The following is a 122,207-nucleotide window of genomic DNA, read 5'->3' as shown; positions in this document are numbered from 1 at the left end:
TCACTGTGAGATACGAAAGTACTGAAACATGTTTAGAAGAGGCTGCTGTGGAAAAAGTAGAGAAATAGAAACATCTTCAAGAACACATTCAAGAACTAACAAATGCAATAAATATTGTGTGTATGGGTGTTCCCCTTGGCACACGTGGGAAGTAGTGTCATGGCAATTACAAACCTTTGAAGGCTCTGTGTCTCTCCAGCTCAAGGCAAGGAAGGACTGCTCATGTCCTGGCTTCCAGGGCACTTTTTACTTCTAGTACACTTTACGTGTTTGCTGTAAAGCACATTATATTGTGTAATCTTAAACTATGTAATATTTAATAACTATATAGTACCTTGTATTACTGTACTTATCGTAATAGGTATTCATATCTATAATAAAGTATTGATAGGTGACAATAACACCTGCTGCCACCCCCTACCTTCCCAGGGGAGTCGGGAGGAGTGCCAAAAGCTTGTGATTATGGGCAAACACCAGTAAAAAGCTGTAAGATCAGAGTGAACACTATGAACAAAAAGGCACTGCAACCCAGTTGACATGGAGGACGGATTGTAGGGAAGAGTTGAAAAAGGAATCATTGCATGATGTGTCACATACCATCCCTTTGGAACAAATTTCTTCCAATTTTGACCAAGGTGGACTCGCCCCCTACATTTCACATGGAAAAGGAACATGTATAAATTATATGCATTTGATTAAGAGCCTCATTACTGACTTACCTGCGCCCCTCCTTCCCAACCACTGTGCTTCTGCTATCGCATGATGTACTGAATGGCTTTTTTTCTTCTTTAATACAGGAGATTTTTCACCACTGATTTTTGGGAAAGGAGAAAATGGGAATTGATTAATCCCAAAGAACACAAAATCTTATTGCCCTGTATTTATTCAAACAACATTAAAAAATCTTAAGCTTATTTGTCCTTTGGGTGAGAGAGGAGACGAGGGCCAGAGGTCCCAAGAGCCCAAGCCCTATTGCAGCAGAACAGTACCTGTTCTCACTGTTTCATAAACCTAGAAGTGCACTTTTTCATACCTGAGTGTGTTTCACAGACTTAGTTATAAGGACAACCCTGTAGCACAAACTTAGTCAAAGTCATTTTTCACACTAAGTCCCTGGAGTTTAACACTGGCCCTAATGCTGGGCACACGAACTATATGAGTTTTATTGACCATTTGCATATTCTTAGACACCCCTTAACATATCGCAAGAGCCCATCCGAAAAAAGAAAAACTTATATTAGGTTATTAAATCAGCAAAGCATTTATTTTATTAGGATGACATGTTCCAAGAGCTTTCTTTTCTAAGCACTGCCCCAGTCTGGCCTATATTTAAATATATTAAAGAAATATTAATAACTATTTGGCTAACTCTGCAGTCCTGGGATCCTACACAGTGTTATGCAGAGGCTGCAGAGAGGTCCTAATGATGGTTTTTGAGCTCCTCATCACTTCTTTTCACCATTCTTCAATTTTGCTGATTTGCTAATTGGAAAATCCTTATTTAGCATGATACATCTCTGAAGCAGAAAAGCTAAGATCATGCTCCACTACATGTGCAGCAATTTCCATATCCGGATTTTCATATTAACATCAAGTTTTAAGATAATGCAATGGGAATTATTCATACAGATAAATAGCTCATTTCACAGTAGCACCTATTTTTATCTCTCCCATAGCAGAAGAATAAGGGTTTCACTGTAGTTTTGTAAAACATCATTTAGAAAAAAAAAATTGAATGGTTCTGAAGCTCCATCTTTGCTCATGTTGGAAAAAAAGCTAGAATTTCTACAGTATGATTTTTTTAAAAGTGTCTAAAAGTTACAGATCCTTTTCACTATAAAATCTATAAAAGTGAAGAATTTTAAATCGGTTCTTTTGACCAGATTTTAAGTCAAGTATTATGTCTTCTTTTTTTTTTTTTTTTTTAAGATGCAGAATAAAACATTTCTTTGATTGCTTAAAACTGTAAGTATATCCCTAAAGCGTCTGTAATGAATGATATTGCAACTTAGTTTGGTAGCTTCAGCAGTATCTAAACTGAGCCTTTTCCATAGGGTAAAATACATTTGTTAGCAACCCCAGCTCCTTCTCATCCTTGAAGACATACTATCCCTAAAGAATACTTTAGATATTTCAGCCTCTAAACAGCCGGAAACATGTCACAGACCTTCTTTGTTCTGGTTTATTTTTCTGGTGAAACGAACAAAGATTTCATGAACAGTACAAATGTCAGTACACCCTTGGGTGCCTTTGACGCAGTGGAAAGTCGCCAATTGTTTTCAACCTGATCTGCACACAAGAAGCAACTACAAACAGTAAAATGTAGAGCTTTGTAGTTGAGAAGTTTCCAGGCCTCCAGGGATTTGAAGGCAAGGGAGTTACTTCATCAGTCTTGCTAAAACATGTTAGAGGTAGCTCAGAATCAGGTGTGAGACTGGTGAGTCATTTGGCTGACAACCTTAAACCAAGATGAAAAGATTGTCCCAAAAAATGCTTGTGCCTAAAGCTTGAGAAGAGAGATAAAAAATGGGGAAGTTTTTTTATTCATTGACTCAAGTGGTTAATTCTAGTATGTTAATTTCTTCCTTAATGTAAGGTTTTGTATTTAAAGCCAAAATTGCTTTATTGCTGTGCACATACTACTCTGCATAAATCCGACACCCTCATCCCCTGCCAGCAGGAACTTTTTAAATGGCCAGTCTTCACGAGTGAAGATCCGGGGAAGGTCTCTACACCTTCCAGCCTGCGCATTGGATTTTTTAGGTGAGACACAGTGTGCGCGGAACTGAGCCCACCCTTTAATCCTAAGGTTCATCTGCCGGGGCCAAGCGAGCTTGGACGGTGGCAGCGAGGTCCTTAGGACGTAGGTGGGTTGCCTTTAAGGGCTAACGAGCCCCACCTGCCCGGGAGTGGCCCTGACCGGGAATCGAACCCGGGTCTCCGCGGTGATAGCGCGGCGCCTTTACCACTAGACCAGCAGGAACTACAGCTGTTGATAACTACTGTCTGTTCAGAGTATTATCCCAAGCAATCCTTAGCACAGTGTTTACAAAATAAATATCCTTATCTAACTATGTGTCTATCTATTTCTACAGGTGTATCCAGTTAAACAATTAAATTAAATAATTATGTGAACAGTGAAGCTGAATGAGACATGGTTGTCTTTGCATATCTTAACTCTGCAGATGCTTGGTAGGAGAAGCAGCTGCTCCACAGAAACATCAATGCTTTGTGCTTTATGTTCTCTAAATAACATATCTTTCAGCAATACTTCCTAGATTTACCTTGCATTTTTCACAGAATTTAGTTAAGTTTACACTGTTCCTCGCTTCTCTCCGTGTCTCTTTCGGGAACTTCAAGAGCACTGTGTATTTTCATAGAATCCCACAAACTTTTTATTCTCAATGGCCTAGAACAAGGATTTGACATGATGCCAACTGCAGTCCCATTCTCAATAGTCATATAGAAATAAACATCTGTGGCACATGAACCTTTGGATGGATTACCGTGCTGCATTACAGATAAAAAAACACGGGCTATTTTAAGAAGGAAGAGTCATAGCAGGGTTAGAACATTTTGTTACAGTATAGTCACTTTGCCCATAAATGCTTTTGTTGCTCTAATGATTTTTAAAAAAAATTCATAAAAATAAATAAGCTACGGTAAAAATTTTCAGGTCCTAAAATTAAATCATTGTATTTTTCTCTTTTCCTTGTAGTATTTCCAGTATGTTTGAATCCCACCTCTAGATTTGTCTTTCCTTTTCCAGTGATTCCATTCTCAGCTTCCTCTTATCCACCACTAACTGAAGCTTTATAGCATAGAAAATAACTATTCTTGAATATTGTGAAAAAATGGTAGTAAATTGATTCACTATGGCAGAAGTTTTATAAAGTAGGAAATCTGATCAAAATAAACACACACTGAGCATTTCAAAAGCACTCACTGTTGACAGGGCCTCTTTCTTATTGAAGTGTCGTGGTTTAAGCCCAGCCAGCAGCCAAGCCCTACACAGCCACTCGCTCACTCCCCCACATGCAGGACTGGGGAGAGAATTGGAAGGACAAAAGCCAGAAAACCTGTGGGTTGAGATGAAGACAGTTTATTGGGGAAAGCAAAAGCCACACACACAAGCAAAGAAAAAGAATTAATTCACTGCTTCCCGTGGGCAGGCAGGTGTTCATCCATCTCCGGGAGAGCAGGGGCCCATCACGTGTAACAGCTACTTGGGAAGGCAAACACCATCACTCCAAACTTTCTCTTCCACTTTCTTCCTTCTTCCCCCCACTTTATATACTGAGCATGGTGTCATATGGTCTGGAATGTCCCTTTGGTCAGTTGGGGTCACTTCACAGCTGTGTCTCTTCCCAAACTTCCAGGCACCCCCAACTTCCTTACGAGTGCAGCAGAACGAAAGCAGAAAAGGCCTTGGCTCTGTGTAAGCCCTGCTCAGCAATAACAAAAACATCTCTGTATTATCAACCCTGTGTTCTGCACAAAGTCAAAACACAGCCCCATACTAGATACTGTGAAGAAAGTTAACTCTACCCCAGTCAAAATCAGCACAGAAGTCAACTCTAAATGACATCAACAGCAGTAAAGCAACAACAACTATCGTGGATTTCAAGAACTTCTATTACTGTGTTTAATAAATAAGTTATGAAAACAATGCATAAGTAGCCCATTGTTTATAGTCATAATAGCACTCTGGAATTTAAGAAGTCATCCATGCTCACAGCTCATCTTTAAAGTACCCAATTAGGCAACCAAATAATATTATTTTCTCCTTTTGCAAACTGGAAAACTGCTAAAGAACTATCAACTGAAATTATCAGCCACTTATCAGACATAAGTGAAAAACTAGCACTATATATTTAATGTATTTTTATTGATGTATTTAATAATTTCTGTGCTAGTATTACAGAGTTAAGAGATGTGAATCACGGAAGTATTGAATATGAGAAGCACGAGACTGATGAATCATCCAGAGTAACTTTGATGCTGATATGCTGTGCACGTGCCTGCCATAGGGGTACTAACTTGGTTGATGTGTTCTTAGTCTTCCACAAGGCAGTATCAAGCATAGGAACAAGGCATAGTGTAATGGTCAATGTGCTGATACAGAATACATCCACACTATCACATATACCTCTCAGAAGTGTTCGGTGTTGACATCCCAAATTTGATTCTCACTGTACAAAGCTTTCGTGGGAGCAAAACCCCTTGCAATCATCTGAAAAGGAGTATAGAGGCAAATGGTGAGAAAACAGTGTGAATAATGCTTCTGTAGCAAAATAGTGTTTTTTAGTGACATTCTTTCATAGTCTTAGATTCAGAAGGCTGTAGAGCTTTTCCTTGCTATGAAAATGTAAAAATGCCATGTACTAAGCAAGGTGCACATATCAGTGACATATTTAAAACCATGATAATCTAACTTACAGCATCTTGAGGCAACAAGGAAGCATGAAGTCTTGCCAATGTTTTTGAGCTCTAATTTCAGTGTGTATGCAGAAACTAGAGTTCTTTCCACTTGCCCATGGTGAATTTTGTGGTGGTGTATTTATTTCACTGAAAGTCTATCCACATGTTGGCAGTGTTTCTTTGAAAACAAATTTTTGAGAAAGTCAGGTAACAAATAACCTGATAACACTATGTTGAAGAGACATATCTTTATTTCTATCAAACACTATAATTACTGTATTTTTAAATAAAAAGAGCAAAGAACTTCACAGATTAATATAATCCTTCTTATATTCTCTGTTCTAAAGAATAATGCTTAAATGCTAATACTTTAATGCTAAATACAAATGATCATGCTAATGCTTAAATCTCAATGCTTTTAGCTCCTTTTTATTCCCGTTGCCCATTCTAAGCAGTAGATTGGACTTAATGAGGCTTGTGTGCCGCTTCTTGATGCTAGTTATGCAGTACTGTGAGAAACTAGTTATAGAATTGTTGCTGGCATTAAATTATAGTCTGTATACTGTCCTTTCAGATGTCTTTGTTCATACATTTGTTCTACAACCACATTAAAACATGCTGATTTCATGTGATTCTTCTTATTAGACTAACAATATATTTGCAAGGTTTCTCTTGAGAAAGTCAGTGCAGTCTGAGTCACAAAATAGTGCAGTGAATATTCATGGTTAAGATACATGATCACACTCACATCTATGTGAACTTTGCAGCTGGTGGCAGTTGGGAAGGATAGTTCTGGGTGGTGTACAAAAACACTGGTTTAAAATCGAGCTGCCACTTGGTCAGGCTAACTTTGAACCAGTAGATGATACAAATGTGAAATGTCGGACAATTCAAATAGCTAAAATTCAACATTGTTTATCAGGCAGGTACCACTGTCAGATAGCAAAACTTCGTATGGGTTAGAAATTCATCATCCCCACAACTCTGGATCCAAAGGCAGCAGGGGATAATTACCAATTCTTAAAGTACCAATAATGCACAAAAAATATTTCTGGACATAAGACATAGTACTGAATAATGACATTTTATCTGGAATAGCTTTCAAGTATTGACAAGCCCTTGAACTAAAAAACAAGTCACTTTGTAGTTCAGCTTTCCTGAGGGGATTTATATGAAGATCTTAAGCTCCTATGAAATGGCTGGTGCTGCCTTTATTACCTTGGCACCTTCCACTGCAGTAGTTCCTTCAAGACTGAGTCATAGAATGAAAACAAGATAGTCACAGGACTCAAAGAGAAACAAATAGAGCATAACTTGTATAAGAATCAAATAACATAGGGCTCAGATTTAACCAGTCCTGTGTATTTTTATTCCTTTAAGCAATATTTTAAATATATCACTTTTTGAAACCTTTATAAGTAGTCCTCAATTCTCAAGACTCTGTATATACCACAGTGTTAATGGGCCACCCTGCTGATAGGAATAGGCAGACTGACATAGCTCTATTGGGCTTCAGTAGTTTTACAATGAACTATAAGCTAAGAATTTAACTCCATAGTTTCTAGACTGAAGATCAGTTTCCCCATAGACTAGTATGGGGAAACGAAAAATTGCTGTCTTCCCTGGAAATGAACCACAGAAAAGATGCATAATACTTGCCTACTAGTTAAAAGAGTAAGCTCAGTTCTCACATTGGTGATTTTTATCCAAGTGTAGAATCACTACAATTACAGAGCAATAAAATCTCTCCAGCACCTATGACAGTTGCCAGTTACATACGGGAGAAGAAAAGCTCTGCATTTCACAGTAGTTTTAATGCCACAATTTGGGTAACTAGGATACTCCATTCCAAGAGTACATTTGCAATTCATTTTTGGGAAGAAAGAAAAAAAAGGAAAGAAGGAAAGAAAGAAGGAAAGGAAAGGATGGAGGAAGGAAGGGAGGGAGGAAGGAAGGAAGGGAGGGAGGAAGGAAGGAAGGGAGGGCGGAAGGAAGGGAGGGAGGAAGGAAAGAAAGAAGGAAAGGAAAGGATGGAGGAAGGAAGGGAGGGAGGAAGGAAGGAAGGGAGGGAGGAAGGAAAGAAAGAAGGAAAGAAAGAAAGAAGGAAAGAAGGAAAGAAAGAAAGAGAAAGAAAGAAAGAAAGAAAGAAGGAAAGAAGGAAAGAAAGAAAGAAAGAAAGAAAGAAAGAAAGAAAGAAAGAAAGAAAGAAAGAAAGAAAGAAAGAAAGAAAGAAAGAAAGAAAGAAAATATAATTCTCCAGAACAACTAACTGCAAGTGTGTTTGTGCAATTGCCTGTTGTTGCAACATCCTAGCTTGCTTCCCAAAATACCCACAGCGTGTCTGCACTTATCAGTCCCTATCAAAATGCCATTCTTTCTGTCCTACTCTCTCCACCCACCTCATTAACCTTATTAGTGCAGGAAACCTAGGCAGAAAACTTAAAGGGTTGTTCAGAAACCTTGGACCAAACTCCTAAGAATGGGATATGGAAAACTCACCTGAAGCATACAACTCTGAACTCTGAACTAACCCCAAGTCATCTTCAGCAACACATCAACAACAACAGTGACCAGAAAGCACAATGCAAGGAATGCTATAATTACTTCAACAGTCTTAGGAAGTGCATATCTCTTGAAAATAAAGTAGATGGTTGTGAATAACATCTCAGTCTTGCAGTCCTGTTTCTGAGAAATTCACAACTTGAGTAGTGTTTGTGCTCATAGTTCTGAGAATCCGTAGCACCAATGCTGCCTTGGCTTGGCGTTGAAAAATGTCACTGTCCTGGAGGAAGAGAACTGTGCAGAGCTATAAAAATGCTTGTAAGACTATTCTGTAAATGAAACTTTGACAACACTATTCGTGTCTGGAGGGAATCTTACAAAATCCGTAATGAATACCATGAGATGCACACAGTTTTGGAACAGAACGATGCTTGATAGGATGTCTGGCTGGAATGCAGAGACTGTATTTTGAAACATCAGTGTGCTGTGAGGGGTATAATACCAGGAATATGCAATTTATTCACCCTGTAACAATGTCAAGGGTAGTCAACTGCACATTCAACAGCTGCCTCAGATGACAGAGTACTGATACACATCGGTATGTTTCGTGCATAGGCAACACTTTGCCACTGCCAAATGAGAAGACAAACTACAAACAAAGCCAGTCACGTTAATATGAGAAGGCTACTAAAAGAGAAAACATCTGTACAGGCAGCAGACAAGGTGTTGCTTCCGTATTTAACAAAAGATTGTGTGAGTGTGGTGTACCTGAAGGATGCTGGTATCTAATAATAGCATTGCCTCACGCAGGCTCTTTCTATGGCCAAAGCTTTTGGGCACACCCACATGCAGAGAAATCTGACCTGATCATAAATAAGCGAGGCTGTGGCTGGGAAGCAGCGGGAGCATACTGCCTCCCCAGGACTGTCAGCCCTATGGCACTAATGTGGCACCTGAGCTGCCCTAAATACTGGGGCTAAATTCCTCAGGAGGCGCTGCAGTCTTCTGCAAAGGAGCTTTCTTACACCCGGATTCGCCTTCGAATGAGGCTCACAAACTCTTCTTACAAATCCCAGTGAAAAACAAATCATGTAGAGAGATGAAAAGTTCTGAGGCACGAAGGAAGGACTAAACTCTCTGTGCATGATGAGATGGTTTTACATACATACGCTTTGTGCATAATGTTTTTTGGGTTTAATGTGTATTTTAAAATGTGCATTTGTTTGAGATTTGAATATACTTAGCTTTATTTAATTTTCCTTCGGTTGCTGTTCCTACAAGCAACAGAAAATGCCATCTTACAGAAAAACAATTGCCAAGCTAAGGAAAAGAGCTTTTCCATTCATTCAGTTGTGGCAAGATACTAGCAAAAATTGGATTTAAAAATTAAAAAAAAAACCAAGCCAAAACAAACACGTGGTTACACAAGGAAGATGAGATGATGTCACCTCAGGTTTTTTTTAAATCCCCCCCTTCAAATGCCAGCTGATGAATCACAGGCCAGAAATACAGTATTCTCAGAACAAATTTAACCTGTTACATGCCTGATAACACTGAAGTATTCTTCCTTGCCTAACAACTTTTGAGATCGAGTTATTTGGTATATTTTTTCTTATGGACAGTGTATTTAAGCTACAGAACAAGTATGGGCTTCAGCTATCAGAAAATTGGAGATACACTGACATATGTCTTGTACATTTATGCTTGAAAATACTGAGAGTGATAAATAACAAAAACTTAGAGGAAAACTCAGGCAATTGCTAGAACCAGTTGAGACTTTTTAGAGCAAAGTATATAGTTTTGGAAAAATATTACTTGCCAAACTGCATTTTCCCCCCAGAAATATGTTGTTGCCAATAAAATGTTAGCTGGCAAAGATTTTTCACATCAGATATGGAATTCTTAGTTGAATGTAAAGAAACATTGATCTAATTAATTACTTGGCAGTTACAATAGTCATCTAAAACGCAGTTGTCTTAGGATATGTCTGCATTTGATGTTTGATGCAGCCTGAAGAAGACAATCCCTGCCCGTGCTGAATAAGAAGTACTAGTGATTGCTTGTGGTGTCCACATTACGCTGCCTGCCCTGTTCTTCATTCTGTCTAATCACTGTGGACAGAAGCTGGAGAGCAGGATGGCTGGAGACAGAGAATTTTAGAACTCACATTAGCCATGTTCTCTGGCTTAGCACGTGCCTGTAAAATACACAGAAAAGTAGGTCGTCCTGTATCTAAACAACCATCTGATCTGCCAGGATGTTGCTGAGCGATAGTAAAGGTCAGTTATAAGTCCTGAAATGTTTGTGTGAACTTGGAGATAGCAAGGACTCGATTTTAGGTCCTTGTGTCCTAGTTATTAATCTCACAGTCTTATACACAGTGCATGTTATGGCTAATACGGTTTTAAGGTGAAAATCTCTCCCCTAAGAGATGAGTTGCTGAGGTCACCAATGAGGCAGATGTTGTGATTCTGCAGGCCTGAGCGTTTGTCACCTCTAGATCAGGCAAAGTTAGAACTGTAATCTGAGTAACCAAACCTTGGGTAAGTGTCCTGACTACTAGGAACTGAACAATATAAGACTTTGTCTTGTTGGTGGGTTTTCTGTTTGTTTGGTTTTGGGTGGGGTTTTTGTGCCTGTTTCTTGTTTGTTTGGGGATTTTGTTTGGTTGGGTTTTTGTTTGGAGTTTTGGTTGTTTGGGTTGGGTTTGGGTTTTTTTGTTGTTTGTTTTTTTCCCCAGTATAGGGAAAATAGCTTTTAAATTCCTAAATTCGTCCTTACATAAACCCCAGTATTGTTCTCAAATAAGCTGTCATTCCAAGTTCGCTCCTTTCAGTCCTGCCATTACAAATTTGGTAAAAATTTCTGATTAGTTTTCTGGGCAGAAGGTGGATGGGAAAATGACACCGGTAGTAAAGCAATTTGATTAGAAGTGTAACAACCTACCTTCAAAGTAGATCATGTAATAAATTTTATTCATCAGACTATATGTCTGCACACAATCATTTATCATGAATCCGATTATTTGGATAATGAGCAGCAGCTCATTACATCATTGTAATTTCATCTCTGGTTTGATCTCTTCTCTCTGAGACTTCAGACCAGCCAGGTGTACTATTGTCTGTGAAAGTATTTTCTTTTAAAAAATCAGGTAGTCACCTTCAAATATATCACTTTACAGCTATTTCCTGCAAAATTACGTACCACGAGGAAAACACAGACTATTGGAACAAAGCAAGTACAGAAAATGGATGAAAATTACCTAGCAGCAGTGACTGGTCATTGCCAATAGCAAACCAAATGATGCTGAATGAATACTGTTTGGCAATTATATTTGTTCAGAATTGTCAGACCAAATTAGCAATGGCCAAGCAAAAAGAGCAGCTCCCAGGAGCCCAATTTGTACAGGCAGTGGTAATTTATTTTCTAGACTTTTCACAGAGGACTATTAGGGCTGTTAAGAGGTTTGAGTGATTGCAAATTTTTCATCTTATGAAACATAAAGAAAAATATTGTAGTATACAGAAGTGTTTCTATTTCTCTGGGACCTTGAACTTTATAGGAAGTACTGCCAGGGAGCAGCTCCTCACTTTGTTATCAGCTTGTTTTCTCCAGGGCATACAAATGAGTACTGCCTATACTAACTAGTTGTAAGCTTCTACTCCAGCTACTTACCTTTACTTTCTAATGGCAGAGCACTTCTCCAACAGAGAAGAGTGACTGTGATCACAGGCAGGCACTGAATGGGAGCTGATTCTCACCCCTCTCCACACAATGCTGGAAACTATACGTAAACTAAAAGCAGATGAATTTGCAAAACATCTAAAGAACACTATTTCTGTGTTGGTTGGGGCTAAAAGAAGACCTTAGAGAAGTAATGCATTTAGCCAAAATGCATGTGGAAGATGAACCATGATGTAGAAACCAGCTAGACATAACAGTGTGATCAGATATGGCATGTCTAAGCTCCCCAAACACCCAGAGTGGGTCGTAGTGTTCAGGACTTGGGCAAAAGGATGTTTCAAGCTGGTCATCCAGGCCTTGTAAAACCCTTTGACATTCTGCAAACTTAGCTGCACAGTTTTAGCCTTCCATTGTATGGGACAGAGGGGTACTTCATAAGAGTTTGCTTTCTCAGGAATAAACTAGTTTCTTTCTATCAAAAGACTCATTAATTTCTAGCAATGTTAGAAGTAGGACTCAAAGCACTGTAACTACTGAATTACTTGAATGGTTTGCACCTTTAAGGCAACATACCAATAAAACCTTTCTAGAATACTACACTATGGATTCTTATATGATTCTTATATATTGTCTTTTTGTGCTTTTACATATTGCTCACTGATCTGGGAGACACAGGAGTGGGGGAAAACAGGGTGTGATATTGTACACAGTGTATTTTATCTATTAATGCCTTAACTGGTTTTAAAATTCTAAAGTAACAAGGTGAAGAAACACACTGTACTTTCAGCTAGGGGAGAAAATTAATTAAGAATTTGCCATGTAGGAAAAAGAGCTTTAACCAGTACACTCCTCTCCCAAGTTTCTGACATTTTTAGTTCTAGAGAATTTTTTGGACTTGTACTGAGAGGAGAGTCCAGTTTAGATCACCATTGCAAAGAAAGCTTTCAAGAGGGAGTTTAAATAGAGTGTACCATCTCAACAGAAGGAGATGGAGAGTTTAGACAGAGAAAAATGAAGAAATCATTTGACTTGAAGTCATACAGCAGGTAACTGACAGAGCCAAAAGTAGAATTAAGAACCTCTGACCCATAATCATGTGTTTTCTACTGGACCATTTCTCTGTAGTAAGAACTTCTCTATGGAAGCACCTCTTATAAATCTTTTTTCTGTGTCATAGAATAGAACCATAGAATTAACTGGGTTGGAAGAGACCTCCGAGATCATCAAGTCCAACCGTTGATCCAACCCCACTGTGGTTACTAGATCATGGCACTCAGTGCCACATCCAGACTCGTCTTAAAAACCTGCAGGGACGGTGAATTCACCACCTCTCTGGGCAGACCATTCCAATGCCTGATCACTCTCTCTGGAAAGAACTTCTTTCTAATATCCAACCTAAACATCCTCTGGCACAGCTTAAGCCCATGCTCTCTTGTCCTACTGCTGATTACCTGGGAGAAGAGACCGACCCCCACCTGGCTACAACCTCCTCTCAGGGAGCTGTAGAGAGTGATGAGGTCATCCCTGAGCCTCTTCTAAAGCCTCCTCCTCCAGGCTAAACAACCCCAGCTCCCTCAGTCTCTCCTCATAGGACTTGTGCTCAAGTCCCTTCACCAGCCTGGTTGCTCTTCTCTGGACCTGCTCCAGCCCCTCAATGTCCTTCCTGAACTGAGAGGGTAACCCTAAAACAGACATTGGGCTAAACTGTTACCATTTATTAGATAAATATGCAAACTTTACATCATCTTCTTTCCCTTTATCATCCAGTCACGACCCAATACTAAAAGACAAAAATTTAATGAGACTAATTGCAGTATTCTGTGCTTTTTAGTATTTTTTTGGTTTGTCTAAACATCTTCTCACCCCAGAAAAAGTAAAATGTATTCCCAGAAAAATTAGTTCTAACAGAGAAAAAAGCTAATTCAAATCTGTGAAGATGAATATAAACACTTTTCAGCAATAATTAGAGTACTGAACTGTATCCTCACAGTGTTCCTCAGAACTGAGTTTATTCTTATTTTCTTTGCATCATTCCAATTAAAAGCACATCTTTACCCTGACAGCCAGTAAGAGTGACTTGTTACACAAAATTTTTGTAGATCTAATTTATTTCTTACTATTAGAAGAATCAGTCTATGTTACTTTAATCTCCTGACACCATGTAAACTAAGTTGCTTTTTATCTAGTTCATAGTTCACTTCCTACAAGGATGTATGGACTGAATACTTAAGTTTCTTCTGCAGTTGCAGCAAATATTCGTCCATATTTTCTATTGTATTTCTGCCTGCCTCTGTGATAGTTTTTCACTCCTGACAGCTATCTACATCATGAATAACTGATATAAAAATTCCACCCCCCCCAGAATAAAAAAGAAAATATTATTTATTAAAACCTGACTTAGGACAAAACAAGAAAAGCTAGAATCATATTGAGAAGCATTTCTCAGTAGTAAACCTGGTTATTAGCTATCTCAGTAGATATCTGGCTATCTGAGAAGGCTGATGTACCTTGGATAACACTAAGTTGCTTGTCGGAGGTTTCTAAGGAGAAGAGAAGCACCCACAGCTTCCTCGGAGTTTAGTGGGAGAGATGAATAACATCTGTGATAATCAGGTTCCTTATTTATGTTGACAGGATTTTAACATAATTTTAAAAACCTGTATTTGCAAGTGTCACTATTTTTCCTTTGAAGGTTCCTGGCATACTGTAAGAGCTGCACATCACCTGAATGAGGTGATAACACATGCCGCTATTTACTGAGCAGTTCAAGGCACAGGCTGCTTGTTGGTACTAGTCACTCCAGCATTTTTAACTCTGTCGAGCTGAAGGAACAGGAAGCATACAGTATTACACTGGAACATCTGTCAGGAAGCAAAAAAAAAAAAGGTTGAAGCAAATTGAGTCGGGATGATTCACACAGAAACCAGAGACATAAAGAGTAAGGGAGACCTCCTCAGTAATTCAAAAGGTTCAGAGTGGGGCCACCTTAATTTCTAACTCCTTATGGGCTCTAGGGATGGCTAGGTCCAATCATAGTGCTAGCCTTGGCCTGTTGTTTATGCCCAAAGGAATTATCTATACAATGTTTATAATAACATTTAATAGCTTTGTGGATTAGTAATGTTTAAATTACTATTGCCATTTTTTTTCAAATTATTATGATCATAATATTAGCACAGTATCAGCATGATTTCAGTCACTTACCAAGTCACAAGTAGGGATTTCTCCACCTTAGGTAATGAAGGATCCTCTTCTCTCGGGTAGGGAATTTCAAACCTCTTGAGGCATCCGTGCTGAAGGGGAGAGGCGCCTGGCTTGCAGCCCAGCTGCAGTTCAGGGAGAGCTCATATTTGGCCCATCCTCATGGTAATATTTATAGAGTGAAGTAGTTGGCTGCTACTCAGTAGTACAGACAAGACAGATGTCTTCATTTTAGCTGTACTACCTTATTCTGTACTTTAATTATCTTGTATTTTTGGGTTGCAAAACCACCCCTGGACACATGTTTCTGAGGCAGTTTTCACTCCTTTGTGTGTGAGCCAGGAGCTTAACGGCATGCAGGTTCATCACAGGCATGAGGCCTGTTGCTCCTTAGTCAGTGTGGAAAAAACGTATGGTTAGGGGTCAAATGTGTCTGTCACAATCACAAGATCAATCCTTGTCTTACATAATATTTACTGTTTAATTTTGTTTAATGCACTTTAATGTACTTGATATTTTTCTCTCGCATTGACTTAGAGATAAAGTATTACAAAAGCTCATGTTTGCATTCAGAAAATAGCTTGGGGTAAGATGACTTTCTATGATTTAGTGGGATTTTTCCATGAAAATAATACGGGTTTTATAAAAACTTAAGAAAATAATCAGAATTTTATACCTGTGATGTAAATATATCACATATATATATAGCAAGATCATGTTTTCACTCAGTGTTGATTCCCCTATGAATATACGCTCAACTAATTCAAAAGGCAGTGTAGTTTTCATTGTAGAAGCTAATTATTTCAGTTCAAGTTATCAGCTGAATCCACATGCATACCACATTTTTCCAAGCAGCTGGAAACCTGCCCAATATTCAAGACAGAGATGATTTCACTGGCTATTTATCAGTCTGCCTTTCTGACAATCTGTCCTTCCTGAGCAAGCTAATTGTCAGCCAACTGTGGTGTGCACTGCTGAGCTGGGGTAGCTCATATTTATACACAAGCTAAAGCTTCTTAGTACATTAGATCACAGAGGCAAGGAACAGTGTTCTGGCCCATAAACAGAGCGGTGAACAGAGGAAAACATCTGAGGAGTTTTTGTCACTCACCAAGGAGCAGAACTGCTATACTGCGCTATTTAAATGCACCAGATGGCAGAATCAGGGAATAAGAAAGGTCAGTGAAGGCATTTGCATTCCTATATTACATGGCAAGCATGAGAACTGTAAATCAGAGAGGTATCTTACATTGGAATCGGCCCTGCTTGATGTTACAGCTGACAAACAGCAGATGGGACAAAATAAGACTAACCCTAAGGACATGCTGTTATTAAATAATTACCAAAATGTCAGTTCTGCGTGCTGTAACCACTCTGCCAAAGTTCTGTTTACCTTCTACCAGAAGGCCGGTCATTTCTTTGCCTAGCTGAGCAGAAGATATTAATTGTTGTCTTTCTGATTTCCTACTAACATGTGTGAGAGGAGCAGAAAATAATTTTCTAGTTGTTTTGCCTTTTGTGATCATTTTGCCAGGCATTTATTGCATGATTCATAATGTCTTAATCAGCATAGTAATAATAGTATTAAAATCTGTGTGCTTTACCTTAAAGGAAAAATCCACAAGTTGTAGAAAGAATTCTGAGATGCAGCTCCAGTTTACAGGTACAAGAGCTGAGGTAGCAGGTCACAGTTCAGCCCTAGAGAGCCATGTGAGGTGGCTGTATACGTAGTCTCTTTCCAGTAAAGTACCCCAAATAATGTGGAAAATTCTTCCAGCACAGCAAAAAGAAGAAGAGAAAAATATTATGAATGGAAAGAGGGAAAGTGCTAAAAAGCATTTGATAATAATATCTGATGTTTTGTTCTAATTATAATTTATACACAAAAGTACTGCTCATTAGTTTTCTACTAACATCTCTTAGGACTGCTTGAAAAGCAAACTATCTAGTCAAAGGCCTTCTTTCCCATGATTTCCAATCCACTTGCTGTAAAATTAGTATTTTCATTAAAAAAAGAAAAGAGGAGGGGAGGGAAGAGAAGACAGGGGAGAGGAGGTGCAGCAAAACCAGAAATTACTCAGAATGCTAGAAGATATTGGAACCCAGGAAGCCTTTGATCTAGAGGGCTTGGAACTCTTAATCAGTCTGGTACAGCTGAGTAGTTTGAGAATGGACAGAGTATACCTTTCAAGATTCTGCATGTCACCAAATCTCTAATGTAGGATATGATACAAGAATTACATTGCTTTTCGTTCAGTTAATGCTCTTTCCAAAAACTTTGACTGAATACAACTAATGTTTAGACCTTCTTATTCTTACCAGTCTTCCATGCAAGATTATTGTCTAGCCAGGTATATATATATTAATATATATTTTTATATATATATATATATATATATATATATATTAAAATGTGGACTTTGAGAAATTCCTGGGGTCACCAAACTCCAGTTCTCAGCTAAAAAAGGCAAGCATGTTACTGCATCACCTCCATTTCTATGAAGAAAAATATTCTATGGGAAAATATGGGTTAAGTATATTTCTTTTCTCTATATTTTTATTTCAATTAATAATATTACTCATTTAAAATAATACTTTTGATAGCAACAATTTTTATATTGAATATATTTACTGAGTTAATTTACTGTTTATAAGATGTTAAGTATTGAAAGAGACCTTCAAGATCCTCTAGTCCCAACATCCCCCAGCTATGGGCAGGGACACTTCCCACTAGACCAGGTTGCTCAAGGCCTTATCCAACCTTGCCCTGGACACTGCCAGGGTTGGGGCATCCACAACCTCCCTGGGTAACCTGTTCCAGTATTTCACCACCCTCACAGTAAAGAATTTTTTTCCCAATATCTAATCTAAATCTCCCCTCTTTCAATTTGTACCCATTACTCCTATCACTACAGTTCCTGACCAAGAGTCCCTCTCCAGCTTCCCTGTAGGTCCCTTTAGGTACTGGAAGGTGGCTGTGAGGTTTACACACAACCTTCTCCAGGCTGAACAGCCCCAACTTTCTCAGCTTGTCTTCATAAGGGAGGTGCTCCAGACCTCTTATCAACCTTGTGACCCTCCTCTTGCCTTCTTCCAACAATTCCATGTCCTGCTTACAATGGAGACACCAGAACTGTTTGCAGTACTCCAGGTGGGCTGTCACAAGAGCAGAGTAGAGGGGTAGAGTCCTCTCCCTTGACCTGCTGGCCACTCTCCTTTTGATGCAGCCCAGTATTCCACTGACTTTCTGGGCTGCCAGTGCACATCTCTGGGTCATGCTGAGTTTTTCATCAACCGTCACCCCCAAGTCCTTCTCCACAGGGCTGCTCTCAGTCACTTCTCCGCCCATTCTGTAGGTGTGCCTGGGATTGCTGGGACCCAGGTGTAGGACTTTGTACTGCAAAATAAGTAATCTACCTTTTACCTCTGATATTTAAGGAATGTTTTGGCTTTTCATTATGGTTCACAATAATATAAGAAGGAAATTTCATGTTTCCTATTAAAAAAAAAAATACTCTTTTCCCCACCATTCTATTTTTAGAATGGCAGCAGTTAGAGTATTTTGATTGCAGCAACACATATGCTGTGTCAGTTTTGTAACTATGTAAGGATCATTCCTCCCTTCGTGACACCACATACCAATTTGGGAAAGCAGCAGATGAACATATCAGATGACAATGAGAAAGGATTTTCTTCGTGTTTTTTATTCAATTAAAACAAATATTCAGGCTCCATTATAATTACCATAAAATTAATGCCAATTAAAGACATAAATGCTATTCCATGCTTTGAGCCAAGTAAGTTTATGGTCAGACCTGAGTAACTCTTGGATAATAACCATCTGAACTCAGGGCCAGGAACTCAAAGGATGTTAAGTTCTGGTATCCTAAATGATCATGTTTTATTGTGTCAGTGTAAAAGACAAAGTGGCATGTGAAGACAAACAGAATGTAATTTCATGTAATTTCATGATTGAAGAAGGGATAAACAAATGGTTTAACATGTTAAAGGGTTCTGCACGTTGCAGTCTTGAAAGATAAATGTATCTATTCTTTCCTGTTCGTTTTGGTGGCAAGAGCTATTCCACAAAGCTGGATTCACTCACTGGAGACTCAAACATATGATGTTTTTTTCCAGCAGTAGGGTGGTCTGTTCCAGGAACCTCTATACTGCTCCAGAATCCAGTCCCTACCTAAAATCCTCTCAAAATCTCCTTTGTGGCAGACACCAAGCAGCTTCACAAGCCCAGCCACTCCTGCTGTGCTACTGGGCACGTGGTCAGTCAGGTTTCCAGTGGCCTGTGAGTAGAAGCGCTGTTGACGAGAAGAAATTTGCAGTGTGAATGCAGACCATGCCTTCCCTTTAACCATGCTGTTTCACACTGGTGTTAGAGCGCAGCTGATCTACCATTCTGTTCACTTGTTCTTTTTTCCCCTTGCTTGCTACATCTTGGCCTGCTGCAGTTTCTCTGATTAATGATCAGCTCCAGTTTGAGGGAGTGAATGGTATGCAGCCAAGACATTCTTTTTGAATAGGGCAAAAGGAAGAACCTGAGCTTCATTGACGGGTTTGGAATGATACTTTATGGATATATTTATATTTTTCTTTAGAGACAGTATCAAGTGGCAAACCTCAACTAAGCACCTCAATATGTGCACTTGAATATCTGCTCTTGAAATCTGCTGGTCAAGTATGATGGGCTCTGTAAAGGTGTATTCTGCAAAAGGTCAGCCTAGAAACTACCTGGGTTTGAAGCTCCCCAGGTAGACAAAGTGTAAGTTAGAGCCAGGCTGGCAGCTGATATGAATTACCACAGTCCTCTGCTCCTATTCACATTACATCTTTACCTACTTCACAATAGCAAACCTGAATCACAGGCTTTTCTCAGGAGCTGTCTGTTGCTGAGAGAAAAGGAAGAGACTTTGCTTGCTTAACACGAATGCAAATCTTGCCAACCAGCAATGAAAAATGACAGCGAAGACAACTTGAGTTCTGAGATTTCTGCAACATTTGACTCCTTGAGGAGATTAGAATAGACAAGAATCAAGAAATATCCTCCTTTCCCAGTGACTGCCTGAGATGAGGCTTTTCTTCACTGTGACTCAGAAATCTTTCACTTCCTTTGTGGACTAGCTGGCAGAGCAGAGATTTCCCTGCAGCCTGTAGTGAAGACCATGGTGAGGCATGCTGTTCTGCTGCAGCCCAGGGAGGTCCATGGTGGAGCAGAGATCCCTACCTGCAGCCCATGGAGGACCTCACACCAGAGCAGAATGATGTTTCTGAAGGAGGCTGTGACCCTTTGGGAAGTCTGCAGTGCAGCTGGATCCAGGCAGCTCCTGTGAACCTGTGGACGGAGGAACATATGCTGGAGCAGGTTTGCTGACATGTTCTCACTGCTTGCTGTTTCACTATGTAATATTTTATGAGGGATCGGGATATTTAAAGAAACACAATTCTCAGGAAAATTTTTGCAAATACTGGTTTTTTCCTTTGATCTATTTCAGAAGTGATCAGGTTGGATGGAGCTCTGAGGAACTTGAGCTAGTTGAAGATGTCCCTGCCCATTGCAGGGGTGAGCTGGACTAGATGACCTTTAAAGGTCCCTTCCAACCTAAACTGTTCAAATGACTCAGTCTTTCATGTTGTGCTGTTGAAGAAGAAAGTCTGATCTGAAGTCTTTCAAAGTATCACTTATGTTTGTTTAGGGAGAAAAATATACAACATCCTCAAACAATCATTACCTTTTACCATTCCTGATTAGAAGTGATCACAGACAACAGCTGACACACTCAGACATCCTCCATTTGAATTTGCCGTGAATATTTTACAGGGAAATACTGAGGATCACCAACTTTTTTCTCCAAAACCAAAAAAACCCAGCCCAACCAACCAACCAAAAAAAAACCCAAAACAAAGCAGGTTTTCTTTACCAAAGAAGAATGCATGTGCAGTAAACACTATAGACTGTTATGAAGTCATCAGTGGATAATCAGCAGTCACTAGTCTCTTCAAGGTTCAATCTATGAATATTCTTTAAAAACTTGGTGAATTCTGAGAGCTTCAAGGGGACAGTGATATGGTGGGTTGACCTTGTTTGGATGTCAGGTGCTCCCCAAGCCTCTGTGCCCCTGTCCTCCTCATCAGAATGGGGCACAAAATAACATGGGAAACATGGCAGTTTAATGAAGCAAAAGAGAATGTTGCATGCATGCAAACAAAGAAAAAAACCCAACAAACTCAAAAGGTTTTGTTCTCCATTTCCCACCAGCAAGTGATGTCCAGCCTGGGAAGCAGGGCTTCAGCAGACACAGCAGATGCTCCAAAAGGCAAACACCGTAAATAATTAATGTCTCCCTTCCTCCTCCTTTCCCTTAGCTTTTGTATCCGTACAGACATCACATAGTATGGAACATCCCCTTGGTGAGTTTGGGTCAGCTGTCTCAGCCATGCCCCCACCAAGGCCTTGCCCACCCCCAGCCTGCTGGACTTTTCGGGTGGAATGCTGCAGAGATAGCACTGCTGCTGTGCCAGCACTGCTCAGCTGTTATCAGCTGATAACACCGGTGTGTTGTCAACACCTTGCAAGCTACCAGTGCAGAGCATGGCTCTGTGAGGCCTGCTGTGGGGAAAATAGACTCCATCTCAGCCAAACCCAACACAAGTGCAAAGGCTGTAACAGCTGCGCGCAGAAAGGACCTCTGGCATTTGGCTGAGATATATTATTTGGGTGAGCTACATTATCTTAACTGACAAGTCTGCCATTTGACTGCATTTGAACAACCTGATCCTGTTTAAAGCTCCTTTTATGGTTTCCAAGCATGTTAAAATGCATCTGGATTACTGGCAAGGCAATTGCAAAATCTCTCATTATGTAACATAGCCACGTTTGGACATCCATAAGCCAGCAGACTCTAGATAAATGGGACCAATTAACCTACTATTGAGTCCAGTGGAATGAAATACCTTAGAGGAGAACACTGACTCAAGGCACAGGAGTAATTTATTAAAGAATCAGAGCTGTCTTGGTTGCCCTGCAGAATTTCAGGCCTCAGCAACAACTGGCTGTATGTTTTCCTTGTAGGAGCTTGGTTACTGTTTGGTTACAGACCATTCTTTTCTTCTGTACAAGCTAAAGTAGAAAAATTACCTACAAAATGTGACTGCAGGTGTTGAGAGGAAAGGTCCTTTTTGTCAGCACCACGTGATCAGGAGCTACAAACACGGTTTATGTTCCTGCTGCACATTCAGAATCTGACAGGAAAGCTGTGAATCAAGGAACCTGTGAATGGAGAAGGGTAGGAGCTGTTTACTTCACAGAAGTGCATCAGGACAGACAAACACTTTGTAAATGACTGCTGCTGACTCTCAGAGGCAGGAAGCAATACTTGATCTGGATTATCTGAAACAGCATTCTCCTGAGCAGGAAACCAAAAGCAAACTCTGCAGGCCTATCTTCCAAAAGTGGGGTAAATGTACATGTATGGCCGTGGCCAACCTAAAAAATCAAACTGGAGGACCATTCCTCTTACTGTGGTAACTGAAACCTCAGGAAAATGAGGTATAACACAACTTCTGAAAGTCTTTGGTTTATTCTTCTGCTTGAAGGAGGGAAATGTTAAAACATAACCAACAACATAATGGAGTACTCTGTTTGCAATGTACATTTGGAAATGCTAGAACCAAGGTTGCATGCAGAATCTTAATTCAACACGTTACTTGCAGTTTTTTATAATCCAGTCTTTAATTACAGAATTATGCTTCGTGTTTCCATAGAATCCAGGCTCAGTTACTGCATCAGCTGGATGGATTGCTTGTTGGAAGCCTATGTTCAATACTACCTTCCTTTCCTGCTTCATATTTGGAGCAAGGCCTCGTCCTCTACAGACCAATTTCAAAAAGATTATGAAATTTCTCACATCTCTTGTCCCAGTAGTTGCTACTAGTGTACTTCAACACTACCTAAATATGATCACTTGCCCAGTTGCTGAGGCTGAACTCACTGTGCTATGGTGCCTGCTTCAGCTTTTCAGAAGAATTCTTATGGGTTGATGTGTTAATTTCCTGAAGTCTCTGTATTTGAGCTACTCCTCAATTCCCTGCAATAGATCAAGGCAGGTTAATTGTTTCTTATAATGCAAAACATTTTATGCTTCTGTTCTAATTCTCTGCTGAGATGCTCATTTTGAAGAAATCCTCATTTCTGATTTCTGACCAGTGAAAATTGGTCATTAATAAATTATGAAGATGAATTATTCTGGTATTTTTTTCTTGAGAAGTGTACAAGTTGACTCCTGTAAAGTACTATTTCTTCTTCATTATCATATTGAAAAAGTAATTAGGTATTCTAAGCCTGATGTGAACAAGGGTTAAAAGGAGTGGAGAGGGTTTTTTTCCAATATTTTCAGAAAATCTGGGAGCTCTTTGTGATTTTCCAAATAATCACTTCCAGACATTCCAATAATGTAATGTGAAATCCTCTAAAAAAGAGATGTTTCCTCAATAGGAAACCTATTTATCCCATAGAAATTAGAAATAAGTTTGGAACAAAGAAGAAATTTTTTATTCATTCCTTTTTTTTGGTGTCAAAAGGCTTTGGAATTTCATTGTAATGATGATGCTTCCTGAACAATGGTCCTGAAGCAACACAACAGTGTCATTGCCAGCAGGATCTTGCATCTTTCCCTGTGCTTTATCAAAAATTTCCCACTTTACTGAAACTGTGGGTCTGATTTTTCACACAAGATAAAAGGTACCATGCTATGGCATGAGGAAGAACCTTCTTCACAGACAGGATCTCCACACTGTGCCACAGAAAAAATCCATTTGAGGTCTGCCCAATGTTGTATGAAAGCAGAGCTTCCAGCATCCGAGGGGACATAAGACTTATTGGCTATCTATACTTTTCTTTCTATACTATCTTATTAAAATGGCTACTTGTTATGGGGACTTCCTTACTTAGATCTGGAAAGGAGTTTGCACTGTTTCTGCTGCCCCACTCCTGTGCTCCTGACACATGGCAATATGGTTAGCAACACTAATGCCATTTTATATGGCAAATAGCCGTTCTCTGTGACTGAAATGGTCACATATCAGGCCCCTTCCACCCCTTCATCAGGTCTTAAAGGTCCTGCACAGAAGGCAGACACCTCCAGCTCCATATCATTCTGCTTCCTGGGCACCAGCCCACCTTCTTGCAGCCTCGAAGGTCTCAGGCAGCTGGGCAAACAGGTTGTGATGACCTGCTGCTGGACAGTAAACCTTGTGAACCCCCAGTGGCCAGGGACACCTCCACTGTTGTCTGCTTCCTCTGAAGACCGAGTATAGATTATGGTTGTTATATTGATACTGCAAGTATCCAATCTGCAGAGAGTCCAGGTGATTAAGAACCATAAGTTGAGGTGTGCTATAAAATTCAGTGCTATGCTACTTCCAAAATTGTACTACACTGATACCACTTACAAAAAATTCTGTACTATTGTGATCATAAAATTCTATGCTATGCTTATCATAAAATCATGTTTAAAAAAAATAAGTCTTTAATTGTAACTACAACTTAGTGCCATCATTCTGCTGAGGATCTCTAAAAGAATCAGTTTGTCCCCATAGTTGCAGTTGATAAGTAGAAACATAGAATCATAGAATAATCATAAACAAGGTTTAATAATGACATATCAGTTGGGTAGCTATCAGGCTTATCCATATGGAAAACTGTCCTGTTGTGCCAGTGCAGGCTTTTGGGTCAGACTGTGTCCTGCCTTATGCAGCACAGGAACACAGAAACTGGGAAGAATACAGGTAGGAGCAGTTCCACAGAAGCACAGACCAATTTAGGTTGAACAGAACCTTCAGAATCTCTGGGCTGTCATCCTGCTGAAAACTGGGCCAGTATAAATGTGTATATTCAGGAATCTCTCTGTTTGAGTTCTGAATTTCCAGCAATGGAGATCTCATGAACTCTCTGGGCCTCTGTACCACTACTCAACTTTTCCTCACTGTGCAGGAGGTCCCACTAATACTCCACTGGAACTCAGAGCAGAGAAATCAGAATTCTGAGATAATTGCACATTATAGCAAAGGAGCAAGGAAATGTGCTTGCATCAAGGTGACAGAGCTCCCATTTATCCAGCTGAGTTCAGGCTGGTTCAAGGCCCTAACCGGATTCTGCAACCCAAAGAGAGCTTTGTACTGTTGCAGCCACATCATTACCTGAATTTATCGCTGTCTGAAGGGTAGCTGGGTTTGAAGGACACAATTCCAATCATTCCAGACTGCCTGTCCTCAAAGCAAATCATGGTGATCACCTAAGGCAGAGATTTCCAGAAAGAGAGGCACCTGAAGATGCAGAAAGATGACAGCTGGAATGCTTGCAAGGACAGTATATTCTAAATCCACCTGGCTTCATGAAGCTGCTTTTGCGAAGTCTGTAGGACACCTGTAGGCAAAAGAAACCCTTCAATTTAAAGAGAACTAAAGATGATTGAATGCAAACAACACTCATTCTTGGAGGGAAAGAGATCATCACAGAAGTAAAATTCAAGAGGAATATCTGTTTCTCTTTTCCTGCAGCATGAGAATATTGGGCAAGTTGGTTGGACTTAAATATCTAACACATGATCACAGTATAAGCACTTCTCCTTACTTAGGAATAAACTAATTGAAGGAAGATGTTACTCTGGAGAGTAGAAAAATCAGAACTTCCTAATCCTGCATTTAGTCATACATACACACAAATAGTAAAATACTCAGAATTTTGGTAGCCCGTCGATAACAAATGGATCTACAACCATTAACTGAATATGATTTGTTTATGATGCAGCACACGCAAACAGGAGGAATTGAAATGTGTTATGGATGCTATGCAGCCTTTCTGAACTATCTGACATTAGTCACCCAGGGAGAAGTGCAAGAAGGGGAACATTTCTCTGTTTTGTGATGGCTGTTCTTAACATGGTGAATGCTTATAATTTTTTTTTTTGCCTAACCTAAAGCCATAATAACCAAAAGGATTTTCTCCCTTCCATCTTTCTTGTAGATATTTCAGTGTGAAGAGCTGAGCAATACTAAAAATTTTGGACTTGTTTTCCTGTAGGATAACCAAAAAGTCAGATATGGCAGCAGTGCTGCAGTGTTTATTAATGCAGAAGGTTCTTTGTTTTGTATATGACTTCCTATATTTTGTCCTTCATCTTAATTTGAAATGCACTGCATGTACTGCAACACTTATTACACATGGAAACTAGAAGCATGAGAAAAAACATATGTCTTATAAATTCCAGAGAGATGCTGCTTAACTTCATTATTTAATTAAATCAATATGATTAGGAGTGTGCTTACTTAGCACAAATGAATGACTTGTGTGCAATAATATGCATGTATAATATGCATGATAAGAGTATCTTTATTACTCATTTCCTATGTTGGAACAAATTGTAAATTATTTCTACCTTGATAGATGCAGAGCCAGGCAGAATCAGGTGTTCTATTCAGATCATAAAATTTTAGGATTTGTTATTTCACAGAAAAAGTTCACTTTCACTACTGAGCCTCCATCCTTTTGTTTAGTAAAAAAATACGCCAGAAACCAAGCAACCAACCAGAACTCATAAATTCAGTCAACTCTCTGAAAAGATGAAGCCTGTTTCCTCTAAAAAGCCAGGTGGAAATACCTCAGAGTTTTCACTCTGGAGTGCTGCAGGTGCAGATGCACCCTGCATGAGCAGATTCAGGTTGGAAAGCATGAGCAGATTCGGGTTGGAAAGCAGCCTATGCACATTCAGAAGTGTTGTGGTCCTTGCAGACTTAGATTGGAACAACCTCTAAGATTAGACAGACAACAGCATTACTAATTTTATTTCTCCGCCATGCCTGTCTTGCAGATTATCCTGTTATCATTCATAGGGATTACCTAGGTTTGCCCATAATTTCTATCCTCACATACTGCTGAGATTTGATGACAGATATGAGAAATTCTGAAATACTAGAGAAGCTGCCCTGCATTGGCATCATTGTTCTCATCTGTCACCCCAGACTGCCTGTCAGTGCAGCAGAGAAAACATGATTCCTCACTAAGCTACAAGGGATAACGTTACGCTGACTTTGGGGTTCTCCTGGGACCTTCCTGCCACTCCCATGCTAGAGTCAAATTCTTGGTGGAAAGACTGGCAGAACAGGAATTAGGGAGCTGCTAGACTTCTGGGTAATGAGATCTTTCAAGTTTTAAATAAATTCATCTTGCTTCAGGGCAAAAGCTCGCTCTTGTACAAAGGGCCTAGAACGTGCCATTTCTGAAACAGCAACTGCTGGGACTCTTGCAGCCTTCTGAGAGACCCTGGCAGGTACTAGCCAGCCAAGACACAGGACCCTTTTCAGGCTCAGGCTGAGAAGTTGCTCTGAGAAAACCCCATGGTTGTACAGGATGAATATACTGAGCAGAAAGAGGAGAACAGCACTAAGGATGTAAAAGGATAAATGTTTCCACTTGCTCAAGGCAGGAAAGAAAGCATGCTATCTTCCTTTCCACAAAAGCTGATGACAGTGCTTCAGAAAGGAATTATAATTGAACCATGTGTTCATAGTGGAGGAGGTCTGTTCTCAGGAACTCATTTAAATACACAGACTTACTTACCTAGAGCAAGCAGTATGATGGTGACCAAACTCAGGGAATTCCTTTGCACTGAAAAGAGAGAATGAGGCTTCTTATAGAGAATGTACAGCCAAGAGCAAGGTTAAAAGGGTCCATAAAACCAGATAAAAACTTTATGTGAAAATCCAATCTGTCTTTATTTCATAAAGATAATTACTTCATTAAGATAACTGACTCCATTTTGTCCGCATAATTCATGACTGGGAGTGGGTGTTTAAAATACACTACAGGTGTTTCTCTGACATTGGACTTCAACAATGCCAACAGGGAAGCTACACAGACATTTGCCAAAATGCAATAGGGCAATACAGAGATGACTTGTAATGATAAACAGATAAAGGGCTCCTCTACTCTTCCCTTTACTACTCTGAATATGAGAAGATGAGATTATTAAAAGCAAGAGTGCAAAACATGGCTAGCTCCTGACATCTTCACACCACTCTGCAAACATTTCATAACATTGCTTTTCCCATCTTCAAGAAAAGGTTACATCTCAATTCTAATTCCAGGCCACCCTTTGGTATAAAAAGCATATTAGGGTCTCTGCTGTTTATGTGTTGGGGTTCAACCCCCAGCCGGCAATTAAGCACCAGGCAGCCACTCCTCACTCCCTCCTAGTGACATGGCGGGGAGAAATGCAAGGGTAAAAGTGAGAAGACTCATGGTTTGGGATAAAGATAGTTTAAGGTGTAAAGCAAAAGACGTGCACACAAACAAAGCAAAGCAGAGCAAGAAATTTATTCGCCACTTCAACATGGGCAGACAGGTGTTCAGCCATCTCCCGAAAAGCAGGGCTCCATCATGAGTAATGGTGACTTGGGAAGACAAATACCATCCCTCCAAATGTGCCCCAGTTCCTTTTTCTTCCCCCAGTTTTCTTTGCTGAGAATGACACCATATGGTATGGAATATCCCTTTGGTCACTTGGGGTCCGCTGTCCTGGCTGTGTCCTTTCCAAAGTTCTTGTGCACCCCCAGTCTACTCACTGATGGGGTGCTGTGAGAAAAAGATGAGGCCTTGGCTCTGTGTAAGCACTGCTCAGAAGTAAAGAAAATATCCCTGTATTAATAATGCTGTTTCCAGCATAAATCCAAATCATAGCCCCGTAACAGCTACTGTGAAGAAATTAGTTGTACCCCAGTCAAAACCAGTATGTTATAACATGTCCATGGCTACCAATGAAACTGGGATGTTCTTGTGCAGACTTTTGACCTGTGTGAAAAGAGATCCTCTGCTCGCTCATCTGTGCATTCATGGGCTTGATAAAGCAACAGAGAAATGGTGCTTTGCGTGGAAGTGTAGATCTGGAAAACACTATCACAGGTTGGAATAGTTTGCACTGAAGGAATGAAAAAGATGATCTCAAAAGCAAGAGAACAACCAACTTTATTGCTTGTATTGATGGGTCTGAATTTTGATTGGTGGAAGTCTCCCAAAAATGCAACTGTGACGGCCTTCTCCAACTCTTTATGTGAAGCCAAATTCCACCATGCAATGTAGACAGAACAAAACCGCAACAAAATCTTCTGTGGCAGACCAGAATGCACAGTTGTAGCACCACAGTTAAAGCTATCACCTGAGTAGTTCTTTCGTTTGATTAACTTCTTTTATTGTGGCAGAGGCCATAGATGGGCCTGGAGACATCAGTCTGCAGATATTCCTATCTCCACCTGAACACCCATGTGATGCCTCCAGCCTTCTCTAACACGAGACAAAATCAGCACTGGGATGAAGACTAAAAATACAGGTAGACTATCACAGCTGGGCAGAGAGAACTTGGGAAAACCTGTTACAATATCTGTTTACCTTTGGGCAGATGGAGAAGGATAAAAAGTGTGATACTAACTGGTCGCAACTGTGGCGGCCCAGATGACAAACCCTCCTGGCAATGCACAAGCTGAGCAGCATGATTCACCCACGTATCACCTCTGCACTTGATTCACTGTAGCCCTACCCAGGAACACACGTGGGAAAGCTACCTACCACGAAAATATGTAATATCCTGTTTGCTTAGCATCAACCCTAGCCAACAACAGGGCTCGGTGCCCTTTTATGGGCCAGCTGGACCCCACACGGAGGGGAAGGGGGACACAGAGGCAGCGGTGGTAGAGTAGTCAGAGCTCAAACCGTACAGGTATCCCGGCCCCTCCAGACGATAGCCTAGAGGACGGAGGGAGGCTCCTACGAAAGAAACAGCACCTCATCTCCTCTCGCTGTCTCCTCTCGGCGGCAGAGCCGCTCCCCTGCGCGTTCGCGCCTGCGGGTCCCACCCGCGGGAGCGCGCAGCGAGCTGCAACCCACCCCCGCCAGCCCGGCCCGGCCCCTCCGCCCGCCCCGGCACCTGGCGCGGCCCCGCCCGGCGCGGCGGTGGGCGGGCCCCGCATGCAGATGCGTCCCCCGCCTCTCCGGTGCGTGCTGAGGTCAGGCTGGGCTGCGCTGCCAGCGCGGAGCTGCGGGGCTGAGGTCGCGGCGGACCCGGAGCCGCGGGGGCGGGCGCGGAGCTACGGCGAGCGCCGGGCTCGGGCCGGGAGCGGCTCCCCGTCGCCGGCAATCCGGGGGACTCGGTGAAGCCCTTCCAGCCGCGGGCAGCGGGACAGCAGCGGCGGCGCGCGGGCGCCCGCCCGCCCGCCGCCGCCCGCCGCTCCTCCATGCGGGCGGCCCGCGGCGCTGGGGCGCGGGGCGCCGGGGGCAGCGCGCAGCGGCGCTGAGGCCGCGGCCGGGGGAGAACGATGGCCAAATGGCTGAACAAGTACTTCAGCCTGGGCAATAGCAAGACCAAGAGCCCTCCGCAGCCCCCGCGGCCCGACTACCGGGAGAAGCGCAACGGTGCCGGCGGCGCGCCCCGCCCCGAGGGGCCGCCGCACCTCCACCTCCACCACCACACCTCGCCCGGCTTTTCACGCCGCCGCCTGCGCGACGACACCAGCGACCTGCTCCGCGCCTACCGCGCCCAGAAGGACCGCGACTTCGAGGACCCCTACAGCGGGCCCGGCTCGTCCCTGCGCAAGCTGCGCGCCATGTGCCGTCCGGACTACTCGGCGCCCGAGGACCTGGGCGAGGCGGCCCTCAAGGCTTCCTCCTCCTCCTCCTCCTCGTCGTGCTGCGCGACGCCTCCGACCACCGGCTCCCCGCATCTCTTCCGCAGCCACAGCGAGCGCCGCCCGGCGACACCGCCCGACGTGAAGTACATCTCCCCCAAGCACCGGCTCATCAAGGTGGAGAGCGGCGGTGGCGGCAGCGACGGCGCGGGCAAGAAGCTCCACAAGGGCTCCAAGCAGCCGGCGACTTCTGCCCCCTCTGCCGTGAAAGATAAGGTGAGTGTTGAGCTCCTGTTCCCGCCCCTGTAGGCTAGGGAGTAAGGCTTGGGGCTACGTAAGCCCCTGGAAGGATTCTTGGCGAGGGGACTGGCTCCTGTCTGCATCTGGAGCTGCCGCTGTTCTCAGTCATTCTTCACTGGGTGGCCTGGCGCTTTTTAATGTCTCAGGGCAGGCAGGGCATGTGCAAGACTGGCACGGGAAGTGATGGTGCCCTGTCTTCGTGGCTTTCAGACTCACCTCCTTTCTATGGGGCAGGTTCGCAGGTGTGCCTAGCCCTGCTCCGCGGCGCAGTGCACTGCCAACCCCGTGACTGGTAGCAAGGCTCTTGGCTTGGTGTGGTCCTGCAGAATAGGATGTGAATCTTTAGGGAGGTACTTTGGGAGCGCTAGGGTCCCTTGAAAAGCCTCGTGCTTTTGATCCAAAGCTGTGGCCTCAGCACCATTGCATGTGGTTTGGAGCAGTCATATATAAAAAATACATTAAAAAAAAAAAAAAAAGTAATTGATGCCATTCCAAGTCATGCCATTTTTTAAGAAGCCAGTTTGTCATTTGTTTAGTAATAACTTTCTTGCCTCCTAGTTCAGTGCCAGAGGTGAGTGAGTTCAAAGTCCTGTGTTACAATAGTATCACAGCTTCCATAACTGTCTTTCCAACTGGCAGGTAGCTGAAGCAAACTCTGTAGCTACTTACTCAGTTGCAAATGTCCTGGTTTTTAGTGGTCATTCTCTACAAATTTTAACGAATTTTCTAGACACAGCACTGTGAAGTGCTGGACTCAGGAACTCAGGTTACAGAGAGAAGTAGCATCAAATATTTTGGAAGCACAGTACATCCCACCTCACGTCTGTTGGTGTTGGGAGTATAGTTTAGTTTTTCTTCTATATTGGAAATAAATATTTCTCTATTTCGTTAATTGGCATTTCCAGCTCCGGTATAATAGTCACATCACAAGAATTGCAAATATGTGCTGAATGCTATCAGTCTAACTGATCTGTGTGTACATGTTTAAATATGTAACATGATTGCCTTGCCACACTTCCATGACAGCTTGATAAATTTTGTATCTGTCCAGGTGGCATTCCAAAGAAATCAGCTTGTGACAGTGATGATACAAGGTTAAAAGTCTAGAATTTATTACATTGTTTTTCTTAGATGTAATTCCTGACTGGAAGCAACTTCTTTTGTGGAAGTGATTGATTAAAAGTTAGCATATCTGTGTGTTACATTATATGTTATGATATATTCAGTCTTCTTTGAATTTCCTGGGTTGATACCAGGTATCTTTAGGGAAACACTCTCAATGAAAACAACTCCTTGGGGCAAAATGTTTATTTTTTCCTTTGTTTTTTGGTTTTTTTTTGTTTTTTTAATCATCTCTCAATTTTAGAACCTACTGAAGCAAATTTCAAAGTAGAAACTATATATCTGATGCAATGTAACGTGTTACCTTGTATGGTCATAAATCTGTGTGCTGCTCCTAAGCCCTTGTTGTACGTTTTAAAATTTGCAGGCAAGAAGCTTCAGTCATAGTCACATTTTTTTCCTCTCATTGAGGCAGAGAACTATATGTGACAAGTAGGAAATCTTATCATGTCTGAGAAGTAAAATCGTCCTTGTGCTTCAGAAAGTTAAATGTGTCTACCCACAAAAATTTGGATGTGAGAAGCAACACATGCTTTTTTAAAATTGTGTTATTTCCTCCCAGCAATGCATGTGAAATCTCTCTTATTTCACAGCCCTGAAGTGTAAAGTCTGACAGGTGAACTTGGTAAGCAAGTATCATAGCAGACAGGCAGAGAACTGCTTGTCTTCTACACCTGTGATTCACTGCGGAAGAAATATAGTAGAGGGGACAGTAAAGAGGCAATAAAACCAACCCCCCCCCCCCTCCAAAACTAGAGGTCTGATATTCAGAAGAATTCATAGAAATGATAAAAACATTTAGAGGTGAAAAAAATCTGTAGCATAAACTACTAAACAACTTAGGAATGAAAAAACAATCTAAACACCATATAGGTGTGACTTTATAGAAGTGTGTTAACATGTAATGATCCAATACCATCTGCTTGAGTTCCATTCCAGCATCTGTTGAGGGTTTTTTCCATTTTCGTTTACAAGGATAGGATGCTGTTTTCCATCATATGTTAATGGAGAAGTCAGAAGTATGGTTTTCAACCAATTCAGTAAGCAGTATTAATAATTTCTGTGATTTCATCAGCAAAGAGTTGGCTGAAGAACCAAGTTGTGTGTCTTGAAAGAGTTACTGGAATGTGAAAGAGATTCAGGAAGGTGCTTGTTTGGTGTGTTTACTTATAAAGGGCAATGGCAGAGTATGAAGAGTGACAATTTAGTTAGTTGAAATTCCCAGGGGAAAAAAAAATTATAGACTAGCTGATTCAGGGAATAAAGGAGATGGAGATTTAAAGCAGTGGCAGGCATGATTGTTCTCTGCAAGATTCCAGACATAAGCTGTAAAAGTAATGACACAGATGTAATTTATCTGGTGGTCAAGAAGTTTTGACCCATAGAATTAGTAATACCAACTCAAGTTGAAGCATACAAACCCAAATTGCCATGCACCTTTTAAAAGTGAAGTGACTAACCTCTACAACAGATGCCTAGAGGAGAGTTGTCATTTCCAGACTTTTTGAATTCAAATTGCTGGGTGGATTTTCTTATTTAGGTAATACAATCAGTCAGGTTTGGGGGCTTTAACAATGAAGCTTACCTTCAGACACGGGAGAACAGGCTGCGTTAGAATTCGTGGCTGAAACAGCTGAGTTCCTCCAGTGTACTGGATAAGAAATTATTGGCTTCTGTCTTTAGTGCTGGCTTGGGAGATGTTAACTTCTTAATTCCTCTGTGGCAAGCAAATGAGTGTAGGCAAGTTGAAACGATATGTAGCTGTGCTCTGCAGCAACCTGGCAGCTACGATATTTGTGCAAGCATAAATGAGAGGCTTGGTTTGAGATCAGCTCAGTAGGCAAACCCTTAATGAACTGGAGATTGAGAACAATGACTTGAAATCTTCCTGAATGACTGTCCTCTGTCTGGCATGGTGGTGCATGTGGATCCATGAAAGCAGCAATAATTGAGGAGACAGTGCCTGTGTAAAAGTGTACTTCATTTATGTTCTCACCTGTTACTTATTTGAACTGAAATACTCTCTGCGTGACTGTGCGGCTGAAGAACCTGGGACACTATTCAAAGACAAACTGTATTGTACTTCATTGCAGGATGTTCTTAAGATTTAAAAGGTGGGACTGTAGTATACGTGTTCTTTAAAAGATAATTATTTCATAGTGAACATCGTTTTGCCCTCTCTCTGTACAGCAGAGGCAGAACTATGCAGCAGTTCTGCATAGTGGATACAGAAGACACTGCAAGTTGCAAGATCCATTTCCACAGGTGTTAGAGATTTTTGACTCTAAGCTCTCATCTCCATTAGATAGGTTTATTGGCACAGACCTGTTATGATATCTGCTTGTTTGAGGTAGTGCCTCAAAAGAGGGACCCTGAACAAAGAAATCCCTGGGCAATTAAACCCTTAAAATCCAAACTCCCCATCCCTCGTGTGACAGTCTGGACAAATAGCAACATTAGGGTCTGGGGTCTTCTTACTCTTGGTTTTCTTTTTTGTTACCAGGATCTGTTGGTCATCACACCCTCTCAGGTTGGTTTTGGTGGAAGTTTTGATCGGTTCATTACAACCATGTTGTAATATCGTTGTTACAGTCCATAAACTGTGATCTGTGAGCTGTCCACTCTAATAATTTTTGAGTAATATTTAAGATGCTAGCTTTGTCTGTTCTAATTATCTAAGTAATTAGACTTCTTGGAACATTATTAATATCTGTATAAAATTCAAGTATTTTAGTAGAGGCTGAGGAAATATTTGTCTTATTTCTGTATATGGAAGGTCTGTGTTTTATTTGATCTTTCAGTTGAAAACAAGTCAGGTGTATTTAACAGAACCTTGCAGCTGGTGCTCTGAGGTGCACTGAGAAAACATTTGAAAGATATTTAGGCAGTGTTGGGGTTATTTATTTCAAAGAATATTGTCTCTATACTACAAATATACCTCTGTGTCTTATTCCCATGTTGAATCCATTGCAGCAGAGTGCGAAACTACCTCTCCTTACAGTTGGTTCTACGCTGAAACAGTCTTCCTCTGTGTATGTGGTTCCCATTGGTGTATGGCTCTGCTTCGGAGTCAAAGAGGAAAAAAAATATTCATGCTCACTGGTCTTTCATGAAAAGCTTGAGCAAGGCTACACATAAAGGCAGCAAATTTTTTTTTTTCATGAATCCCATAATGTCATAGTACATCTATAATGCAGCTAGAAATGCATTTTTTCCACATGTCAGTCTCATGATTAGGGGACTATTACACTCTTATGAGCAGGAAGATATTCAGATATTCACTGAAACTCCATAGGCTCAGGTACTGTAGGACTTTTTGAAAGGATGTGTTAGGCTGTTCAGTTACAAGTATGCCTGGCATCTGCAGTGTATGCACAGCTTGGAACACTCAGCTTTGGAAACCATCCAAATTATCAGACTTCTGGACACAGAGATCCAAGCAGAGAAAGACTATCAGGAAGGAGTATGAAGCAGTTGGAAGACGTGTGGAGATTTAAGGAGGGAGTGGTAGTCTTCTGGAAGAGTGTAATGTGTATACCTTTGCAGTAAGCATATCAGTCCCATTGAAAAAATGCACCTCAGCTGCTGGGTTCAAACAAGGAGACTGACTTGCCTGTTCTGAACTGAAATGTGCTTATTGAACTGTTTACTGGGACAGTAACTGAACACATTCCACGTGGCCTTATTCTGAAAAGAGGCTAATATTGCAGTAAAAATAACTGTAAGAGAACTGGGCCAGGTGGTGGACCTTTGTCTCCTTTCCACCCCTTTCCAAGCAGCCTGTCTATCTAATCTCTATGAATTGTGACCACTTGACCCCCAGTGAGCAAGAACGTCACTGCATCACTCTTTTATCTCTTCCCTCACCTGTTTCACAGGAGTGTGTGCAAGACAAATGTTTCTGTGCTGGGCTATCTTCCCAAACTGGAGGGATCCACGCTGCTGTTAGAAACACCAGATCTGGGCTGTCGTGTGCTAGGTTTCTGGGCTCATTGCATGTTACAAAGTGCTCCTTCTCTTAGGACTGAAAGGGTGAAGGATACAAGGTATGAGTTTAAAAGTTTTAGACAAAACTTAGAAGGGATGGATTTGTCTTCTTAAAAGTGCCTGTGTTTGTCTTTTCTCACATTGTCCAACTGTAGTCTATTTGATTGCTTCTGTAATTATAGACACTTCAATCTTGATCTTGTGTCCCTGTCCTATTGCTGGACAACAAGAATAAGTGTTTGTGTTTTTCTGTCTCTTCAGCCTGTGTTCTGAGGTCCTGTGGTGTGAGAGGTGGCTGGTACATGTGTTAGGGCAGTTAGTCTGAGCTTTGTGCTTTAACTGTTGTCTTCCCATATGTATTCCAAGTCCCACTTGAAATGGTTACTGAAAGACATTTGGTGATGACTAAAAATGGCATGAAGGACCTTCACTGCAAGGACAGAGTCATAGAACTGCAGAATGGTTGAGGTTGGAAGAGATCTCTGGAGATGAGTTTGTCTAGAATCCCGTGCTCAAGCAGGGCCACATAGATCCCGTTGGCTCAGGGCCATGGCCAGACAGCTTCTGAATATCTGCAAGGGTGGAGACTCCACAACCTTTGAGGGCCTCCTGGGCCAGTGCTTGGTCACATTAACAGAGGAAAAAATGTGTCCTAATGTTCAGCTGAAAGTTCTTGTGTTTCAGTCTGTGCCCATTGCTTCTTCTCCTGTCACTGTGTGCCACTGAGAAGAGCCTGGCTCTATCCCCTTTTTCCCTCCCTTCAGATATTTATACACATTGATAAGATTCCCCCTGAGCTTTCTCTTGTATAGACTGAACAGTCCCTTCACTCAGCCTTTAATTGTACGTAGGGTGCTCCATGCCCTTCATCTGTGTGGCCCTTTGCTGGACTCCCTTTGCTGAACCTTGTATGTCCATGTCTCTTTTATACTGATGATCCCACAGCTGGACCCAACACGTCAGATGTGGCTTCACCAGTGCTGAGGAGAGGGATCCCGTTGCTTGACCTGCTGGCAGTGTTTCCCATTGGACGGATGAAATGCCATTTTAAAGTTAATTTATTGTTTATATTAGGTTCTAAAAAACCTTCAGGAGCCCCTGGTGGTCTAGGGGGTAAAGGCGCCGCGCTATCACCGCGGAGACCCGGGTTCGATTCCCGGTCAGGGCCACTCCCGGGTAGGTGGGGCTCGTTAGCCCTTAAAGGCAACCCACCTACGTCCTAAGGACCTCGCTGCCACCGTCCAAGCTCGCTTGGCCCCGGCAGATGAACCTTAGGATTAAAGGGTGGGCTCAGTTCCGCGCACACTGTGTCTCACCTAAAAAATCCAATGCGCAGGCTGGAAGGTGGAAAGACCTTCCCCGGATCTTCGCTCGCGAAGACTGGCCATTATAAAAAACCTTCTTCTTCTATAGCCTGTTTGGTCCAGATGAATAGAAACCTGCAGATCTGTTTTGTTTCTGTACCCGAATTCTGTACGTTGATGTCAAACTAACACTTGAATTCTTGTGTTCTTTCCATGCAGCTTTGCAAAAGTACTAGATACTGGATTATCAATAGCTGTATTCCCAGAGGATTTAAAAGCATTTTACAGGCTTTATGTGTGAGCAGTAGTAACCGGGGGGGGACTTCAGCTACTTAAAATTTACAATAATATATATTTCTTTATGATTGTGGACTAAAGGCTGCTGAAGGGAATTACAGGAGGACTGTCTGTGAACAGATTGCCTTCCTGGAATTCAGATCTCTGCTCTTCTGAGATATTTAAAGATCTATTTTAACCTTGCAAGGTTTGAAACAAAACAAAAACATAAACCCCAGAGGAACAAAAGATAGTTTTAAATCTTCAAAAAAAGTCAAGAATGTTCCAAATCTAATTTTAGAGATAACTGTGTAAGTCTGAATGAGGTATTTTTTTTTTCTTTCCCCAGCATTGTCTCAGAAATTTAGACATTTCCCAATTTGTGTTTCAGTTACCTTTTGGACAAGAAATGTATCATACTCTGGAAATCATTGCTGTGAACGAGGCCTGTGTTTTCTTCCAGGGGCAGAGCTGATGCAGGCCTTTCTTATACTCAAATTTAGGAGTAGAAAGAAAGGCTCTATACACATTTTACCTGTAGAGTAGTCCTCTAGAATCATGTCCTAAATTTCTGACTTGTTAGCAAGATCTTAAAAATCCTCGACTTGTTTTTCCTGATACTTTTGGGAATCCAACCATGTACGTATCACTGTATCAGCAGGTTTTTGAAGGCTGTAAACTTCATTTTGAAAAAAAAATGTTATGCTTAGGCTTCAGGGAGGATTACCTAACAGGTTCTGGAATTCAGTATTTCATGGAGGAAAACATAAGTGCAAATCTTTATTCATTTGCAAAACAAATCAAGACAAAACTTCACAGTCCTGCTGCATGCAGGCTGAGCTTTGTCTAGGCTTCAACATCAGAGAGATATTTCTGGTGTGTAGTTACCTGAACATTATATGAAAATATAATTTTTAAGGAAACATCTGCCTAGGGTATATCTGGGATGTGAGAGCTAGAGGTTGCTTTGGGACAAGGAGAGAAATTTGGTATTTCTCGAAGATTTAATTTCATAACATCAATCAAATAAAACAACAACAAAACATGTAATATTGTAGGGTTGGTATTGGCCACCAAGTTGATTAGAGGGATGGAGCACCTCTCCCATGAGGAAAGGTTGAGAGAATTTGGATTGTCCAGCCTGGAGAAGAGAAGGCTCCCAGGTGACCTAATTGTGGCCTTCCAGTACCTGAAGGGAACCTACGAGAAAGAGAGAGACTTTTTTACCAGGTCATGTAGTGACAGGACAAGGGGGAATGGCTTCAAACTGAAGAGGGTAGGTTTAGATTAGGTTTTACAATATTAGATGTTACTGTGGGAGCGAAATACTGGAAAAGGTTGCTCAGAAAATCTGTGGCTGACCCATCCCTGAGAGTGTTAAAGGCAGGGTTGTATGGGGCTCTGGACAACGTGGTCTAGTGGAAGGAGTCACTGCCTATGGCAGGGGATTGGAACTAGAACAATTGTTGAGGTCCCTTCCAACCCAGGCCACTCTATGATTCTGTGATAATATAGAGTGACTTGTACTGTAGCTAGTGACTTTTTCTGAGTATGAATTCTCAGAGAGGATGAGGAATTTTCATTACATTGTGTTAAATTGTGTCAGTTATCTATGGTGTGGACGTATTCCCAGTTTCTAAGTGATGCTGTCTTCTGTATCTCTGCTGACAGTGGCACATTCTTGTCTGTGGTTTTGTTGGACTTGACTGTTGATCACAAAGGTCAAAAGACCTCAAAAAGACCAATATATGGTCTGCCTTTATATATTAATTTACACCTGCCTGTGGCAAGAGAGTTGAAACTACATCATCTTTAAGGACCCCTTCAACCCAAACCATTCTATGATTCTATATATTGATCAAATAATAATATATGTTTTTTTGTTAATAACAGACCTTCCTCCTCCCCCCCCAAAATCCCCCCACCCTGCCACAAATGAGTCTCTCATAATAAATCTCCCAGAGGCCTGGTGGGCAGGAGAGATTGCTCAGGTTTTTTTCCTACATTTTGTTTATCATAATTCCTCTTGGATTCTTCCAGAACAGTGTGTCCTTGATCATCACAACCACTAAATGAGTGAAATAACAAACAGTTCCATGCTGAAGTTGTTGCTGTTTTAAAGATAGTTAGATCTTTTGTGTTTCCTTTCAGTCCAAAAAGGGTTTACCCCGATTATTTCGGTGTGGAAAGTTCTCATTTGTTTCTTTCTTGCCTGTTCCCTTTAAAATGTGTTTTTTAGTCAGATAGAGATACCTGTGAAATTATGCATATAGGTGTGTTCTTTGGTTTCTTCCTGTGGCAAGTATATGCAAGTATATGCAAAAAAATTCTTCTGTATATGCAAATACCCACTTAAACTTGTATTTAATATGATAATATTTGTTAGACTTTTTTCTTTTTTTTTTTTAAGACTGTAGGAGAACAAAGACTGTGCATCAACAGTGAAGCTTGCAACTGAGTTAAGATACATAATAGAGGGATAAACAAACCAGAATCTCAGCTTCTATTTTATTTTCTGGGGCTTGGTTGTTGTTTTTCTCGTCTTGAATCTGCTGACTAACTTTTTAGCTACAGCTGTGGTTTTGAATTTGTCAACTTGTCTGGTAACTGAGCTGTACTCTTTGTCTTTTGATTTTCAAAGACATCCTACTAGAACGTATTCCTGTGAGTGTTCCTTAAATCTTTGTTGACCTCTTTTGATCAGTGCACTTCTACTGATGGCTTGGAATCTTCTTTCCTTGTGTTACTGATACCTCAAGCTACTGTTACTTACTACATGTGCCTGATAGAAAATAGTATCATATGTGCATGGTGTGCCACAGAATGGGCTTGTATAGAGCAGGAATCAGTAGCTGTAGGACCTCACAGTCTACTCTGGTCATCTTGCATTCTGATAAGAAGTAAGCCACAGGTCTTGGAAAATAACCTTTACAAATGTAGCCAGTTTGAACATTAATTTGGAGTCTGAATGACTGCCTGAATCCTTCTGCGGTTTCCTGATAGCTGTGTTTCATTTTGATAGGTAGGACCCCTGAGGAAAGTGGCTGGATTTGGCAGAAGAGGGAGGCAAATGAAATGTGTCCTGCTCCAAGGGTCAGAACTTGCGTATGAACGTTTTCTCTAGCCTTAGCTACAAAACCTCAACATTTTGCCATTCCTCTGATTCTGTCCAGGGTAGTATACAGCTTTAGGTCCTGGATAGTTGGACTCTTTGAGACTTTTGGGAGGTGTGCATTGATAGATGATGGGTGGCGTCCGTTCCCTTCTCTTTTCTGTCCAATGTTTGTCACTACTAGCATGAAAATCAACTTGGAGGCCAATTCAAGAAGTTAAGCCATTTGCCTTGAAAGTGCGCTTAATCAAAGATGTGGAAAGGGCACTGCATGCAGGCCCTAACCTGGGATGATCTGTGCTGGCCTTGGCCTCTGGACAAAACAAATGGCTGAGACCAGTTTGCTGGGCAGTGGCTGAAAGGTTATTGGGACAAAAATAAACAAAACACACAACAAACAACCCTTACTGGAAAGTGGATGAGCTCCAGTGAACATGGAGGCACTTCAGTCATCACACAGAAAGACCTGCTCCTACGTGGCCATGGGGGGAGAGGTGCTAGTGTAATGTTCTCACACTGGATCTTCCCTACATGGCTTTGAGGTGGTAGAGATCATGATCTGCAGAACCCCAATGCACAATCAAGGCGTGTACCTGCGATACTTTGTGAGCAGAACTTGTGTGTAACAGTGGCAAGCATGTGCTTTGTGAGGATGGCATGAAGGAGTATGAGGACAATGTATTAATACCACCTAGCATGAAGCAAATGTTTTGATTATTATGTTTACCATGACTAGAAAATTCATGTACTCAGAACCTTGTATTTCATCAAAAGTCTTTGTACTTTGTCTGACCTGCTGCATATAGGCTTGGAAAATGAGCTCATTAGGTAAAAGTAATTTATGTAGAGATGGCACAAGGACTGGCAGATTAGGAGTCCTTTTTCTGGCTGAGATCTCTGGAAACAGGAGAAACAATCTTCTGAAATGGGATTTTGAAAAGGAGTTCAGACATTCACAGTAGGTATGTTATAGTAGAACCAACAAGCATACTCATTTGAGGTTTTCAAGCCTTGGCTTCGCTTTGAAAGAAGTAGAAAAACTTCAGACTTTATAGAAGTAGAGAATTTATAGCTGTCTGCAAGTGTAGAAGAAATCAAATTCTGGCACTGGCCAGCTGCTATATCCAGGCTGACAATTACTAGATTTTAATATACATGGACACAGTAACAGTCAGCTAGGAAGCCCTCTGACAGCTCAGAGTTGTAAATCCTCCTTTAAGGAGATATGCAGTTCCAGGAAGGGTGAAACAGGCTGCTCTTTCTGCCTGGCTGAGTGCTGAAAAATGGGTTTGAGGTTTGTTGTGGGAGAGGGTTGTTTGGGTCAGGGGATCTTTTGGCTTTTTGAGGGGGTGGTCTCGTTTGACAGCATTTTATATGTATAATTTTCCTCCCAGTATATTTTTGCAAAATGGAGAAGAAGAAATATCAAACAGCTATGTTAAGACTGCATTCTGTTTCATATTTCAGTACAGTTATGCTAAGGATTGGTGAGTATTACATGCCAGTATTTCAATAGGAGAGCAGTACAGAGCCCATGCTACCACCTAGCAGCTCTTGACAGCATCGAATCAGAAGGCTACATGGATGGCATTTCAACTGGATCATTTTTGGAGATAAACCTGTCCTTGTGACTAGGAGAAATTACTGCTGCATGATACACATTATTGTCTTTGTCTCAAGTGCATGCAGCTGCTGTTGCTTGATTTGCTGCTTGGGCATATGTTGCTAGGCAGGGGGGAGGGGACTTTTTCCCTTTGTGTTAGTTAACTGCTTTTCACAATAACGAGCGAGTAATTTTGGACACCAAGTGAGAAAAAAGAATTATATTTTCCTCCCTCTATGATCCATGCCAGTCTGGTGATTTCTGGTCAAAATGAAACTTCCAGTCACTTTAGACTTTGACTGGAGGAAAACACAGAAAAAATATAGTTAAAACATCAGTCCTAGTAGTAAAATAAGCAAATAAGTAGAATAAAATTGCAGTGTGGCAATGTTGCAGTGCCTGAGTAATGACACTGAAGAGTGTTAGATGGTGTGTTCCCTAATTTTAAAGGAGTTCCACAGTGCTCATTTACTCCATAGAATTTGTGAAGCTGTTTGATCTGTAAATACTTGTGTGTCCTGTTTTTCTTCTCTGTCTGGTGGGGTATGCTGGCAGCAGGAGACAGAAGCGGATGCAGCTTCGGTCTCTTAGCCTGGTTCTTTGTGGAAAAGATTGAAGCTGTTGGAATAGCAGTTTGTTCTAAGTCTTACTGGTTCTGGTCTTAAAGATGTAAAGAAAATCTTTAACAGAGTAAGCCTTCAGGACAGAGCCATTTAGGCTTGCTCTGCTTTGAGTGTTTGGTTGAACAAGGCAATCTCCTGGGGTTCTTTCCTACCTGAATTATTTTATGATTCTGTTTGTGGGGATTCTTATGCTGAGGTCTGCCTCTGCTTAGCTTCAGATTCTCTTGTCTGTCGTACACTACATCTCTGTGCTCTGCAATAATTCTGATGTGAGAATTTTTGCCCTTGCCCCAGTCCACTTGTCACCCTCTAGAAATGAAGATTAGCTCTACCCCTTCAATTATAGAGAGGAATAGTTCCTGTGACTTCAGTTGACTGATTAAAGAAAACTATATATGGGACTTGCACATTCAGTGATTTTGCAGGGATCAGAAGGGCATAGTAATGTAAGGTGTGAGATTTTCTAACCTTTAGATTCTTTTAGTCTTCTAGTGAAAGAGGAAAATGTGTTCTGATGGAATTTCTTTTTGCTGCCTTTTCTCTCAGTTTACAAAGTATAAGTAAATATAATGCTTCTCTGAGAGAAAGAATGACACAAATGGGTTCAAGGATCTAAATTTAGCTAAGAAGCTTGTTGTGTGTCTTTTTTCCTTTCAGCTGAGAACTAAAATTACAAAGATTCTTTGTAATGTAGTGAAAATAGTAGCCTTTGAATATTTATTTGTAAAATTTCTAGCAATATTCTCAGTTGTAGCCAATAAACCTAAAAATCAGAGGATATGAAGTATGTGCAAGAGAAAATGTGCCTTTTTTTTTTTCTCTGAATATTAGCAAACTTCTCTGATAGGAGTTGCACTGGATTGAGTTTGCTGACTGTTTGGCTCTTTCTTATTTGTCCATTGCAATTATTCTATAGCTTGTGATTGTCAGAAATCTTTTCAACACGGAGTCTGCCTTTGTGAGGTTTCTAGTGTGAACAGGAGCACACTTCTGCTTAATTTACCATTTGGTAATTGATCTGTGGCAATTGTTTCTTTCTCGTCTGAACTCAGACTGTGCTTTGAAGATGGCATAGGGTGCAGCTGTGTGAAACTTTTTTTTTTTTTTTTTTTTTTTTTTTTTGCTGATAGGGTGTTCCTGCCTTCTGGTTTGCACATCTGACCGGAGAATTCAGTAACAGTTACTTTCCTGTCTTTCAGGTCTTGATAGCTGATGACTACTCAGATCCGTTTGATGCCAAAAGTGAGTTGAACAGAATGGGAAAAGGAGAGAACACGGGCTACATGGAACCATACGAAGCCCAGAGAATAATGGCTGGTAAGGAAAGACAATTGCACATGTGAACTCTTTTTGCATGGCAGATCCCATGTATATTATAGCTGCTGTGAAACAGAAATGTCATTGTTTGGAAAACTTTGGCGTGGAAACCCATGTTTCTGCAGATGCTTAGGTAAGCAACAGTAAATTATATGAAAGCTTTTAATTTGCCTGCACGTGCCTTGATATCTGAAAGTACTGCTCTGGACCTTGCTTCTAAATGTAGATGTTTTGCACTGTCATGTGAGAAGATTAAAAAAATATGAGCAGTGGGAGTTGGAGTGTGTATTGCTCAGCTTGGCAATGTCAAGCCTGTAATTTGTGTATGTAGTGGGGATGGCCAAAGCGTGGCATTGTGTTAGTTAAAAACAGTTGATCAGTTTGCTTATGGACTTTTTTTCCTCAATCAGATTCAGACTTCTTGGTCTTCCTTCTCTTGGAGGATGGCTATAAAGCTATATCTTTGTGTAGCTTCCATCTTTCCTTCCTCGCTGCTCTGATTGTTTTTTTACCAGTGGTCAAAATGAAACACTATAGGATGCCTGTGAGCCTTTAACTGCTATTCTTGGTAGTTTTTTTTTCCTTTTTCTGTCATATAGGGAGGTGGTTAATGGTGGCATTGTTGTAGGAGTTTGGATTGTTTGAACCCCTTGTCCTAGTGTTATGCAACTGTATTTTCCGTGTATTCTCCTTATCTGCATCAATTTCCTACTTGTTGGCTGTGCATTCTGTAAAATGCTCCAAGGTATGGGACCATATGTTCTTAATGATGATTTGACTCAGTCAACACACATCTTTTTGCAGATCGACTGTGCATTTCTTGGATTTGTAGAGCAGGTCCTCTTTTTCTCATTATGGAGTAAAAGTCATTCTTGTGCCCAGTTAAGTTGATTGTATGCTTTCCTTTTCTATTGGCAGCTCCTGTTTTGGGCCCTCAGGAAAGATTAATCAGTGGGGGAAGATGAGGCTGTTGGATGCAAAGATCCTTTTTTCATGCAAGTGTTCCTATTTTTCTTTTCTTAAATAGCATTTCTGAAGAGAGACACAGGAAATGACATGGAAACCGTTGTTTGGAAGTTTTCAGTATCTTATAGAGGGGCTGGGAGCTCTTATTTCTCATTAGTGCGAATCTGTTCATTCTAAGTTGAGTCATTTTTCAGAAAAACAGATTAGTCCAAATAATTTTTTGCTCTGTGTTGAGCAAAACAGATGTTTTGTGATGAACATTTAACTATGAAGTTTACAGAAACCAGTTTTGACTGGTTTCTCCCTGTGTTCAGGAGTTTATTCTATCTCCTTTTCCAGATTAGCCATAACAAATGAGATGATTTAGTGGACAATACTGGATGACTTGCCTAAAGTAAGGAACAGTGGGTTTGTGAACCCTTGCAATTACAAGACACTCTTTTTGCCAAATTCATATTTGATGCAACTGATAAGCTGTTATATCAGCTCCATATGCTATTCTAAAGGAAACCTGAGGAACTCTCAAATATGCCCTTTTGAAAATGAGGTTTAATTGATTATAATGATAGAGCAAGTGTCCTGAATATGTACTTGATTGAGCCAGCAGAAGATGACTGATATACCCATGAAGGTGTTTCGTGTTTTGAGATCTGGGTATCTCATCCTAATGCAGATAGAAATAGAGAAGGTCTTCCTGTAAACCTCCACGAGGTCGGGTTGTGTTGACTATATTCAAGCATGTGGTTTTGTTTGGGGTTTTTTATTGTTCAGATGTTGCCTTTACCCTTTACTTGACAAATACAAATCCAAAGGCATCTTGTTGGAGAGTTTTTAAAGGTTCAGTTTTTATTTACCGTGTGAGTACTATTATGTGTCTGCAGCTTCTAAAGAAGACCTTTTGACTGCAGTTTGATTGGCCTCAAAATATTTACTGCTTTGCTTGTTATGTTTATTTGTTGGTTTTGTTGTCTGATGAATAGAAGAACATGAGATGGCTATCTGTTTAGCTTGACTAATCTGATTAAGTCCTTCTGACTGTATTTAACATGGGTTAATCCCAGAGAGAAGTAATTTGCATACCCCAGCAGAATGCAGGAGATGTAGGAGAGAGAGCAAACATGTTACCAGTGTACCCTAACTCTTGCACTCTGGAAACCAGGTGTAAAGCTAGTTGAAATAGGAGCTTAAAACTTATGTGCATGTTACCTGCTCCTTGAGTTAGTAGAGGATTAAGCAAAAGCAGGTGCCCATGTGAAATAAGACCCTATGATTTCAATACAAGAGTGTAAGCTTACACCTGAATAGAAATGTATGATGTCTGAAATAACTAGTATTTTCATTCAGTACTTCTCCTTTCTCCCTGAGAGCTCTGTGGGCTTGCAGTTTTCATGTATTTTTGTTCTGAGCTGATGTTTAATTTGAGGAAAAAAAAAAATCAGTCCTTAAAGTTAATTATGTCAATGAATTATTTAATGGTCTATCTGTTTCCATGCTGTCTGTGCTTAGAATTGGGCTCAGTCAGGCTTGAAGTTTCTTCTGCTGATAGTGTTTTTGAGTGTCCTCCAAAAACACTGTCTTCCCAGATTTGTGGTTGTGAGGACTGAAAGCAAGCAACCTTTATGCCAAGGTTTGGACAGACTTTTAGAAGGAAGGCTTGACCTGAGGTTAAGGAAAAGCACGCTGATAACGAATGCATGTTTATAAGAAGCTGTCATCTCCTGTCAGCCAAGCACATCTGCTGGCTGGTTCTGATATTCATAAGTGTCTGTCCTGTCTTCAGGAAGTCTGTGCCAGAGGTTCAGAGAGAACCCCTGGGAATCCAGTTCTTGATGTTCTGTGTGGTGTGAGTCTCAGGTTGGCTGTGTGTGCACCTAAAGCCATGGGAACAGTGTTGTATCTCTGCCTTATCCACAACCTGTTTGGAGATTTGATGTCCCAGTGTAACTACGTATGTAGGAGGGAAGTTCTCCGTGATGATAATATCTGACAAACTGTGTCGTGGACTGTGAGTGGAGTGGGATTCGTGCATGCATGACAGCAATAGAGATAGCTAAGATGATGATTTCTGTGGATCCTGAGAAGTAGATGGACCTTACTTTTCCTGTAGTATCAGTCTGTAGCTGCTGCAATGACATGTGGCCTGCCACAGAAACAAACCTGTGCTGCCTTACCTAGCCTGTAACCAAGCATCATTGCCTCGATCAGGTGTAGGAACTACTTCAGGCCTGAGAGGGTTCTCCAGACAAGCTGTGGCTGGAGATTCTGCTTTTGAACAGAAGTAAATGGTTGAGATACTGTCAGGTCAGAGTGGCAGTGCTGCTCTGTCATCCATTCTTCGCAGGGAATGCTAGGGGAAGAGAAGTTGAGTACCACCTGAGTATTTACTCCCATCAGTCTGCACTATATGTCAAATACTGGAGAGGGGTCTGTTTTCTGTGGTAATCCCTTACCTGAGAGGAGAAAATGTGCACTTAATTCATGGATATTATTATGGCTATACTTGGGGAAAATGTGCATTTGTTTCCCTTTAATATCCCTTAAAAGTCATAAGGTCTTATTCTAGCCATACTCTTATGGGTATGCCTTTCCACTTTCCCCTGGCAGCTGTGCATGTTGACACAGCTCTTTCAGACATCTCTGCCTTTCAGAAGGAATTAAGACAAGTCCTCAAACTGCATGAAACATTTGCAATCAAATGCCATATCAAGGCTGTCTGTACCACAGCCTTCTATATGCTGTATTAAAGAACTCGCCTTTGGAGGAGAATCCAGTTTTGGATCATCACTCGGACAGAGATATCCTGTCGGCCAAGTTGTTGTGTGAAGAACTGTATTGTTTTAAGGTATCATAAAGAATACTGGCCATGAGAATGAGATAATAAAATGCATCTGTTGTCCTTCTTGGTGCTTGGATTTGAAGAGAGCCCCTTGCACCTAACTCACCATGTCTGGTGTGCAAAGTGCCTAGCATGATAGGTGCTATTATATAGAATTACTTAAACAACAGTAAAATTAAGGTCAAGGCTCAAAATAATTTAGAAGCACGTTATCAAAAATGGATGGGTGAAGGGAGGTGCTGTTTGGTGAGAAAGGAAGTAAAAAGCATTATCTGAGGGGCATGCCTACCTTGAGAAGTGTTTCTTAGCAAAATCACTTCTGTTTTTTTTCCAGATCAGGAGCTGTGTCTTCTGCTGTCTAGAATGGTTAGGAAAGGGGAGTTGGGGCAGGCTAAGCCCTCGGGTTAAGACAACAGTTTGGAAGTTGAGTTAAGCCTGGGGTACATCAGTGATTTCTTATAGGTGTAGAAATACCTCAGGTCTGTGCACAGGAAGTTCTAACTTACACCATGTTATTCCTTTGCTTTTGTAGGTATGACCTAGGACTGCGCCAAGGATGTTAGCCCCTTCATGGGGTTCTGGCATCTTCTAGATCATGCATCAGCCTCAAAAATATGGTAGACAGGGAGAAAACCCTCTTCTTGTGTTTCAAAATCCCGCAGACCTAAATGGGTAGCATTTCTGAAAACAGGTACTTTCCCTGAGATGTAACATACCGTGTGGTATTCCTCATGAAGCAAATGCTGTGTTGTGAACAGACTTCAGAAGGCTGTCACAGTGCTCTTAATAAAACATGCACTGTGCTTCTCTTCTGATCAGGGTAAATTTGGAGGCTACTCAGGGCATAAAAAAATCCCCTTTTGTACAGCCAAAGCAGGTATTTGAGGAAGAAGGAAATCAATTTTGTTATTGATGCATTTCTCACAGGAGGCTAGTCAAACAGTTGTCCTGGGAACTGGGCATATTAGGTTTTTGTAGGTGGGTTGTGCAAACACCTGAGATCAGGGAAAGCTCAATGTGCATTGGGTAAGTCCCAAATCAACTCAAAAGCACACTGCCAGGACCTGCTGAAGACTGGAAAATCCCAGTAAGTCAGAAAAGGGCTTCTGGCCATAAATGGAAAGCTGAATTCAAGTTTCACAGACTGAGTAGATGAGCTTGTTTACATGCTCCAAGGCTGAGTGACTGGTATGTGAGAAGGATCTGGGTACTGGACCTGAAGAGCTGGAAATTATTTCTAGGGATGCTCTAGAGCATTTGGATCATGGTACAGATGTTGTCTTGCCTAGGTTATTCAGTGTGTTCATCAACCTGGGTGATGACACATCTGCCCCATCAGCAAAAGTGAGAATAAACTAAGGGAAGTGCGTAATGAGGAAAGGGCAGAGTTTTCGTCTGGAGGGACCTTAATAAACATGAACGTTGTGTCAAAAGGAGCTTTTTAAAGATGCAGCAAGGGGATATTAGAGAAAATTCCAAAAGAAAAATCACAGCTTTTTTCACAGGCTTACAACATTAGCATCCTCTTCCTTTCTTCTTCTTCTTCTATGTATTTATCATCCTGTCTCTACATGTATAATGCTAGCTGTGCAGTAGAACAGCAGTGAACAAGTCTAACTAGATCACACTTAGAAATTTTGTGCTTTGCCTCCCTCCCTGTAGGTGCAGAAAGCTGAGACTCCTCTCTAGGTGCAGTGGTGGAAGAGTAAATGCCTTCCTGCACTCACTGCTTCTTTCTAGGGACTGAGGTGAGAGTCTGTGGCTGCATCACAATGGAGTCTCCAATGCAGGCAGCCTCAAAAAAGCAGCGCACCTGCCTCAAGTGGGAATTAGCCATGGACATGCTGGGAGAAGTAGTTCAGTCTTCATGCAAGCTATCACAGAAATGCTGGGAGTATGAAAGAAACAGCATTCCCATGAACCTGCACCTACTTCAAAAGGTCTTAGGTGTCAGTTTCCCTTGTAACTAGAAAGGCTGGTTTTTTGTTCAGACCTGTAACTTCATCTAAATAGTCACTACAGCTACATAGGTGGTGAGTCAGATCTTGTAAAATTCTTTACCAGGTGGCCTCTGGCATATTGCTTGTTGGCACTGAGTTTACAGCTGCAAATAATATAGTTAGAGCAATGATAATACTTTGATAAAGGTTTTGATTAGATTGTCTTGATTAGCATGTACAGCATGAGAAGTTTAGAAAGAATGTTTCTGGCCTATTGAAAGACATGGAGCCTAGCAAGCCAACCTTTAAGCACTGTAGTGGCTCTGCTTAAGATGTGCTGTCTGCTAGTATTTGAACATGGAAAACAGCTGTAGCCAAAACAGAATAGGCAGTGTATTTGACCACTAAGCTCAACAGCTGGCATAGTTTTCAAAAGACTTCAAGCTCCTTCTCTTGTGGGATAGAAGAGATGAATTTCATCTAGTTTTGGACATACAAATCTCATCTAGTGGGATAGAAGAGATGAATTTCCTTTGCTGCAAAGGATTCTCTTACGTAGAACGTGCCTATGCATGGAGGCATGTGGCAGCTAAGGGATCCTCTCCCTGTTCTGTAAAGATTTGTGAGAGTTTTGTAAACCTTTTAACTGGATGAAGTAAATTAAAAATGAAACTGTTACGCATTTTCCCTTGAAGTTCTGCAGACTGCAGTTCCTTCTGATTTAATCACTGTTCGATCTGTCTTTCCATGCTTGGAAAGGGTTGCATAAACAGAAATAAGAGGTTCATTGAACACAATGAAAAAAACAGCTGAGGACAGTCAAACTGTGGAGAAGGTTGCCTTCTGACATTATGTAGTCTCCATCTTTGGAGTCTTTGAAGGCTGGATTGAGGAACCAGAACTTGAGTAATTTTGTCCAACCTCACAGCTAAACCCTGCTTTGTTTAACCTCGTTTATCCTATGAGCCTGCAACTAATCTGTGAAAGTGAGAAATGGCTGTGAGAATCAGTATATCCCGGGCTAGCTTGCTCAATTTCTTGTATTTTTAGTCTTGGTCCATTTCCAGCGTTGTCACCATGATAGTCTGCTCCCAGTATTGGTCTTTCTAAACTTTATCACTGGAAAGACTGGACACAGGTGACTGTGAAGTGTAAGAAAGCAGCCTGCTGAAATGTAGCTTGAACAGGGGCTCATCCATAAATATCCCAGTTTTCTGGAGGTAACGCTAGATGGGCAGTGTGCATGCTGAAAGCATGCTGTTGCAGCAGGGAGTATGATTCCTGACAGCTGCTCACTATCACTTATTGGGAGGAAGGAGCAGAGGCTTGCAGACTAAACTGGGCCTGTATGTGCACTTCTGGACCCTGTTGGCAGGAATTCTGGATGCTTTCCAGATGGAAGTGTGATGGAAGTGTAGGTGACTGATACCACTGTGTCTACCAAAGGAAGGGAGCACTATAAACTCACTTTTGGGTCTGACTGGGAGGAGTGTCATTTTATTGGGCAGGGGGATATCAGAGGTGCATCTTGCTGGCTTATCAGTTCAGCCCTCCATCTTCTCAAACTGGTCCCAATTCTATTGTCTTCTGCAGTGTAGCTCAGGAAAATGGAAAGAATTTGTTACGTGAAGAGTCAGCAGTGTGAGAGGTGTGGACTGTTGCTGATGAGCATTACAGAGATTTGTTAAATGGAGCTGGAAAAGTGATACTAAAATAAAATATGAGACTGGCACTTAAACCAAAAAATTGAGACAGAAGTCCCTTGTTGCACTTGCATGTATCTTCAAAATTACACTTTGTTTCCTCTTCTCTTTCCTCTTGTTTTTTGCAAAGAGGTACTCAGCCAAAGAAAACGTGAAAAAGCTTAAGAGCAGCATTTTAATAAGCAAGCTAGTGCCAGGATTACAATCCTGGGAATAGATATTTCTACCCTAACCTGGATTTATTTTTTGTTAAGACAGCTAGTGGACGTGACATGTGCTGTGAAGTTGGAAGGAATTTCTACCCTTTCCCCAGCTATCTGTGTTTGTCAAAGGTCCTGCAAGGCTCCTTTTTCAACCCCCAAACTAGTGAGGATTTTTTTTCTCAGAAGTAGTTTCTCAATCATTCTTTCATATGCTCTCTTCCTCCAATGACTTTTAGTTTTTTTATTTGCACTGTAGAGAAGAGTTAAGGAAGCTCAAGCAATCTGGCACAGGAAGTGTTAGTTAAGCATGTGGTAAATTAAACAGAATAGTTCTTGGAAGCAACAAGATACACTTTCAGCTGTGCTGTTTCGTCATCTTTTTTGTGCTTAACTTGCTGGTAAATGAATAAAATTTTTGCCTGCTGGTTTTGCATCCAAACTCCAGAAGTCCCTAGTGGCAAAATATGAGTGAAACCTTCAGTAAATGGAGTCTGTTTCTGACATCAGCTGTAATGCAGTAGCTGAAATTTCTCCTGTGCCTTCTTCGATTTTGTAACCCAAACCAGTGTTTTCTTATCCCTAAAAGTAAATTAGAGTTGAAGATTTAGCTGGTTCTATGTCTGCTTCTGCCAGAGAGACTGAACATCTTGCCACATCAGCTTACCAACATTTAATTATGGCTTCACAGCACTGTCATAAAATGAACTTTAAACTTTGGTGGGAAGTGGTGAGAAACACCACTTTTGTGCTCTGTGCACTTTGTCTAGGCTGGCAACAACACACAGCTTCTCTCCTCTGGTTTCTGGCTGTGAAGAACTCTGCTTGACAGTGCTCTTTTGGAGGAGCTCAAACATCTATTCAAACTCAGCTGTTCATTACCATTCCAGCTGCTAAAGCTGTTAGAGGCTGTTGTCTGTGGGAGCAGCCTGCTCTTTCTGGCTGGGATCAGGTAAGCCTTGTCTGGTTTTGGTGTGTGTTGGTGTGCTGATATGTGCATTTATTTCTGTTGTTCCTACTCAAGTAAAGACCTAGGAAGCCTGAAGTGTGTTTCTGCTTTCTGGTGGGCTGTGTTGTGCTACTGTGGCTGAATTCCATAAGTAACAACAACATGTGCAAAAAGGAGATGGAAATGTTCAGTCTTCATCTGAGCTTGTTCCTGGTTCTGCCACGTTCAGTTTCATGTGTTGATGGCTTGGAGAGGGGGAGTTCACATATATTTTGGTTTTATGAAGCAGGATGGAGGCATGCAAAACTCATGCTGTTGCAGGTCAGACTAGCAATTAAGAACAACCCAGGTAAACCTAGGGGAAATGAGGCTTGCCTGAAGGAACTCTGGGCATGCTCTCAGTTCTGAATTCATTTTCTGTGGAGTTGCTAATTTGAAAATCTGCATGATGACACAGTGGATTTTGCGGCTCTTGTGCTTTTCTAGCTCATGTCTCTTGTATGGTCTGTCAAACAGTCCTACTTGCCTGGGTGGGCTGCAAGGCAGAAGAGTGTGATGGCATAGCTTGAGCCCTTGTGAGCTTTTCCTAAGCAAGTCCTGAAGCAACTGTTGTGGCTGTAATGCAGCCTGAATGGTCTAGAAGGTATCTGTGCTGCTGCCTCAATTAAAATAGAAAGGGAAGAAGGAGACAAAGTTAAAAAAAAAAAAGAAAAGGTGATGTCTTTCAGATATACCCTTGATTTTGTATGTAAAGCTGAATAAAGCACTTACTGTTGCCCTTGACTTTGGCTGTCGCTGAGAAAACTTGGCATCATGGTAGCATGTCAACAGACATGTTTTAAAGGCTCTGTTTTTATCCTTCTTTAAAAACAAATAAAATATCCAGCAAAAACCCCAGCTTTCCACAGTTGTCTCCTTGGGTGTGGTTTTGCGCACAGTGGTTTAGAGATGCATATTGGAAAATGAGAGTGTAACTGGAAAAATTACTAGAAAGTATTGACTCAGTTGTATGCATCATGACTGCAAGGGATTTTTATAACATGACATTTTCTGACTTGATCCAAGTGGAAAATATCAAATATTACTCTTCAGAATTTGTGATACTTCTCTTACAAGAAGCGAAAAAATACTGATTTGCGGTGTTTCTGCGTGACTGTCATTTACTGTCTTAAAGGGTCTGTTTTTAATGATCCTATGCTGAATGTTAACCAGATTTATTTGCTGTTATTATGTATCTGTTAAAGTACAAGTGCTCTTGCGTGGTGATGTGTCCGAGGGGAAAAACCAGCATCGTGTAACTAACTGCTCTGAAAGTGGGCTTTCAACTAAGAATTGGCATCTATTCGTGGTTTGACTGAGCAGTATAACTACAGAAAACTGCAAACAGATGCAAGGTACTGAATATTAGCAGCTGCACAGCTCAGTGTGTAGTGTTTGAAATCTTACAAATTCTATACACAAGCTTCTGCTCCCGTCAATCTCTTGCTGACCTAGCTGACTCAGTGAGTAGAGAGATCATAGGCCAAAGGGGATGAGTTGAAACATTTTTCCAATAACTTCAATGTTTATATGCCTGTCACTTTTTCTGTGCTGTCAGCTGTCTTCTACTGCATGCAGGGACTTGGATTGTGATGAGTAAAATCTATGGCTGTGTGTAATGATAACTGAGCAGCTATTTTGGTCTAATCGTGTGGAGGTTGTAGAACATCTTTTATGCTCTATTAATGATCCTCGCTGTATGCATGTGCAGGACTGTGCTGGACTTAGAGTTTACATTAGAGTTTACTGGAGTTGTATCTGAAGGCTTTTACATCCAAGAAGTGGTGATTAGTCCTCATTAGGTATTTAGATGCTGATCAGAGTTCCTAGATTGTGCAGGTAACTCAGCTTGAGTGACAAAACAGAAAGATTGCAACTAGGACAACACTGCCCTTGGGAAAAGCATGTAAAAGTAGGCAAAATTGCAAATAATTGCTGTGGCTGTTCCTTTAAGAGAAAAGGGAAAAAAACATATGCTGTGTGGCTTTTAAGTCCCACCAAAGGAGCAAACACTGCTGATAGTGCCTGCTCTTCCTGGAATCCTAGTCAGGGAAAGTTCTCTTGTAAATGTGTCATGTACCAAAGCTTTGACTTCTCTGTTTTCTTAGCATTTTTCTTTTAAAAAAAAATACTAAGAAAGATGGGCATTAGTAATTAGGGAAATTTCAGGCTATTTAAAGCTGGCAGTTAGGTTTTTTGCTTGTTTTTGATTGACTGGTTGGTCTTTGTTTTTTTAAATCATAGTGACACAATCATTCAGAGGCTGGATGTTTCATTAAAAACAATATACAATTTACACTTCTGTGTTCCTTTTAACCATGTAGCCACCATGTCTATGGAATAAATCTACTACAGGAGTTTTTAAGCAGTAGTTCTTCTCTCTGCCTTGTACTCTCCGTAGGGAATGCAGGTGCCTAAAAGAAGATAAGATATCTTGTCTGGCTGAGAACACATCTCATCTGACTTTGTTAAATCAGATATGGCATTTCTTCTGGCTACATGAATCTGTTGCCTCACTCTGCCATATAAGTTGTACCTGTAGGCAACTTCTTTCCCATTATATGTATCATAGGGCATAGTGGGGAGGAAGCCTGGATGGAGGCCTCCACCCACTTACCTTTCTTCTCTGCCCTCTCCCCATCCCTAGTAAGGCCATGTTCAAAGTTAGTTACATGCAGAAAAGATAACTCCCCTCTGCATAATTCTCATTGAATTTAAACCTCCAGCTATCAGGAAATAATTGCATACTTTGTCTTGATCCTGTAAACTCACTTTTACTCACATGTAATTGTTCCTTGCAATATTGTCCTGAATATGTAAATGTGTGTAAATATCTATACTCACTAAAAAATCATTTTGATCAGTGCTTATCTGATTTGATTCTTTTCAGTAAGCTTTCAGCAAGCAGAGACTTTCATAGGCAGACATGATTCAAGAAGATGTCTTCTTTCTGTGTAAGTGTTGAATGGCATTTACTTTATGAATGGGTTCTTCTTCCACTCCTTTCCCTTCTCTAGGTGACTGCTGTGAAGGTGAGATACTGTGTTCCTGAAGAGAGCTGGCAAGGCCATTGGGAGCATCAGCAGCAGTCATGAGTCACAGGACTGATCTAACTTCAGGAAATAGTCATACTTGCACAAGCTTCTCTGTCCTGACACTGGAGAGTTTTAATGTCTTTAAAATAGGCATAGCTTTGGTGTTAAAGTTACTTCCAGGAAGAATTGATTCTGTTTGTGCTAATCCTGAAACAAACCTCTTGGGACACTGTAGTTTGTGTCATGGATGAGAACCACTGTACTGACTGGTGTGCATGAAAATACCAGCACTGCACTCTGTTTCCCAGAGGGCTTCCATTCCCTCTTATCACAAGCTCTTTTACACAGCTTAGAAGCTTCAGATTATGGAATGAGGATCTCAAATTTTGCTTGAGCTGAGGTCTGTGTTTTGAGCTGTCGCCGCTTGAGTTGCTCCATTTAGCCTATGGAACAACGATCCTTGAACCCCAAAGGTCAGTGATCCTCATTAGAAAGATCAAGGAAAAACCTATGAGCAAACCGTGGATCTGGCAACAGCACGATGATGCAGATGGCTTGTAGCAGCATCTGGAGCTGGCTCTTGGCCAGGCAGCAATAAATGTACAGTCTGGTGAAGATTTTTTGCATTCTCTTTTCCCTTACCTAAATAAAAAGGGCATCCCTAATCCTCTTCTGTGTCTTCCTGAGAAATGTGCATGGAGTAAGTAGGTAAGCAGCCTCAGAGCACCTCCAGAGAGGCAAAGTCTTAAAAAAATTAAGAATTTTTAAGATGTCCAAATGTTATTTAACAAAACATTAGGTATTGAGGGGGGGAGGCTTTATAGAATAAACTGCCTCCAGAGGAGTGAAGAAATGTATTTTTTTAGTTCTTTGCTGTGCTGTAAGAGAAACACATCTGCAAGGACAGTTTTCATGTCCTTTAGAAGCCTTACTGCTGTTCTTCCAGGCTGCCAGGATTTAGGGTATTTTTCCATGTGTTTTGCTTTTTTAATCAGCCTCCTTCAACTCCACCAACTCCCACCCCTCCTTTTCCCCTCCCCTCCCATAGAGACAAATGTGTGCTTCCTGTCTTCTTGGGCAGGGTATGATTGCTTGTTTGTTTTAATTCAGTACCTACCTTCTGTGGAAAATATTAATGTTTTTTGTTTCTGTTTTATTGATACTTATCGTAAATAAGCCTGCCCTTGCTCTGACTGGCCTAATAACTTTTCTTTATCAGGGCTGTTGGAATGTAAAGTTGCTTTGAATGCTCCTTCCTGGGGTAATGAGTCATACTTGGACTTCAGCAGTATTTCCGGCATGATGCAGGCCATTTGAAGACACTGCTTTTCACAGCAAGAGGTTATGCCAAGCCTTCACATGAAGGCAGGGGAACACTCATTCCTGGAAAGTGGCTCACTTCTGAGTCACTTGGCTTGTGTCCAGAAGAAAAGATGAGGGAAGATCTTCTCGTATGCAGCTTTTCCTGCAGCAAAATCTGGAATCGTGACCATTCAGGGGCAGTTGCTGCAGTCTCAAAGCAAAACAGCCCTCCCTGCCATTGGCATATTATTGGTGTTCCCTTGTGTCCCAGCAGTTGGAGGCATCCAACTGGCTCTGGAAGCAGAGTAGAAAGCAGTTTGATTTCTGGGGGCCTGAGGTGAAATTTGAGCAGAGGTAAAATGTAGCTTCACTTATGAATAGAGTTTGCAGTAATAACAATGAGAATTCTGTACAACGAGTCCTAAAATATTTCCAGATTATCTTTCCAAAATGGATGTGAAAAGAAACATTAGTGGTGAGGCTTGGATTAAGTAAGCAGTTGGCTAAGTATTTTGACCTGTTTATGTGGAAATGGAATCAATTGGAAGTAAATGTTCCAGTGTCAGTGTAATCTTTGCAGTAATATCTGTCTTACACTTCTGGAAAACTGTCAGTTATTGGTTGATGTGCTGCCTATCCATACACCTGGAGCAAACAACTCACTGCCATTTAATGTGGTTCCTTGCCAGTTCAGTGGTTTTCCATTGGAAGCCTCAAGAGCAGAACACATGGAAAGTAGAGATTTGGGCCATTTCAGAAAGGCGTGTTCCTTAACAGGAAGAACTCACGCAGATGTGACTTGGTTTTCTGTGGTCAAATGTGACATTCACTTGCTAGAGATTGTCAGGATAATGTTGGAGAGGGATGCCTCAGAGATTCACCATTCCCACTGAGTACCTCTCAATGTGAACCTGATCATTTTCAAATTTCTTTCTGCTCCCACTGATGATTTCTTGTTTTCAATGGCAGGTCAGAATACAAGGAACACAAGTTGCTGTTGTCAAGAACAGGCTTTTTTCTTGAGTTATGTTTTCAGGTACTTTTGAATATGGTGTTCTTGTTTTCCCAGACTTATCCATAGATAGCTGGTGTGCTTGTAGCAAGTCCTCCAAACACTTTGCAGACTGCCCTTCTGGGGATTTTGAATATAAAATATTTAAATCCACATTCCAGAACTTCTGCTCTGGCTGTTGTAGTTGAAGATAGGTTAGCCTATTCTCTCACTGCTGAAGGGCTCCATCTCCCTCTGGGGCATTTTGTCTATGCAGGAGAACAAGATGCAAGACGTGGGCTCTAGCAGGGTATTGGTACTTGCTTATTTGCTTTCGTTAAATATCCATATCCTTCTGATGATGAGTGTTAGGTCTGTCTGTGTGCCTTGAAAACTTGAGTGAGTTCCAGATAAAGTTGCTTCAGTGCTAAGAGACCCTTGCCACTGTAATTATCTGGTAGATTTGAGTGATGCAAATGTTCTCAATGAGAACAGCGCCACAGTGGTATTCGCTGTAGGTTGGTTATAGTTTTGTGTGTAGTTAACAGCAGGTCATGCTGTTAATTTGGTTAGTGGGAAACTAAATCGAGGTCACTAGGATCGAAGCTGTTTAAATGCTGGCTTTGGGGAAGAGAGCAGAAGACAAGCAACCATCTGGAGGAGACCTGTAGTCTGATTGCAGAGGCAGGAGGACAGAAATTAATCTTAAAGCTGACGGCTTGACAGCTGTGCTCTGTGCAATCTTATTCCATCGTAGTGTTTACATGTGTGTTAAATGAGTGAATGAAAAATCTGCTGGGCTTCCTTCAAATAGCTGTGTATCTGAAAAAACTTCAGTACATGCAAAAGTGGCCTTGAAAAATCATTGTATTTACATGAAAGGGTTTCTATCAACAGCTGCTTGTTGAGGTTGGTAATGTCTTCGAGTATTTGGTCCAAGGCTTTAGGATATAGAGTGAAGCTTTATTCATCGTTTTGGCCAGTTTAAACTCCATAGTGGGTGGTGCAGTTGAATGGAAATGGGTGCAGCCAAGTGTGTTTTGTAAATTGTGTTAATAGGAGTCTGTTATCTGTCCTGAGTACTGTTCCTAGGCTTGTCAGGTACAGAGGGTGTGGATAGCCCTTGTACTGTTGCTTAAAACACAATTTCAGTGCTAGATTTTCAAAAGTTCACAGTGCTGTTTCTAGCATGTTACCTTCATAATCAGATTTGTCTCACTAGGATGGGGCTGTTAGCTAAGATAAAGCAGCTGAGGAGCTGGTAGGACCGTCATTTTAAATCCTGCATCAGTCTTGAAAGCTGTAGCCAAGATGGAGATGGGTTTGGCTTATCTCATTTTCACCTGATATGCGTGGGTCAGTAGACTTTGAAATCTGACATACTGGTGAGTCAGAACAGCTTTATTGTGCTGCTCTTGATTAATCTATAAGTTAATGTGACTGTACCCAATTTCATTGTAGATCTTTCTGTTTTTCAGTGGGGCATGCATAAATTACTGTTTGCTTTCAGAGTGATAAAGGAAGCACTTACGCCTTTGTTGCCACAGATGCTGTGATTTGTTGCATGTAAAATGTTTAAAAGAAATTTTAAACAAGATGTTTAAAAGCAAAAAATTACTATATATTTCCCAACAGAATAGTAGAGTAGGTTAGGGAGCCCCTGGTGGTCTAGGGGGTAAAGGCGCCGCGCTATCACCGCGGAGACCCGGGTTCGATTCCCGGTCAGGGCCACTCCTGGGCAGGTGGGGCTCGTTAGCCCTTAAAGGCAACCCACCTACGTCCTAAGGACCTCGCTGCCACTGTCCAAGCTCGCTTGGCCCCGGCAGATGAACCTTAGGATTAAAGGGTGGGCTCAGTTCCGCGCACACTGTGTCTCACCTAAAAAAATCCAATGCGCAGGCTGGAAGGTGGAAAGACCTTCCCCGGATCTTCGCACGCGAAGACTGGCCATTATATATTATTAGTAGAGTAGGTTGAAAAAAAAAAAAAAAAAAAACCAGGGAATTAACATACCTTAGTGCTTTTGTCTTCTGTAGGTTAAGACTCTTTCTGCCTATTGGATGTAGGCAAGCACAGTGTGCTCCTACTGTGTGGTACAGGAACCTGCCTTTGATTCCCAACCTATCCAACAGAATTTAGCTCATTGTTTTTCACCAGATAGGAAAACAAAAACTCCTGTAAGTGCTTAACTTCAGGGAATCTTTCTGTATCTGACATTCCTCACACAACTGTGGCAGGAGGATTCCTGCATTCTGCTTGTCTCATGTTTTGTCAGAAGAAATGTTGCAAAGGGGGTGTAAAATGGCAGTTTATTCCTGCCTGGTGACACAGATGTGCTTGATTTGGGAAAATGGGGTTTTATGTTACCAGAACCTTCTTTTAAGAATGCAGCTACACTGACCTCTTGTTACTGCATGCTTTAGTTTGAGATGAAGGAAATATCTATTGACATCTGACCATTACAGAATAATCTGGTTGTTTTGTTGTCTGTCACATCCTTTTGGAAAGCGACCTGTAGAAGCTCACCTAATGGGTTTTGTAAGCAAGTAGTAATGTGTTCAATATTTCCTTTTGTTGGCTTCATAGTTGTTCTGTTTTCTTGATGATATATCCCCTAATTCTCTCCCAACTCTCCCAACAGGAATACCGTTCACCTATGAGTAATGCTGTTGAATTATTTAGGGCTATTAAGGCATTTAGTGTGGCTGCTGGAAAGGTTACTATGAGGTTACTCTCTTTTTCTGTGGAGCTCTGTTCTGTATGTGAATGTTGGAGTTGTTCACTGAATGGGAAGAAGAATGTCGAGTCTTGTATCTCATAATCTTCTCTGTTTCTGTACCTTACCAGTCAGGTTTTTGATTTTACACAGGAGCCCAAACTGCTGGAGCCTGATTCTGTCGTAACTTCAAATCTGAGAGAATAAGAATTTTTTTGGGGGAGTCTTCCAGCCTGCTAGCAAAATTAGTGCTTTCAGAACTTCAGTTTTTTCTCCTACTATTAGCTATGAACTTAATGCACATAATTCTAAAAAAATGTACTTTATCAGCAGTAAGAATTCAAATGATACAATTAATAAAAGTGAAAATATTTTAAAAAATTAATGCAGTTTGGGATTTCTAGTCATTCCAGTGACTATTTTTGCCCTTAGAGCTGTCATTGTTACAGACTATTTGAAAACCACGAGAAATTCTTCATCACCAGTGTTCTGTTGTCTTCTGCTATCTGATTCTTAAATATCAAGTGTACACTGACATATCAGTGGGTATAATGCTAATACTGCTTATGGTACAGATTCAGCTGTGCTGTTACTTATGGAAAGGAACGTTTTCTGATTCAACTTTTACTAAAATTACTTTTATTTACACACAGTCTTCAAGATGAACTTTCAAGCATATTTATAGGAAGCTTTATAAAAGAGATGCTATGTAAACGTGCATGTAAGTGTGTATAAACACATATGTTTTTTTATATGCATATGTATACTGTTCTTCCACTTCACTCTCTGTAGGTTTTTGTTTTTCCTAGAAAAACTTTTCTACTTTAGGATCAAATGTTTGTAATTTTTCTAATTATGGTCCCTGAGCATGAATCACCTGTTTCCCGGTAAACTTTTCTGTGCTGTCTGATGCCTTGGTTCCTCTGGTTAAAAGAAAAGTGTTGATCAAGGGAGTCCTATATTGAAATATACTCACACACAAGGAGCCAGTAGCGTAACTATGTTTGGCACGTGGGTTTGTGTTTGGCACTTATAATTAATTTGGTAGAATCGTGGCTTCTGGATCTGTTCCACAGAAATGCACATTGCTCTGTGTACGAGTTACTGGCTTCATAGTACTGAAAGACAAACAGATACATACCACATTCCTGACTTTAGAAGAAATAAAATGTATATCTTTCTGATCCAGGAATATTCTAGAAAGTATCAGCTGTGAATTCTTTCTAATATAGTTTTTCTCAAAGCAGCATTTTTTCTTGAGCAAAATTCTTTTCAAAAAACAGCTGAAATACAGGACTTTTTTGGAAGGTTTGAAGCTTTTTTGTCAAATAAGCTGCCCTTTAAAGATGGCATTTTGTAGGTTTTGCTTGTATTGAAAGGGGTTAACGTGGCTGTTCACAACTAGGAATTAACAGGACCTATCTTGCTTGTACTTGCATTATCGATTTTGGTGTATATTTCTTCACATTTACTGTATTTGTAATGTATAAACTAAATATTTTTTCACAAGGAATTGCACTGTCATTTTGCATACTGTCACAGCACTTTGAAGTGGTTTGGAGAAATTACTTGGTTAAACTATTCTGCTGATGGATTAATTGATTAACGACTTCTGTTACACTAGAGAGAACTGTTCTAAATCTTTAATTTATCTGTTGGTTAAAAAGTTCTCAGACTGAGTCTTTTTTTTTTTTTTTTTTTTGTAACTTTGCAATTTGCTACAATTATTGACAGTCTTACTTTGTCCTTGCAGTGGTAAATATGATGGCAGAACATCTGAGGTTGGAAGGGACGTCCTAATATCATCTAACAAAAAACCCTGTTCAAGCAGGGACAGCTAGAGTAGGTTGCCCACATTTGTATCCAGTCATCTATTGATTATTCCCACAAGTAGAGACTTCACAGCTTTTCCAGGCAACCTGTTTCAATGTTTGACCGTTATCACAATAAAAGCATGTTTTCTTGTGTTCAGATGAAATTGCGTATATTTTGTCTAGTGGCTTATTGCATCTTCTCCTGTCACTGGGCTCTGCCAATAAAAGTGTGTCTCCATCTTCACTCTCTTCCATCAGATATTCATATGCATTGATAATATCCCCACTAAAACTTACTTTCTCCTGGCTAACAAGTCTCAGGTCTCTCAGCCTCTCCTCATATGAGAAGTGTTCCATTCCCATTATCAAGCTTCATGGCCTTTTGCTGAAATTCACTGCAGTCTTTCTGTGTCTTTCTTCTGCTGGGGACATGAGAAACGGACCCAGCAGTCCAGCTGTGGCCTCACCAGTGCTAAACAGAGGGGAAGAATCACATCCCTTGATCTGCTTTCAAAATTCCTACTGTACCCCAGGGTTGGCATTGTACCTCTTTACCCTGAGGGTGCATTGCTGGCTCATGTTCAGCCTGCTGTCATACAGGACACCGATGTCCTTCTCTGCTGAGCAGCTTTCCAGCCTGTTAGCCTGCAGTTTTCCAGAGTCTCCAGGTCCCTTGGAATGGCAGCACAGCCATCGGGCCTGTCACCCACTCCACCCAGTTTTGTATCAGTGCAGCAGACGGACCTGCTGCCCTGCTAGGGCTGCACTACACACCAGGGGAAGAAAGTTCCAGCAACATACCACTTGGAACTCTCGAGCTACATTTTATGTGTGTTTCTCCTTATTGCACCTTCTGACTCTGCCCTAGAAGGGTTTGGTTCTGACTGCTTTTCAGTCAGCTGAGAGCTGCTGTTAAGTCCCCCTTAATGTTAGCTAAGCACTAGTTACCAATGCTTTTGCCTGTTGTCCTTACTCTAGTCCTAGTTAATTTTTTGCTGATACTCTGTAGGCATAAATGCAGACAATTTTTTTTTTTATCAGCATGTATAATTATACTGTGAGATTTATTTTTTTATGATCTTTTTAGCCTCAATTTGCACTTCAGAACAATCTCTTTACGCAAACTTCAGTGTTCTTGGGAATTTATGTACAGTTGCCTCTAAGTGTGCTTTATACAGGCTGACAGGGTTTGTGTGCTTCCTGCAGTCTTGCTCTGGACAAGCTGGGAAATGTTGTTGGAAGCATGAAACTGTGCTGTGGTTGTTAGCTGGAGGAAACTTTTGCTTCCAGCCAGTTACCAATGTAGAGGTAGAACTAAGAAGTCTTGTACAAGCTTGTCATCTCTATAATTATGTGGCTGTTAAGAAATGGGTGGAAATTGAGTGCTCTAAAATTATAGACTATAATGATAAGACATAGTTAGTAGTGATTCTGATGCAATTTTCCTTCTTGCCAACAGAGTTTCAACAGCAGGAAGGCATGAAGTCCCAGCAGAAAAACATGCAGCTCTATGACACGCCCTATGAACCAGAAGGCAGCGGTGTGGAATCTGATTCTGAAAGTGTGGTGAGTCACCGTTTACGAGAAAGCAAATTGCCACAGGATGACGACAGGCCTGCAGATGAGTATGATCAGCCGTGGGAGTGGAACAAAGTCACCATCCCAGCTTTGGCAGGTAGGATTTCCTAGATCCCGGCTACAAAATTCTCCCCCACACGTACAGCATATATACTTGCCTTTGGGAGGAATCAAGGACTTTTTGCAAGCTCTTTCTGACATATGTGTGTGTGTATATGTTTGTGTGTGAAGATGTGTCTGAAAAACAGGTGTGGGTACTCTCAAGTCTTTACCTGCTACACAAATATAGAACGTTGCACTTTGGTGCTTCAACTAACTTGTTTTCCATCATCTTAGCACTTGGTTTGTGTTACAAAAACTTTTGATTCTCTCACTCCTTGTCCCTACCCCCATTTTAATGGATGTGATGTAGATAGTGTTTATTGTTCAGTGACTGTGATAAGGAAATTGCCTTCCAAGGTCCTGAAATTGTGGAGCAATTCTCAAAGGGACAGTGTGATGATAGTGTTGGGGATGAGGAGGGAAGAAAAGAGATCAGGCTCTGTGAGGGAATAGATTTGTGAAAACTGATTAGGGTCATTGACCTCAAAGGGCAGTGCTTGGTGATTCATACTCTTCCTGGAGTCTGGTTACAAGTGTGATTCCTCAGAGGATATGTTCTGGAACCCTTCCTGTTTAGCATACTTATCAGTAACCCAGAGCAGAAAGAGGAAATGCCCCTTATGAAGTTTGGAATAATGGCCAAGGGAGGGGGAAGGTGTGCGTGTACAGAGCTGCCATTCAGAGGGACCTGAGCAGGTTGCAGAAATAGGCTGACAGCAAACTTACAAAATCCAACCAGAACAAACGGAAAGACTTGCATCTGGGACAGACTAACCCCTCGCAGTGATGTGGACCTAGAACTGGCTGATTTGCTGGAATAAGGCTTTGCTAAAAGGTGATTAAGAAGTTCTGAGGGAAAGTGGGCTAAATGTGTACTCCTCACCAGTGGTGAAGGCTTGAAGTGAACAGAAGCAAGCCAGTCGATCAAGCCAAGTAACTGTTCCTCTTTAATTCACACTTCTTGGACAGTGTGTAATGCTGTGACCAGTGTTCTGAGACTAGAAGGATGTTGGTAAATGTTGTTGTCAGCAGAGAGCAACCAAAATGACAAGAAACTGCGGCACATGACAGCATATGTGAGGAGATGCTGAGATAACTGGGCCTGTTTGGCCTGAAGAAGAGAAAACTTTGGGTGAGACATAATGGGAACTTTCCAATGCCTGTGAGGAGATCCTCAAGAAGATGGAGCCAGTTTCTTCACAGGTGTGTGATGGGAAGATGAGACATAAGATGAATCAGGAGAGGTTCTGACTCAATACAGGAAATATTTTTCTCTGCAAGAACAGTTAAACATTGGAACCAATTGTCCAAGGAGCTCTTGCAATCTCCATCTTCAGATTTTTTCATTCTGTGTGAAGCAGTGATTGGATAACCAACCTGATCTGATCACATAGCAGACTCTGCCACCTGAATTATCTGTGATTTTGCAATTCTGTGTGCCAAAATGTTGCTGTATTACAGAAGTGGAAAGTGACTTCCCTCCACAGCTATACAGGGCTAGCGTTCTGTAAACAGAGCCTGTTGTGACAGTATCCTTCTTGGATGTTTCTGACCTGATTCCCTAATAGGTAGGTGGATATGGTTGGCAGAATTATGTTTCTCTTCTAGCACAACGGGGTAGAGCAATGGCCTATTGTTGTGAGAGTGATTCTGCCTCTCTTCCTCATTTTGTCCTACATTTCTAGGTTGTGGTTGATTTGTTTCCAAGCCAAGTTGATGCCTGTAGTAGAAATGTGGGTGGGAACAAAAGACACACAGATGAACCTGAACAAACTGCTTAAAAAGAAACCTCTTGCTCAGCATCCCCTTTGCTCTTGTTGAGCTCCTGTGGAATAGAAGAGGTCAAAGAAAACTGATTTATGCTTCCTAACAACATGGTCTGCTCTGGCATGTGAGCTGATAATAATCTTGTGGAGTTACAGGCTCAGTGACTTTCTCATTAAGCATATGCTAATACATCTTTTGAACCTGGATCTAAAGCAGCATCCCATTTTGCTGGATGCTGTACAGGTAAAGTAGTCTCTTTCTCTAAAGAGCATGAACTCCAGCACAATAGTCTAACCTGCTCATGTGGCTTGCAGTTCTGCTCCTGAGGTCTGCCTGGTGGAAACAGGCTTTGGTTTAGGCTTGCCTAAGCTGACTCATCCCATTTGCTGGACCAATTAAAACGCTTGCAGGGCTTGTGCTGGGAGACTTCCTGGCTGTGAGATCCTGGCTGTAATTTGGGATATCTGTTGTATATCAAGATAGGCTAATCAGCAGAGATCACCAGGTTTCCAGTGCCACAGTGGCTGTCTTGCAGATGCTGAATACCAGTCTGGTGTGCGTGTAAAGCCCTGTGCTTTGGGTTCATGCTGTGGCATTCAGTAGATGTTTCTGTGCCTTTTCATGTGTCCCTGTGATGACAACAGTACTGTCTTTGCCTAGAGCATACATGCAGCCTCCGTATCCTGACGGGAGAGTGAGTGACTCTGAGCTTCCCACACAAAAACAGTGATTGTGTCCTACCTAGAAGTAATTTTTCTTTCAAAACCCAGCAACTTCATGCCTTAACAACACTTGAGATACAAGCTGTGGGACCAGTACGTGTCTTATCTCCAGTAAGATCACACTTCACAGATTTTTCACTTAGTAATACAGCAGCCACAGAAATGGGATTATTAGTTTTAGAAATTATTTTCTTAAATAGTCTTACGTGTGCATATGCAAATCTTAGCCATTATTCTTCATGTGTTGTTCATATTATATGAAATGGATAATTTTTAATTCATTCGGAGCTTAAGTCTTAAGCTCTGTATTCACCTTCATGCCCACTTTTTTGGTCTTCAACAGGTAAATTCTTAAATAGGGGGTTTTTAGTTGTTTTTTTAAAAAAATCTTAGTTTTGTGAATTTTTTGTATATTTACTTTTCAGTTTGTGTACATGTAACTAAATTAATGGTCAATCCAATATGAGATTTTATGATTGGTCTATGTGTAAATATTCTTCTAAGCATTATGTAGTCAACTGTTATGAGAGCACATGGAACAAAATACTGCTTTACAAAAGTAATAGACTAAAATATCATGATATGGTTGGATTCCTTATTGGTTCAGCATGTAGCATTTTTATTTAAAATAAAAAGAGCAAATAATTTTTGAGATTAATTAGATTTCTTTGATTGCATCGGCCATTCATTATAACTTAGTTTATTTTAAGTACCTGGTTATTTGCTACAATGGAGTGTGCAAGAATTGACTGCAAGCATAGTTTCAAGCTGCTGTTTCATCTGGTGTCTGATGTTATAGATATCTCAAGTTATAGATGTCTAAAATAAGGAAAGAGAAGGTCCAACTTCTGAGTTTGAAATAGTGGAAAGTTTTCAATGGAGAAGTATTGACCTACTGCTGAGATGTATGAAGTGCTCTTCTGATTTATTCTGTGGTTCTATAATGTAGCTAGCTAATTTGCCTAGACCAGGTGGGGCTTTTTTTTAGTGCTTAGTTGAGGTGGATTTCTCTGAAAAGCACAATGTTGGTTCAAGTGGTATTATGAATTCTGGTGGTGGGCAAGTCTCGCTTTACAGGCTCACAACTACCATCCCCCTAACTAGTTGGAGTTGTGGAGGTCCTAAAGGTACCCTCTGCTAAAAAATTTCAATTTTGAGAAGTTCATCTGAAGGGAAAAGCAGATATTTGTGATGTGAAGTACAGACAGACTTGTGCATCACATGTTTTTGATTTGTCGGGTGATGGATCTCAGAAACAAACCAAAGTGGCAAGCAACACTAGACTTATCATGAAGTTAATTACTCATGCAAGTCTTTTAAGGAAAACATTTGTTCCTCTGCCATGATTTCAGGATTTACTGCTGAAGCATAGCTAAAACCTATTTATCTCCAACCTGTAGCTGAAAAGTAGAATGAAAGTGTGCACAAGCTATGAAATCTGCTCAGGTTGAGGGGAGTATATCTGTGCCTTGACTCCTAAGCACGGTGCTGGTGTCATGCTGACACTGTAGATGGAGCAAGCCACATGTAGCCCAGGGACTTCTGAAGTGCTGAAAGTTGTGTTTCTGTGTAGCAGGGCTGGAATGCGGCATTTTGACTGTCTGCAGCCTGCGTTCCCTCAGAAACAGGTTTAATTTTGTTTTACTGGAGGCTGTACAGCTGAAGCTAAGATGTGTTTTTGATGGCTCTTCTGGGAAGTGGGCAGGTCTTGTTAGAACTCCTGCTGAGCTGGGCAGACTGGTTTGCCCAGAAGAGTTGAGGTTGGCAAAGTAACAGGAACAAAGTAGCTTTCAGGTGCACAAGTCTGGCTGGAAAAGGAGATAACTAACACCAGGGAGACCCCATGGGCTAGATAGGCGGTAACTTGGGCACCTAAGAGCCCATTCGGAAATGTCAGGCTGACACTGGTGTCCATTTAAGTTTATGGGAAACCTGGCCTTCTTGGATGCTGTGGGGGGAATAGCAAACCTCTGGGTAAACAAAATGCATGTGACATCTGTAAAGCCCATCTGCCTTAAAAAATATATGGGCCTATGCTATTTGGTAGTAGTTTCTAGTTTCCAACACTGATCGTGGACTTCTGGAAGGAGAATCTGTAAATGCCAGACTTGGTTTCCTCTGCTGGCTACTAAAGCTGATGGGCTTGAAGCAAGGGAGTTCTGGCATGCCACTACCCCTGGGGTATGGCACCAGACACAGGGCAGTGAAAGAGAAGCCACACAGAGAGCAAGGAAGTGTCAGATATGCAGGTATTCTCTAACTGTAATGGCTGTGATAAACAGAATTACTCTAGCAATGAAAAACTACACTGCCAGTTCCATGGAATTAGGCTTCTTGAACCTCAATTCTATATACAGTAGCTTTTAAGAGGGGATTTATGGCAGCCAAAACTCAGACCTGATAACGACATCATGCTTGTCAGCTTGATCTGCCTGGTTATCCCTTCAAGACTGCTTCTTCCTGACAAATTAATTCACGGGGAAAAAAAAAAAAAAAAGGACAGGAGTCCAGAGACATGTCTTAGCTTTTCAGACAGAAAAAAAAAACCCAAAACATTCAAAAATATCTGAAATTTAACCTTTTGCTATTTTTGGAGAATAGATCCTACCTTTAACTATCATGTTAGTTACTTTTTACACAGGCAGATAGAACAAGAGGAAATGGTTTCAAACTAGAAGAGGAGAGATTTAGATTAGATGTTAGGAAGAAATTCTTCACTGAGAGGGTGGTGAGGCACTGGAACAGGTTGCCCAGAGAAGCTGTGTGTGCCTCACCCCCAGAAGTGTTCAAGGCCAGGCTGGATGGGATTCTGAGCAACCTGGTCTAGTGGGTGGAATCACAGCCTAAGGTGACATCTTCCTGCCATGAGGGGGATGGAACTAGATAGTCTTTAATGTCACATCCAATCCAAGCTGGTCTGTGATTCTGTGTTGAAAAAATACTACTGTTCGTAGTCAGAACTGAGTTTCATGTTTGTTCTACTTGGTCAGAAGCTGACATTAAGTTTTCAGAGAGTCTCCTGATTACACTGTTTTTCTTACAGTTGAAATAATAGTACTGTTCATACGTGTCATGGGCAAGTATATACATGCAATGTTTCTTCTTCTTATGCTAATTAGCTTTCATTACCCAGTAATGAGGTTAAATCTGAGTTTATATTTTAAGAAAGAACCAGTGTATTACTGCCACGCATACCTAAGAACGTGATTGAATGCAATTGCCCAGTTTTGGCAAAAATTTGTGCCTACTCTGTCTGAATAGAGGATAAATTTGGAATTGTCCTAAGTCCCACGAAGAAAGCATATATATATATAAAATAAAAAAAAAGCTCCAAAACACTTTCCATGTCCAACATGTTTCTGTGTTATCTTTTTGAATTTGAACATTACAGCTGTCTTCCTGCTATGTAGATTGTTCTAAAACACTAAGTATTACCAGCCACATGACTAATTGTCTGTGTGTTATATTAAGCTCAGTTCTAAATGAGTTAAGATGTATAACTTTGTAGGGGGTCCTTTCAGTTTTCCTTGCAGTGTTTTTTCTCATATTGCTGTTGAAGCTCACAGAGGAGCTGACTGTGCTGGTGCACATTGTGATGTTTACCTCCTCATACAGTGAAGCTTTTTCTGCCTGGTGCCCACTAGATGACCTTGAAATAAAGTCATCTGCTGGGTGGGAATGTTTAATTTTTGATGAAGCAGCAAACCATAGAAGGCAATGAGAGTTGGGAATGTGGTGAAGGTAGCTTCTTTCAGTCTTTCTGTCAACATTCTATCCTTTAATTATTTTTAAATTACAGATATGTGGAATCTGTAAGTGTAGAATGAGGATACATCATTATGTGCTTTGCTAGAGATGTTGCAGTGCTCTAATAAATTACAGCTTTGCAAAATAAGTCATACTGATTTTCTTGGAATAGTATAGTTAGTGAGAGAAACTAGCAAATGCTGTTCTCTGTTTTCATCTCTTTGTTTCATAGTGTTTAAAGACAAAAGCTTTGTGCCAGTGTTGTATAAGTGGATACACTGTTAATTCCTTGCTGCTTGACATTATTTCTGATGGGTGTTAGCTGCCTGGATTTGCACCCAGGTCACTGTTAGGATGATACCACATAAACTGAGTCAAGGTGGATTTCTTGATGTTCTCACTTGTCTGTTACTGGAATTATGGCAGATGACTGAAAGCTTGTTACTGTTAATTGTTTAAAAGCATCATCTCTGGGGGATGAAAGTAACAAATGCTAAGTACTAGCTATTATTACAAGGTTTGGAAGAGTGTGTCTTTTGTTACTGGAAAAGAAAGAGAGTTTTAGGACTACTTTGCATAGTAAGAAACACCTTTACACAATATATATAACTCTGTAGATAAAGCAGTACATCATAACACTAGTGGGTGTATGTTTGTTCTCTGTGGGGTGTGAAACCTCTCTAAGTGCTACAACTCTCTTGGTCCTTCTTCACCTTGCCTGGAGAGGTAACTGTTGTGTATCTTGCAGCCCAGTTTAATGGAAGTGGGAAACGGCAAGCATCTCCTTCTCCCTCAAATGACCAGCACAGGCAATTAAGAGCACCTGGAGGAGGCTTTAAACCCATCAAACATGGCAGTCCAGAATTTTGTGGGATCCTGGGAGAGAGAATAGATCCAGCTGTTCAACTGGAAAAGCAGATGTAAGTAAACACAGTAATTGCTCTCTGGGTCTTTGCCTCCCCACTTACAGGAGCAGAAAGTGCCCAGATCCTGCTGTCCAGCTGCCCTCCTCAGTATCCCTTGTGCTCACAAGAAAACTACTCTTTATTAATCCTGTGTAAGGATGTGTAAGTAACTTTTGTGGGAGACATGTTGAAACTCATGTTGGGAACAGGGAATTTTGTCTGTCAGGTATATGCAAGTGTTTCACTTTCGACCATGTTGGTTATATTGCATTTGCAAAAAAAAAATGTATATCACATAATACTAAGTTTGCTTCAAAGCTACTTTAATTCCATATTTTTGTGGCTTCATAACATGTTCTAATACATCGGATGTGCCTTGCTTTTCAGCTGTGATTCTCTTTCAGGGACAGGATGATAAGACCTTTCAGAATGATAAGAGCTTTCAGAAAAGAGACTGATTTCTACCTTGATGTCAAACTCAAGAGTGGTGTTCAGAGACAGTTTTATCAGCTCCAAAATCAGGCTCTCAGAGAATTCTGTGGAGTGAATGTCTGGTATCCCCAAAAGTGGCCTCTGTCCTGCCTGTTACCCTTCCTTGAATGATTTGGACAGAATGGCTTGTGTGTTGGAATGACTCATTGTCCTGTGTCATACCAAAAGTGCTGCCTCACAGAAGGGGTCAGAATTCCTGTTAGACAAAGAAAAATCTTCATGTGCAGCAGTTTTCCCAGGTTAGACTGATACTTGTGGGCACTGAAAAGCCAGTGGAGTCATGCAGTAAAGAAGGAAGCTGTGTCTTGAATCCATGAAGGCAGGCCCACTCCAGAAACGATCATTCTACATTAGATGCAGAATTTATTTGTACAGGTGAGGGAGGGCAGAATTTGGCATGGATGTGAGTGTGCGCTTTGTGAGAATACTTTGTTCCTGAAAGCTGGTGGTATTAAGAGGATCAACAATCCTTTTGCACTTCAAATCCTCAGTAGGAGAGAATCCTCTCATTGTATCTGAGACCAGGTAGTTCCAGAATTCCTTTTCCTTTGACATTCTATTTTTACAGGCAGTATTAGGAAGCTTAAGCTTGAAACAGAGAGTAATATCATCTGCATGGTGTCATGTTCCCTCTAATCAACCTCAGCCTTTGAACCACCTGCTCATTGACAGATTGTGTGCTTATCTCCAACAGAGGAAGTAGCAACCATTATTGTGAAATACTGTTAGGTAAATAAATAATTAAAAGGCTTTAAATTTTACTGTAAATTTGGTCCTCAGACTTGGGTAGTTCCAGCTCACCATGCTTGCCCCCCAAATACATTTATAATACTGCAGGAAGTTGAGTATCTGTTAACTAATTTTGGACTCATAAATATATTGTTGTGTAGTTTTTTTTTTCAGTATAGTTGCAGTTACATATAACTGCAATTGATATTAACAACTGAAAAACTGCAGAGCTAGTTTTTTTTCCTTAAATTTTCAAATGTCAGTGACATGAGGTTATTTTTGATTGTTCAGTATGCAGGACCAAACCTAAAATGAACGCACAGTTAACTACAATGTGTCAGAAAGTGGAAGAATTTAGATTTATTGTGCCATAGATTATTCATAATAATTCACATTGCTCAAGTTTTAGTACTGTGAGACATCTCCACAGCACACATCAAACCCTTCCATCTTTCTCTACAGAAATGGAGTCTGTTTCTGTAGAAAGGAGTACACAGTCTAGAGGAAAGGAAGCACAAAAGTTAATAAGTGGAATAGATAGGTTAGGAAATTTCTCCAAACAGGCAGAAATAGCAAGGTGTGTTAGGATAGTCAAGAAAATATTTTTAGTTTCTTGTGATTAAGAAATCAGTAACTATGAACTTAGCTCATAGTTCATGGACCCAGGGGAATCAAATTAATTTGTTCTATTTCCTCAATAACAGCGTAAAGAAGAAAGTGTGTTCTGCTGCTTCCATTGTCTTATTGAAAGTGAATCCCTCCCAGCCTTATAATCAAGATCTGGTGGTTTCCTGTTTTGCTCTGACCAACTCAGAAACAGAGTTGTGTACATTATATGAGTTGTAATAACTGATTATACTTACTGGTATAATTGATGCTGCTGTCCTGTCTGCAGTGGAGCTGTGGCCCCTAGGTGACTGAAACTTGATCATTGACAAAGTAAGGGACATCAGAAAGAACATTATGTAAACCATAATCTGGGTACTTACAGTCTTGGGAGGAGGTCTTGATAAAGGTCAAAGTGTGTGATTGTTTTTGAATTCTGCTTTAAGGTTTGCATTGTGTACCCGTGTTTTTCAGGCTATCTTAGGAGACATGCAGGTTGTCCTGTGCTTTTGCACTGGTGTCTCTCACAAACTGTCATTTCACTTTTTTAAGGTCGCATCATTGACCTTTGATGAGGACCTTTTCTCACAAACACCTATAAGTTGACATTCAACAAAAAAGCACATCCAGGGCAAACAGACCTAATACAGTTGAAACAGCAAGTTACTCAGGAACTTAAAGCTCAGTACAGCACTATGTTTATCACACTAGCTAGCAGGAACAGGAGCAATCTGAGCGTCCCATTTACATGGGCATATGACTCACAAGCAATTACTGGATACTGCTGTTTACTCTCAGCTGTAGCCAAAACAGCTTCCATGCATCCCATCTGAACAGATATGAGTCAGATCTTCTCTCACCAACAGTTGTCTTCATATTTTGCTCTTTTACTTCCAGCTCTTAAAAACAGGTTTTTCTTCTTCAAACCAGCCTTGTGTTCTTTTTCCGTGAACCTCTCTGACAGCTGGGGAACACCAGATCTGAAGAATAGCAGAAATACTTCCCTCTGAATATCAGAGTCTGAGATATCTCCCCAATTTTGGCAAGGGAGATATAAATATAAAAATCTAAAAAATATTTTTATTTGGCCCTTTGGGGAGAAAAGAAAGAAAATATATTTCTAGCTAATAGGAATAGCTTTTAAATTTTCACAAATCCATTTTCTGATTCACACCTGTGTTAATATTATTCCCTCGCACTCACAAGACAATCTAGTCTTTAAATTGCTTGTTGACAAATATCTTTCAGCAGTAAGTATCTAAAGGGAAATAGGGAGAACATTGCCTGAAAATATTTCTATCTATGTCTCTATTTTATTTATGAAGTGATGAAGCACTCAGGGCCTCCCTTACTAGTTTGTCATGAATATACAATAGTATAACCTCCTTTTAGTTCTCTCTAGTGCAGATTTTGGTTGTAACCAAGCATACAATGAATTTTTTTGAGCCACAGCTCTTTTTTAGCACATTCATTAGCTTTGAAAATGAAGCTGACACCAGCACAAGGTAGTTAAGAGCATGACTTCTGTCAAAGGGATCCATCTGGTCTTTATTCACTTACCTTTTAGCTGGAGCATCTGCCTTAGAGTCAGTGCAGCTGAACAAATGGAAGAAATGTTTTTGCACAAAGCCAGCAACAGTTCCTGGTAAGAGCAGACAGAGAGCATTTCTGATGTGTACTTTGGGAGACGTGGTAGTGTCACATCATGTTTCAGAGTGTATCTGGCAATTGCAGGAAGGGAGAGATCTCCCTCAGAGATGAGATTGACTCAGTATAGGGCCAGACACACAACATTGCTTGGGAAACTTAAGGGAAGGGTAGAAGCACTTACCAGTAGAGTGTGAGATTTTAAAAGCTGATATAGAGCAGCGTGTGCTGAGGAAGTTCTTTGTTTGCAGTGATCTGTTTAATGAAGGACACTCGTCTCCTCTGCCGATTTCCCTTTTTTTTTTCTCTGAATTGATCACACTGGCTACACAGATCCACCAGGGATTTACATAAAGCACTCTGAGCTGCCGCAGCTGTGTTTAGAACATCTCCTTGTAATAGGTTTTCACACTTTATCACTTTTCTCCTTCCTCAAAGATTTATTTTACAAAATCTTTTCCACTGTTCATATTCTCCATGTGTGATTTTCTACTTGTTTTTTTGCTTTTGTTTTCTTTTTGTTATCTTGTACATTAGTTTAAAAACTGATCTGTCACTGGGATGAAATAGAGCAAATGTGTGTATCATGGATCTGCTGCTTACAAGACACTTGATAGAATGTGTTGCTCTGAATGGGAATTTCTTACATAAACCTGAACACAAAATACATCTTGCTGCATGCTCTCCTGATCTAAGTTTTTATCTTCAGCTGACAGGAACGACAGCCTCCACAAGGTGTAATGATAACTTCCAGATAATGATCTTTATCCATAGTATGTTAGATCTTAAAGATATCCATGTGATATTAACGACTGTTCGTACCTAGAGAAATTAAGAGTGAAAGCGCTGTGAGTGGGAATATTTGTGTGTGTATTAATCTCTTTGCTTTTTTCCAGATGGTATCATGGAGCAATCAGTCGGACAGATGCAGAAAACCTGTTACGTTTATGTAAAGAGTGTAGCTACCTTGTAAGAAACAGTCAAACAAGCAAGCATGACTATTCTCTTTCACTGAAGTAAGTACTTGTCAGTAAAACATAATAAATATAATTTATAAGCCATAACATCTCTGGTGCAAGAAGAGAAAATTATCCAGTTTGTTGCTGTACTGGTTCAGCTCCCAAGGACAGAGTTTGGAACTGTCAGCCTGCATTATGTATAATCACAGTCCTTGAATTAGTACCTTTCAGTTTGGGGATGTTAGTCTTCATTTGGTGCCCATTTAACTAAATAAATCAGATTAATTTTTTTTTTTCCTGGCTCTAATTTGAAATGCTCCTACTGCTTATGCTTTAGGCTGAATAAGGAACTGTATTATTTGGGGATTTTATTCCTTTTGGGTTTTTGTGCTTTACTGGAGTAAAGATGTACAGCATTGCTACAGTTCTTGAAAATAAAAAACACAGGATCAAGGATGGAAGATCCACAGAATTAGGAAATGGGCATTGTTCCAGTCGTAGCCCTGCTCTGAGTTTGCCTCACCTACCTTAGGTTGAGCAGGGTACATTAGAGATGCTGTGTTCAACATATCATAGAATACAGGTTGGTTGGGTTGGAAGGGATGTTCAAAGACCATTTACTTCAACCCTCCTGCTCTGGACAGGGTCTTAAGCTCACTTCAGTTTCTAGTTGAGGAAGATTTTCAAGGTTTTCTGTGCAGGAGAAAAAGAAGCCCCTTAACCTTGGTATAAACCGTACAAGTTAAAGGGAACTGTTTCCTTTCTTTCTGTCTTACAGGGTAGGGGCTGATGTGGAACCTACCCTTTCAAATTGGTCTGGGACACAGGCCTACTTACTTACCTTCTTCACTAGCACTACTTCTGCCAGTTTGCCTTTTACACTGTTTCTTTATATGTCTGAAGACACATTTTACTGCTGGGATGATGGTGATATTGGTGGTAGCAAGAAGAGTTCTATGAACAGCACCAAAACTGATCTTGTTTTACATTCATAGGTTCATTAGAAACAGAGGTCCACATCTACTCCACCCTGGTTTGGTCTGATGGTTTAAATAGTAAATTTCAGATTGGTATCATATCCCCACTTTGGGTTGAGAGGAAGTGCATCTTTTAAACCAGTTTTAAGATTCTTTTCTAAGACTTTAAAAAAATATGTTTTGTAGAACTGTTTTCTGAATCATTATGCCTTTGCTGTTATTTTTGGGATCTCTCTGTAATACAGAGGTTTGCCTTGAACTGGAACACACCTGCTTTACAAGTGCAGTTCAGCTCCTGTGTCTCTTTTATCATTTGATCTGCTTTTTCTCTGACACAGTTGGCCTCTAGATATTTTCAAACATTGAAGCATTAATGGCACATGCTTTGGATGTAGGGTTAAATTTTCCCTTAAATTCATGTAAGACTTGGAATATGACTTTTTTTTTTTTTAAGTATTTCACTTAATTCTTGCATCAGCCCAGTGATTTTTGTTATTCAACCAAAGCACAACTTCCATAGGAAAAGGTGACAGTTAAATTTATATTTTGCTATTTTGGACAGCTGGGATCAAGTTCTTAGTATCCTCTTGCAGTCCCTTTGCAGAGGACTACAATATTCCCTCTTAGGTGTGTTTGTGCTTCTCAGGGACCTTCACCAGCATGTGTGAGTCAGCATTTTTCAGTTAGATATCATATATTTCAGTTTCAGGAGAAAAGGAAGAATGACACCCTGATTTTTGTATTGAGATTAAGTAACAGTGATTTAAAGTCTGTTCTGCAGCTTCATGTGGCAAGCTTTTTCTAAAAAAAAAAAAAAACCACAAAAAAACCCCACAGCAAAAGCAAACCCCCACCAAAACAACAAACAAAACAGTAAAACAGAAAAGTCGAACACCCACAAAACCCCCCAAAGAACCACTCAAACCACTTTACTCTAGTTTTTGGGGTTTCATTTCTCTAGTAGCAAAAGATTACGTTTCCCAAAACACAGCAATGAGAATCTACCCAAATATTATCTGTATTTGAAAAGTTAAAAGATGGTAGCACGTGCTCATTTTCGTTTGCTATAACTGAGTATTGATCAATGGAGACATCTCTGAAGACTTACTTTTCCTATAGCAGGAAACCTTTCTGTGTTCTGTAGACTTTGAGAGGCCCAGACAGGTTTAACTTGCATGGGAAACCTGTGTGAGATATTTATCTGATTCAAATTCCAAAAATTATCATTCCAAATATAATGAAATGGGCATCAAAATAGCTTCATTACCAAATTAAAATGCATCTGTACATAAAACAACCATTGAGGTAGTTTAAGTTGCTCTGTCATTTTGAGATACTGTAGTTTACCCAGGGACATTTCATTGCATGTGGATTGGCTATCTCTGCAGGCATCAAAGAAGGTATTTTTGATGTACACATTCATGTGTTGCTCATGTCAGAAACAAGTAATTATTATTGTTGATGGCAAGTGTTTGAAGCTGAAAGTATCCTTCTGTGGACTGTGAGAGAGCTGAGCCTCCTTGTCAGTATTGTTTAAATTCTCCACAGCAGAAGAGGAAAAGAGTATGATCTACCTTCCCAGAACAAAATGATCCCAAGACCTTGAGGGGTGGCCATATATTCCCTTGTACCTCCTCCGTCGGCCCTGCATCGCTGCATTGTTTCCTGTCTTTCCTCTTCTCTGTCTTTCTTCAGAGTTGGAGATGTTTGGCTCATTCACACCCACCCACTCTTTTCTTAAACCCAGTTTTAATTGCACAAGGCTTGGTAAAAACTGGAGAACCTTACTCCTGGTAACTCTGTGACCAGGAATCACAGTTTCTGGCTGCCACTGGAACTCCTAGTTGTGATTTCCTTGTCTTAGACCTGTTCTTCACTATCAAGCTAGAAGTAGATGTGCAAAGGGAAGAGGGAAAACTATTTCTTACCTAAGTTAAGTGTTTTAGGTTTTAAGCAATTACTTCACTGCACATCAAGCTCTCTGAGGCGACTTTCTAATGTAACAATAGAACAGGTCCTCAGGACAGGGTTATAACGTTTCATTCTTGCTCAGTGAAGACCAGCTGGGCTCTATCAGCTAATCCTTTCAGTCAGGATTTCCCCTTCCCAAGGCTCTTGGCAGTGGTGTGCACCATCCTGCACCATTGAATTTCCCGACTGGCATTTCAATTTTGTGAAATGTAATTATTATTATTAATTTTAGATTACCATTATCTCACCAGTGCAAACTGATTAAAAATAGTAATGGGCATTGCTTTCTGCTCTGTCACATTCTTTTGGCAAAATCACAGCCCCTGGAATTACAGAACTGAATTCAGAGAGGATGGTATCAGTGACATCGTCATCCTGTGGACTCATAAGCAGGCATGTGGTTTCCCTGAATAGCAAAGGGAACAGCAAGCAAAGGATTTTTTTGTCAAAATGATCTGTGGAAGTGGTCCTGTTTTCCAAAGTTGAGTACATACACTTTGGGTAGTTCTGGGTTTTGGATGAATGCTGGACTTGTGCCTTTGAGTTGATTTAAAACACACAGTATGTTCTTGTGAGTAACTCTTGTGATATTGTAAAAATGACAAGTTTCTTCCTGTCAGTATAATTGTTAAAGAGGTGGTGGGATTTTTGATGCCTCTCTGAATCAGTGATTGAATAAAAATATTTTAAAGTATTAATATATTAATATATTAATATTAATAAATATTAATATTTAAAATATTTAAAAGTGACTAGTGTTACTAGTCTGCTGTCAGCCTAAATAGTACTGATAGGTAATAGCCAGGAGGCTGTTAGTGGACAGCAAGGATTCTGTCAGTTCTGTGAAGTGCCAACAAACTAAACATCCTCACTGCCTTCAAAGCAGCAGGTGGAATGGAGCCTGGGCTCAGTAAAGTGATCTTCACATCTTGGGTGCAAATGAACACTACCAGCACTTGCCTGTAGGGGAAGAGGCACTGTTTATTTTGCCATGGAGACAGTGTCTGCCAGATGTAGAATGATGGCATTGTGTATTCTGTGCTTGAAAAAGCAGAGCTGAAACAGAAAAGGCAGTAGACAGGCCAGCCTCTGAATGCCTCCAGTAAAGGATTTTTCAAAGTTCTTTTCATCTGGGGGAAAAAAGTGACTTGTATTTTTCAGAGGAGGTTTTTAAGTTATTTCTTTGTTGCTGTTGATTGACATGAAACATTATAGGTTTTGTTCAAAGTGACAGCATGTGATATAAATTAAAATCATGAATTGTAAAAGCATTTCAGAATGGAGAAACAACACAATATGTATTTCCTACATTGCTAGAATGTTTTTTTTTCTGATGTTACTGCAAAGCTGTTGCTTCTTTTTCCTCGTTCAAGTGACATTTCATCAAAATGAATGCAGAAAATCTGTTCTGACAAAACAGCACTTCCTTCAGCAAAAATAGTGTTCAGAAGGCAAGCCAAACTTTGTGACTGTGAACATAAATGATGTTTCAAAGCTATTAACATTTTCTGGAAAAAAATACTAGGTTTAATATCTAATTAATATTTATTTAATGTTCTTTTATCACACTTCAGACATAAGATCAAAAAAACCCCACAGTCTGTTTAGCTGTCTGCACAATTCCTTTCCCATCCTTACAGGGTTTTGAAAACTGAAGGAAAATGTGTGGGAAAGTTGTAATTCAAAGTCAGTTGGTTTTATGGTTCTGTTGCCAAACATTTTAAACAAGGTGTGACTATTAGTCATATATCAAGTATTGTGTTAGTGTAAACATCTGTGCTTGAGAGTTCCAAAGCAACTTGGTACAGGGATTAGCAACTAGCAATTCTCTTCTTCTGTATTTGAAACTCTTGGGAATGATTGCAGAAAGAAAAAGGAGAGAGAGAATAAAGCAGAAAGGAAGAGCAGTGACAGTCTTTTATCAACGTTTTCCCTCAATTGAACTAAAAGTTGCAACATTTGAGAAAGCACACTGACAGTCAGAATTCACGTAGCAGCAATATCATGTCTTAAGTCAGGTCGCAGCACCTTCTCTTGCAAAACGTGTCTCTGTCATCTCTTCAAGGTACTGCATTTCATTGGTGTTCACATATGTGAATTTGGGATTGCCATTTAGGTTCTCTTCTTTGAAAACCTTGGGCCTGGCAGGTTCTAATAGGTATTGCTGTTGAAAGAACTGAGAAATCAGCATTCCAAAACCAGGACTTCTCACTGTCAGGCACTTGTTCAGGTAGACTCCAACAGTGCTTCAAGACCCAAGCAGAAACTGATTTACAACCAGTTAAACCATGAGGCTTTTTCCCCCATTGCTACCTGAAATTTTAGTAATCTCTTTGCATACTAAAATCAGAGCTTAAATCAAAAGAGTTTGGAAGAGAGGAAGAGGGGGCAGTATGACTTCCAGGTTCCTTTCTTGCAGTGTCCCTTTAATCCTAATTACTGCTCTAGTAGCAATAGTACTGTTAATCAAGTGTAGATGTTTTCTGCCCTGCAAGTTACTAAAGGCACTGATTCTCTGAGTCCAGGCATACCAGAACAGGGGAGTCTGTGACACAAGGACAAATAGAGAAGGGGAAACAGCACAGAAGAATCCTTAGTGTAGATGTGAACAGTTTTTTCAAATCTTACACAGTTGGAAGTGTTTAATTCAAGGACATGGTTTCAAGGTGCTAAGCTGACTTTCTTCCAACTTAATTTGTTCTTCATTCTAGAAAATAAGAATTGTCTGGTTTGATATTTCTACTTGCAGCTTGTGACGGATCAGTTCGCTTGGAACAAGGAAGGTAGATAGCAGATTCACAATGTAAATTTTGGAAGCTAAAAGAAGGCAGAAAGGGAGTGAAGTAGGAAAATATTTGACACAAAATACTACTAAGACCTACAAAAGGAAACTCTAGGTTTTAATCTGCTCTAACTGTAAAAGCTGACAAAACAGCACATTTGCTGAAGTGGGGAAGATACAAAGCAGGTAGGACATGAGACTTTGTAGGTGGGAAATAACTGTTTCTCAGCAATCAAAATGCTAGGTTAGGTGGCCATCCATTTTCTCACAGTTTACCAACATACTGTCTTTAAAAGAAAATGTGAGCTAGTGCTTGACTGAGAGCTGTTAGAGACATCACTGAATAATCAGAGGAGATGAGAATGAAGGTGACTGAATAACTGGGTGAAGACAACTTCACAGTTTTTCATCTGCACATGGCCAGTTGGTAGTTGAATCATCTGGGATATTTCACAGAGATCCTGGTTAGCAGTTGGCTTTAAGAGAAAAGCTGTGTGCAAATAAAATGTTGAACTTTGTTAGTCTTAGGCAGTCAGCTTTCAATGGCTAAATGAGACAAATGTTACATTCTGTTTTACTCCTCTTCACAATCAGTGTGGTCTTCCAAAAGGCTGATCTGTCATGATATACCAGAGGTGCTTTTTTTTCATTTGTGTAATTTTGGTAGTCACAGGCATCATATACTGTGGGATACTCTTAGAGAAGCAATAGCTATCTGTCATGAATAGATGGCCTGTAGCAGTTTGTTTACATTAGATGCATTGTCTTCCTGTTTTAAAAGAGGCAGAAAGTGTCTTTGCATTTTCTGCACTAAAGTGCATTTTTGTTCTCTAGTTCTTGCTATACTTCTAAACTTAGCATGCACCTGCAATTCCACTGATTTATCTCCACACTTTTAAAGCATGTTGTAGGGAACTTGAGAAAGAAAACAATACCTCTGTCGTCATAATAAGTATTTAAAGATAAGTCACTCTGATTTAAGGGAAATAATTTAGAGAGCAATTATGACTTGAGGGATATATTTTTCCACTAAGAAATTGATATTTAAAGCAAGATTTTAAGGATGTAGAGCTATAATTACAGTGCCTGCTGTGTTTTCTACCCCCTAGGAAGGTTCACTTCATCAGAGAATTGTTGAATACGTCTGAAAGATACAAGCTTGGTTATGCTACAGGCATTTCCAGAGGGAATGCTGCACCTGCTAACTAGAAAATGGCAGATTTTAGATAAGCTATTTTTAACAGGGCATGCTTTGTTTTCCTCTTGTAGCTTTCTGTGTCATCTTAAACTGTGGGGGTTTTGCTGACATAGACCTACTCCAGTTTTAACTCTGTTGCCTTTGCCCCTGGACACACCTGGAAGAAACAATGGCTTGGAGCGAGAAAGTTAGGGATTGGGGGACATCAAGCAAGCTGTAAAAACTCTCTGGGCCTCCGTTAACATTTTGCAGTGCACGAGCTGCTCTTTGCTCTTGTGTTGTCCTGGCTAAACTCTGCACTCCAGAAGTAGCCTGTGTGTTGTGCTGAAGGCAGCAGACACTGAAGGGCCACTTCTGGGAAGAGTTAGGTCAGCTTTACCACCTACTGTACTGTACAGCAGGGTGGGTTCTAGCAATCAGAGTGCCATTGTGTTGGATGGTTGCATTGGCAGGAGCAGGCGGGGCAGTTGCCTCTCTTGCCTGTGTAATCATGAGCCTTCCCTCAGAGTTACAGTGCACTGTGCAGGCAGGCTGGCTATCCAGGAATTGATTGCTTCTGCTGTGGAAGTCACACTACGGTTTCTGCCTGCAGAAAGATTGCAGGATACAACCTGTGCTCAGAACAGTGCAGCATTCTGCTTATCTGGGGAAGTTTTCCCAGCTGAAGCCACCAGATTATGCACAGAGACATGTTCTGGGCACTTACTGCCAGGGTGGGATGGGTAAGATCCTCTATAGGATAGGACAGGACAGGTCTTGCCTCAGGTGAGTGAGGCTCTTGGCCAGTTTGTTTCCATGGTGGGACCCTCAAGCCTCTGACAGGCCAACACCAGTGATGTATTTGGGTCCAGAAGTAATGATTATCTATAGTGAAAGTAAGTGTTCACAGGAAAGCATTGATGGGGCTGGGAGGGGGGTGGGGCATGGGTGAGGAAAGGGATTGTCTTCTGGCACACATCCAAATCAATTCCAGGATGAGACAGCCTTGCACTTGGATCCAGGCAGCATAGGTGCTGAGAACAAAATACTACATTAGCCTGCCTTTGTGTTGGACTGTCCATGGGGATTTGGAGCTAGCAGGCACTCTGTCAGTCTTGGCCACTGTCTTGGCCTGTCAACCAGCTTGCATTTTGTTCTCCTAAATCCCCCTACATCATGAGGAGAGCCTGTCATGGTGCTGCTTCCCTATGCACAAGCATGAACTAACACTTTGCTTTCCTTGCAGGAGCAGTCAAGGTTTTATGCATATGAAACTGATGAAAACCAAAGAGAAATACATCCTGGGCCAGAACAGCCCTCCCTTTGACAGTGTTCCTGAAGTCATCCACTACTACACCACAAAAAAGCTGCCTATCAAAGGAGCAGAACACTTGTCCTTGCTTTACCCTGTAGCTGTGCGGACACTCTAATAACCTTGTCTCACCCCTTCCTGTGGATGGGAGGTGAGAGGTAAGATGGGTTGCACTGAATTCATTGCCAGAATTCAGAGTTTGAGTCTATGAGAGAGAGTGGCAGCGTTTAGTCTTGTGAATGTGGGCTCTCTGCCGAGTTGTATATGGGACTGTGTATATGATACTCTTGTGCTGAAGCATGCCTCTAGAACTGTGTTGCTACATAAGAGAAAGAAAACTTATTTTAGTGCAAGGAGAGCAGATAACCTTCCCAGACCTTCTATGTGAATGAAAGTGCTTCCCAACAAAAGTTGTTTCATCATGTTTTGAGAAGAACCAACAAGTTCTTCTCAGCAGTAAAAAAACAACAACTTCTATTCTCTTGCTACCCTGAGAAACTTCCCCATGAGAAAGAGTAACCTTACTCTGAGGGATCCTAGCGTGTTCTTGATGGACCTGAGAAGGAGCTGCTTAGCAGACAAGTCTCTGGCTCTGGTCACTTAGATTGATGGGTTTGGGATTTTTTAGTGCAGTTTCTTGGGGTAGTCAAATGTTGAACTCCTAATAGACACACAATCTTAAAGTAATTTTGTGAGAGTGAATCATGGTCAATTACTTATGAATAGGGGATGTAATTAAACAGTAGTTATATATTTTTATCCTTCTTGGTACAATAATCTCTTAATGTTTACTGTCCTCATTTGCAAGTTTCATTCATAGGTACAGGCAGCTAATTCTGTTTGGGGCAGTTACATCATAATGTTTTAAGTAGTTAGGATAAGTCAATTTGATATGTGGGTTAGTATTTTTGCATGAGGGTGGTCAAAGGCTTTTATAAAGCTTTAGTAGGCAAAATCTTCACTTGCTCATTCATCTGGATCAAAGAGGTGTCCTACTGACATAGCAGACTAACGTGTTTGTCACACTGCCTTTCCACGAGATGGCTTTTGCAGCTGTGAGAACTGTGATACGTAGCAGAGCAGAATTTGTTTTTCTGGTCTACCAAGCCATTCTTAAAACACAGCCCCTTTGACACATACCTTCTGGCTAGTGTTCTTTTTCACCATGAGCAGAAGTCTCCTGCTGTGTTTCAGTCACTGCGAGCCAGAAGTACTGTAGAAGCTGCTCTGTGTCTTAGTCCTGCCAGCTTGTTGCCCATCCACTTGAGACATATTTTCTACGTGCTCTGTGTACTCATTCAATGAGAAAAGTGAAAAATTATAATTGTGCACAAGTTGGAACTGGGGAATTAATAGCCTTATAGTCCTCATGTTGTGCCATCTCCCACATATGTCTAGAATGTCGTGCATTAACCCATCAGCTGTTATAGTAGCAAACTGGTTATATGCAGGTTATGTATTTTACAGACTGCAGTAGGACTGTGAAATTGTGTGCTATTTAATTCAGCTTTCTTAGCTACTACTATTTTTTTATGTATGCTTAGAAAGAAGTGAAATCCGAAAATTGTAATGGAATAACCACTTACTGCCTGTAAAAGTAGTGCTTCATTGTATTGTCTAATCTGATAAGAATCTCAAGGATGACCCAGATAATATCACCGGTGCTAAATGTTCTGTTTCCTTTTAAGCCTGCCTTATTCTTTATGTGACATCCAATGCAGATTGAACAGGAGTGGATCACACATATGGGAAGAGCCCAGTGTCATTATGTGCAGCAACGGTAGTGGGTCAAACTGTCCCTGTCTCACCCAGAATCTGAAGCTGCATTGGAATAGGTTTTCTGTTTTTCCAAGAGAAGGGCGACACAATGGAGAACAAAGAGACAACAGTCTTCTCCAAGTGAAACCAAACACCCCCTTTTTCATGTACTCACTTACATGCTTGTTTTATTTCTCTAAAGTCTTTGCAGAACTCTTTATTGTCTTAACATCGCCCACTTGACAGGAGCATACAGGCACTTTTAAGTTAGCATATTCTCTCAGAGTAGGAGTTTATGAAGGGGGCAGAGCTCACACAGATTAGGAGTCAGGTGCCATTTGCTCTGAGTCTTTGCCTTTGTGGGCTCTAGCAACACTATCACGCCTTTGGGGCAGAAACATGTCATATTTCTTCTTTTGCATGTTGAATCTGGCATTGTTTCTGTTCCATGGTCTGCTTTTCTTCTTCTTTAAAGGAAAAAAGAGTATGCCCCTACTCTGTCTAACAGCAGTTACAAGTAGAAACCAACAGCATTGTTAACCAAGGCCTTGCCTGGCTTCCTTAAGCACTTTGTCTTTAATTCATGGGGATAACTATTGCATCAGACCTGTCTCGTCAGGGGTCTGATCAAAAGTCAAATGAAGCCAGCAGGTGCCATTTTATTGCTGTCTGCAAATTTTGGGTTGGGATCCATTGCTTCATACAAATGTGTATACAGCTTATTACAGCTTCAAGGATCAGATCAAGGTTCTTGGTTCAGCAAGAGGAAATCATCTCAAAAGTATTGGTTGTCCATGGGAAGGTTTTTTATTATTTTTCTAAAAGACTTTTAGAAAGTACTCAGTAATTGCAGAATAAATAAAACCAGGATTTTGTTTGCACTGTAATGTTGTCTTTGTTTATTTAAGTGATTGTATGATATTTTTCCAGTGAAGGAATATTCTTCCCAGATTTTTTAATGTACAGTGAAAATGCAGTGTGGTAACAGTGTGTGGTATTGCATTTAGGTGGAAGATTTTGTAGCAATGATGCCTATATAGCACATTAAAAGTTTATTTTAAAAAAAATATAAACCTCTCCCTTTTCTTCCTCTGATTGTCCTTGTGTACTCAGATTGCCGTGAACAGCTAATAACTGAAGCGTCCTTTCAGAACAACTTTTGTTTGTGTGTCTTAACTGTGTCGTGAAAGTAATCATTAGGTTATAATCTGCTTTGGAGTCTGGAAAATCATATGTCTCGGTTCTGCCCTGACTAATTCTCTTGATAATGTGCACCTTTACAAGGGCTGACATGGGTGCATGTGTGAATGACATCGCTGGTGGTGTCCAAGGAATCCATTTATTGCTGCTCACAGCATAACACTGGTGAGTCACTTTTTGCAGACTTTTAACAGAGGTGTTAATTAGGCTTCTATTTTGATGAGTTGTGAACATCTATATGATGGGTAGGAGAGCTCTAGTAGCCAAGATCACATTTCACAACTCCTTCCATAATTGGAAAAACCATTCAGGTTTCTGGAAGTACAGTCATCACCATGGTTTCTGTATTTGATAACATATTATTCTCTTACTCTGAGATTAAGTCTTTAGAGACAGGATGCAAAGCACAGGGCTGTCTTACGTGCAAAGGTACAAACCGCACATTTTCAGCTTCTCAAAGAACATGTCCTTAACCAATGTTCTGAGCAAAACTTGGAGAATGACACACTTGTGTGATTCTTCTCAGCATTCCAAAGAGCTTTGCACTTCATCGTGGTGTCATGGCTCAAGGTGGCAACATAAACACTGTGTGGCATTGTTGTTGGAGTCTGCTAATGCCATCTTTTATCCAGGCTCTGATTCCATTTTATCTCTACTACATGCTAAGCTGTACTCTGGTGTATTCGGTCCTCTACTGCTCTAAGTTATTCATGCTGCCCTTAGGTTGTACCTAAAGTGGTGCCTGAGCAGAACAAGTGTTTATTTAACACTTGTTAAAATTAAAAAAAAAAAAAAAAAAATCAAAAACCCCTCACCTAACACACTGCTGCACTGTCTCCCTGCAGAGGAGGGAAAACAAAACAGAAATGAAACAGACCACTCTGCACTCCTGGTCTGAGCAAGAGGTGAAAGAAATTAAAAGTGGGGGATGAGTACATGGAATTAATCTTTAGGAAGAGTTCCAGGATTGTTTATAGAATAAGGGCTAGATTGTGTGTCAGGCGGGCTGGGCATGGCTGAAATTTAGCTATGAAAGAATAGAGAAGAATAAGGGAACCATTTAAGAGTAAACAACTTGTTAACTGCTGGGAAAGTTGAAAAAGTGTCATGGGGAGAATCTGGAGATACTTTCAGAAAGGGCTGACTGTTGATGCCAGTGAGGCAGGACCCAAGTCTGAGACACTGAGAGAATTTGGGTAAGTCTGTCAGGAATCGGGCATTCTCCACCAGTCTGTGACTCGTACTGTCTAGGGTCTCTCAAGAGAGACACAGAAGAGACCTACAAGAGATAGCCTAGAGGAAGAGATTATGAGGAGAGGCCAGAGAAACCTGAGGAAAATGCAGAAGACTCAGAAGAGGCCTCAAGCAAAATACTGGAGAGTAAAAGGGGAGGTTACAGGAGTGCCTTGGGAGAAACAGAGGGGACCCTACATCCTTACAGACTACACACAGTAGGGCTGGAACTGCTACACTGACCCTCCTGACTTCTCTCACAGACCATCTTCTGGTCTCCCACACAGGACAAGGAAGTTATGTCAGGCACCACTACACTGACCAAACCAACTTCTTCCCTGGACTGTCCTGTGGAACTGGAAGATCATGTTACTCATTGTTGACATCACATATATCCATGTGTTTTCAGAGTGTTTTCAGATCTGACTCCGGTTAGACTCTGCAATTTCAATTTGGTCTTCAGCTGCAAAAACCAGCCCTGCGCTTCCTGTTCCTTATTAATTATTTTCAAATGCAAAGTTATGTGAAAGAATTGTATTAAATCAAAATGAAAGGATCCCGGTTGGTAACTTCATAGGGCCAGGATGGGCTGTGTTTTCAACCTGAGTATTATCAGCTCCATGAAAGTAAGGGCCACGTAAACAATGTTTTTGGGGTTTGTTGTCCACTCACAAACTCCTTTCAGCACAAACATAGTAAATTTTCTCTGACGTCATCTCACTTATTGCCTCCACTAATTATGTCTGTTATGTCTGTGCATAGAGAATATTCTTATTTCTGTATAACCATAAAATCATTTAAGTTGGAAATTACCCTTAAGGCCACTGAGTTCAACCCTTTAACCTAACACTGCCAAATCCACTGCTAAACCATGTTCTTAAGTGCCTCATCTAGTAAATATCTCCAGTGACAGTGACTGAATCACTTCCCTGAACAGCCTGGCCTATAATTGACAACCCTTTCAATAAAGAATTTTTTCCTAATATACAGTCTAAACCACCCCTTGAGGCTGTTTCCTTTCATCCTCTCATTTGTTACTTACAGGAAGAGGCTGACTTTCAGGTAGTTGTAGAGAGGGAAAGTTTCTCCCTCCTTTTCTCCAGGCTAAACAACCTCAGCTCTCTCAGCCCCTCATCATCAGACTTGTGCTCCGGACCCTTCACTGGCTTTGTTGCCCTTCTCTGGACTTGCTCCAGCACCTCAGTGTCTTTCCTGTAGTGAGGGGTCCAGAACTGGACAGAGAACTCAAGGTGTGGCACGAGTGGTGCCAAGCACAGAGACCCAATCCCTGCCCTGGTCATGCTGGCCACACTATTGCTGATCCAGGCCAGGATGCCACTGGCCTTCTTGGGCACCTGGGCACCCTGATGGTTCGTGTTCAGCTGGCTGTTAAATCAGCACCCCCACATGTTTTACTGACGGGGAGTTTTCCAGCCACTCTGCTCCCAGCCTGTGGCACTGCACGGGGTTGTTGTGACCCAAGTGTGGGATCTGGCACTTGGCCTTGTTGGACCTCATAGCACTGGTAGTCTTCCTACCCTCCAGCTGCTGGACACTCCCTCCAAACTTGGTGTTGTCTGCAAGCTGGCTGAGGGCGAACTTAGTGTACTCATCCAGATCATCAGTTAAGCTATTGAAATAGAACTGGCCCCAAAGCTGAGCCCTGGGGAAAAGTGCTTGCAGCCGACATCACACTAGATGTGACACCATTCCCCACCACTCTCTGGGCCTGGCCATCCAGCCAGTTTATTACCCAGCGAGCAGTGCACCCATCTGAGCCATGAACAGCCAGTCTCTTGAGGAGAATGCTGTGGGAAACAGTGTCAAAGGCTTTACTAAAGTCAAGGTAGACAACATTCATAGCCTTATCCACTAAGTGGGTCACCCTATCATAGAAGCAGATCAGGTTAGTCAGGTAGCACCTGTCTTTCCTAAACCCATGGTGGCTGGGCTTAATGCCCTGGTTGTTTTGTACATGCTGTGTGATGGCACTCAAGATGATCTGCTTCATGACCTTCCCCAGGCTGACAGGCCTATGGTGCCCCTTCCAGCCCTGGGCATCACATTAGCATATTCTAATCAAGTGGGACCTCCCCAATTAGCCAGGGCTGATGGTAAATGATTGGAAATTCCTCAGTGAGCTCCTCCCTTGGTATACTTGAGTGGATCCCATTTGACCCCAGAAACTTCTGTGTGTCTAAGTGGTGTGCAGGTTTTTAACTCTTTCCACTGGGATTATGAGGGCATCATTCTGTTCTCCATCTGTGTCTTCCAGCTCAACAGATGTATTTGTAAAAACATTTTGGTTTTTACAGCAGTTGCCAAGTTCTAGTTGGGCCTTGGCCCTTTTAATTTTCTCTCCATGTAAACTCACAACATCCTCGTAGTCTTCCTGAGTGAACTGCTGCTTCTTTCAAAGGTCATAAACTCTTCTTTTTTTCCTGAGTTACAGTCAAAACTCTCTTTTTAGACTGGTTTTCTTCCCCTACCCCCTTCCCTGCAACCTGTCTTTTCTCACACAGGGACAGTGCTCCCACACCTTTAAGATTTTGTTGTTGAAAGATCTCCAACCTGCCTAGATTTCTTTGTCCTTCAAGACAGCACAGAATCGCCGAATCATTTAGGTTGGAAAAGACCTCTGAGATCACTGAGTCCAACCTTTGACTGATCACAACCTTGTCAACTAGACTATGACACCAAGTGCCATGTCCAGTCATTTCTTGAACACCTCCAGGGACAGTGACTCCACCACCACCTCCCTGGGCAGCCCATTCAGATGTTTAACAACCCCTTCCCTGAACAAATTCCTCCTGATGTCCAACCTGAATCTCCCCTGGTACAGCCTGAGTCTATCTCCTCTCATCTTGTTTCTGGTTGCCTGGGTGAAGAGGTCGACCCCAGCTCCCTACAACCTCTTTTCAGGTAAGGTCACCCTGACTCTCCTTTTCTCCAGACTAAACAATCCCTGCTCCTAATAGAACTTACCCTTTAGGCCCTTCACCAGCTGCATTGCCCTTCTCTGGACTCGCTCCAGCACCTCAATGTCCTTCCTAAATTGCCTCCCAGGGGGCTCTGTCAAGTAGGCCAAAGTCTGCCCTCCAGAAAGCGGTTCTACTAAGCACATCCTTATCTCTCTGAGACTCAAAAACTCTATCAGTTCATGATTACTACAACCCAGCCATCCTCTAGCCATTAGTTGCACCACATAGCCGTAGTTGCAGCTATAGCCATTACTTGCACCAGTTTTGCTGTTAAGGCTGTTCTTTATCTCTGTTAAACAAATTAGGCAGTCCCTTCTCTTACTTGTCTTTTATGCTATCACCATGTGACTGCCTCAATTATTCTGATTTCAAGATGCTGAGTATAAGCTGAATTAAAGAGTTTGAGTTGCAGAGTCCAGGGTCTGCTCTGTCACTAAGAGGAGTTGTGGTGAAGAAAGCTAAAAATGAGAGTATGCCCCTCTTTTACTTGGAAAGCTGCCTTTAAGCAGAGAATTTACTGCTGGCCCCTACCTGTGCTACATATCACAGCTTTTTAGTAGTTACACCTGTGTACCTCCTTGCCTTGTACCTCCTTGATCCTGACCCTAATCCTGGTCTGTTGCTTTGGTTTCCAGATTTAACTTCAGGCCTGCCATGTCACTACGCACCTGCTGTTTTACCACAAGACTAAGACTGACTTGCTGACTCAGAATAATGCCTAAAACAAACAAAACAAAAATCCCAAACAAACAAACAAAAATAAGACCCCACACCATTGACCAACCAACCACAACCCCCCCCACTACCCTGCATCCTGTTTCAGCTATGTGCTGTCTCTCTGTAGAGGTCATGAGAAAATGATGGGGTTGGAGTATGACAACAAGGGTGTCCGTCCTTGGGAGACGTTCAAGTTTTACTGGTTATTCTCATGCCCTGGGAGAGGATAGCAGAGCTGCTTTGTGCCTGGTGCTGCTGCTCACCATCACGTGGTTATTTTCCATGAGTCACATAAAAGGTGTCCCTAAGCATGTTCACCAGACTGGGCATGGTGACCTTCACTTGTGGCTGCACTGTAAAGCATGTTGCTATTGCCCACTAGTGTGCTCGACACCACATTTTGAACAGCCAAAAAATATTCCCTGAGAAGTCATGAACGAGGTAAAGAACTATCAGCTGCCTCTGGGTACAGTCAGGACAGGGAAATTACAAGAAGAAGAGCTAGGCCCCATCCCTGCTACGCTGTCTTCTTGATCCCACCAGATCAAGGAGCAGGGGACAGAACTATTCCTGCTGTGTGTCCTGCTGGAAGAGTGATGTGCCCATGCACAGGGAACCACTTCCACAGAAGGAAGGCAGAGCCCATTTGCAGACTCTGTTAGCCTTAATGCAGACTGTCAGCTGTCTGCATGAAGGGGCTTTGGGATCTGGTGCTCAGGCATTCTCAGAAAGAGCTGCGTAGCTAAGAAGTGCCTGCTGAAAGCCCCTGTTCTCCTGGAGGGAGGTGACAGTGTGATCAGGGAGCACAAACATCTGTGTTTGAGTGGTTTTTATCTCCTGTCCCAGGCAGAGGCTCTAGTTCTGCCTGAGCAGGGCAGATGATTGGGATCATTCTTACCTGGGTTCTGGGTTTCCCTGATTTGCATGGGCCTTCTTTGCCAGGGATAATTTGATTTCCATGTCTTGGGCATTCCTTCTACCACCTATGTGGGAGGAGTGTGAGCTCGAAGACCTCCAACTTTAGCAGTGAAAGAAAAGCTGTGAAAAGCTGAGCTGTGACAGCCTATGAGATGGGAGTATCCTTGCACTCACAGCTAGGCACTCACCCTTCTGGAAGCATAAATTGTGTCACAGCTGGAACAACCTTCCAGGCCGGTGTTGTCTCCATGCTCTAGGTGAGAGACTTGAATTTTGCCAAGTCTTAAGGAAGAGAAGTATGGAGCTGTGTCTTTGCCTCGCTAAGCTCTAGGAGACCACTGTGGGATACAAAGTCTTTTGGGGGCCCATCCCCTTGGAGCATAGAGATTATAAGTAGTCTAGAGCAGAGGTTGCTGAAGTAACACTGCTGTGTTTGGATACATGGGAATTTTCCAGAGATGTAAGAGAAGGGACATGAGGAAGAGCAAAAGGGCATCAAAACTCTTCCACCAAGCAATGTTTTTAATAGGAAAACAAAAACTACCCTACAGTTGGAAAAGGCAAAGCTGAGTATTTTGGGGAAAACTTAACTGTAAAAATAATAATATTTTTAAAAAAATCTTTTGAACTGCAGTGGTGAATTCTGAAAAAGAACAAAGTGTCTGCTTTCCAAAAGGCAATTAGGATCCTCATAGGACTTAGTGTAGGATGGATGGAATGTCCTCTGAGCCCCAAAGAGGGATGGACCAAGTCCTTTTTGTGGAGTCAGAATCTTGGCCTTTGTGATTGGGATATAGCTGCTTAGCAGGTATCTGAGAGGGAACACTGTGCTCCCACAACAGGGAGCTGCAGCACCAGAGATGCCCATGAGCCAGGGGGCATGGAAGGTAGCCAAACCACCACTTGAAGTGACACTGATGGAACTCCTCCTCTCTTCCCTGAGATTGGCAGTGCATCGTATTGCCACAGAGCTTCTATCAGTATTCCCCCTAATTGCCTTCTGCTGCGGATTATGCAGTCTGGAAGTTTTCAGGAGGAATAACTATCTTATGTCAGACACCTTATGACAAGCAGAGTCCTAAAGCCTCTTCTGAAGGCCTCATCAGGTGGCAGCAGCCCCCTTCCCATAAATGAAAATACATCTCTAGAGGCAGAAGAACCTTAGGTTTGAGTACCAGAAAAAGGACTCTCATTTGGCTGAACTGAGAGTCAAACACCCACCTGTATAGCTGCTCTCAGAGCAGGTGGAAAAACTTTGTCCTGAACAGCAACAGCTGAGCTTTTTCTGGGTAGCAATAAGCACAGCTGTTTTATCTCCTGCCATCTCTGGTTCTCGGGGTAGGCTGGAATGGGACCCCTCATCTTCTGCAAAGGCAGCAAAGAATTACAATGATGAAAGTTATTTTGGTTAGTTGGTTGGGTTTTGTTTGTTTGCTTGTTTATTTAAAGCTTCTCCGTGCAACTCTATCAAATGGTTAACTATATTGTGTCAGTGTGCATCTGTACATGGAGGAGCTTTCAGACCAAATTTTAAATGCAGAAAAAAGCATTCAGCAGATGGGAGGCTCAACACAAAATTATTCATCTTGAACTTTGGCTCCTTTTGTCATTTTTGAATTGTGATTGTCTTTTTGTGTTTCATTGCATGAGCTTCAATTTCTTCTGATTTAACTCTGTGCAAATGAGAGTGGAATCATAACTGTGGTTATTTTAAAAGTGTGATACTGAACTGAAAGCATGCAAATCAGGGACAACTGCTTTTTGCCTTGTTTATTCTAGGTTTGTTTTTGTTTGTTTGTTTTATTGATTGATTGATTAGTGTTGTGTCCAGAATATGCAGTACTGAAGGTGTTATTAGAGAGCTGGAAAGTACAGAACAATGAACACAACATCAATCACCATCTTGGCTGCAGGACAGAGCCTTTCCTCACAGCATCAGACATGCTGCAAACTGCTTCCCAGAGTTCTTAGACCCAGTTCTAGTCACTTTCATTGTCTCAACATTCTGCAAAACCCAAAACCTTCCTGAAAACACACCTTAAGATGTTATTGTGGGATTGCCAAAGCTGCTGGACTGCTGAGTTTGTTACCTGCTGAGTCACTGGCTGTCCTTACCTGCATTCTTCCTTCAGTTTTTGTGTCTTCCATTTACAGCTGTGGCCATCCCGTGGCTGGAGAAGGAGGCTGGTTCATGTCCTAAATGAAATTTTCCTACTTTTAAAAATATGACATATTAACCAAGCCCAAGGCAATAGTAGTGGGACTATGGCAATTTTTTAGGTTAGTTTCATTTAAGCTAAATATTAAATCATCATATTGTGATTTTTCTTCATATTGAATTATCTCGTTACTGAATGCTAGTATTTTGGTCATTGCAACAAGAGCAACAAGAAAAATGGAAGATGTGTTTGGCCTGCTTGTGCTCATTTCAGTTTTTACATTTGTTTCTCCAGCTGCATTTCTTCTTTCCTTCCTTCATCTTGATTTCCCAAAATCTAACTGTCAAATATTTTGGTTTCCGTTTTGGAAAATTCAATTTAAAAAAAAGTCTTAATATTTTGATGTGAGATGAAATACTGTTTGGATGTTGTGGCCACTCAGCATATTTGGTCTTGATGCAGCCAGTCCGGCAGTGCAGTCCCCAGGATTCTGAAGGGGCTGAAGTGGCTGTGGCTGTGTGCTCTCTCTGCCCAGAACTGCTGACCTCTGAGGCCAGGGTGCTGTTGGGTTGCAGGGGAAGGGGCTGGAGAGAACTGTCTTTCCTGGCCTTGTGAGGACTGAATGCCCCCCAGCTTGCCCCGAGGTGGGACCTTGTTTGATGTAGAGACAGCATGAAGAAAGTCCTCCAAAAGTGGAGTCCCTCCCACAGGCAGGCAATGATTCTTCTTTCCCTAGACTCACGTCCCCCTATCCTGTCCCCCACAGCCCTAAACCCTCATGTTCCCTGCCCCTGTGTCTCTATGGGGCACAGCTGGGGGCTGCGTAGAGACACCCCTTTGTTAGGGCATGCAGGGAGAGGGAAGGGAGATCTTATCCCCCAGCACTGTTCTAGATCTCTAGGGCTGATACAGTGTGGGGAATCAACTCACACTCTCCTTTTTTTGGGAACACAGCTCCCTCATGAGGGAGACTTCTGCAGGGCCGTTTGAGGCTCCAGGTTTAGATGAGTAGTGACGAAACTATCTGCAACCCCAAGGAAGCAGACATAACCCTCAACCCTCAGCACAGGTACAACTGGAAGAAGATGCCCATCTTGTAAGAGGCAAGGCTGGGGAGAGAAGCATTAGATCCTGCTGTTTTCCAGGAAGCCCAGGTGCCCTGCCGCTCACTAGCCCTGCTCTGCTCTAATCGCTAGTCCCAGTCCAGGCTTGGTTTCTTCACCAAACTCCAGAGACTTAACTCCTTAGAAATCACATCACAGACTCCTACTCCTATAAACCCTGCTGCCCACCTAGCACTGCATTGTTGCCCCATGTGGTCGATGTATGGTAGATGTCCAGGGGAATCACACTGGGACACTACAGCTCTGATAAGCCCATGACAGAGAGGGGAACTGTGTTTCCACCCAGGGGCAGTTGATTACAGGTGTATTGGCACTCCTTCACATGAAAGCAAACTGTTGCACTCTGCTGCCAGAGGAACTGAGAAAAAGACATTGGCAATGTCTGCTGTAGCATACTACTTGTCTGCCCTTGACTCCAGTTGGTATAGGAGCTCTAGCAGATCAAGTAGAGCAGCACTCAGCAGCAGTGACTTCATTCAGGACACAACAGCCCCCGTTAACTTTCACTCTCTGTCAGACTTCTGCACTGGGTGTATGGGAGGATGTTTAATAGAGGCTCACCACTCTTCAGCTCTCCACTGGCTGAATCAACTCATGGATGGGAGCCAGGGTATCTCAATTACTACAGTATGGCTGCTGGTGTAACAGCTCACACAAGGGAGAACAAGAACCTTGAGAGTCCGTGCAATTAAACCACCAACATCGATCTCAGATGAGAAATGAGAGGTGTATTCTCTCATCCTCTCTACAAGATAACTTAACCAGCAGAGTTAAGTGCATCAGTGCCAGGGCCAAGGATATGGCCAATGTTTGTATTAACATGTTCCAAAGCTCAACAGTATAAAGAGGTATTCAGTGCAGCAAGCCAACTTCAAAGACGCAGAAGACTGCCAATTTATAACTGCTATAGCTGTAGCATGCTCAATTCAAAACTCACATTGTCTCAATACACATGCTGGGTGCCATAAAAGACTGTGGTGGGTTGAGCTTGACTGGATGCCAGGTGGCCACCAAGCAGCTTTATCCTTCAACAGCACAGTGAAGAAAAAGCTTGTAGGTAAGATAAAGGCAGCTCAGTGAATAAAGCCAAAGGCCATGCATAGAAGCAAAGCAAAAAGATTAATTCTCTGTTTCTCATCATCATGTGGTGTCTAGCCACTTCCTGGGAACTGGGGCCTTAGTGCATACAGTGATTGTTTTGTAAGACAAACAGCTTAATAACAAATTCCTCCTACAATCCTTAATTTTTATTTTATTGCTAAGTACAGCATCAATATGGTGTGGAATATCCCCTTTGGTAAGTTTGGGTAAGTTTTTGTCCTGACTATGACCCCTCCCAAACTCTTGCCCACCTCCAGCCTACTGGCCTTTGGGCTGAGTTAGAATAAACAGCCTTGATGCTGTGTGAGCCCTGTTCAGCAATAACCAAAACACTGATGTGCTATCAACACCATTCTAGCTACAAATTCAAAGCATGGCTCTATCATGACTGCTATGGGAAAGTTAACTCCACCCTAGCCAGACCCAAAACAGTTCACCATTCTTGTTTTTGAGTATGGTGTCTCCCAGCTGCAGTCAGAAGCTCATCTCCGTCCTCTCTACCCCTGCAGTCTTAGGGGAAAGCCCTGACCCCTACCACTCCAGGCTGACCCTCACCTAAACCTTTGCCTTTTCCCAAAGCAGGGGAGATGTTGGAACCTCCTTCCTTGGCCCCACACAGCTGACGATTGGCAAAGCACTCTCCACTGTGTTTTCCTCCCCAAGCCCAAGCAGGGCAGCAGCTTTTTGGGACCTGCCTGTCTCAGGCCTAAAGGTTTGTTCCACTTCCTAGCAGGTCCAGAGTTGCCTCCATCAGGGGTGTGCTTGCCCCAGAATCTTCTGTCCCTGGGCCATCTTTGGAAAGATTTAGAGGCTGAAGCAGGGATAGGATCTGGCTCTCTGTCCAGCAATAGGTCAGTCCCAGGTATTTCCCCCATGGCTGCCAGCAACTGGTGGGGTGAGAACTGTGTTTTCTTGTTCCTGCTCCAGGGAAACACAGTGTACAGCTGGGCAGGCCTTCAGCAGAGCTGTCCCTTGGAGCAGCTTCCAGGTTGTGGAGGAGAATGGCGGCTTTTCTCTCCCCAGACTCTGTTGCCCTTCACTGAATTACAGCCAGCAGCTGTTCATGAGCCTGCCATGGGCTGGGTTACCTGCCTGAGTCAGCTCCTGGCATCTCTTCTTTGATGATGAAGTGAAGAAGCTTCCACTCAGGCAATCTGCAGCTGCCGCCTCCAGTGCCAGGGAATACTCCGCAGCCTTGGGCTTCCTCTGAGGAGGGGCACAGGTCAGGGCTCTCAGGCAGGCCATGCCCTGAAGCTGAGATCTTAGCCCTGCCTCTGCAGGCCTCTGTCTCCACTCCCCCATTCTCTTTCCAGAGCTCTGCCTGTGAAGGCAGCAATGCCATAGGAGCACACTGAGAGGTCTGGCAGCCCTCCTCGACCTGGGCCACTGCCCAAGTGCTTTGGGATACAACAGAGCAAGTCAGGCCTCCCAAAGCTGTGATTCACCCCGAGTCCAGCCCTGGATGCACTGCGAGTTCAGGATTTGCATCCAACAGGAATCTGTTGGCTCCTGCTGACTCGACCACCCACCTCACAGTTCCAATTCTGTTGAGAAGGAAACAGTGACGGCAATTCCTGACTAGAAAGAAACATTTCCCAGTCCTGGGGCTGCTGTGTTGGGCATCTCACCATGTGGTGTGTGTCACCTGATGCTACCAAATGCAATGGGCACAGGTCCTTTTAAGGATCCTCAGAACAGAATTAGAGCAGGCCACAGTGTTGGGGTTACAATTAGATTATTACTATTATATAAAAGTGAGTCAATTTCAGACTGAATATCTTTTAAAGATTCTACAGTAGCATTCTCAGTAATTTCAAGCATAGCAGAAATATTTAGAACAGACGTTTCAGGTTCAAACTACCTAAAGTTGGAAAGTTCTTTGAAAATTTTGTATTTTCTTACAGTCAATGATCTCCCGAGTGAGAGAGATCTCCTATATTTGATTGGCTTTGAGCTGCTGTTAATTTAAATGGAATTTGGTCATCTGACTGAGGAAAATATTGGAGGAGATGTCATAACATTAGGGAAGTTTTATGATACTTTGAATTCATCTAAAAAACATAGAATGAAGAATATATTCCAAACTGAAGACTATGATTTGACTCAAATGATGAAAGTAAAATATCTTCATTTTTATGTTCTGTTTTCAAGAGAAAACTTCCGTAAAGCAATAGATCCTTTTCTCTTTCATGAAAGATCTGTTCCTTGCTGTTCATTTTCTACCAGAATATTTATTCCAGTTTGAAGTATTTTAATCATCATGGGGAAAAGATCAGTGAAAAGTTTATGTGCAGTTCATAGAAAAGTGTACAGCTTAAGGTTTTCTCTCAAAAGAGATGAATCAGTCATTAAAAACTCTAATCATGAGTTTTTATAATTAGGAAGGTGGTCTGAATAAAAAACACATCTGAAAGTGCTAAGTAGGAGGAGTGGCTTAAGGAAGGATTGTTACAAGTTGAACTTGTAAATACTGAAGATGTGAAAAAGCGGGATTTAATTAAGAATGCCTTCTTTAAAGCATGTACTTTAATGATGCAAGACAGAGGTTCAGGTGTTGTGAGAACTTCCAAAGGATGTGGTGCTTGGAGGAAAATGTCAAAGGTGGGATATTACAGGAAAGGTGCAAAAAAGTTTAAAAATTATCTCTAGAGTGACATTTAAGGCAAAGTCATGGAGCATAGTCAAAGGAGACTTTTTTCTTGTGAGATTTTTCCTCATGGCAGTATGGCCCGTACTCTGCTTGGAAGGGTATCATCTCCATCTTTAGAATCGCACTCAGGGCAACTTTTGGTGACTAGCTCCTGGCAAGTATATGCCTTTAAATGTGAGAGATGCTTTGAATGAGAACCAACAGATGTAAAATAACAAGCCAGAGAAGGATGCCAGGGTGGTGTGTATGTGCTGCTATACTTTGGACAAATGCAGTGTGATCTGTCATGCAGTTAACAATAATGCAAGAAAAAGACATGACAGTTCAGATAGCTTGAGTGTGGTGTAAATTAGACCATTGGAGGTATTGCATCATTTTGCTGAACTAAAAATACCCTCTCCTGGGAGTTATACCTGCCCAATGTAACGCCTTGCAAGTCTGGAAAACTTATCTGCATCCCGACTGATATGGAAACATCTTGTCAAATTTACATCAGTGTAATTTCATCAAACCCCATTGCACTGCTGGAACTGCACAGGCAGCTGATGAGAGAGCAGCTGAAGAAGACATTTAGTCCTTTCAGGCCCTGTTGAGAGGGAGAAGGGATATGTGAGTCTGCCTAATTACTGTGCATGCTTTGGCAGAGCAAGTCCACTTTACCTAGGCTTCTCTGCAAGTGATAGGAGTAAACAGCCCATACATAATCGCGCCTTCCAGAGGGGAATCACACTCTCAGTGCAGTGCAGGGAACACCACTTCTATTTTTTATCGTGTTGTATTAAACCCCACCGTTGACGGGAAAGTGTATTCATGCTGCCATCAAGAGAGGGCAGCCTTTGTTAACTGCATCTCTCCTCCTCACAGCACAGTGCTGTGTCTGCCTTTTTGGTGGTGCATTTCCATGCCAAGTTCTTCTCACGTGGGCTTCTTGCCTGTTTGCTAAGCTGTGGATTTTTGTCGAAGCTGTTCAGGACAGATACCATCTCCTGGGCTGAGCCAGAGCAGCATGACCCCTGTAAGCTGCCCAGGTGGTGGGGTTGGTGGCAGTTGACAGCTACCTAACCAGTATGATGTGTGATTAGGGCTGCCTCAATCACACGTAAACCACAACACTAATTATCAGTAGGAACCAGATCCCCTATAGAAGTTCTCATAAACCTTGGTTTTCTTCAGTCAGATTAAGCAAATCCCAATTAGGTATAAATCTTCCATCTGATGATCTCTCAGGTGTGTTTCAGGTTACACTGGCAGGTCTAGGTAAGCAGTGAAAACCGGATCTATTATAAGGCTAGATATCACCTTCACCCATCCAAGATCCCTTTCCTTCAATTGCACATACAAATTTTCTCCTTTATTCATTATTACAATACTGACCTTGTATTTCTGTTGCTTGAGTTTCAGATTTCAATGAGAATCTAGTTGCAAGGGGCATAAAATAAAAATTTCATCTGAGGACTTTTGAAATATGTTTTAAAGTTTTATTGCCTTCAGTTATCTGTGTACCAGAGCCTAGTGTTGGTTTGTTTTGGAGCTTTTTTCCGAGGATCTGCATCCTAATTGAATAAATGCAAGATAAAATTCATCTCCATGAAGTGCAGAGGTCAGCAGCAGCTCATTAGCGATCAGTCTGGGTTCACCAACATTTCCACTGAGATCACATTCTCAGTAAGAGTGGGTCAGAAAAGGATCATGGAACTTTTAATGAATACAAAGAGGGAAACATTCCAGCACTGTATTTAATCATGAATCTGTGTCTCTTTGGTGTTTTTAACTCAGGAAGAGCGAAGAAGGAGGAACAATGTATCATAGGAAGCAATGGATCTTTAGGCAACTACTCTAAAAAGTAATAAACAACTGCGACTCCTCAGAGCTCTGTGAAGAATGATAAAATTGATTACCCTTGTACAGCATTTAGACAACCTGCAATTAGAAATACAGCACCTTGAGAAAACTTAGAAATTATCCAGCTTCATGATAGTGAACAGATCTAAGTATTTGATACATCCATGATTGTGTTCAGCCATAATCCGGAGTCTCTGGTTTCCAATTTGCCACAATCTTTCTCCCAGTTCAGTGCTATTATTGGCAGATTTTTTCAGTGAGTCATCCATGGTTTTACAACAGGGAATGAGGCCTGCAGCAGTCATTTCAACTTGCATTAATTAACAAGGGACTGAGAGACATGCATTATTGTTTTTGTTTTGGTGACATAAAATGCAATGTAACAATACCTTGGATAGGCCAGGGAAAACTAACAGGCACATTTTTGCTTCTGGGCAATAGCTGAGCCTAGTTTGCTATGTCTGCCCAATGAAAAGTAAGTCATGTCAGTGCTGGATTTCAGCATAAGTTATCTAATTTAGTTTATCTCATTTGCATTATTTTTCCTCTGACATATTACACATTCAGTCTAAATGGCTGTAAAACAAGAAGGATAGGGCAAATGCATGTGCCCATGTCTTCCGTAAGGAAATAAAAGGTATTTCTTCTTCTGGATGAGATTCAGAATAATATGAGGAAATGGAGAATAAAATATTCCCAAAACCACTGGAAGCCAAATGGTAGTATTCTTTGTAATGCATGAAAGAAATTACCTTCCAGGTAACATTGGTCACGTTATTTTAGTTGACTCAGTAGTTCTATCAACTATTTCATTTACATCCCCCTCTGCTCTGCCAGGGGCCAGCTATGAGAGAAGGCTTCAGGGAGCATGAGGCTAATTATTTGCATGAATAGCATTTTCACATGTCCTCTAGCAATAGCATCTGAATGTCTCAGTCACAGAGTGTTTTCAAAAAGAGCTATCCTTTGAACCCCAAGTGCAGCATGGTTAGCAAAGTAAGAAGTGGTAGGAACAAAGAATGAAAATAGAATCACCACCACTGACTCAGCACCTGCTTCTATTCAGAACAGCTTCAGCACAGCTTTTTGATCTTTTTTTCTTCCCAGTGTGGCTTTCGCACAGATTAAATCTGAGTCTTAGCATGTGGGTTGGATTTATACAGTGATTATGCATTTTGCAGAAATGGGACATGGAGAGGAGATCCGAAGAAGAGTAAGTTATTTGACTGATTGACTTATTTTTTGTGTTATTTTTTAAAAATTGTTGAGAAATTCCACGCAATTGCTCATACTGTATTTTCCTGTTACCCAGGTAGCAATGGTGAGCAATTCTATTGTGCATCACTTCAGTTTTATTCATTTTCCTCTCTTCTTTTCATTACTATTGTTACTGACGTTATTATTATTATTGCTATTAGTACATTAATATTAGTACTGTCATATGTTACTTTGTTTCACTTATGAAACTGTTCTTATCTCAATCCACAAGTTGTACCTTTTTCTTCCAATTTTTCTTCCCATCCCACCAGGGGCAGGGATGTGAGTGAGCAGCTTAATTGCTGGGTTAAACCACCACACCTGGTTTACATATGTTGCACTTGGCTAACTAAAATTATCACAGAAAGTTCAAGTGCATGCTGCAGACATGGTATTTGTCCATCAGTGGACCTGGTGTGGGCAGGCAGAGCTAGAAACCTGCAGAAAATGAACTCAGAGCATGGGTTCCTTTGATTGTAACAGAGATACAAGGCAAAACAAAACAGAACACTCAGAATATTCTGAAGTATTCTAAGTGGGCTTAGAATTATAGAAAAATTATATGCATATTCATGCCTCCAGAATTAATAAAAAGAAAAAATCCAGTGTAAACTTTGACGTTTGGAAATATTCAGGGGAAAAAAAACCCCAGGAAATAACATTACCTGGGGGGGATGAAAAAAAAGGGCAAATAATCCAACAACATAACAATTAGTACTAGTAATCTATAAAAATGCAAATAAAAGCATCCATTCAGTCACTATTGGCTTAAAATCATCTATCTATAGAATATACCATATTATTTCAAATAATCAAAATTGTCCAGAGAACTTCGAATGTCAAATGAGATCCCTTTGACCCAAAGCAGCAGACAAATTCCTGGCGTGCTGTCTTGCTCTCTAGAGAAAGGGACGCACATTGTTATAGCAATCTAAAGACTTTTATTCCCAAACTACTTTGTTTCCTGATGAACAAAACGAACAGGTTATGCAGCTACTCTTGTTATGTGATTTATTAGATCAGAAATAATGTGGTTTTTTCCATGATAATAAAAATCCGTTGGCTCTCATCGAAGTGCAAGAAGCCTTTTCTTCCTAGCTGCAAATATCTCCAGATTTCTTAACCTCTGTATAATTATTTATTTATGATAACTTTTTTGAGCGACTGCAAGTTGCAATCTGAGAAGCTGCATGCAATGCTCATTCACAGATAAGGACTGGAGAGCCTATTACACCTATTCTATTAACCAGAATATTTGTAAGTCTGGAAATAACTGAATTCTAATCATTATGAAAAGCTCGTCTGAAAGTCAAGGAGGTATTCCCAATAAAAGAATATGTGTCTGCAACCCTGGAAGCATCACAGTGCTTTGTGTATTTTTTAAGAGTTGATTGCTCAAAGCCCTGCTCAGTTAAAGCCTCAGACACGATGGAAAGAAATGCTGACCCAGCTAAGATCGAGGTCCATTCCATACAGTGCTGACATCGTCCAGAAACAGACAGAAAAATGAGTTTTCTGTAGGAAGAGATCTGCCACAGTATTGATCTTGTTCTGTCTTTCCAATCTCCAGTGGTTCAGGGATTCTGAATGGCAGAAGTTTTATGTAAGTAACTAGTGATCCTGAAAGAAATTTTGCACCATGTATTTATCTTTTTTATTTATTTATTTATTTTAAATCCATGAAATGCAAAACAGAGTCAGGAGTGTGAACATAATGAATTAGACATCTTTGACATTTACCACTTCAGTTTTTAATATAAATCTTTACCTGCTGTTATCACTTGTTTCTTGGATGCCTGGTGAGATTCCAGAAGGTTGTTGTGCTTTATCAAATAAAAAAAAAAAAATTCTTGTCTTACTGATATAATATAATAGGACTGGGTAATACAGTGGAAAACCTATCTGTGGAACAAGAAAATACAGAAGGTGAAAGTTAGTATAGCAACAAAACCTTGTGAATATCTGACAAAGCCCAAGTAACTGTTGTTCTTCCTGAAATAATAAAAAAAAAAAAAACAAACAAACAGGAAACAAGTCAAAGAGAGTAAGTTTTCCTGGCAACAAAAAACATGTGAAAATTCTTAGTTCAGCTCCTGCATTCCTATTCTCAAATTCCCATTCATTTCATGGTATTTAATGCTCCAACTTTCCTTGGAAAGCCAAAAACCTGGCACGACCTTAACACGAACAGTGGAGTCAGTCATCAGTTGTGTGAGCCATTTGCTCTCTTTGTGCCACGGAGAAGCATGAGAGCCAACTGGACAGCTTGAGGTACTGCTTGTAGTGGTGGTGGTGCTGCCTATCCACCTCTGCCTTTAGCACAGACATGAGTCTGACTTTAGGTAACGAAGTCGGAATAACTCTGTTACAGAAGAAGGACAGGTGAAGCTCCAGTCTGGGATGGTACCAAAACAGCAGCTTTCCTGCCCAGTACACCTTGCTTGTGGTGAAATTTTCTTATTGCCTCTTAAACCCTTTGTTACAGCAGTCCGAGTAATCGACTGAGACAGCAAACTTTCCGGCAGAAATATGCGCTGCAAACTTTCATGGATCACAAAAGCTTTGGGATAATTTCGGGAATCTATTTGCAGAGCCAGGAAATCAGCTCCCAGGCATTCTCACTCATAAATGAGAGCTCTCCGTTTTTACAGAACTCAACTCAAACTGCAGTGTGTAACTCCCAACCTAGCACCTCTTAGTTAAAACGATGGAGACCCCTCCTTTCTCCCCAATTCTCAAGAGAAAAAAATGGGATATGGTAATGGCCAGGATTTTTAAAATCTGGATGTCAGTGTATGTGTGGGTTATGATTTCATTTTTATTGCAATTGATTAAACAAGAGAGAAAATACTGTTTTCCCCAACAAGTGAGGATTGGAAGACCTGTAATATGAGGGAATTTGTACTTGGGATAAATTATTTTATTTGTTTTTCCTTATTTTCATTCTTATTTTCATTTCTTATTTTCACTGTTTGTTTCACGCCCATTTTGCAAGAAGGATAAAACCAGAGATTATTCATATGAATAAGGATATTAACCAGCATACCTGCTTACCAGTACAAAGTACATATCCAGGTGAGAAGCAGTCTATTTTAGTTTTCCAGTCTACCTGGAGACCAGCTAATCTGTAGCTCATTTAAATTCGCTATTTAAAGGCACTGCCTTCTAGCACTTGCTGTGGTGCATTTCCATTAGGCTGCTCTGAGATGTCACAAATTCTCATTAGGCCCTGTCCTTGAATAATAACTCCAGGGTGATGAATCTCCCCTTGATCTTATCAGAAACACCATATTCTGGTCCGTACCAGGAATTTCTGCCTAACCAGGCACAGGGCAGGAGATAACCTAATAGCCTTGGAATATTACTTATCTGAATCATAGCCCAAGTGGAACAATATTATTGTTACTGGATTTTTGAGGAAAATTACCAACCTGGATTGAGGGCAGGACAGGGACTGACTGATAACTAAAACCAAGCAACTCGCAGCCCTATGAACTGAAGTTCCAAGTGAGGCCCCTGAGCTCCCTTGGGCTGCAGTGGCTGCACCACTACCTCGCTCAGAGCCTCTTGGAGCTCACCAACCCACAGGTCTGAGAACTATCATCAAAAACTGACGACACGGCCTGAGCCGGTGCCCCCGCTCCTCAAGACTCAACCCTTTGCCTGCTGAGAGATGCAAAGGCATTAGGTGTGAATTTAACAGGTACTTTTGTACATATATATGCATATTTACGTCTCTGTGCCTGTGTGTATGTGTGTGTGAATTAATTCAAATACCTTCTATGTAGTATGAATATTGCCATCTATTATTAAGTCACTGTTGTAATTGTAGTAAATCCAACTGCACCTCTTTCTAAATTATAAATTTGTCACGGATCAAGTGCTGCCAAATCCTTTAGACATAAACCACGGAGCCAGTCTGGAACTAAGATTTGTTCAACTCCCCGTAGGCTCCATCTAGAGTTTAGAAAGCAAGAGGGTTCTCCCTTACCTTTTTGCATCCTTGGTCTCTGTGTAAATCATTCTAACCTGATTCTAATCTGATTGTCCCAAGTATGCTTCATAATCCGATTGTCCTATGTATGCTTCACCTATGTAGTAAGAGCAAACCTTGCCGCCAAACTTTGTTAAGTCGTGCTTTCATAAATCTATGTTTTTGCCAAAATCTTTGATGTGATTCTTTAAATTACCTCAATCACTAATTCATGACGTGACTCAAAGAAATCAACTCACAAATTCAAAATGGAGGCTTAGCTGTTTCCTCATGCCACTCACAGACCCCCGGAGTTTCATGGATGCTAAAATATTAAATTACACAGAAAAATTCAGTGGAGGAAAAAGCAGTTAGAATATTCAAAGACACAACATGGTTGAAACAAACCTGGTCTTGGGCAATTCCTAATATATCCTGTATTACCCAGTGCTAGACTCAAGGTTCTGGACAAAATCACAGTTCTTCTGAAAGAAGACAAAAGGAGCCTGGTTTTTTAACTCAGTTAAGAGAAGGCTTGAAGGAATTTAATTACATCCAGTAAAAAACATCAGATTACAAAATGCTGTGTTGGGTGAGCAACTCTTTGAGCTAAAACACAATGTTGGCATAGGAACAAAGCAGTACAGACTGGCTATCAGTAAGTTTAGGGTAGAAATGAAGGAAGATTCCGAACCACTGGAGCAGGGAGGTTCTAGCAGTGCCTGCCTACAGGTTTCATAGAGATAGGCTGCCAGTCTAGCTTTAGAGAGAAGCATAGCTGAATTTTTCACAGGGCAGTTTGATGAGGTGCCTGAAGCAGAAGGAATGAGGCCTCCTAAGCCAGGAACCACTGCCAGTCTGGATTCTTTACTTCAAAGTTTATCAGCAAAGGCATCTCTTGACTCAAAAACATTTGCTGGGCACTCCAGTACACTCCAGTTCCCATATTCACAATACATTACTTACAGTGGAGGTGAGACACAATTTCCTTGTTAAAATTTGAACACATGAAATAACATGGTTTTTTTTCCCAGGAGCTATTAACTGGAAATGATAAATACAAGAGATTTTCATACACAGTTTGTCCTAGGTCATATTGTTGATAGCAGCCTGAAATGCAGACCTCTGACCTCTTTTACTGCCAGTAGTCTGTCCAACTCCTGTATCAGCCATGAGGCAATGATGGCAGCTGACATCACTAAATGTCAAGCAGTGAATATATTTTCTGTCACAGAGACATACCTATCCTGGTGTCTTCACTGCTCTTTTGCAAAACTTCTGTCAGAGCAGCTAGAATAGCTATCACACTGTCAATTTGTAAGGGAAAACAAAGGGAAGAAGCACGACAGTTTTCCTCTGAGGTAAGTTTCAAACCCAGGCTTCTATCAGGCCCCTGTTTAAAAGACATGCATGTCTTCAACATTATGAGTGGAGCAATGTTTGTTATGCCAGGTTAGTATGGCACAACTCAGTATTAAAAAAACCAAATTACGCCAATCTGTGTGTAGCGGAAGTCTACCTCTCTTTTCTGCAGCAATGTGAGCACAACAGCTCATACTATGCTCCCTTTCATGGTGCATGTTTCTCATCACGTCCTAAAAGACAGCTTTCCACAGAATCTTTGCCTTAAAAACATTTTCTCACAGGGGATGCATGAGGACTGCAGGAAGGGATGTGAAGGCAATATCAGTCTGAGAGGGAGACGGTGTCCTTATAGTACCAGCAGCAGATGGCCCCATCCAGGAATTGTGCTTAGCATCAGGGAGGCACCAGATCCTGGGTCCCTAGGCTGTTCACCTTCACACAGCTGAAGGTCTGGTCTTGGAGAAGCAGTGGTTTACAAATGTTTGGAGAAGCCCCAGGTTTTTTCCCTTGGTCTGACTGCTTGTGGCCTCAGCACTTTCACTTCCTCAGGAACTGTGCTTTTTCTGCCGACCCTGGCTGAGCAATCACAGTTATCTCATCATCCCAAAAGACAGAAGGGGAAATGTTAATTTTCTACTCACAAGCTAGCTCTCCTTAACTTGCTTTTCCTAACAGACCTGCAATGTGTAATAAGAAACTCACTGGCTGAGAAAATTCACACCGGAAACCTCCTTTCTCGTACTCCTGAGAGGGTTTGCATGAACCTCATGCAGCCAGGCTAGCAGAGCAGATGAAGGTAGATTTTTATTAAAGAAGCTTCAGAATTAATCTCACACCTAGGAGCAAAATCTCCAGTCTGACAAATCACAGTGACAATCACCAGACATTTCCACTCCAAGCAGTAGTGCAACTAGAATGTGCAGAGCAAGGGCTGACACTGAAGAACCTCTTACATTTTTTCCGCTTTAATTTTTGAGCAGTCCTTAAGCAGTCACAGTTTCTCCCACCATCTGAAATGACTTAAAAACAAAAAAAAATTTAAATAATTTTCAAAATCAAATAACAGCTATAATCCTTAAGTGGTCGTTGCAGATCTATTCTGGCTCCCATACCATTAACTGGTAAATACTCTCTTGACTAGAGATCAGGTTGCATAAGCAATCCCACTCTTCACATAAAAGAATAGGAATTCTTATTCCACACAGGAACATCAAATTGCAATTGTAGAATTGACTATACTGTTTGAATATTTCAAGATAGAACCACTGTATTAAAAAAGCAAACAAACTAACAAAAAAATCCAACTGAAGTGCCAAGTGTAATTTTCTAGGCAAAAAAATTGAAATAGGAAACTTTCACCACTCAATAGCATCATCTGAGACCAGCACGTTACCTTATGGAAGACTTTCTGTGTGTGAGAGCGAGGGTTTTGATACTAAAAGCAGTGGTATTTTCTTTCAGAAGATGAAATACAAAAGCTCTGACTTCTTACGCCTTCAAGTTGTCTACAGCAGCAGTACTCGACTTGACTGTAACAAAAGGCTTTCGCAAAAGTAATAGAAAAAATGTATTTGTCTTATAGATAGTGCAAAAAAATATCATCTGTTATGTACATAGCACTTAATAGTCAGTGGCCTAGAAGGAGAAACAAAGATTTAATATTCTTAAGAGAATCTTCTATCTTTCTAGAAGGAATGTGTTAAAGTGACAATCATTTGAGGAAAGCTGGAGTACAGTTGTGTGACCCCGAGTGTTGTTTTACACTTCTCATGGTCGTATCAAAAGTGCACTGCTTGTTTTGTGCTGGAGTATGGGTGGTTTAAACAACGTGTATCTCTCATTCCTAAGTGACTCATACTATTTCCTGTTTTCTGTAAAAGGCTGTACAGCTTGCAGGTCTGTCCTAAGTATCAATATGAAAAATCATGGATATTGTGCCACCTTCTATCCAGCTTTTCTTCTTATAACAAGAGAGAGAATCTACACTTATTCAAAGCGGGAACACAAGCCATCTGAGCACTAAAGGAGATCCAGTACCACAAGCAGGCAAACAGCTACCAAACCTCACTCAAATTCTTACTTCTTCTCTCATTCATTGCCAGAAGGTGGTATCTCTATGCAAACAGATGTTTCTAATCAGCCCCATTCAGTCTAGTTTGCTACCTGTAATTTACAGTCTGTAATACTAAACTCATTTCCATGCAAGTGTAACTCACAAAACAAGATCCATGAATAACTGCTGGGGCACCTTCTTCTCCTTTTGTATTTTGGACAAAAGTACTGATAGCCCTCACTCAGGCTACACAGCCACTTCCTCTCCAAGTGGTGAGCAGATCAATCAGATTTATTCAGAGCAAGAGAAAACACTAACTCACCATGCAGGCAAGTTAACTAACAGTGCTGTGTTTTGCTGCAATTAGATAATCATGTCAATTCATACAAAAATCAGAAGGCACTGTTTCAACCAACGTTTGAATTTTGGGGAACATCTCTGTGTTGCTCCTTGGAATCACAGATCTAGTACATAAGCTTCTTGAAGCCTCAACAGGTAAAGCTTCTTATTTGTTTCACTACACATTTCAGTTTCTTCTTCAGCTATTATGGTATGGCAGGAGGGTCTCTGTGCGACTTGTACTCAAGGAGAAAAAGCTCATGTGTAAAAACAGTTTGTTGAGGAAAACAGAGTGACACAACAAGATGAAAATGTTACGTCAATTTTTTTGGTTGACGTACTGAAATGATGCCCCAGTTGAAATGCAGTTTTAACTCAACTTTTTCAACAAGGCTTAGTGATGAAAAAGAGATATCAACTGTTGTGCTGAAGTGATTTGAAAAGCATTATGCAGGCAGGAAGTTACTGATCAATTCCTGTTATGCTGGAAGAAAAACTAAGGATAATAGAACATCATAGAATCACAGAAACATAAAATGGTTTGTATTGGAAGGGGCCTTTAAAGGTCATCTGCAGTGAGCAGGGACATCTTCAACTAGATCAGGTCATTCAGAGCCCTGTACAACCCAGCCTGGAATGTTTCCAGGGATGGGGAATTGACCACGTCTCTAGGCAACCTGTGCCAGAGTTTTACCACGCTCATCACTAAAAACCTCTTCCTTTTATCTAGTCTAAATTTACCCTCTTTTAGTTTAAAACTATTACCCATTGTCCTTTCACTAGAGACTCTATCAAAAAGTCTGTTCCTTCCTTTCTTGTAAGGCTCCCTACTTAAAGGGTTAAAAGACTGCAATAAGGTCTCTTTCTAATCAACCTTCTCTTCTCCAGTCTGTACAACCCTGACACTCTCAGCCTGTCCTCATAGGTTCTCAAGACCTCTGATCATTTCTATGGCTCTCCTCTGGACCTGTTCCAACAGGTCTGTATCTTTCCTGTACTGAATGCAGCATTCCAGGTGGTATCTCACCAGCATGGAATACAGGGACAGAATCTTCTCTCCCAACCTGCTAGCCATGTTTTTTTTTTATGCAGCCGAGGTTATGGTTGGCTTCTGGGGCTTGCTGGCTCATGTGCAGCTTTTTATTCACCAGTACCTCCAAGTCCTTCTCAGCAGGGCTGTCCTCAATCCTTGCATCCTCCAGCCTGTATAGATACTGGGGGTTGCCCCAGCCCAGCTGCAGGACCTTGCACTTGGCTTGGTTGAATCTCATGAGGTTCCCATACCCCTCCCTGCAAGGAGTTCCAAGCAATATGGAGGAGTACAAAGCTCAGCCTAAAATTATAGATGTCCATTCTATTTATAGAGTTATTGCCTGTCTTTGTCTCAACAGCCTTCCCGGTTGAGACAATCCATACTTAACCACTTCATTTAGGTACAGGCTGGCTGTCCATTTAGACTGCAAGCTGAGCTGCTAATATAGTTAATCCATGACTTCTTGCAATTAAGATAAGTACCTAGAAAGAGGTCAGGTTGTTAAAATCTCTGACTGGGGTAACAGTGAGCAATAACAAATAATCCACAGCTGATTAGTTGATGCTGTATATCCATAGCTAAATAACAGCTTTCATGCAAGACTTTCACCTTGAAATAACAAGTAGTAGATCCTCAAAGCAATAAAGAGACATGGACTATTTTTTAAAGAGTAGCTGGCTTTGTTTATTGGGATAAGCTTATGTTTACCAATTAGTAACTTTCAAATAGTTCTAGTGATGCTAGAGCTATATCCAATTTGTTACAAGAAGTGGCAGAATGAAGCCTCAGGTAAATGAAATGTATGGCTTTTTTCCTGTGAGCAATTTTACCATCTCTCTGTGTGTGGTAAGTTCATGTTCAGAAAAGCAGAAATTTTGGCAGGATTTTAGTGAGAAAGGGGGACCAATGCAACCACATGTAACAAAGTTAAAGAATGTCACTGAAGCAGGAGAATAAGAATAGGTCTCTCTGCCCATGGCTTACTGAAGGGACTTATATGGCCTTGGCTGTATAGGAAACCAGAATAAATGATCAAAATTACCAAAGTGTTTCTGTCAGTTCTTAAAAGCCTATGAAACATTTCATTAGAAAAAACACCCCATATCTGAGCACAAAACAAACAAACATTAACATGAAAAATTAGCACATATTTTTAATAGCTTGGAACTGGATTACAAATACCTCTGAATTCCTTTGCAATAGTGAGTGCTTTCTGTCTTTCTTTCTAATTTTCCACCCAGTATATACCATTTCCCTTTTATTTTCTTTTAAAAAGACATATCCTGGAGTGACACTATCCTGAACCATCCATAAAAAAGGACTCAATCTTGTTTATAAAAGTTCAGATAGTGGTGTACAATAGGCCAGGAAAGATAAAACTAAAAAACAAATACCAAGATGACTTTTGATCATCTGAAGACAGCCTGCTCCTGCATGCCAAAAGCTCCACAAGAATGCCAACCTCTAAAATTCTCCATTTGTCTTAAAACATAGTCCATCATCTTGAACATCTAAACCCATACTATTCCAAAAACCATAATGCACAAAAAAAGTTTAAATCAGCACTACAGTCCTAACAAGATTATCTTTTTACTTTTTTTTTTTTTTTAAGTTTTCCTCCTCTGAAAGATGAGCACTTAAATAGTGGTGAAATTGATTTTTTAGCAGGCAGATGAAACAACTTGCAGAGTACCACCTCTTTGCTATTAGAAAGCTCAGGCTTTACAACAGTAAGGGGTGAAAACAACTTGCTAACAACTTAGCTTCCTAGTAAGTAAATCCTGGGTCTGAAACTGTGTGTTCTCTAATGGCTTGTTATTTCCAAGGTCTAAAATATACCTGATCTCCTTAACTTTTCTTGCTAAAAGAATAGCCCTCTCAGTGGTGTGGTCTAGAGAGAGAAGGTGGAGTGAATCATGAATCCTTGACAGGAAGACATGCCCTAGAGCTGTTTACCAGCTGACTTCTTGCAAGATCTGACTGTGGATTCAAATTCATGATTCTGAGCTACTGGGCAGGACATAGGTCAGTTTAGCTAGCAGGAAACTTCCAGACAACCATTAGACTTTTCTCTGTTAATTTTTCAGTAAAAAGTTATTTTGAAAATGTTTCCCCAATGACAAATGTGTCCAAAGGAGTTTTGCAATGCTAGATTTTAATATTTAGTGTGCTCAAAACTGTTGGTCTTCTAGTTTCTTTGTATAGCATTTTTCAAGTCCAGACGGTCTGTATCCTTCCAAAGGTATGTAGGAACACCATCTTGAATTTCTGAATTACTGCTACATCAGATTTCTAGATGTACTGCAGTAGCTTTGCCATGTTCTCAGGGGTCCAGTGAAGTACTTGAAGTGAAGAGTTATTTTATTGAATTTCATGGGCTGTATGTGCACCGAGGGCACCTTCAGCAAGTTCACTGACACACCAAGCTGTGTGGTGCAGTTGATGTGCTGGAGGAAAGGGATGCCAATCCAGAGGGACCTTGCCAGGCTGAAGAGGTGGGCCTGTGTGAACGTCATGAAGTTCAACAAGACCAAGTGCAAGGTGCTGCACTTGCATTGGGGGCAATCCCAAGCACAAAAACCAAGCTGGAAGGAAAACAGATTGATCACAGCTCTAAGGAGAGGGGCTGGGGGTTGCTGGTGGATGAGAGGCTGGACAGGACCCAGCAATGTGTACTTGCAACCCAGAAAGCCAATTGTATCCTGGGCTGCATCAAAAGCAGCGTGGCCAACAAGTTGGTAAGAGGTGATTTTGCCCCTCTGCTCTGCTCTCAGGAGATCCTACCTGGAGTACTGCATCCAGCTCTGGGACCCACAACACAAGAAAGAATTGGACTTGCTGAGAAAGTCCAGAGGAGGCCATAAAAATGACCAGAGTGCTGGGGCACCTCCTCTACGAAGACAGGCTGAGAGAGTTGGGCTTGTTAGGCCTGGAGAAGAGGAGTCTCTGGGGAGACCTCAGAAAACCTTCCAGTCCCTATGAGAGGCCTATAAGAAATCTGGAGAGGAACTTCTTACAAGAGCATGTAGTGACAGGACAAGGAGGAATGGCCTTAAACTGACAGAAGGCAGGGTTAAATAAGATAACGAGGAAGAAATTATGAGGATGGTGGGGGCACGGAACAGGTTGCCCAGAGAAGTTGTGGAGACCCCATTCCTGGAAGTGTTCAAGGTGAGGTTGGACAGGGCTTTGAACAAACTGGTCTAGTGGGAGGTGTCTCTATCCATGCCAAGGGTTTGGAACTAGGTGATCTTTAATGTCCTTTCCAACCCAAACTGTTTTATGAAGTGCTGAAATTCCAGGGCCTGATGAAGATAAAGTAGGTCCTCTCCATCTTTGAGAAGCAGAATCCCACGCGGTCCAAGAACTGATACAGAAGCTGGAAACCCCTGCACCATGCAAGGGCAGTTATCAGTCCACTGTTTACGGCAGTCTGCAAGATTTCTTGCAAAGTCACGAAGTCTCCACTCCCTGTATGTATAGCACCTGCTCCAGGGTGGTGAGCAGATACGAGTCCTGCATGGGACATTGTGTGTGCCCAGATGTGTTTGTGATGCAAGTTGGGTATATGCCTGGTTTTAAACTCATGGATTCGTGCCTTAGTTGCCTCCCATTCATGGAGAACCATGCAAATGCTGCCAGAAGAAGTTGTTTAGCTTCTCCTCTTCTGTACAGCAAGATAGGAATGTGCTCTAGCAAGGTGCTCAGCTCCTAACTTGGTAGCAAAAGATATCAAACCATTATCCTGTCAAAGAAAACACCAGCCATGAGAGTTAAAACTGCTAATTTCCAAGTCAGTACAATTGGCAGATGGCTTACCCAGGTCCATAATGTCAGTGTGGATACTGTAGAATTTGTATAATTTTAAATAGGGACCAGACCTTTCAGCCATGTCTGTCTGACTGCTGTGTGCACATCTAGTGTTACACACAGGGTAATGGCAGTGGGAATACAAAAATAATGGCAATTAGTTCATATCAATAGCTAGCAGTTTTCATTTCCTTTGCATCAAGAATGTCAGAATGCAGAGAATCACGCTGTGCTGGACCTGCATTTTAAATGATCTAGAAGTGTTGTTGCAGTCTAATTTGTGCATTAGAAATATATACAAAATAATATACAAATAATACACAAAACTGAGGCATTTGCCTCAGTTGTTTGCTTATGCTGAGACATTTCTGTGAAAATACTGCCATAAAGATATTGACAGATAAGCACTTTAATATATTACTGAAATTAATCAACTTTTTAAAATCTGAGCCAAATATCCCATTTCCTCCCTGCATTCTGTTAGTAGAACAAATGTATCTTGCAGTCAATGTTAGGCTCAGATGAAATATTGCTCCAACCAGTAGGCTCCTCTCCTCTCCTTGCCTCTCTTTTACTGGTGCACTCTGTGGTGCTACACCCAAAACACAGACCAGTTTTGGCAACACATCTTCTATGAACCGATCTCTTGTCTAACACTGCAATTTGTTGCTTGAGGCAAACATTCAGCTTATCAAGCACAGCTTGCAGAAAAGTTTGTGGTTTATTCCAGCTTTTGATCTGCTGATTGGCCACATTTATCATAAACCACAAGGGGTTGTGAACTGCCATGCACTGAGTATCTTAATTTCTATTGCTGCAGCAGACAAATAATAGTGTGGCTTCAAAAGCCTCCTGTAAGGTGCAATCCATAGTCTAAGGGTTTTCTACTCTACTATGAGAAAAATGTAGTCATAAAAGGTTAATGGGTTTAGGTAAAGTCTGACAACGGTAGAAAAAAGTATATAATGGTTTTACATACTCCTATAATATATATATGTGTGTGTGTGTTCATGCATATAGGTTTGTTGATGCTCAATATTATTTCTGATCCAGCCTCCCATTTAGTACCACTTCATTAAACAAATTCTGAACTCCCATGTAAGGAAAGGCACAGCTCCATCCACCAAAGGCACACACAAGAGCTTTTTTATGTTGAGAGGAAGGGAAGGCCCACACAGCATGGCTCTGTAATCACCACCAGATATTTAAAAAACATCAGAAGCTGGAAACAGAAAGAAACAGGGAAAGGGATATACCTAGTGCCAAGGGAAATTGTACCAGTGTAATCAGCACTGATCCTTAGTGAGGAGTGTGTAGGTGATAGGGAGTTTTGCACAGTTTCCAGAGGCAGCTAAGCAGCTACATAAGAAGGTCACTGTTTCTTTGCCTCAAAGATATTCTCTGTTCATTGAAACTGTAGAAGTATCTCTGCTGATTTAGAAAATGTAAATGGTTTGCATTGTGTTGTTAATATTTTTAATGAGAATTTAGGTTTAGTGTAACAGTGGTAAAAAGTGACAAAGGTTGTCACAAGGTTTTTTTTTAAAAAGGGCGGGGGGGGGTGGTATTATTCACACCAAGAGCAGGTCCATCATATAATATAGAGAAGGTAAATGGTCTGTGAGAAAAAAAAAACCTCATCTGCAATCCCACGATGACAGACAGTGCTGCAATGTATTTCTGTACAGGGCCAAAGGAAAGGTCAGTGGTGGGCAGGCCACACTTGTAATGACAATTTACATTTAGATAGCATGATAGTAGATAGTGATAGGACAAGGGGTATGGTTTCAAATTAAAAAAAAAAAAAAAAAAAAGGGGGGGCATATAGATTAGATGTTAGGAAGAAATTCTTTATTCAGAAGATAGTGTAGTAGTAGCACAGGTTATCCAGAAAAGTTATAGATGACATCCCTGGAAGTATTCAAGGCCAGGTTGAACAGGGCTCTGAGCAACTTGGTCTAGTGGGTGGCATTGCTGCCCTTGGTGGATGGGGCTGGAACTACATGATCCTTAAGGTCCCTTCCATTCCATTCCATTCCATTCCATTCCATTCCATTCCATTCCATTCCATTCCATTCCATTCCATTCCATTCCATCCCCCATGCCATTCTATGATTCCATGATTTTACGATAACAATGAACCTGGAAAAGACCAGTTCCCAAAGTCCATTTTTGAAGGATTTTATTATTCATAGTTTAATCGTGCCTTGCATTTTCAATCTGTTTAAAGACACTAAATTTGTTAATTAACATTATTAAATCCAATTGTTAGAGCTCCTTAAAGCGTGATTCCTGGAGATGGTAAACATTTTAGCTGATTTTTGCTGAATAGCTGTTCTATACAGGTTTAAAAAATACTGAAAACTAATACAAAACCGTTAAAATGAGTAGTAGAAATTTTTTACTTTCAAAATTCTATTTTCACAAAGTCTTGTGGAGTCCCTGAAGGTCATAGTTTTAATGCTGTGCGTTCATCTACCCAGTGTGACCAATTCCTCCTCAAATCTCACCTTGGCAAATGATTGCCATTGAAGATCTGGACCGTAGCACCTCTGAAACAGGACTTTGATGCTTGAGTCATGCAGGCATTTAAACAATTTCAGCTAAATCTTTTACTTTTCAGATAGGTAGGCAGGCCTACAAAGCTCCCTCTTAGTCAGTCCTGAGTAGGCAATCCCAATAGCTGTATGAGGCTACTTGTGGAGTTATTTCTTTTAACGCTCACACTGAGCCTCAGGGCTTAACAGATCATTGTGCCACAAGGGCTAGATTTAAGGGTACGCTGCATATGTAAAGGAACTGAACTAATAAGACTGGATGAAGACGATGTGAGGAGTATGCGCCACTGTCCACCAGGAGAAGCAAGAGAAGATGCTACTTTGGAGTCTGGATCTGTGTCTTTACCGAGGTAAACACCTATGAATTTGCTTGAAGAATCTGGAATCAGTGGCTTGCCAGACTGCCACTGTAGTTCCACAATTGTCTACAGACTCCATATGGCCATGTGCACAACTCCAGAAAACTCTGCAGGTTTGAACAGAGAAGCAGCTTTAGAGGAGCAAATGTCTGTGACTGTCCCCCAGCTGCTTCTTGTCAACACAACAACTTAACCTCCAGAAGTCAGTGAAGACAAAACCAGAGGTGGTTACTTTAGACCTTAGTTCTGTCTCCCTCTTTGGCTTTCATATATGTCAATACCAGGCCTTTAGACTAGTGCTTGTCTTACAGTGTTTTCAGGAAAACAGTCTGATCTGATTTTGGAGGCTTCAAAAGAAATGACTAGATCTTTTGAAAGCTAGTTCAAAAACTGACCATCACCTGTTAAAAATGTGGTGGGTCATTCTTGGTGCAATCTAGCCTTGACATCTCCTGGCTCTTTTTCAATTTCTCTGCTGCAAATCAAAGAATTCTCCAGTACTTCCTGCAACCCAGAGGAAGTCTCTGTACATTTGTATGGTGTTTCAGAGAGCTCCTTTTAGTAAAGCTGCACAGGTCCTGGAGTCTCTTACTGGGAACAAGGTCTTCACATAGCACCAGAAATGAGGTGAGAGCAGAGATGAAAAATACTCACTGGTAGAAGGTAATTGACTTGCGGGGGTCAAATAGGAGAGAGAGTTGGTCAATGCTAGGGTATTTTTTAAGTACCACAGTACCCCAGGCACTGTAATCCTTCATGTTAGAAATCCTTCTGAATGGTAGGGAGGAACTGGGAGAGAGAATGGGGGTACAGATTGTGACTGGAAACAGCTACCCAACATGAAGTGTCATATTTTCTTGGCCTGCAGGAGGCATGGCCAACACAGCAGCAGTTCCAGACCGTGGTTTATTCAATCCAACTGTAGAGTTTAGGACCTTCTTCTCCCCTGAACTCAGGGAAGGTCTTTCGGTCGTATGGCAGCCACAAAGCATTAAATGCTCTGGTGCTGCTGGCCCCACTTAAGCTGACGCTAGACTTTCATCCAAGTTCCAAAACTGGGAATCATAGCTGAGATCCTCTCCCAGGCAAGGTTGTGGCTCAGGCACCCTCCAGTCCTTCCCCTTCCTTTTGGTTGGTCGTGCCTTAGTTCAGTGGAAAACACCACGAGGGTTTCTGCACCGAGTGGGTCCCATGGTGCTCTCACATTAGTAGGTACATATATATATATATAAGTCACATGATACCCAAATTTGATCTGCTTTTGTTAGTGAGTATTTTTTCACTTGTAAATAACAAAACCTTCAAAGACTGGTAGGCAAAACAAGCAATGTCAATCTTTGCCACCTTGTCCCAGGTTTGCTTCTCTGTACACACTGACATTCACATGCAAATGCTAATTCCCCGCATTGGGGTCTAATTGGAGAAAAGAAGGAAGCTCAGTTCAGGTTCTCTATTAACAGAGCCAGATGTTCTCACTCACTGTTGACAGAACCCTTTCTTTTCACCAAAGTGATGCAGCATGTGAATGCATAAAGGAGATAAATGTCACAGTGCAATCAGTGCCTCTCTGCAGGTGTGTTTTCTGGTTTTGGTGGATGATTGGGTAATTTCTCTACTACTTGCTAAGTATGCCTAAGAATGAAATGCAGACTCCAGAGGCACTGAGAGTCAGATCTTGTCAAATCTGAATATAGACATCTTGTAAATTCTCTTTATGCCTCAGACCCACGCAGTCACTAATGATGATTTCTGTCATTCAAGCCCATTTCTTAAACTTCTGGTTTTATTTCTCCAGGAAACTTCAGCCTAGGATAGGAAAAATTACTTCAGTGTGCAGTCAGTGGGAATGTACACACAAAGCCTGTGAAAGATTAAACAAGGCAGACAGTAAATTCTGTTACCGAAACAAAAAAACCAGTGCTAATGTTCTCTCAGTGGTCTAGCTCAAAGTGTATTACTCTAGCCTGTCCTCTCTCCCTCTGTAAATAAACTTCAGTCACTGTGATTGATAATCCCACTGTTCCTAATCAAATGCCAGTTTGTTCCTCCCTCCTTTCCTATCCCTTCTGTCCTTTTGGGAATGTACAATGATATTTAAAGGCAGTCAGTGGGGAGAAAAAAATTGACCATAGTTCAAGACTGCATATTGAATATTTCTTTTAACCAGGCTCTGGAGCCCTGTCAGAGAATAAGTAAATATAAAGGTAGATTTCAGAGGAGTCTCTGTAGGTCTCCTGTTGATTATACATACATTTATAATACACTATGATGTGTGTAACATCAGGAAGGAGAGAGTATTCTCACTGGTAGATAATAATTTAACAATTTTTGGTCCATGTTTTCAACATAGAGAGATTAGCAATAAATAGATACAAAAGAAAAGAATGAAAAAGCTAATATAACAGAACACAATAATACAATGGGCATAGGATGTGACAGAAGATGCAACATGCCAGTGGCAGATGGTGTACATCCCACAAAAATATCACACCACCAATGTCCAGAAATTTGTTCAGTTTTTCCTACGATTCTGAAAATCCTGCTGGCACTGTGTTTGATTGCAATAGTCACTTGGCTTTGCTGTATAATAGCTTTCTCATATCTGGTTATTGAGGTTTCCAGTTCTTCAGTTTGAGAGTATACTGTGTCCCGTATTGGTCATAAGGGCACAAACCAAGTTGCAGGCCAGAGTTCTGCCAGCACTGATGTGGGATTTTGGACACAACAGATGTCACTGTCCAAGTCACTGCAGAGGTTATCAGCTTCTGTGGGTTTATGTGATAGAGTGCCAGATTGCTCAATGCAAGCGTTAGCCCTGTCTGATACATGATGCTTCCTATCTTTATGGATGTTGCCAATGTTGCCTCCAGTGCTAACACTTCATCATGGTATTAATAACGTTCCAGCGAATACTTAGTATACTTTCTAGACAAATATTTTCTGCAGTATGCAGGTTGAATAATAGCTTTCACTTCAATTCCTAGGAGTGGAAAAAGAAGACTTAGGTCTCAAGTTGTATCCAAGACTCAGTAATGATTAGTTTCACTCCCACAGTATCCACACTTGCCCTTATTCCTTTCACTTGAAAGTTCTGCAAAGTGATTCAGTGTTTTCTAAGTGATAGGTGTTGAATTCTCACCTGATTTTCTGGATAGCACACCAAGGTATTCAAAGCTTCCGGCTGGAATTGGTTCACTACATAAGATTATTAATTAGGAATATTAACTATATCACTTTTCTAGCTGCAGTGAGTGTTTCAGGGACACTGTTCAAGGCTCTATAATCTACTGTCAGTTGCCACTTGTCATTAGATTTCTGTACTGGCAGGCACACAGGAAGGCTTGATAATGATTCCCCATTCCTCTAGTTCTTCTATCAGTTCAGTAACAGGACAAATAGCATCAGAAGGTAACTTGTATTGAGCAATATTATTTACCTTGCTATGGGTTAAAGCACCATTTGCAACAGACTGACATTCAGGGATGCATTTACATGAGGTAAACTGTGGACTGGCCAAAGGGTGTGCTGTCCCTTTTCCCATTTTCCCCATGAGACCATCCATGACTGTTATTCAATACATGTTAGCCAAAATCTGAGCAAAAGTTGAGTGAATAGTCACAGTCCAGGGGTCTAACTGCCTAAAGGTTAGCTTTTAAATCTGCATTTCGACACTGCAATAA

General features: G+C 41.2%; 1 protein-coding gene across 1 annotated transcript; it reads left to right on the top strand.

The window, feature by feature from the left end:
* Positions 1-30,166: 30,166 nt before the first annotated feature.
* Positions 30,167-86,928, top strand: SHB (SH2 domain containing adaptor protein B). Its single transcript, XM_050329132.1, has 6 exons — positions 30,167-30,765; positions 44,016-44,133; positions 64,084-64,299; positions 71,289-71,460; positions 75,816-75,935; positions 84,032-86,928. Exons 1-6 carry the CDS (start codon positions 30,181-30,183, stop codon positions 84,213-84,215), a joined length of 1,395 nt encoding a protein of 464 aa, XP_050185089.1. The 5' UTR covers positions 30,167-30,180; the 3' UTR covers positions 84,216-86,928.
* Positions 86,929-122,207: the final 35,279 nt, after the last annotated feature.

This window comes from Myiozetetes cayanensis, unplaced genomic scaffold, assembly GCF_022539395.1.
Source record: "Myiozetetes cayanensis isolate MyiCay16 unplaced genomic scaffold, myiCay2020 scf4, whole genome shotgun sequence".
In the NCBI taxonomy this organism is placed as follows: Eukaryota; Metazoa; Chordata; class Aves; order Passeriformes; family Tyrannidae; genus Myiozetetes; species Myiozetetes cayanensis.
Note: the sequence above shows the minus strand (reverse complement) of the source record. Positions and strands in the feature narration are given on the sequence as shown.

Excerpts from the sequence above, each read along its gene's own strand:
- SHB (XM_050329132.1), top strand. The coding sequence starts at position 30,181 with ATGGCCAAATGGCTGAACAAGTACTTCAGCCTGGGCAATAGCAAGACC. Across the intron at positions 30,766-44,015 it reads CCTCTGCCGTGAAAGATAAG|GTCTTGATAGCTGATGACTA; the intron begins GTGAGTGTTGAG and ends CCTGTCTTTCAG. Across the intron at positions 64,300-71,288 it reads CACCATCCCAGCTTTGGCAG|CCCAGTTTAATGGAAGTGGG; the intron begins GTAGGATTTCCT and ends TGTATCTTGCAG.